Genomic DNA, 121,313 nt, shown 5'->3' on the forward strand with positions numbered 1-121,313 from the left:
GAAGCAAATTTACAGATGAAACACATTTTTCTTAATGGGAAGGTTTTTTTAGGTGACTAATTTCCATGCAATTTCCTTAACTTACAAAGTTATTTAGAAAGTGATGTAATTCTTGTTTCTTTTTATCTTGAAAGCACAGACAGCATGTTGTCTGAGGCTGCTCAGCGCAACTAATATGGCACAATGAAAGGCTTCAAAAGAGCGTTTCCACTTGGAGCTGATGTAGTGTTGTGGCTGACCTCCAAATATGATTAGACTGCAGTAAACAAAACAATAGCAAACAATAAACAACTGGTAATTGGTGTCACCCTCTGTTCCAACAGATACTTTCTTGATTTGCTATGAATTATGAGCACTAATGTTCCTGTGCACCATGATCCTGTGAGGATATCAAAATGTCCCGTCTCTGTCTTCATGGGTTTGTCTCATTAAAAGAAAAATGGAGGCAAATATGGGAAAGTGATGTACAGTACATTCATCTAAATAACTGAGAAAAACAAATGATTATTATACACAAGTGAATAATGTTAATGTGTGTGCATGTCTGCCTATGAGTGGGAAAGGGAAAGGTGCACATAGCCTTGACTCATCCCAGGTGAAGTGTGCCCTCTACAGGCAGCTGTCGCACACTCTACATCCTTGCATATTGACTGTACTGCATATGTCTCAATACTAATATGGGGGAAATGTGCAGAATTTGTGAAGCACATCAGTGATTATGTTAAAAATGTCTTGAGAAATGTCAAATACCACATTGATTAATCTGTCCTGCATCCTTGAATATAAAGGCATCCTTGCCACCAGGTTTTCCTGCTTGAGCTCCCCAACTCTATACATGCCACCTCTTTCATTAATATGTGATGAGAAAATCTCCAAAGGCCCCAACAGGCAGAGGCATTGTTTCTCTTTTAAAGTAATCTCAAATGGAAGGAGCAAACTTCAGAGCCTCAGTGAAGTGTCTAATGAAAAAAGTCTCCTCCTCTGCGGCTGCTTTTCGCACAACGTATTAAGAATCTAAATGTTGACTGAAGACAGTTTGATTCTCTGTCTGTGATTTTTCTCAAGGAATAAAACTGTGTAGCATGTTTACAGCGTAGCCATGAAAGAACTATGAGAAGACTCATCACTACCCGATGCCATTTTGGGAGGCGGAAAGTGAGGTTCACACCACAGTTCGTATGAAAGCAGTATCAAACAGAGAATGTTTAAGACCAAGATCAAAGCCATTTCTGGTCAAAAATATCACTGGACCAGTAACATTCTTTTAAAATTGCTGCTTTATGTTTGCAGTTACTTCAATAATGTCTGGCTATTATTGGAAATCAGAGCGGCGGGGAGAAATATCTACAAATCTCTTCTGTCTGTTCATTTTGGAATAGCAGTGTGTGCTGATGCATAGGCAGCGGCAAAATACAAAAGTTAAAATGACATCTCTGGACCACGGTGGTGGCAGCCTGTAACGGCCAGTGTAGCGAGAAATTATTTTTATCGCTCTGAGCTGTGCAAAACAACAAATTAAAGATAACACATTTCCAGCATCTGTTTGATAGAAATGGAACTAAACAAATACAGTGGGAAAATGTGTATTTGAAGAAGTACACAGTACACGTTTGCTGATAAGAATAGATTTTGTATATATTCCCGAAATTGCATTGTTTTTACTGATAATATTCAATGAGCAGGTAAGCACATTTTACAAAAAAATATGAATAATGTTTCAATGGGACAACAAATACAGAATGTTATTTAAAAGCTCAATGGACTTAATGAGTTTTACAATTTTTAAACAACTAGGTTTACTCCTGTTTTCTGGATCATTTTTGTTATCTCCACTTTCCTACATTAGCAGTTAGCACTGCTGCAAGATTTCAGCACAGATATTAAAAAAAATCCTATGATCACTAGACTTAAGAAAGCATATATAAAAAATGTCTGTCATTCAATGGAAAGGAATTTTTAATTCTCCACAAAATATAAAATTGAATCTTTTCTTGTGAGGAATAATAGAAAAGTTTAACCATTTTTTGAGATAAGCTGTGAAACTTTTTTGAAATAAACTGTTTTTTTTATCCAACTAAAATGAATTTGAAACCTTTTTAAAAACACCTATCAACTCAATAATGTCACATGTGTATAATATAACAATCCAAAGACAAAGACAAATTATAAAACAGTCATTCTGTACTGAACAGAAATAAATTCCAGAATAATCTGTATATACTCTATGTTTTACATTTATCCGTATTTAATCTTGACTCTTAAAGTGTTCAACTTTGCATTTTTGTATAGCTTATAACTATCAGATGTGTTTTTCTGAAAAAGAGGACACTAGATGTTTGGTTTGTCTAATCTTGAACAAAGTGAGCTCAAACACGTTATCGTATAACTTTGATGTGAAAGACCAATAAAAAGCAAAATTATAATGGATCTAATTTTAAGTCCAAAAACACCAGATTCCCCAGGTTCACTTATAGATATTAAGGCTTGAAATGAACCAGATACCCTCTGGGATGACAAAAATCTGCGAGAGGAGTAGTAGTAGTTTGTTTGAATGTAGAAATATAAGCATTTTAAGTCATAGGGTAAATTATCTTAAATTACACAATCCATCTATGTTTTATTTAATTAATTTAGTTATTACAAACAGATACACTAAATAATACAGTTAGGTTCTGTAAATCCTTAAAAAGCATTCCATTCATGATGAACTTAATCTAAATAAAAGTAATATGAGAGTCAAAGTTAATATGAAACAAAGTTTACAAAGTTGCACCTAAACTTCTCTAATGTGAAACCGACATAAACTTTAAATAACCATGGTTTATTGCCTAATCTACTATGTGCATAGAATATGGTACCATCCAAATAACTCTCTATAGTACACAGCTAGAGCACAACACTTTCAACTTTATTCACTCTCCTTATTAGAGCAGATTGCTTATCGCCTACTTCACAGAGCACCCATATAACATAGCTGACAGCAGTAAGGGAGAGCTGCACACATGAACTCCTCACTAACACTTTCCTACACTAACCAGCTGTCCCCCTGTGGTTTCAGCCTCGGCCAAACCTTTGAAATGTCCTTCAAGGCATGAAAAAACAACATGCACATTGCTTTGGGTAAAATCCTATTTGTACACTGTAATTACGCTTTGAAAAGTAGCAAAGTTTCAAGTTTCGAGACCTTTGCTTTTTAGGCTCGCTGTTCTAAAGAATAAAAACGTTTCTCATTAAGTTCGGCGCATCAGACAACTTTGAATGTTTCAGATTTGATTTACTGGTGTTACCGAGGGAAGCAATCATGAAAATTCAGTTTTTTTTACCACTGTACAGCCACCATTCATTTGCTCCTAACAAGCATGCTACAAGCTCGTAATGACTGAAATAGCAATCAAAAAGTGTCTGACATCCCTCGTGCAAAGACACATATCAATTAAGTTCTTGTCAGGTCATTTTTACTGACTTTATCAAGAATTTTCATTGTTTGATGCATAATTGTTGTCAAAGATACAAACAGTATAATCCCTTGTGTCACGTCGAATTTATAAAATATGAATTCAAAATAAATAAAAAGAAAACAAAATGAAAAAACAAGCAAAATAATTAAACACATTTTTTTTTACTAATTTTACGAACTAATATTTTTCTATATGAGAATATCAGTTTTAATTTTACATGTTAGCCACTCAAGTGCAACCACAGTGTGTTTCCTCATCAACTAAACATACATTACATTTTTATTTTGATTATTTTGCTTCAAGTGTCTGTCAAGATCTGGTGACAATTATTTAGACTGACCTTTCCTTGTGTTGTTTGCTGTCTATGCTGGGGATGCAGTGAGGGAGCCATGATGACACTGACCACTCCTCCCTACAGTAATCAATAAATATGTCCAACTCCATACACACCAGTTGCACAGCCCAGCTGCTTTTAAGATTGTGGGCACGAGGAGAGAAAGGAGTGGAATCAGGCACAGCTGTATCATTGTTATTCATGCAAAGACAGTCAGGATCAAGCTCATAAGAGGCTAAATTGAACATACAGGAATGTGTTTTCTGCAAATTAGTGCTGCAGAGATGACCAGCTCCACTTTTGATTGTGCATTGCAAAAAGCCAAACAATCACAAATTAACATACAATGGAGATGGTAATCAGAGATTAGAGGAAAACAGCGTGCATGAATATAACTGTGCTTCAACAAGCAAGTGTCTTTGTTGTTGTGATGTTGTATTGCCCTGTATTATATTATTGTATTGTAACTGTGGAATAAAGATTTCCACATTGTAAAATATAAATATACCACACAATAGATGATGGTCATTTCTCATGTTGTAAGTACATGGGACATATCTCAGTCTAAAACAATCGGTGTTCAAGTGTTTTGAATGAAATATTGAGACTCATATGTAAATTTTAGGGTTTGTCATGGGTTTGCACCACTTACCACTTTCCTCTTCTCCCCTGTAGTGAACAGGTTGGATGGTTGAATAGTCCTTGCCTTATCTCAAGCTTAGTAGCTGTTACCTGTGGGCAGAAACATAATACATACCTTTAACGTGTGTCATATTCTATTTAGCTTTGGTTGGTTGGGTGATTTGCAGTTGGCACATTAAAACAATATGAATTAAGTGTTATGACAACGCAAAAACACCGTCCAACATTTCAATTGTGGCTACGGTATACAATTTATATTCAATAAAACACAAAATGCATTTTTCAAGCAAGTTATATTCTCAAATGGGATTCACACAGCATTAATAAAGCAAACATTCACCATCTGTAAAACCATGTGAAGAAACCGCTGCCACCGTTGAGGTGGGATCACAGATGAACTCTCACCCTTGCGGAAGATCTCGCGTTATTTTTCTGTGGTTACCAGGGGAACGTGATCCTGAAAAGTTGCCCAGTGAAATGAACACAGGAGATACCACAGTCTTTAATTACGTAGTTAATCAACAGGTACACATGGTCGTACGTAACACAACTACTCTTAAGAGGAAAGAATAAATGTAGAGCAATATCGAGGCATCTGGGATTACTATCCATACACTGCAAGGTTAGTGTCGTATTTACTTGGTAAGCTAACGTTAGCTTGCTAAAGCTATCGTAGCTAACACACTCCTAGTTTGTATCGAACACCGAGATAACTAACTATATTCACCCCGGTTGGTTTAATTTGACCGACAGATCTACACAACGTCAGCTCATTACTATCTGGCGTTAAACCGGTTTGTGTTTGACGGCGGAGTTTAAGATTATTGCTAACATTACACGGCTCGGTGGTGTTTTACGTTTACCCTACAGTGGGTATTTGGGTAAAGGCATTGACAGTTCGCGCTAAAATTCGTAACGTAAGCGAGTATTTGTTGTATAATCAAATAAGGGTGACTGTCCCCAAACCACTGAAAGTGCCGTTTTCTTTTTTATCAAAAGGTGACACTGCATCTGTAGCCATGGCTATATGTCTACATTAAAATATAAAAAGCTGCAACAATAACAACATGTATAATACGTTATAAATGATGAATACAAATCAAGCAAAAACAAATATCCAAATATATATTCCCAGACTTTTTAGATGGGGACCATTTTTCAAAGATGACAAATCATTGCAACCCACTTTATAATATAATTAATATCAAAAGCAAATTTGTTCTGCATAACATAGTGTTTGCTGTCCATTTTAATGCAGTTCCTGTGATGTTTTGCATGATATTTCATGCCAGTGATAATGATAACTTAACAGTAACCAACAGTAGTTAATTTATAGTTTTTTCTGTTATGCTACCTTCTGCTCTTCTTCCTTACAGAAATGGCAAAATAAGGGTTTGACTTTTAACACTATACAATTATCAATAGAAAATGTGGTAAGCAATAAAATTAACTTATGTGGAAGTGAAATTATTTTTAATAATGGGTGAAGCCAAACAGTACATCCTTCACCACATGATTATCACATAATTAATGTAGATATGATCCAATGTGAACTGACAAACACCTGTGTGTTCACGGTGTGAAAATAGATGGTACAAATGGAGTTTCTGGGTGTATGTTACAGAATGTGCAGGCCACATCACCTGTATCTCACCAAAAATGGCTTTTGCAATCTCTCCAAAGAATTATTTTTGAATTTGATAACTTAGGATGAGTCTGGGTTTTGTCACAACTGAGCCATGTCATTTAAGATTGCAATCACCTGTGGAACATAAATACAGTACATTTGAAACAGCTGCATATATTTATATTGTTTTTGTAAGCAAATACACCCCAGGTGTCTATGAGAAGAATGTGTACAGTGCTGGTTGTAAACAAACACATGTGATGTTGGGCTATATAAGTAAAGGAGACTTAACAGGATTTACGCTTAACATAAAAACACTTGAAGAAGCTGGCCTGTAAATACAGAGACCAGGGTGAATTGCTTTGATGTTAACCATCCTTTCATTTTTGCACAGGTTCAATTGTCAACATTCCCAGTAAGTGATACTGTGTACAATGCCATCTCCACAAGTCCTCCAGCCAGTTCTTCAAATGAAGGTGGATGAACTCTTTCTCAACTGGTTGAGTGATCCTGCAACACAGTCACTACTCAAAGATTATCTTGACCTAATTAGAAGTGGACAAAACATTGAAGTGGGCGATGGGGATGCCGAGGTCAAAAGTTCACTGAGTTTCAGGGACAACAACAATGTGGCATCACAAAAGAACCTGGCAGAGAAGAAGCCCACTGCCCACTGTACTCCCTCCAGCCCGACATCAACCAGTACTCTCCCCTCGGGGAGTAGCAGTAACACCAGAATGACAGGACCTAATGGCAGAGTACTACGGAAGTCTGTCAGCACAAAAAAGGTAAGTCAGCCCATCCCAGCTGAAACGATTAATCGATGAATCGATTATTAATCGATGAATCGATTATTAATCGATGAATCGATTATTAATCGATTACTAAATTAATCGACAACTATTTTGATAATCGATTCATCGGTTTGAAGCTTTTTACATGATTAAAACAATATTTGTGATTGTTTAAGCTTCTTAAATATGAATATTTTCTTAATTTCTTTGCTCTGGATAACAAATTAATCATTAAAAGTCAATCATTTTGGTTTGTGGACAAAACAAGACATTTGAGAACATCATCATTTCCAGGTTTGACGAACACCGATCAACATTTTTTATGGTTTTCTGATATTTTATGGACCAAACGATTCATCGAGAAAATAACGACAGATTAATCGATTATGAAAATAATCGTTAGTTGCACCTCTAAGCCCATCCAAACACTTTGGAAAAGTTCAAATAATGAGCATTTAGGGCCCATACACACAAGAACAAGTTTTACCCTTAATCCAGCACATTACAACAAGCTTTATGCACATGCTCCACATCGTCTCTGTTCTTAGTGTACTTCTGTGGCAGTGTTACAGCACCACATACAGGCCTGGCATTTATCCTACAGTACTTAAAGTTGTTTTGGGGGGTTTGTGTGTATTAAGACATTTCTGAAACAATGCTGTGTTTATGTAAACTTTTTTCCATATTGGGAAGTTCTGTTTTAGTGTGAATTGCTCTAAAAAAATGATGTAAACACTTATGTGATTGGTTATCATAATCAAACCTCTTATCCAAATTATTATGAAACAGTTTGACAGGTTTGAACAAGATTTAGTCTTAAGCCAGCACCCCTCAGGGTTTTCATCTAAGGTTAGTGTATTAAATGTCAAAATCCAAGGTGTAGCCTGGTGTTCCACCCTTATTGTGTCACCTGTTACTAAATGTAACTTAGAGTGTGTTGCAACTTTACAGTTTACTAGCCTGGAATTAATTCCATGGATTAGGCTTGGGTAATATCCACCTTTACAAAAAGTACTGTTGAATTTGAAATTTTCCACATTTGCAAAAAAGTATTGAGTTTTCCTATTTTTATTTTAGAGATTGAGATTGCTTAAAGATTTGAAGATTATTAACAAGATCAGTGATCGCTGGTTCACATCCTGGTTTGGGTAGTCCAAAGGCATGCAGAGGTATATCGGACACTCGAAATTGACCGTAGGTGTGAGAGTGAATGGTTGTTTATTTTTGTATGTTTGCCCTGCGATGGACGAGCAAACTATGTCAACTGGGATTAGCTCCAGCGCCCCCGTGCCACTCATGTTATTGGATGAAGTAGTAGACAATGACTATATAAATTAATTGCATTCAGCTGCTTTTCTTGATCCTGAAAAAGTTAAAATGTGACCACTGTGTGAGGTTACGTTGATGCTTATACTTTTCTCGGTGCATGTCATCATACCATAACATTCAACAGTCCAGTTAAAAATGTATGTAATTGATTGATGAGTTACCAAGATAATTCTTCTTCTTTCGGCTTAATTGACACAAGGGGGGCTTGAGTCAGTTGATTCAGTCAATGCTGACTTTTAAAGTTTCAAGTTTCTTAACACTGGTCCCACTTTTTTTCTCTGAGATCTTTTTTTCCAGGCAGACCACAAGCATCAAAAGCAATCAGAGATTGTCCACTATGCACTGTCATAGTGGAGTCCCCATGTCTGTAAGGATATGTACAATTATTCATCAAATATTTTCCAAACAATCCGGCCTCACCCATGAGTTAGTGTGGTATGAGATGTAGGAGTGTCTGAACCTAGCCTATCACTGTCGCCCTTCATTATTCCCGTCAGCCTGTGCTTCAGAGCTTGTTATGCTGTAACTATAAAGCCTATAAATGTATAAGAACTTGGCTTTGGGCTGTTTGATTATAAAAGAAAGAAAACCAGCTGCACAAAACTGGTTAAGAGGCCCAAAGTTATTTGAATATCTGATTTAAGGATTCTCTACTCTGTCAAGATGAGAAGTGCAACACGACTGCCTGGAATAGTTATAGACTGTGGATATTAGTGAGTGTGATGACAGTGAGGCAGCCAGACAGCTGGTGGCACGTGCTCGTTGAGGCCCCGCGTCCTGCATGTTGTTGACATGTTAAAAAAAAAAGCATTGGGGAGGCAACTGTTCCCTGTCCCTCTCTCACTCTCTCGCCGAAGCACTGATACTGCAGAAATTGGCCCAGTGTTGGGCTCAGAACATGGTATACTGTATGTTTCTTGATGATTATAAGGGGTATTAATGTCTTTTTTAGAGTTATGCATACAACTACGCGTAGCCTACATGAATGTTTAAGTCACTATAACATTAATATGAATCATATCCCAAATTGAAGTGCCCTAACTCAGATAATCACCTTTCAGAACTTTTTGTCAAATTAAAGGTCTATCTTTTCTATTCTTTACATACCTAAATAGATCACAAAATGTAGTATTTCTTATCTTTTAGAGTATTTCACGTCAAGTTCAAGTTACAAACATTTGTTGCTAAAATAGCCTGACCACAAGATGTAGACGGAGTAAAAAAGGAAACCATTGGCGCAGCATGCTGGTCCCCAATGGAAGGTTTCATCTTCAGTGTTTGTCATTGAAGAATGGCTTTGATTCTTTAATCAGTTTTCTTGATTGACACTCGAAAGGCTGGACAGATAAACCTCCTGATTTCTTCCTAGTGACCTTTTTCTACTAATGCCACCCATTAATAAAGCAACTGGTTTAATGATTTAATAATACAGTCTGTGTATTCTGCTGTGATGTGTCATGGCATTTGTCCACTCTGTGTCACTCATTATTGAAGGGACTGTGAGGTTGTATAAAGTAATACTTCTATTTTAAGACAACAAAATGAATTCCTGCGTACAGATGCATTCTTTGAAGGATTATTCAAAAATTCAATTTATGTCCGACTGATGCAGTCTAGAACAGCTGGTCCGACTTTGACATCAGACACTGATATAGATAGCCTTAGTTCCCTTGTGTTGGCATCAGTTACCCAGAACTCTGCAAGTGAGAGGAGATGTGGCAGCACATTTATCCTATGTGTAATTTACTCTGACGTTGCCACCATTAGATGCTTCTCATTGTCAGAATATGTTGTCATTTATCTTTTATTTACTCTTAGTACAGTAAATATCACCCCACTAAAGATGTTTAGCTTTCAGTTCTGCTGTCCTACTTAACTCGCTTGCTTACTAAACGCTGTAACAGGTGACATACACAGCAGTTTGAGGAAAATAGAGCAGCAGAAATAAGTTTCCTTTGAGAGTTGACTTTTTCTTCTGTTACATCTACATTTAAGTTCAATGGTTATTTCTCGAGATGTCTTTTTATAACATGCTTAGTTGGGCTCAGTAACAAAGCTATTTGAAGCTGGGGGTCTAGGGTCGTGTTATCAGTTGCTTGCCTTGTCAGAGAGTGAGAGAGTGTTTAACTGTTTCCCACAAGTGCTTTATTTGTTGTGCCTTGGCAGCTTGTATGTTAAATGTATGATTGCAAAGTTTGTGTGTTGGCATAGAATCTGCTAATCTAGGCCTATTTGAACCATGGCACAAAAAAAAAAGAGAGATGTCGATCCTGCATGCATTTATTCTCCTCATCCAAGATAACTTACTTGTCCCAATTGATCTGCTGTTTGTGCAACTTCATAAATTTATAGTTCTATTGTGAAATGAGGTAAATACCTGAAACCTTTAACTAAAGCCACATAGCTTCCTGCTTGTTCATTTTATAGCCACATTATTTTGGATTTATTTGAAAATCCTGGAAACGAAACATTGATTTTGTAATATTACAGTGGTTATATATATATATATTATTTTAAATTGTTTGACATTCAAAAACAGCTGTGACTAATAAATAACTAAACTTTGAATATTTAGGTAAATATGTGTAATAATGTCTCAGAGGTGTCTTGTAAGCACTGCTTCTCTGCAGCTTCCTTCTTTAGTGCTTTGTCCCCTTTGCTCCACTTCTGCTTACACATAGACTACATAGGTTTTTCAACAAACCTCTAAAGAGACAGATAGGCAGGTGCTTTTGCACCATTACTGTTGCGCAAGATAGCAGATGTGCACATACCATGTTCTGTTTTGGATAATTCTTATATGTTATAACTTATATGTGCAGCTTCTTCCTTTGGTGATCTGACCATTTGCTCCACTTCTAGTGACATGTACTGTAGAGGTTTTCAGCAAATAATTCTGATGGGTTGTGCTTTTGCAATATTGCTTTTATGCAAGGATGTTGATTTGCACACATCATGCTTTATTTGTTGGCCTTCCCTGAGCCCACTGTGTTGTCAATCAGGCTTGTTTTTGGCTCACATTCGCATGTATTCCAAAATCCCCTTCTCAGACATCCAGTTGTGATGGATTGAGCTAGAGCTTTCTGGGTTTTACAGTTGCATGAGTTCTGTAGCCATGCTGTGACTTGGTTGTAGCTCCACTCCAGGGTCGTGATAAGTTCACCTCTGGATGGACATAGTGTGGTACAAAACTGGTTCAATCACTTCAGCAATGCACACAGTGAACCCAGCCAAACATATCATTTGTGGGACACCACGTACACCATGTATGCTCATATTGACAGTTTGGCAGATGGGCCCTTAGGGTATTTTTGATCAGGTTTCCCCCCACCCTTCTGGTATTTCTCTCCACTGTAGTTGCCATCCGGCCTTGCTTGTTGACTCTTAAATAGCTCAGTTTTAGAAAAGCGCAGAGCATCACTTTTTTAAAGTCAGCTCACTAACTCCAGACAGGGTGCTTGATAATCACATCAGTTGCATAATCAACAAAAACAAAATACCAGACACATGTTTCTGTACAAATTAGACTTTTTCAATAATAGAAACAAGCCTAACCCTTAAATATTTCCTGGTTTCTTTGCTCCGTGTAACAGAGAAAACATTAAAACTGAATAATTTTGGTTTGTGGAGAAAAATCATTTCCAGGTTTAGTAAACGCCCAAAGATGATTTGGTTAGTGTTGATCATTTGTGGTGTTTGTCTATTTGGGTTATATAAAAGGCTTTTGTGCTGTTAGCCATGGCAAGAGGAATAATGTTTTTGGTTGCGGATCCACCTATACACCTGCACTTGTTAATCAAAATGGCTGTGGCGATAATAAAGGCCCATGAAGTATTGTCTTAAAAAAAAAAAACTTGAGTTCAGAACTCAAGGTCATGGAACACTCGGGTACAGCATACATGGTTTGATCCCAGATTTAGACATTTGCTTTTCCCCTCTTTGTCTTCCACTTTACAAATTAACGTGACTATATCCTATAAAATGGAGAGAAAGAATTTTTCAGAATATTCAGTTTTACCACCACAAACATGTTTTGGCCATAACGCCAAAATAATAAATTTAATTTTGACAAAATAGATTATTGTACTGTCCACATACTAAAACAACACATGACTTTTCTTTGTTGTGTTGTGATACATCTGTTTGTGCAACAGACTTCTGATTTTGTTCGCTAAATACAAACAACAACAGAACAGGCAGAATGGTGTTTCATGTGAGATGTCAGTTTTCTGGGATCTACTAGATTTTATATTGGTCTTGGTACTGTTGGCACAAACAGCTTATCAAGCATGTGCAGTTTCCTGCGTGGAGGATAACAGGAACCTGGGTTGAGCGTAAAACAGTGGAAAAGCGTAGACTTGGGGATCCTGTCATCTAAAAATAATATGGGTGTGCTTTCACCTTCCGTGGTGCAAACATCTCTATTCCATTTCTTTTTAATTAATCTTTACATCCGGTGGTGATGCTATAGGCATACAGATGTTGGGCTTTTCCTGCCTACAGTCACTGTTGTAAAGGCAAACTCAGAGCTGTTAGATCAGTATATTTATGTGGAATTGATGTAATTGCCATGCTTGCAGGACAGCAGCAACCAGATGCAGGTGTTTATTTGTTTGTGGACTAAAGATACATTCTTGTTTCTCCAGAGCTTGTTTCTTAGCTCGCCTGAATGGGCTTGAGCTTGCTGGTGCTTTTAATAGTCTCAGACTGGTTCGGTCATCGTTCTTTGAATTTGACATGCACCCCCTCCCGTCCTCCCATTGCCCATCAACTATAATAAGATATGGAATGGCTGGCAGCCCAAGCTTGCAAAAGGAAGGCAAAACAAAGAACACTATAAGATACGATGTAGAATAATTGAATATATTGTCTGTAGTTGTTGTCTGTGTATTATCTGATGATTTGACCTTCACTCTTGTTATCTATTATTGAGTAGTAATACCTTAGTTAATTGTTTATTGGCTCACACCTCATATTTTTTTTCTCCCAGCTGTTTGATGAATTAGATTTAGACTGTTAAACAGAGAGTTAGTAACAAATATAACTAATTTAAATAGTTAGTTAGTTATGTATCTCAGCTGACATAGGGCAATAGGTTCTGTGGAGGATAAAGCAGTAGAAGATGGATGGATGGATAGTTATGTATCATTGTAGCTTTCATTAAAGTCCATTGCTTCAAATGTCTGGACGCACTGACCAAAAGAACAGATTTGTCCATTTTAAGGGTTCACAGCATAAGCAAAACATTCTCTGAAGTATATGATTGCGTGGGAGCGTATCAGGAATGAAGCCAGTGAACATGAGCACCGTGTCATTGTGGTATTGAGGTGCATCCTTCCTTCGGCCCTGTGGCTGCTGCAAGCTGCAACAACAGGTCTGTCTCTTTACATAACCTTCCATGAGCATGGAGGAATGCAAACTGGAAAGAGCAGATCCATTGCCACACACCCCTCCCATCCCACACATACAGTACACCGAGTGACTCCCACACACACTCAGTCACTTATTATCTTCCCAGCAACTTTAGGGCAAGGGCTCCCTGACCCTGTGCTGTTTGTGCATGTGTGTGTGTGTTGTGTAGAGACTGAGACAGAGCACCAGTCAGAGCTGAGATTGTGCGACCAGATCTGGAATGGGAGAGAGAGCCACAGTTGCAGCTGCTCACTTGCATTAAGAGGCTCTTGCTCTGACAGAGGACAATCACAGGGACACAGACACACAAGACTTCCACTGTTGCTGCCGTCTTTTGCCTACAGTGTTGACTGCAATTGAGTGCTTTCTAGTGGGAGGAGGATAACACCGGATTGTGTTGTGCTTGTATGTTTTCCCCATCCTGTCTGGCGCAAGGATGAGGATGAAGGAGCTGTCTCTGCGTCAGGACCCTGACCTGAGGAAGGAGTTGGCTCTGCTGGCACGTGGCTGTGACTTTGTTCTGCCATCTCGGTTTAAGAAGAGACTCAGAGCTTTCCAACAAGGACAGGCAGGTGTTTGTGTCAGTGTGCCTTTAATTAAACAGACGTAGCTGGCCTGTCAGCCAGTGAGCAAGTCTATTAATGTGCGCTGGTATTTGTGGACTCAATGTCTTGGCATCCAAAATGCATTGTGGAACAGGCCTGCTGTTATGTGGACAACATATTCCTCACTGTTGTTCATTACAGAGAGGCGCTATAGGTATTATATGATATGGGTCAGTTGCATATTGGGGAGGTGAGGACAAATGAGCAGATATGTCTCTCTCTCAAGACGTACTTACACACTGCTGCGTCATGTGAGTTGTGACAGTTGTGCAGTGGTATCTGCTCATTACATGTTATTTTGTTGTTTTTCATGTCTTATACAAAGAGACATGAGTTGTGGGCCCTCATTATACTGTTGGTAAGATGTTTCATCATGTGTGGTATGTTGGTATGTATGCTCACCGTCGCCTCTCAGACCTCATCATTGTCGTTGTGCAAAATGTCATGTGGCTTACCAGTTGTGCTCAAGAGCTCTGCTAGTGGTTAGCAGGAAAGTGAGGGAGAGAGAGAGGAGGGACAGTGTGGGTCAGGGCAACAGGAGATGTTTATGTCCTTTTATAGCCATGGCTGACACCAACACACTGGGCAGAGAAGAGTAGAGGATCACCAGCAATTATCATTCAGCAGTGTAAAATGAGCAGTTTACTGCTGACAGAATACAGTTAAACATTTTCAGTCCATGCTGACACCCACACATGTTGAAATGGACATGGATAGATTTAGCCCTGTTATTTCAACTACTCCACAGACCTGACGTTATATGTAGAAACTCTAACGAGAGGTGTGAACAATGAGAAGAATGTGTTGAGCTAAAACAAACGGCAAAATGAAATGTATACCTCTTACGAAAACACTGGGTGTATTTATGTGAGAACTAAAAACCAAAGAGAGAATTGTCCACTCTTGTAAGTAGTCTTTGAATATGAGATGACGTTTGAGAGAAGCACACGCTCAAGCTGTTTTTAATAACTGGCTAATATGAGCAACATATTGTGTCCTCGGGCATTCTGACTTGTTATATGTGGCCTTTGAAATATCTTCACTGATTCATTTCCTACACTGCCTGTTTCACAGCAAGGCATGCAGTGTCATTTCTGTCAATTATTATGATCTTGTCATTGTCGTGTCAACTGTGCTCAATTGGTGTGTTAAATCATAACAACTCGATTTATCATGAAGGCCTGGGAGTCTGGAACCAGTGGGGCATAATGTTTTTGTTAGGAAACATTCCAGCTCTGACTGGAAAGCCTTCATGTACAAAGCTGGTATTTTAAGGTACTAGGTTAAAAGGACATAAATACACAGATGTGTCATGGTTCCTGTGTTAATAAGAGGTGTGGCATTTTGGAATGACACCGTTCCACTTGGCTAGAAATTAGTTGAACCAATACAGAGTGTAAATATTTGGCTCCGCCTTGTATCTAGTCTAGTCATGACTCCAAGTTAGTGAAGTCCTTTAGACATGACTGTAGCTGCAGTTCAAAACTAACATACACTCCTCAGGAACATTATCTAAACCAGTCATTGCAAGACACTGGCTTGGGACATACAGATGAGCATGGGAGATGAGTTTTAAGTCACCAAAAAGTTACCCTTTTGTCAGCCTTCTACTTCAGATGAATCAAATAACACAAGGTTTAAATAAAGTTGTGATTTGTTTATCAAACATCTTGGAAATGTGTGGTTACCAATTGAAAATTATGTTTAGTGTTATGTGTCAGAAATGGTACATTATGCACAACTTTGTTCTTGTTGTGATTTAATGCTAAGAATGCTGAATTTCATTTAGCTGATGAACATAAATACTGGTCTGTTTTAAGTTTGTTGTTAAGTTAAATGTTATTTGTGTCTATAACTAAACAGAAGTAAGTCGTTATCATGTTTAGAGCCACCATTTTGTTCCTAATATGTTCTGCTGTCAAGAAATAACTAAATAATCGAATATATGCAAACATGTTCAAGTACTTGTGAGTGGATTACCACATATTAATGTTATCTTTGAATGAGCTATATCAAGTTTTGCTGTTTTTACTGCCCTCAGATTAGTTTAGATATAATTTGATACACAGATGATGCTAACAAGTTACTCACAATACTGGCTTACAATCATAGCTTTCAGCAGGTTTTTGTTGGGTAAAATATTCACCACTTATTATGACAGCTTAACTGCATCTTAATTGAAATCTATTACAGAGTGACGATCCGGTAGATACTAATATGTATTATAGACATATCATTTCATTCATGGACCTTCGGGTTGAGAGGTGTGATTTCATGTGTTACAGCAAACTTGAGCTCATGCACTGCTTCAACTGGGAAGTGTTTGCTAACATTATTGGCTAACAGTTTATTTCTATGTGTTTGTCTCAGGCCCAGGTGAGGACGGAGGAGCCCGTCACCACTGCGCTCAGTGAAAGCATTCCAAAGTTTTACTTCCCACAGGGCCGGCCCCAAGCCAACCTCAACATCGACAGTCTCATTTCCAAAATTGAGAAAACATTTTCCCAATTTCCAAATGAAAGGGCCACCATTGAGGACATGGGGCAGGTTGCCAAGGTGAGAATGTGATTTGTAGCATGGAGATTCAGCTGCCACCCAGCAAATTATTTTCATTAGTCCCATTTAGCTCCTGACTTAACCAATGTTTGCTGATTTTGAAAACCCCATGGAAAATATTATCTCCTACTCCTCAAGGAAGGTAAGCACGGGCCTGAGGGGAACCTAAGTGAGTGAAATGACAGCTAGATTTCCTCAAGGAAGTTTTTTAAGTGACGCACCACTGCTTTTGAATCAAAACAGAGTGGTTTGTCATTGTGCCATTAATTTCTGCATTGCATGTCACACGTGTTAAATGCTGATTTATTATTTCATCCATACACTGTGCCGTCTCCTTAATATCTGCAACCCACATTACACCATCTCTCCTTCCTTGTCCCCTCAGGCCTGCGAGTGCCCTCTGTTTTGGAAAGTGCCATTGTTCAACTCGGCTGGGGGTGACAGGACGGGCTTCGTGTCCGTCCACAAGTTTGTCGCTATGTGGAGAAAGTAAGACAATAGATCCTCTTGTTCTCACTAGACCACTGGTACACTCTCTCACAGCCAAAAGGCCCATACGGTTTCCTCCGGACAATGATGACCACTTGGTAGGGATCACAGACACTGCATGCAGTTTTCTACTATTATGACATTTCCCTTTTTATTCCTAAACAAAAATCATTGATCACTAATCCCTCACCAACACTCAAAGGAGATAGTCTCTGCGCATAGTACTGTATATAAAAGAAAACATTCATTCATTGTATTTCTGTGTGAAACTGAAAAGAATGCCATTGGGCAGTTGTAATGGTGGCTCCACATTGTGCGTTAAATGCGGTTGCATCTTGTAGGCATGGTCTTGTATTAATGTATGAGCCTCCAGAGAAATGGACAGACCTGGCCTTTGACTTGAGCTCATAACTGAGCCCTTCTCTGATGAGAGGCCACACCACACACGTGCAATTTTTTCACATTGCTACCATAACACTCCACACTCATAATCACCAGGCTGCGATACAGAATCCTAATTTCAGAATGTATTATGCCTGCACTTACTCTGCTATATGGAACACTTTAAAGGTTGCGTTTCCAGAAGAATGATTAAAAAAAATGGAGAGAGCGTACGCGTGAAAGAGGGAGTAACCTCACAACCATCTGTTCTCTCTTTTCTTCTCCAGAATGCTGCAGACCTGTCACGATGACGCTTCTAAATTTGTGCACCTCTTGGCCAAGCCTGGCTGTAATTACCTGGAACAAGACGACTTTATTCCATTCCTGCAGGTACTGGCTGCAGCACACCCAGGGAGTGGGCTGAACTTGGCAATGTGGGATGGCAAAATTATATTGGCTTGGGTGGTGCGATCTGGACTTGTGCTTTTTCATGTGGCAGAGAACTAATTTAGGGATGTTACTCTAAGCTGGTAATATAGTGTGGGGGGGGGGGAGTTTACTGAACCACTGCAGGATTCAGGCTCAGCAGAAATTAAACAAGGGGAGATGGAGATGAAAATAGATCTCATGTCATACAAATGTTATAGTCCCAAAATAATCCCAGGAAAAACCTGCCCTCATATTCATCAAATTATTTCCTGAGAGTAACGTTGTTGACCATTCTCACCATGTGGACCTGCTGTGTTGGCTGTTTGTATTTTCCCTTCACCTGATAATGTGTTGGTTCTCCACACTGACCCCACCCTACACCTGATTCATTTTCATGCTGGCAGCAGGAGCAGCCCGGACACCCGTTAGCATACCAGCAGAGATGCCTTGTGGCACTTACTGTTTAATTTGTATGGCTCCGCGCGGTGAATTGCCTTTGACTGTTTTGATGAATGAAAGGAGGATTGCAGTGGAGTAGATTTGACTGTCCCCGCCTGTTTCCTGTGCTCTGTGATTTATGTGTTTCTCTATGATTTAATTTCTCACAGTAAGAGTCAAAGAGGCACGACGGCTGCCCTGAAATAAGGCCTTTTAATTTCATTGCCGCCTTCGTATTTATGTCAACAATTCTTTCCTCCAGCAAAAGAGAAAGGGGGTAGAATAAAGAAAAGGCATGAGATAGTTTGACCGTAAGAATATAACTATGGTTCATTCGAAATGCAGCACCACCCCCTGTGTCTTTATGGCTTGAGGAAGGAGAAAAGGTTACGAGCAGTTACTATCAAATGTCCTTTCACTGGTCTCCCACTACTGCTCTGTTAAAGCTGAAAGGCTTTTGCTCATCCCAAAAATGTTTGAACTTGTTTTTTCTGACGTCAAAGAAACATTTAAATTTGATAGCCTCCCCCTACAATGCTTGGATCCATTACTTTACATAGCACAATTTATAAAGCATATGGTATAAGAAAGTGATATAGATTGACATTAACAACTGTTTTCATTTATATTCTAGTCTGAATGTCATGTGTTCTCTCGAGCAAAAAAAGAGACAGATGTGGTTTTTGTCTTTTAACTCCTCTGTAATTTTAGCTGGAGAAGTCAGCTCAACATATGCATTTGTAGTTGTAGATCAGCATGTCACTGAGTTGTTGTTTTGCATTTCTGTTTATTAGTTTTGTGGGCTGTGTTTTGGAAAATAGGCAGACATGCAGTAGAAAACAAAGTGAGCTGAATTTACTTGATGTTTTCAGGATGTGGTGAACTCGCATCCAGGCCTGGCCTTTCTGAAGGAGGCACCAGACTTTCACTCACGATACATCACCACAGTATGTCACCATTATACACATGTCATCGCATTAATACAGCAAAACTGCAGATTGCCAGTCATTAAAATGAGACGACGCAATAGTTAAGTTTTGCCCGTGCATTGGTTGAATTGTATGTGATCAACTTGTCAACTGTTTCCCCAGGTGATTCAGAGGATATTTTACAATGTGAACCGGTCGTGGACTGGAAAAATAACATTTCATGAGCTCAGGAAAAGTAACTTTCTTCAGGTATCTGACTAAATTCATTTATTAAATGTATATTAATTCAAGATTTTACTTTGAGTGTCTGTCTGTTATTTAAAAAAAATATATAGATTTGAATGTTTTTATCAAAAATCTCAGGTCATTCAAATCTATAAAAAAAAATATGTATTAACTTTTGGTAGCATTTTAAAAATGTTGTTCTTTTGTCTCTATGCCGAACCATTTTAGTTTGCCCTAAAAAACTGTATTTGATTGAAAAATGTATATGAATAGAAGTCATCTATAAAATAATAGATACCCAGAAAGGTAGTCTGCTTTGACTGACATTTTTTTCCTACTGTGCCAGAATGTGATGCTGCTGGAGCAGGAAGAAGACGTGAACCAGCTGACTGAGTTCTTCTCCTATGAACATTTCTATGTCATCTACTGCAAGTTCTGGGAGTTGGACAAAGACCATGACCTCTACATAGACCCGAGGGACATGGCACGGCACAATGACCAAGGTGCAAAAGACACAGCCCCACTTTCTTTGAAGAAATATTCATCTTATTATATTATTCTTGAGTGAATACTTAGCTGGAATCCACTTAACTCTACGGACATAGTCACAATTCTTCAAAGTTACGTAACTTATGTCATCGTAAGCACAGTCGATACGTAAACAAACTACGTGTAACTTAAAATAATTATATGTCCATGATTCAGGAAAAGTCCTTGATGCCTCTTCCCCACACACTCCACACCACATGTTCTTGGTTGATGGTCTGTGAGTGAGGCAGGGGAAATGAGACTCAAGATCAATGAGAGAGCACCATATTGTATATTCTGCTCCAATGACGCCATGTCTGGAACAATTTCTACCACTATATGGTCAAAATTATGACTGTAGGATTTATAGTATTGTCAAGATAAAAACAATGAGCTGCACTCTCCAGTCTGGATTTACAGTCTGCGGGAATGGATTACATGTGTTATGAAAAAGTTTTACATTAAGTGAGAGCGCTGTTGTCTAAGAGAAAAATGATAATGTTTTTCCCAAAAGTCTGGATTGTAAATAATCTTTTTTTCTTTCTTTCTTTCTTTTTCTTTTTTTCAGCCATATCGCAGAAGATGATAGAGAGAATATTCTCAGGAACAGTAACAAGGCAAGTCACCATGTCTTAGAGTTTAAATGATGCTCATTAAAACTAGCAAACATGGTTTAAAATTTTGTTCCACTGCTGGTTTTAATACCTTTTATTTCTCCAGGGACAGACGGGTGTATAAGGAGGGCAAGCTGAGTTATGCTGATTTTGTCTGGTTTCTCATCTCTGAGGAAGACAAGAAGACTGACACCAGGTATGTAGACACACACACACTGCATCCAAATTTACTCCCAATTTACTGTCTACTACACATAAAGTCCAGCATTTTTTAACATTCTAAGCGTGAGCATTGTGCTCTGGATAACAAAACCTCCCTCATTGAAACAATGGGCTAGTTGCCACGGGAATGCTAATTACTTTGCACCAACAGGGCCACAATACACATTTTAAACACATGAAAATGACAATCAAATGACACTATGAAACAAAATGACACGTATCACTACATGTCCAATATCTGAACTCACTTTTCCTTACAGAGTAAAGTATTCCATCTACGGACCTATTTAATGAGGTTATTTTAACCCGACACTGTAGGAAAAGCACAGGTGTAAATGATCAAATTAACTATGGCGGAATTTTATTTTGCTGCGTCACGTTCAAGGTCCTGAAACTAGAACTTGTTCGCTGTCAAGTGTCACGGTTTACAGGGGCATTTGAATAGAACAGCGCCGTCATTAATGTTATTACTAACACCTGTGCTTTTCCTACAATTACTACTCAATGTGTCTGCTGAGAAAGCCTACTTTTCTACGCCAATTACATCGTGTACTTCTTTGCAGCCTTTCAGTCTAACACGTTCAACTGCCTGCCCGCCGCTTCTTTTATCTGTGTCCAGTATAGAGTACTGGTTCCGCTGTATGGACCTGGATGGGGATGGCGTGCTCAGCATGTACGAACTGGAATACTTCTATGAGGAACAGTGTCAAAAGCTGGACGCCATGGCCATTGAGCCGCTTCCCTTCGAGGACTGCCTCTGCCAAATGCTTGACCTTGTCAAGCCTGAGGTCGAAGGTCAGACCCTTTTTTTACATTTGTACACACTGATAAGTTCACACTCTGAGTGGGGCAAGTTCCACCATTTCCACGGTGACAGTGACGCACACATGTTCGCCTTTTCAGCCCAGGTCATTGACCATTAGCTGAGAGAACAGTTATACATAGATGAGGAACTGACTGACTGATGTGGACTGACTGCTGCCAGCTGCTCATGTCAACAAATTCCCTTCAGCATTTAGCTTTTCCACTATGCCATCTGAAAGACACTAGTCAATGTTGAGGGTGTGCCTGTGTTTAGTATTGATAGCCACAGCAAGAATGCGACCCTCAGTTGACCCGGTGGTCATTTGAGCTGTGTGATATAACATGTAATTTGAGCTGTAACAGCTTCTTTACAGTATTTGAGGCTGATATTGTACTCAACAGTTAAAATAACCTTTATAGTTTGAGCGCATTGATAACTCTGTTAAAGATTCACGTTCAATTAAACATTCTGAATGAGATTTGGGCCGTGTGAGTTGAGAGATGTTGTGTCTGATGACAAGGAGCAAGCACAATAAGCAGATCAGAAGAGTCTGATGGAGATTTCATAAACACGTAAACAGATTCCACTGTCAGTAGATTCAGAACTTTATTCTTTCATCAATCAAAAGTCTCTTTTCTGCGATTTCAAAAACAGAATTTAAGATGTTTGACTGCTTCAAAGATATAAAAGCACATCAATCCATCGTAGGCATCACACAGCAAGTTATCTGCCGGGTGTAGAGATGGCCTTAAGATTTTATACAGCTGTTTTAAAGTATATTCAGTAGATGTACTACATATAGTCCATTTAATGTGAAAAAATAAACCTATTAGTCTGTTCAAATCTTGACACAGGCCTAAAACATTAAGTAGAAGTAATTGTAGTCTTGTACCTAAACATTATTCTCTTGTGATGGTGTAGTATTTACATAATTGGTTGTTCTTTTCTTATTATTATTATCATTATTATATATTTATTTATTTATTTTTGGAATGTTAAGGGGGAGTTTTCATATTTTTTGTCAGAAAAGGGGTAATTTTACTATTCTGATGAGTAGTCCATACTTTTAATGGTAGAAATCCAAAACACATCCTGGAAAAGGCTTCATAAATACAGACATGTTGGTCACTTTTCTGTTTTAGTCTTTCAGTTGAATAAATTGCGATAATTTTTTTATTTTTTTTACTTCCACAACATAAACAATGTTAACGACCTCATAACTTGTCACGTACGATTGAGTTTATTGGAAAAACGAGCGACAGATGAATGGACTCATGCAAGTGATCATTAGTGTCAGCTGTAGCTTCAAATATTGTGAGCTAACTGCTTTTTATTTTCATCAGTAGTTGGATGAGCTTAGCCCCGATGTGCTGCCAACCCAACCAGACCCAGACATGAATTAGCCTTTAACCTCAGACTCATTTTCAATGCTTAGATTGGATGGAAAAACCAGGCAGAAAAGTCCAAAGTAGTTTATTACTACCTACGCAATAAATTATGTGTCAGTAAGTAGGTCTGCGTTTAAAAAGCCATCTGAAGTGACTGTCTTAACATTATCCAGGTAAGATCACGCTGCGGGACCTGAAGAGGTGCAAGTTGTCCCACGTCTTCTTCGACACATTCTTCAACTTCGAGAAGTACCTGGAGCACGAGCAGAGGGACCCGTTCTCTGTCGTAAGGGTAGGGAGGGTTAAATCCTGATGGGATGCTGCAGATGTGAGTCGACTTTATGGAATCATGTGGATCTTGTAATTTGTCATGTGTTTTTTAAGGAGGTGGAAACAGACGGCCAGGAAGTTTCAGACTGGGAGAAATACGCCGCAGATGAGTACGACACACTGGTGGCGGAGGAGGCTGCCAACGAGCAGTGCAACGATTTGTAAGTCTGATTTTACTCCATGGTTATGTCACATGCAGCTGCAGATACAACTAGGGATGGGCACTGCCAAAGTTCTCAATGGATTGTGGTGATTGTTTATTGTCAGGATACCTGGGAATGGAAAAAAATCATGAACATTTCACACAAGCGACTAGAAACTCACCAAACACACTTTTAGGGATTTATTTTGAAGTGCAATGTAGGGGGAAGCTGCATCTTTCATAATAATTTCTTTGTAACATTAGTAATATTATTTTTGTATTGTCTTTACTTGTGCACATTTTGTGAGAGCTTACAGATACAAACAAAATAAAGATGTAAGGAATATGAGCAGAAAGCCTTGCCCATTTATGAATGTAAAAACAACTTTCTTTTTTAAATTTTACAATTATCACAATAATATCATGAATCACAATTATTTTGGTCAGGATAATCATGATGGGACATTTTTATATATCGCCCCATGCCTCAATATAAAAATGTATCTGACTGCTGAAAGTATGATTTTACAAAAGTAAAAATCATTCTCTTTAACTGCCACCACAGTCATTAGAAAATGAAGAGTATTCTTATGACCTAAAGAAAATGTTAGATTTAAGAGAACTTCATGATGACTGAACAGAAAACATGGATGTGAACACAACTCCTGATTAATGTTTTGGATTGATTGTTTAAATGTATAGATAATAAGATAATAATTTGTGAGCTGATGCAATAATATACTAGCTATACATATATATATATATATATATATATATATATATATATATATATATATATTTATTCTAATATACAAATCTTTATCATCAATATCTAAATGTGGAAATGTATAATTTATTCATATGCCGTTTCTTTTTCTTCTTCCATTTTCTTTTTACATTTTCGTATGTGAAGCTCAGGTTTAATCAAAACTTCCATCATGCCGTCAGACAGTGACATTTGACTACATCAACACACACACACAGTGAAATTTAAACTGAGGATTATGTTCAGCGCTCGAGTCCGTGTACGTGAGTCAGTGATAGATGAGGCCGTTGACGGGTGTGTTGTGTGGTGGTTTTTAGGAATTCCACCGACTCCTAAAGACAGACGTCTAACCAGAGCAGGTAAGACGCATAGCGTAAGCAGTAGGGACTGTGTTTCCTCCACCACCACCACCACCACCTCCTCCTCCTCCTCCTCCTCCTCCTCCTCCTCTCTGGGCGAGTCTAGTCCTAAACTCACTCCTGGCTTCAAACCCACACCCAACCGGTCTGAGCATGATGTTGACAGAAGATAGTTTTTTGTCAGCCAGCGCAGTAACATGTGTACGTGATATCATATTTTAGAGCTGGGAGTCTGTTTCTGAACCAGACAGCTTTTGTGTTGTTGTTTTTTCCTTTATCTTCTACACTTAAAAAAAACTCCCACACCATCTCTGCCCATGCCTTCATGTGGTGCTCTTGTGGTCGTGCATACTGGTTTGCAAAAAAAAGAATAAGCCCCTGTGTGATATTTTGACATTTATGAAATACAAAGAATGTTTTCCTCTTTCTCACCATGAAATTGACTGTAGGGTTAATATGATTCTATAACCATCAACAACTAAACAATCCTTTCCTCCCAGTTCAGGATCATTTTACTTGATGCAACTGTCCTCACACCATATATGTGACATCCATTTAAAGCACAGAAAGAAACATGCTTTTATTTATTAATAAAAAAAAAGATGCAATATGTAAATAAATATATCTAATAACCAAAAACATTTCAATATATCTAATAACCAAAAACATTTCAAATGCAGATTTAAAAAGTACAAACTTTCAAAATGTATAATGGTCTAAAGCTATAAAAGCACCTTTAGTCATTACAATAAATGTGATATTCATCTGTTATCCACAGGAGGTTTTAGAACAAGTTGTAGCATATTAATCAACAGATGGAGGATGTTGATGGATTGGATTGTATTGTGTTGTGTTGTGTTTAGACGGAGCCATTTTGTGCTTGTGCTAAGCTACGCTAACTGGCCACTGGTTGTAGCGTCATATTTGCAGTAGAGACACGAGTGTCATCAATCTTCTCGTCTATATCTGAGCAAGAACGTAATAGAAAGAAAATAATTGTATTTCCTAAACGTCAAACCATTCCTTTTATGGGGTTATCCTTCAAGAAAAAGTATTCTTGGCTCTTGTTTTTTTTTTTATCACCTTATTAGCCATTTTAAACATCTCCATGTGTTCACTAAAATACTCTTTTATTTGCTGTAATTTTTCCTTTTGTTCACACTGTCTGCTACAAGATCCCTTCTTAATGTTCTTCCATTGAAAGAAATGGGGAATAAAAGCCACAGTCCTTGTTCTATTGTGAAGTTTATGTGGCGTAAATATGAGTTTGACAAATCAAGTGGGTATTTTACTGTTAAAAGTGACCGTCCTCCCTCCCTCAAGTCTCCACAGACAGACACAAACTCAAACAGCCATTTTGTCTTGTTACAAAAACTGAACGTTTGCAATTCTCTCTCTTGATTTGTGCAACACGTGCAGCTGAAGCCTCAGATGAACTTCAGATAAACTTTGGCGTGCATCTCTGTGGATTTATTCCTCCTCTTACTTACATTAGCAGTGGAAATGGAAGGGGATCTTTTCAATGGTTATTTAGGACCAGTGCTCACATGAATACCTGACTGTTGATCAATACAGTTTTTTGACTGATGTATCACTGATCTTCTCCCCCATTTGTTTAGGTATGAAAATCCTTTGGGGCAGTACATCTCCACCGGTCTGAGAAAGAAACACTTCTTTGAGATCCCCATTCCACACTTCGACGTGGACCTGGACGACGAGTATGAGGATGACTATGAATGACCCTCAGTCCTGTAGCGTTATCTCGCCCCCTGCCGAGCAAACTGCGCTTCCAGAAATGGATCATAAACCAAGGTGTTAGCTACTGCGTCGCATTAGGGATGAACTGAGACAAAAACTCAGTCTCGGTCTGATACTGGTCAACATTACTAGATCAGAGAAATAAAAATGGAGAATCAGACACTATCCAAAAACACTAACTATCACATACATGCTTCACTAAGCACAGTCTGTAAAAATGTGGCTGTTTAATTTATTCTTGGAGTGTTATGTTTTAAATGGCTGGCTGTGACTAGGTGGTAAATGCATCAGCACAAATGTGTTGTCAACAGCTAAGTCATTTAAACGATGATAAAATACTGTATCAGGGCAATATCAGTATCAGGAGATGCTCTACTAGGTTGTGTTATCGGTATCGGTCAAGAAAAAGTGGAATGGAGTCACCTCTCCTCTCCACAGCAGGTCGGGGATTTGCAGCTTCAGGCTCAGTTTCTGTCCTGCACATAAATAAACACCACACCAGAGAGCAAGTGCAAAGCCAGGAGATACAGTCAGAGTTCTGGCAGAGTAATGGACACTTTATCACACACGTGACTAAGAGGAGACGTGAAGTGGCCTTTAGCAGAAGGCAGTTCCTCGCAATACTGAACCAAATGTTTTCATATTCTCACCAGTTGTTGACTTCATGGCGTGACAAGCAGCACGTTTCTAAATCCCTCCGCGCACACAAAAAAAGCAGGGGCAGTCGTGCTGTGCATGTGGAGCTTTGTGTTGTTTTCTCTGAACACCAGCGTTCACTTTTTATATTCACATGAGTTAAAACCATGTTCTCTGCAAGACACTGGAGCATCCCGTGTCATCTCAAGTCATTGGTTAATTCGACATTCCAGTGATCACAACGGAATGTTTTTTCTCTGAAGCTGTAAATTCATTCATGGTTCTTTTGCTGAAATGAGCGGTCACTGTAAATGCTAGACAAGCCACCGTTGTTGAGTCTGCTGTACACACAGATGTGTATCCATTGTGACGCAGACTTCGTGTGTGTGTGTGTGTGTGTGTGTGATGAGGTCATAAATTATTAGAGATGGATTTATTAAGAACTGTAAATATGTCTTTGGTGCTTGCTGTGTTGTAAATGATTTAGGCAAGTGTTATAGACAGATTCTTTTTTTTCTATGTCATGAAGTAAATAATTTGAATGTACTTTGACAGAACAAAAGGAACCAATTTTAAAAGTGTTTTGTTTTTCGTTAAATTAATAAAGCCTTGGTTATTGGAAGAGAAAAGAAAACAGATGCTGCATTTTAGTTAGATTCATTTGGTAAAAAAACATTTAATGTGTGTCCACTCCACATGGAACATTTACAGAATGTAAACACACACTTTGTTGTTGATGCTGCACACAAGTGTACACACATTTAATTCCAAATCATAACGACATACATCAGAATTAATAGAACCCGTTTTGTAAAATGTCTTCTTTAATATGATATGGTACAAGGAGTTTAGATAAGTGAGCATGTAAAAAAAAAAAAAGACCAGCCATTTCCTATAAGGAGTAATAATAAAGAAGCAGGTAGCACACAGTGATTCTCATCGATAGACAAGAGACCAATCTTAAACCTGAGTGTGAACCAATAAAATAAATAAAACAGTTGGACCAGTCGACAGTAAAGAGGGAAAAAAAATATTAACTCATAATGATCCAGTTTCCCCTCAAATTAAAACATTATTTTGAGTAAAGCTAAAGTAAGATTATATATTCCTCTTATTTCTATGATACAACATGTGAAAAGACGACAGCTACTCTTTAGACCTAAGCCCATTTGCACCTCAGTAATACAAGTCTTTAAACATGAATCACATATAAACTGTATCATTTGGAAAAGGACAAGTTGTTTCTTCATCTGAAGTTCTTAGCAACTGTTATTTCCAGGGACTATTTTCAAGAGGCAGATTAATCCATATTTGGTGCTGCAATAAATATTTATGGCAGAACACACAAAAAAACACATTGTCCATGATTATTGTAATTAAAGAGTGTTCAATTGCACAGAATAATAAGTGTTTTGGCCACTTGGATAAAACTGACAGAAAGAATACCGCCACAGTTATCCTTAAAGCTTAAATAGAACACATTTAGAGACTTGTATATAAAAGTGGGTCCGACACAGAAGACAAAATATACAGTACACGAAAACCATCGCTCACGAGTTTGTGTCCAGTGAGGTTTTACCGTTCATGGACGAGCACCAGTGTCCCCCCAAACTCCTCGTATTTAAAATTCAATCTCCACAGTTTCATCATCCACCTCATTGTCATTGTTGCCAAGGACGGATCCCTCGAGGTCAAGTCGTCTCGCGGGAGGTTCCAGTGGAACAGAAAGCAGATCCACGTCAGTTGTCCTCTCCTGAAGGCTGAGGATGTTACAGTAGTTAATATGAGTGAAGATGAAGATTTCATTTGTAACAGTCTAATAAAAACTTTGAATATGGGAAATCAACCTTCAGCCTCTCACCTTGGGCTGAAATTCAATCTGTGACCTTTACTAACTCTGGAGTCAGCGGGGCTGAAAGGACAGGGAGACTTGCTTCCTGAAAACATAAAGACACACACGTAGCTGGTACATAGTGACCCGTTTTGAAGTGTGAATGTATGAGTAATGGACACATTATCAACACCGACTGAACCACCCTGGGAGGCGCACGCTTGCTCTCACTGAGAACATGACTGCTAACACAGTCAGAAGGTAAAACAATACCTTAGCAACGTAAGACTCACCTAATAAAATCTACACCTGCTTACGTCTATGATATATGAAGAATATGTTGGCCACTTTTCCTCGCCATTAGTCGGGCTTTTGAAAACTGCTCATTCTCTGCACCAAAGGCCATTATAGAAAGTCAAAAATTCTACACCACAGCCCACAGGAGTTGCTGATCCACTGCTGCCTCCATCGTTAACTTATTCACTGACTTTTGGGCTTGAAATCCTTTGTTTCAGATGTACCTAAGTGACAAAAACTTACCAAATGAGGCAGCGGTAGAAAAGAAGTAAGAGTGGGTGTTCATTTGTCAATACCTCATACAACCACACTTCAAAAACACCTAAACTACCCCTTTAAGTGCTGTACCTTCTGGTTTTTGTTTGGAGGAGGGCGAGCGGGTGGGCTTCCTGTCAGAGCTAATATAGGACACAGCATCCTCCCCTTCAGCTACGGCCAGTAAAGAAGCACGATAGAAGACGAGTGGCTGCCATCGCTCCTCTCTGAGATTGATAATGTGCTCCGATGTGTGTTTCTGCAGGTAAGAGAACCTGCACAGACAGGAACACACTTTCAGAAACGTCACGTGGCCTTGTTTATTACGATATTTATAAACCTGTTTAGAGCACTTACACTGTCCTCTTGTCAGGTTTGAGCAGTTTGTTGGAGAACTCACTGAGGATGGTCAGGTAGGAGAGGTAAGGAGGTGTCAGCGTCTCTGGAGTCTGGCTAAACTCTTGAAACACAAACTCTATGCCAGTCCTGAAACAAAGTAATACGGAAACACAGTTTTTAAAAGGTGCTGTATGTAAGAAATGTATTATAATAAGACATCAAATGACCATGATGTGTCATCAGAGATTAAAGGAATGTGACTTCACTGATAACAATGGTGCAGCCAGTATATTCACTAAAGACATTTTCAGAACTATGGTTTTTGTTTTGGTCTTTGAGGCTGTTGCAGCACCCACCGCCACCCTATAACACAGCTCATGGAAGCAGAGCAGCTAGCTGCTAAGCCTCGGAGATGGTGAACACCAAAAGCCTGAGTAACTCTCTCAAAAAATGAAGTCTGCAGGGGAGACACACACACAACATAGAGAGCTGAAAGTTGATGCCAGTGTAGACACTTTTCTCCCGGACAAGGCAGCAACACAGGGATTGTTGGTAGACATTTAACATTTATAACATTTTCACAGTCCATTAATGCCACCTTGTCATCTCCTCCTGTGATAATTATCCATCCATCCCTCTTCTACCGCTTTATCCTACACATGAGGGTCAGGGGGGTGCTGTGCCAATCTCAGCTGACATAGGGCAATAGACGGGGTACAGATCGCCAGTCCATCACAGGGCCAGATAGAGACAAACAACCATCCACTCTCACTCTCACACCTACGGTCAATTTAGATTAATATAGATATATTAGTGTCTAATTGACCTAATCCCCAAATCTGCATGTTTTTGGACTGTGGGAGGAAAACCCACGCACATGGGGAGAACAAAACAGACACATTTTTAATCTAATAGATTCAATGTAGATAAAAACCAATGGTGGTAGTGATGTGTGTATGTGGTTACACTGCTGCATTATTTTGCACTGAGATTGTGGTATTTTACACACAACATCATCATCTTTAAAGACAAACACCCCTGAGAACCTGCGCCGACCTGTGGATCAAGACAACACATTCACGGAACTTGACGTGGTCCGTGAAGGTGAGAGCAAAGCGCCTGGCCAGCTCCTTGATGCTGGTGAAGGTCTGGACTCCTGAGTGAGCCTGACCTCCGCGCTCCTGCTCCCTCTTTAGACGCACGAACAGCTGTGCAGCAAAGATAAAAAAACAAAAAAAACACCACGTCAGCATCTTTTTTTGCCTGCTCGTGACAGCGAGTGGCTGAAGTTGATTTTTTTCAGATGTGTGGAGCGAGCGTCGCTTACCTGCTGCAAACAGAGCACCAGTGTGCGAGAACTCTCAATCTTATCTATCTGTCTGGCCCTGCACATCGTCTCCTTGATTATGTCTCCGAAGTCGTTGTAATACTGTGGGGGAACAAAGAAATATGCTTGACCAATCTGTCTGTTAAATATGGAGCTGAGGTCAGCCACAGTTAGTGTACTGTTATAGCTAAAAGCTTTAAAATACAGTATATTTTCTCCTGGAGATGATTTGAGAACAACAATACACGAAGCTGGACGTATGTTTGGGTTATTCAGGGATAGGTGTTTTTTTTTATATTTATGAAAATGTTGGTGACATTTGGAGTTGTGAGGCCACTGGAGCAAGCAGCCAGTGAGCTGAACATAGAATAAAGAGTGGAAACAAGGCTGAACATCTACCAGCATCTCAAATGTCACTTGTTAACATTTGATGAGTTTCATTTAATTCATAAAAAACCCAGGAGAATTTGCGGAAGTTCTGTTTCTGGCTATTTCTAGATTAGTTGCCGTGATGTACCGGAGTCTTAAAGTCCAGGATATACATCCACGTAAAAACACATCCTCTACTCTTCACAGTCACTTTATGAGCGGTTCAGTTTGTTAGCTTTGGAGTGAGCCTCCCTGATAGTCTTGGTCTAAATGTTGAACTATTGCTTTAAGGAAGAATCCAACTTTACCTTCATGTAGTACATGAAGACTTCAGCAGCCGTGCTCATCTCCAGCACGCCGTGCACTATCAGTTTGCAGAAGGCCGCAAGCAGATTTCTGCGTTTGTGGAGGTCCTCCAGCCGCTCCACCTCAGAGTGCTCGCTGACTGACGGAGCCAGATGGGAGGAGAAGAAGTGTGCGGTTGGATGTGAAGTGGAAGAGGAAGGAGGGTGAAGCGAGGAGAGTGATTAATCATGAGAAATCATATAACAGAAAGAAAAGAACAAAGCACAGGAGGGAAAGAGTGTTTCACTTTGTTTCGGGACAATGGCTTTAGCAGGTGGAAATCAAAGATAACATAAGACTAGAGTTATGGTTGTGACACCATGTGGCTTCAATCTTTCACAAGGCTAATAAAATAGGCGCAGAGGTGAGCCAGAGTTAATGGAATTTTCTCACGAAAAAAGATTGCCCTGATTTTATGATTTAACTCGGTGCCCTTGCCCTCCGAGTGATCTCTGAACTAATAGAAAACACTGTCTATACAACAAAACTGTAACCAGGCAAATCCAATAAAACAACGACTTTTTATTACATGTTCAAAAACCAATAATCCTGTATTGTATTTGGTTGAACATTTAGGAAATTCCCACCAGGACATTTTATTGACTTCTCTGGACTCTGCCATGTTTGGAAGCAATATGTTTCTGAAAGTAGAAGCTCTAGTAAAGCTAATAACATATTTTAGCTCTAGTGAACCTTGAATGAATTCATAGGTTTACCTGCAGTACTGTGGGACGAGAACACCCTCCGATGTATTACCGACGTGTCAATCTTGTTTTTCACAATTTAGATCAGACAGGAGCATACTGTCCTCATCAATTTACAAGCCGCATCACTTTACATAACAAAGTGGAACATCCTTTCATTCAAATTAGTCAACCTTGTTTCAGTCTGAAGATATTAACAGGGTTTCCTTTGTAATTGAGGGTCAATCGTCAGGTCAGGTTGCAAATCAGGCTCCATTTGCAGTCAGCAGGCAGCTCTGCGGTGAGTTATTAAGCCGAACGTGTGGCCGTGCATTTAATATCTGCATGTTTTTCCCCGCCATGAGCAGCTACTCTGAAGCAACAAGAAACAAGAGGGAGAGTGCCATCTACTGTGCAACGCAGCGGCTCGTTTCCTCCTGTGTGACCCAAACGCTGCGAACATGCAGAGTTTCTCTTTGCTGTGCAGCAGAGCTCGTCTGAAACGGACATAATACGACCGTGACGGAGAAAATTTAATTCAAAAGGAGTCCTGCTAGACTGGATTTTAACACACATAACACCCCGCGTAACGTAATCAAAAAATCAATTCATTTCTAAAAGGGGACTTTTGCACTAGACACAGTAAATGAATGCAACTCCGCAAAAAAAATTAATCTTGGGGCTCGAAGGCTTAGATGTGTATGAGCTTTTCTTTTTCTCAGATGGTGTCAGTTAAAATAACTGCTCAAGAACCAATGGGATGAAATTAAAGATTAGTGAAAAGTCTGAAATGTTCCTTCTTTCTTTCCTCTCCCATTAACCTTCAAACACCACAGATTTATTTTATTACCCTGAGCTGGGGGCCTGACCCATAAACTGGAAACCGCCACACTAAATGACCTTTCTTTATAATGAATAGTCTTGTAGTAGTAGTTAAAATTAGTATCACGCTGAGCAGCCACATCAGTCAAATGCTTCTTACGCATCAGTATGAAAGAATCTAATGATGGACAAAATAGCTTCACAGCATGTAAAAACTATTCGGCTTGCAATGCCAATTGCTCTGTGCATATTTTTTACACACATAATTAAGCTTTCCTCTTGCAAATCAGGTGGTATTTTGCTTTTTATTACACAAAGTTATTTAATCAAAAGACCTACACAAATTCCACATGTTGCTACAGCTTTAAAGCCGGTCCCTAGCTGATTTAATTTAATTTTAAATTACCCACATGGATTCACTTTGTTTAACGGTCCTGCTTGGTGGAAATTAAAAGTATCTTTAAGTAAATCTCCAGTGTTTCATAGCCTGGTGTGTGTTTTGTTGTGAAAGACAAAAAAATACTGAATTTCCACTACACCTGAAAATTGACATGTAATCAATGAAAACCAATCAATGTTTACCCCTTACAAGCAAATCCTGTGTATGGGAGAGTCAAAGAGAACATAACTAAAATGTTTAATGTATTTTTTTATGTATTTAATGTATTTGACTTCACTAAATGCCAAATATTTCCTGGAAATCTGCTAAAAAAAAAATACAGAAGCTGTAAAATAATGAACTACTGCCACATCTACTCCTTCTCCATCATTTTATATTAAAAAGAAGACTGCAGTCTCACCTCTGCTCTGGCTGTCACAGTCTGGACCGACAAAGACGTGCACACATAGAAAGGTGGATAGCGCCCTCTGCAGTTTGGGACTGAGCGTGTAGACCAGTGGACCACAGGAGGTGGGATTCCACACGTTGAGCTGGTTTGAATGAGCCGTCAGGACGTCGCACACACCAAGGAAAGCCTAAAATGTAGAGAAGATTTTGAACAGACAAATGAGAAAAGAGTGAATTATGATTTATTTTTTTTCTTAAATCATACACTACCTAAAACTTCCACCTGTTTGTGCTGCTGCTGCTGCTGCTGCTGCTGCTGCTGCAACAACCTACCTGCTGTCGTACACTGTGGTCAGAGTGGGACAGACAGCGATGACTCCTCTCACAGAACACACGCAGCTGGAGCTGCTGGTCCACAGCCTTCTCCTAAAATACAAACACACACACACATCAGTGACAAGCAATGTCAATGATGTAGCGAAGATAAGATAAGACATTTCTGTGACTTTAAAATAACAATTATCGGTAGTTTTCATTACATTAAATGATTTCATAAACTAAAGGAATCCAACCATCTATACAATATGTACAGTAAATGGTATGTATATACGGTAAGTGTCTTTGCTTGTCTGGTTTGTTTTGGTTTTATATGCATCTCTATATTCAGTGGTTTAATATATGTTAAATAAATAATATGAACAATTCATATGTTGTATTTAATTGTTTTCATTAATTAAATTAAATTTTCTTCTTTATGGAAGTACATAATGAAAAATGACAATAACAGAATGACATGTCTTGTCTTAATAACCTGTTTGAGGGCTAATTACAGCAGATATAACTCACTCTGGAGGTGAGAGTTTCCCCGCTCATGTTCAGAGACCAGAGCATGGAGTAACACAGACACTGCAGAGCTTCCAGCAGCACCTTCACACAACAAAAGACAATTACACTGTAGACAGACAGTGGATAAGTAAGAACAAAAACATCCAAATGAGCCGTGGCTACATGTGGTTACTCAGAGGGCAGTGCACGTACCTCGGGTGGAGCTCCTTTCTGGCTGTTCTCCACCGACAGCAGAGGAGAGAGAAGTTCAAACAGACTCCACCGAGCAAGGTCGTGACAGCTACAGCAACACAAAGAGAGAGAAAAACATATGCAGGACTTTCATTCAATGCACACATTATAGTTAGAACAGGATCAGGATGATGATATGCGTTCACACATCATTATGGATAATTTCCAAATCTTACTTGTGGAAAGCTCTCAGTTTCTTCAGTGTGGCTAAAATCTCGCCAGTTTTCTCCTCATCAGCAGAGAAACTGTCGTCCTACAACAGAAAAAAAAAAAAAAAAGGAAAAATGATTCTTGTTTTCTTGCCTGTACAGCCTGTACATGGTTCCAACCCTCACGGCTTGTGACCTCTGTGACACAAAAGAGTGATTTTCTTTTTCTTTTATTTTGGAGATGAGGTGAAAGAAATTCTACTAAAAAGGAAAAAGTAGATAAAACCTGAACAAATGTTCATTACTGTGTCAGGCGGTCCATGTCATTTGCCCTGGGTTTAAATGTACAAACACAAAACAAAAAAAGAGTGTGAGTGAAGGGTCTCGGCCATGTGTATGTTTCATTATTTAAGTTTCATTTTAGTCAAACGATGGATTTCTTGAGAGGTTATAAATGTGTTATGAAATACAATTTGACGTGAATTGTTGTAAAACATTGCAAAGATGAGGTATGGTGGAAAACACAATATCAAATAAAGATAATGATACATATTTCTTAAATATTTTCGTATGTTTTATTCCTGGCTTGTCTTAAGAGGGAAAAACTGCTCATTGTATATTTGTGAATATGTTACAGTGTCAAGAGTGTTGATTTTGATTTTATTTGGTTTATTTTGCACAACAAAACACACACAAAAAAGATAAACACAAAGTAGACACAGCTCAAGAAGAGACAGATCGTCCATTGAACTTCTCTGAAGCCTCCACTTAAATAGTTAAATAGAAGATAATATGCCTACACTTGACGGAGCACAAAACCCTTATAGTCACAAAAGATAATACAATAATATGTAATAATAATAATATAACAGTGTTCAAAATGTATTACCCCCATTCAAGTAAATAAAAGGATAACAGACTTAAATTGTCACTTTCTTGAATAAAATACTAAAAAATGTTATTTCACTGGTCGTAATTAACTTGCAACTCACCTTGAGAGCGTCTTGCAGCAGGACTGTCAGTTGCTCCACCCAGTTCTGGACCAGAGAGTCTCTGGCACCGCGGGTCGTGGAGCACCAGCTCGTCTCCTCGCGACACAGACTGAGAAACGTGCGTGAAGCTGCCTCCAGAACAGCCGAGCCCGAGTGGACGTCCAAGACAGCTCGCATCTCTACCATCAGGCTGGACAATGCCTGAGCACAAGGGCAGAAACAAGTTGTCGTGTGTCATTTTTAAATATAAACAAATGTCCAATACATTGAAACCACGGTCAAATGAGTTGACAGGATCATAACTTTTTCGTCTAACACCACACAGTGATTTTTTTGTCAAAGATGAGGAAAGTGCGTCATCGTTTTTCACTGACAGACCTGTGAGTTTTCTGCCACAGGACACTCAGGGAGGAAGAACTGTGGAATCCTCATCAGGGAGGCAACAACATCCACATGGCTTGAAAACTGCGTGAACAACATCAGAAACGACAGGAATTGTAAAGTAAAGTATCTGACTGTTCTGCACAGAGTAAAGATGTTAAAACGTCTTCACAAAATGAAATGATATCACATTCACTTTTATTTATGTGTGAGATAAAGACCTTGGAGAGTAAATTTGGAAGCACAGGAAGGAGATGTTTCGTGAGTTTCATACAGTCATCAATCTGGATTTTCTTCTCTCTGGCACTCATGACCTAGAATTAAAAAAAAAAAGTATATCAACATTTTTATTAAATTAAAAAAAAAGCATGATGCCATTTACTCTATTGCGATACAATTACATTGATTTAGTATTCTTCAATGACAAGAGGTTGACCTGATTTTTAGAAATCAGGGCAGCTGATGGCTGATTATTGATGCAGAATGTTTGCAAATAGTACAAAAACGCTTATCTTCAGAAATGTATAATTATTTAACCACACACTAATGGTCTGTCTCTCAGATCTACATTTTATACAGTATAGTATAAGTAATGTATATAGTAGTATTATACAGTACAGTATGTTTAAACTAAATATTCATTACACTAAACAAAAAAGGTAGCTAAAAATTGATGATTGGTTGATGGTTTTAGTGACTTGATAACATTATCAAGTTTCTGAGAACAATCTGATCTACTCTTTTTTGTTCACAGACCTTTTTGGCTCCACTCCTGCCGGCCAGAACTGGTCCCTCCGCGGCCTGACGAACTGACGCCACCAGGATCTCTACAAGCACAGATTGTTCTGCCAGTGTAAGACCTACACACACACACACACACACACGCATAATAATGACATGTTGGGTGTGGCTGGAAGAGCAAAAATATAAGAAGCATCTGGAAAACAAGAAAAGCTCACAGTGGCCTGTTATGGATGAAACAAGCTTTACTGAAACACTGACTTGTGACAAACCCACCTGCACCATGAGAGGACGCGTCCTGCAGGAGCAACGATGTGAGTGTGGCCCAGTCCTTCAGCAGAGCTCCACCACAGTCCCACAGACTGTCCACCAGGTACACCACATGTTCGTGCAGCTAAGAAATACACACACACACACAGCATTGCGATAAGGAAATACATCGACCTTCTACAACACAACTTGGCACAAATGGTTTACTTTTCAGATGAACGGAGAGAGCAAACATGTTTCACCTGAGATTCCTGGTGGAACTGCAGCAGAGCCTTCACTCTGGAACAAGTTTGTAGTTTATGAGCCTCCTCCTCATTGATTTCATCCTGAGTATCGTGTGCATGAGCCACAGTGTTGAGCAACCTGATAAAACAACAACCAAGAATATCCAGGGCATAATTAATAGCTGCTTTTGTGGGGGTATTTTGTGTTATTTTGGTCTCAAAGACTGATGTACCTTGAGTAGAGCAGCTCCCCTGCAGCGGCAGCGACCGGTCGCTGTGAGGAGTAGACAAACTGGAGGAGATGCTTGTAGTCCTCAGAACTCAGCACATCATCACACGTTCTGCAAAATCATTACAATTATTACACTGAGGAAGGCTGCAAGAGGACGAGAAGAACAAACATGTTGGTGACTAACTTGGCAATGAGAACCAGAAGTTTCATGGTCTGTACCGCCACCTCATTGTCCTTATCCAGGGTCATGGAGATCATCCGCTCCTGCAACACAATTACAGGGAATTACAGGAGGTGGTGGCCTCTCATGACAGTCTTTATTTATAATGCACTTTTCTAGTCTTGATGATAACTCAAAGCTGCTTGACCCTCTAGTGTAGCGCCTTTTCTCTCACACATCTTTCATACCTACTGTATTTACACACTGCTGACACAGCCGTCACGAGCAACGTGGGGTTAAGTGTCTTGCCCAGGGACACTAGTGGAGTCGGAAATCAAACCCTCAACCTTCCATTTGAAAGACAACTCGCACTACCACTAAGTCACCATCACCCTTCATGTCACTATAGATTCTCAGGCTGGTACGGGGATGTGTAGGAGTGGAGGAGGTCAGACAATTACTAAGGAGCCAGGGTATGAGGGGGGTTTATTGGCAGAAATGTAATATACTACTCATAAGTGTGTTTGTATATGTATATAATCTCTTTAAAATAAATAAAATAATAAAATATATTTGTGGTTTCTAGCCTCATCTTATACCATGTTTACGTAGCAGTCTGCATGGATGGAACTCCCAGAGTCACAGTTTTTGTGTTCTAAGGGAAGGAGCACGCTGCATAAACACAGAAGAATGATATCCTTTCTGGTACACAAAGGCCACCGTAGTTCCCTGACATGCTTGGGAAAGGGAGGTTTAAAATGAGAAGTCCTCAATTAGATGTTACTGACTTACTTATACACTAGAACTCACACTGGACCTTTAATTATGTTGCTCATGGAGTCAAAAGACAAATGTATCACCCAACTCTGCAGCTCTCTTCAGTTCTTTATTTTGATTTTATAGGTTGTGTAGTTAAGTCTCAGTCTCACTGATTTAATCAAATGTATTAGATGCAGCTTTGAAACAGAGCTCCAAAAACTGGATTTCCATTTGGTGGCCAGTGTCTGCCTGCTTTATATATATATATAGATATAATTTCCTGCCCCCAGTGTCTATAAATAATTGACGCAGCTTTGCGCGGGTCCGCTTACCTTGAAACGGCTGGTGAACAGGTCAAGTTTTGGGAGAAGCAGCGGGTCTCCATACAAACCCTGCAAACCTGACACACACTTGAGACGCACATCTGGAATCTGAAAAGGTGAGACGCACATTAGTGCACAAGTTTGTACAGCAAAGAACTAGTTTCCCATCTACAGACATAAAACATCTGTAGCTGTAATCACTAGTTCGGTTACACTAGGTCAGACAACACGATGCTGCATCGCGTTTCGCCGCTGCTGTTATTTACTTTGTCGTACATCATCCAGCCCATGTATTTGAGGTAGGTATCATTGAGAAACACAGGACTGTAGAGCTTCATCCACAAACCCAGCTCCTCCACACAGATGGAGCGGATTTCTGGAAGCACATCCCTGCACCAAAACAAAAACGCAGACACATAATTGAATACAAGCTAAATAAAATAATACTGTGATCCACATTCAAGGCTTAGCTGAAACGACAGATGTAACCTTACCTGTATCTCTTGAGAAAAACACCTTTGAATATAATATCCATCATGTTTTCGATCTCCACCCTCTTCTCCTGCAGCTGGAGCATGAAGAAAGGCAGAAAGAGGCAGAAAAGTGAGCAAGAAGGATAAAATCTGAATTCCCCTGTGCACAGTGAGATACAAACTCATTCGTCTTACCTCTGTGATCTTCTTCTGCATCCTCTGTGCTGTGCTTTTCTGTCTCAAGGTCTTCGTCTTTTGCACCTTGTAGAGTTTCTGACTGTTTTCAACTCCAACACTCAGACTCAGAGCCACGCCCACCAGAGAGCTCAACATCTTCACCGCTTATTTAAAAAAAAAAAAAAACAGAGTATTGTTGCGTTTATTCAGCACATTTGTGTATGCCTATGATTAGGGTTACGGGTTTTATGATCCCTTACCTGCCAACACGCAGGTGTGTCGAAAGGCTCGTATGTAAGAGTTTGAAAGCTCTGCGAGCAGCGAGATCAGTGTGTTCATCAGGTACCCATCAAAGATGACGCTGTGCTGACACTGAGCCACCAGCACCGACACAAAGTCACAGAACTCGGAGTGAAACCAGCGACCATACGGGCCAGACTGTACGAGAGGATACTCTGCACTGTCCTACAGAGCAGACAAGAAAGTGACAAAGAACTTTACAGGTTAGAGACGTAAATCCTTTTCAAGGAATCGAAGTGTTTAATCTAACAACTGATGCACAAAATTGCTTATATTTCAAATAAAAATAATGTATAAGCTATGTGTTTATCCACATTAGCTGCCACTGAGGTCACAACTTCTCTTTCTGAAGTCCAAACACATCAGAACATAGCCATGGAAACGAAAAATAATGACATAAAAAAAAAAAAAGACATAGAAAAGCATCGGTATGGAAGCATCTTTACTTTACTCAAATTATGTAAAACCCAAGTCAAAATGGAGTGAAAGAAAGCATGAACAAACATGAAATAAACATAATTTGTCACGTTTCTGGTAACTACATTTGGTTGATTAATGAAATAGTAATTGATAATACCATACCAATTAATCCAATTAGTCTACCTCTGTTAAAGACAAGAAAAAAGATGACAGATGTTGAACTGTGAGTGGTGTGTGGAAAGTTGGTGCATATTGCTGACCGTGTCCATGGGCCATGTGACTGTGAGGATCCACGGAAAAACCAGAAACTTTTTATACTGCAGACTTGCAACCTGAAGGAACACAGTTTCAGTTCAAAGTGTCCGATATGATGCAAGAGTGAGAGGGAAAGAGGTGACAATGTCTTACCTCATCCAGCTCCTCGACCATCTTACTCATCACATCACTGTCCTCTTTGCTCTGACACATCTCTGCTGTGACCACGCCTGGGAAACAGAGACGGGGAACGTTCATTAGACACGATGCTGTGTGTACTCTCCATGTGTATGTGTGGCGTGAGGGTGTTCGAAGACATGCTTGCCTTTGCACCCACAGCACTGAATGAAAAAGCTGATGAGGTCAAGGAGAGAGGAGTCTCTGTCTGACACATATGCCTTAATCCAGTCATCTATGACCGCCTGCACAAGCATCCCACAAAGAGTCAGAGTGAGTTTATGAAAAAATTCTGAAAATATAGCTCATGTCAATTTGTCTTAGCTGGCATCTTCAGGTGTTTGGGGTCATTTTAAATCTTTAATTGACAGGAAGAGTCAAAACAGACAGAATATTAAGGTATCTATTACCTATTAACCAAAAGATCACGCCATACACTATCAGGATGAGTAATAAATAGGTAACACTTAATGAAATAGAGCTCCTTTACATTAAAAGCATCAAACAATTATGATAGTAATAACAAAGTTATATTTATAAATTAGCAAATAAAATCAGCATCAAGAACAAAACCGACAGTACAACATGGCACAAAGACAGCAAATGTCCTTGTTCCCTTGTTTCAAGTTGAACATCAAGTAAACACTTGTCAGCTGATCTGAGAGACAGAAATAAACTCAAGGCCTCAAAAGTGAATCAAAGCGCTTCCTGACTCTTAACCTTGTTAAACATCAGCCTACAAACCCCTCGATTGAGGCAGGATTATTATGAATCCACATAATCTAGTCAGGAAGATGCAATCGCTGCGAAGCATTTTTGACAAAACATATCTGAACTCTATTGCTCTGAATTATATATCGTTGTTTAACTCTGCCCCAGTAAATAAAACATACATTATTGTTTTATTATTGACATACTGTATTTTGTAGATTCAAATGTGTTTTCTAAATTATTAGTGATGTAAAGAAAACACAGTGTGGTCGAGTGGCAAAATGATAAAAAAGCAGAGTGTGCTCACTAGTTGATGCTCCCAAAAATATTAAATGACCAGACCAAGTGACATTTCAGGCCCAAGCCACTCTTGACCAAAAGGTCTGAAGAGACTACTATCAACAATTTTGATTTTCAAATTACAGGACAAAAATAGAGATGTAGATAAGTCATCCAAAGAGGTGTTGATCACAGAGGTTCGCTATCTCACCTGCATGGCATTCCTGCCCATAGTGACCACCTCAAACAGGGTGACGGCCTCCACGTGCCTCCATTTACTGTGGCGGCCTCCCGCTCTCCTATCACTGCTGCAGCCGGCTTTGGCATTTTTCCCTTTGACATTCTCTGAGCCTTCGGGAGCTCTTTTCCTTCGTCTCTGAGTATTTACATTAAGAAACACAGAAATGACTCACATTCACATAGTGTGGGACAGCATGGTGGCCAAATACAATGATCATTCCAGACCTAAGAAGCATCTAAACATCCCCAATAAAAGGCCTATACATCTTTGCTTAATCTACTGTAAGATGTCAAATAGTCTCCTATGAAAAACTGCCTATCATGATCTACTGATGTATACAATATCAACATAACTGCATCACAGGATTGTGCATCCTCTCTGTCATAGGCTCGACCATGTGAGCGTGAGAAAAAAAATGCTTACCACATTCTTCTGTCGATTCTCATTCCCCGACTCATCCTCTGAATGAGTGACAGCACGGGAGGAGTTTGCCTCATCATGAGAGTTCTTACTGCGAAAACAGTCAATTAAATGACATGATTAAAAAGTCGCTATTCATAGACACACGGTCACACTGTGACTGTCCTCAGGACACTCACCTCCGCTCTGAGGACCTGGTTGCTGCTGCAGCTGTGGGCTCTGGTATCATGTCACTGCTCAGATTTCACACAGGGCTCAGGTGTGCGTCTCTGCATCTGGAAATAAAACATCAAATGACTGATACCACTGATTTTATATCTTGTCCAGAGCACCAATACAAATGTCAGGAAGGATCTGTTCCAATATCCATCACATGTTACATCTTCTCTGTGCTACTATATCAATGTATTATTACCTCCACCAAGGAGGTTATGTTTTCATTTGTCTGTCTGTCTGTTTGTATTTATTTGTATGTGTGCAGCATAACTATAGCCCAAGGAAGAAATGATTACAATTCGGACATCTTTCAATATCTCATGTCTAACTTAACTCTTGCCTTTGCAGCAAGAAGACCCTGGTCGGAACAAGGGCCTTTCTGCATGGAGTTTGCATGTTCTCCCTGTGTGTTTTTGTGTTTGTGGTTCTTGAGTTTGCTCTCACATTCCAAAGACAAGCAGATTTGGGTATTAAGCAAATTGGACACTCTAAATTGACCGTAGTGTGAGTATGAGAGTGAATGGTTGTTTGGTGGCCCTGTGATGGACTGGCGACCTGTCCAGGGTGTTCCCCCGCCTATTGCCCTACATCAGCTGAGATTGGTAAAATATGAAGATGGGCTTTAATAAGAGTGTGTGAGTGTGTCTATGTTGTGTATGAGAGGCTTTTTAATGAATGAAGGTATGTCAAATAGATAATAAAAGTGAATAGAATAAATATGACAGCAAAAAAGTCTGTGTTCGAGTGCAAAAAGATGACCCGGCCGGCTAAAAGTAATGAATTTTGATTTGATGTACAGTTTATGTAATTTTTTGTTAATAAAATTGATATCGGTCAGGAATCGGTCTAAAGTGGATAGCAATACCTTAGCAAAAAATTTACTGCTTCAAACGCCCAGTTTTATCTGTTAAAATCCAAATATATTCAGTTTTGAAGATCAAAAGCATCACAACTGAAAAGCAATAAACAGTCAATGTTTGATATATTTTCACTTCAATGAAATGGTTTTTGATGTCAAACAGCTGCAACTTAATATTCTGTTGAATAATCGATTAATTGTTGCATCATGTAATAAATAATGACAGCTCATGTGTACATAAGCAGCTAATAATGGTGAATGCATTACTGTGCATTGGATTAAATGCAATGTACAGTAGAGAGTGGGGTACCATGGTCTTTTACCTGCCCCCTCCACTGGGAGGAGCTGTTCGTTGCTCGGGGACGCTTGATCATAGTCCACGCTGCTGCTGTTTCACTTAAACAGACCACATCTATATTGATATAATACTGAAATATCAGTGATCACTTCCTGAAGTATCCCTAAGGTGTGACAGGAATCAAAAGTGATAAGCGCAAACAGACTGCTTTAACTTTTCACACCCACCTTCTTAACGCGTCGTCATTCTTCTTCCGTGCTCACTGCTGGTGCCTGAGTTGAAACAGTAAACCTGTTCAGAACAATTATAACTCAGCTGCCTCCATGAATCTCCTCCATATTTCCCCTGCCGCTCTCACAGTCAAGTTACTGAACAGCCTAACGCCTCCTGATTGGCCGGTGTTCCCGAGTCGACTCATGTGATTGGGTCTTTAGAAACGTCAGTCATAATTAAGTACCGCCCTCCTCCGGCTGTGACAACACCGTCCGGTCGGTGTGGTTTTTGTGTACAGTTTGTGTATGAACATCTGTAATAAAACACTTCCCACTTGAAGCAAACATGGAAATATAACACGGATACATAACAACGTGTTGTAGTGTCCGTAGAGAAAAACGTACCACCGACACGGACACTGAACCCGTGTATTTTTAATCAACCAGGAAACAATAGTTACTTCAGATTAGAATTGATATGACGTATGTTATGTTGATGTGCTATGTAACAAGATGTGTCCAATAGAGGGCGCTATTTACTTATAATCGCCACAGGGAATCTGACACGTTAAGGTGTAGTTACATGGTTGTAATGGAAATATTCTGCCTTAAAATATTAGTTACGAGAGTATACCCGTAGTCCACCTGGTTACATGAGGCATTACAATATCTTATTAATGCACCTTTAGTATAATGAAGTACTTTGTGCACAGCAGTACACGTCATAATTTGAATGGAACACGAGACTCGTCAGACAAAGTGTAATATTTAGTATTGTATAGTTTATTTAATATAAGTTTCATGTTTTGACTGGTGGTAGGACAAAACAAATATTGTGTGGACGTCAATTAATCTGGCTCAGGCTCAAACCAAACAATGTATCTTTCTTTTCACATTATCAGAAAGAAAGAAAGAAAGAAAGAAAGAAAGAAGGAAAGCTTTTTTCTGTTAGCAAACCGAATATCATCGGGGAATATCATATGTATATCATCTGTCAGTGGAATAAAACAGGTAATCTGAATACATCCTCCAGACTATCTACTGACTGATCCATAATGTGAAGATGCAGCCCCACATCTGTGTTTTACCTGCCATGACAAGAACAAATGTGTGCATGATGTGATGATGATGTTAATGACTGAGGTGAGGACAATGACAGTCCCACAACAGGCAAACACACTATTGCATTCAATTTTATTATTTCACCATAGGTTAAAAAGTGGTAACAGTAGTTATTATTAAGATTAGTGCAAGGAGGGATTCAACCGTCTTGCATTAATGTCCAAACAAGTGAGGGTGTGACAGGCACACTCAACAGGAAATATAAAACCTACAGTATCTGATTTATAAATGAAGCAGCCTTTCAAACTCCATCATCGATCAGTTGATTCTTCTCATGTAGCACCTTTTTTTTCGCAACAGCATGTTATCTAGAAGCAGGAGACTCCTGGAGAAACCTGGAGCATCTGAGCATCAGGGTTTGTTGAGTCAGACGTGGCCACCACCATGAGTCAGGACAGAAACTGCGACACGAAGAACACAGCCTGGTGAAGGTCGTCTGTCAGTTCCTCTGGTAGTGACAACACCACCGATGTTAAGCTTTGAGTTATTTCTAAAATCCTACCAAGAGAATAGGACAGGGATTGTTAGCAGGAGCTGCTGCATTCACTATTTTAATCTCCACCAGCTGAATATTTTATATTTTCACCCACCAGTTGATGTAGTGAGCAGCCAGTTGAGGCTCATGCCGAGAGCCTTCAACATTCACCAGAGACTCTTTCATCTGTTTGAAGTTGGCCTCAATATCTTTCTTTATTTCAGAGAAGACCTGAATTCCCCTGAAAGAACTGATGACTTGCTGCAAAGAAAGAGAAATGATTAAAAATCACACAGCAGCTTTTGGTGGTAAGGAAACATACATGGCATGAAAAACGGTCATTAGTGGAAAAAAATAAATAAATTTAAAAAAAAGAGAGAGAAAAATTGCAATTAATTCTCCTCACATATATCACAGAGAGCTGGTGGGCAATGTATTTATGACTTCCAAGGTGCCTGACATCTTCCTCTAGTTGTTGACTCAGCACCAAGAGTTGGTTCAGTTTGGCAATGTGGAAGAAATACTCTGTAATAGAAGCATGAGTGTGTAAAAGACTACTCTCTAGGAAAACAGGGATGTGTTTTGACCATACATCATATCGGAATTCACAGCATTAGGCAGTATTAGCTGTCAATCACACTTGTGTCCACTAATATATGCAATGCTTTAATATCTATTTTTCTCAAAATGGGAACATCATTTATAAAACCAACATCATGTGCTATTGTCACATGATTCAGTAAATTGTTACTTTGGTCTATGGTTTTTATTTATTAGATTGTACAAAAAAAAACATACAAAACCAAATTTGAATCGCACTCGGTGCTGGATAGAAGCAGCGAAATCCAAAAAGACAAGAAAGGTCCGCATACCACCTAAAGATTTCTTAGAGTTAATCATTAAGTAGCAAGTAGACATCTGTCCAAACTTGCAAGAATACTTTTACTGCTGCAGCGTATCATGAAGATGATCAGTGTCTTGCATGCTAAAGTTCTAGCAGGAAAACGCTGCGATAGTTCTAGTCCTGTTGCTATTTAATTACCTCTTCATTGAACCCCAAAGGTTCTGAGGCTTGAGCCAATAATTTCACCTCAGCCTTATGTGACAAAACTTAACACTTTTTAAAAAATGCCTTTAAGCCGAATAACGGCATCTTCAACATACTTAAAACCACAACAGCCAGAGAAACAAGTGTTGTGCAGTGGATTTATTTCTTCTCTTACCATCCATTGGCGGCCTCTCTAACATGTCCACGGGGCTACCTTGAATGAGAAATACCTCTACTCGAGGAAACATCACTGACAGACCTATCATGTCCAGGTAGTCCTGAAGAAACACCAATAAAATATAAAAATATCACCAAGTAAATAAATGATTTATGGTGCAGCAGGTAACAGTTATCCAAAACTCCTCATTTGTGGTGCTTTGTTATAACCAGCCATCCTTTTTACGACAATTTTAGAAAATCACTTTATTTTCAATAGTATCATTACTGTCATTGTGTGTCATTAAGTATTTATTACTAAATCAATACATTCTATAATTAAAATCCTATATATATAAATATCGAATTCATATAGAACTCAATTTTAGAGTAAGGATAAGTAATACTGAATTGATATATTATATTAAGTAGGTTTAGTTTGGGTTTCTTTCCAGGAGGTTCCTCTGTAAATAAAGCACCCAACAACTAAACCCTTCATATTTTGTATGTTAGTATTGAACTTTATTCAGTTTTTTTAGTTAGGGTAGCTGTAATCAAACCCAATTTTAAGGAAATTTTACTTCTATATGAGGTCATTCATTCATGTTTGAGTCAGAGCTATGATATAGAGATGTGATACCTCCAGCTGTGGCATAGGTTTTGGTAGATGTTCAAGGCACTGCAGCATCTGATCAAGAATCTCCGATCCTGTAGGAATATAGCAGAACAATGTCAGACATACAGCAGAGATGAAAGTCAAGCTAAACTCTGAGAATGATTCTTCACCATCCATACCTTGAGCCTGGAAAGTGTCTGATTCCTCTGGGCTGCAGCCTTGACCTAACTGCTCCTGGAACTTTAACATATAAGCTCTGAATCATAAGGCAAAGGGAGGGGTGTTGTACACAGAATGATGTGAAATACTTGATTGATCATAGTGGACTTGAAAGGCCTGGTCAGTGACCTTCAGAGGCCAAATGTTGCATTCAAGTGCTGTTGTGAATGTCCGAGTTACGGGCCAGGTTTACAGAAACATTTGGGAGAGAAATAGAAATGCCTGCTACTACTGCTGATGTGAAAGGCTTTTACTTTTATATTTTATAGGCATATTATTTTGATGTTATGTTTGGTTAGAGACACTAGATGTACAAATATAATTAAATACAATGTATTTTTGTTGCCAATGCTTTGTCCAAGTTCAAGTAAATATTATGAATTGTAGTCATTCTTGTAGTCATTATTTTAGGCGTCTATGATTACTGCACATTGCTGTTTTTGTTTTGTTGTAGGCTGACTGTGTTTAATGAGTGTGAATTGTGCACCGGTTACTTCCAAGATGCCTGTATATTAGCTTTGATACAGCTGATAGAGATGCATATTTGAATGATCAGGTTTATTTCAAGGGACTGTGTCACATTTTCTAAATGCCTTTTGTAGACGGTTACATGGAAGTCAAAGATACTGTGTCGCATGTAAGGCTCAGGTTACCCTACCTACCAGCTGCATCTGTGCCCTGATGAGAAGGTCCAGTTGCCCACAAAGACACAGCATCTCCAGGCCCACCTGCTCAGGACTCAGCTGCACCGGCATCAGCGGTCTCTTCACCTGTAGATCCACTGACCACAGACAGAATCCACATCAGTATTTACTTGTATGCTAGATCCTCACTTTCCCTTCATTGATGCACACAAAATACATCCAACATTATGTCATGTATCTTGCAGGTCTAAAATTAGGAGGGGCAGATGGGGACTGAAGGGGAGTGGTCACTGCTCACTGTGTTGAAATTAGTTTCTGCAGGGCACACTCTTCCCAGAGAGGAATTATTTTAAGCATCAGACATAGAAATAGTGAAACAAATCTAGAATGCAAAGCTGGGACTTACCTTTGAACGCCCCATTGTAAAAGCACGGCTGGCAGAGCGGTTCTGATGCGTTCACTGCCATATCTGACTGTCTGGATGATCACACCCACTCACCCAAACCTGCTCCACTGATAAAAGCCATATGAAGCAGAGTAACAAAGAGTCGACTTATCCATTTGAAAGCATCTTATCGCAGGTGTGTGACTGCACTGAGGTGCGTTCAAGTGTCCAGTGTTTAAATGGGACGAAGAGATGACGACACGGTTGTTGATCTTTATCCGTGATTCGATGATTCCCTGCAGGTGACGATGATGATGCCCACACGCATCCGCAAGGTGTAGAACACATCCGCTAATCCGGGAGCATCCATCCACGTAGCTATTGAAGCCAGTGGAAATGAAAACACACCACTGTATCCACGCCCAGTTACATAGTGATCACCACTGACACTCTCTCTCTCTCTCTCTCACTCACACACACACACACACCGAGGATCAGGCTTTCTCGATGATGTCATCTTTTAGGGATGCGGTGAACAGCACCACTTGTTGGGATGCACCTTGAATCACAGGTTTAAAGGGATGGTTCGCGTGTTTCGAAGTGTGGGTCTATTAAGTACTTATACACTGTCTGACACCAGCTCAGTGAAACATGGCTGTGAGTAGGCACAGAGGGGAAAATCGATTTTAGTCACTCAAAACTAGTTTTCTCTTTGGACTTTGGTTTAGGAGAGTGAGCAGCTCACAAAGCAGCACGATGTGCACGTGCCTTTGCAGAATATAAAGTGTCTGATGGAGAAATAAGCAGTGAAAATGTTCTTATGATACTGTCTAGCTAAAGCTGGTGCAGATGTCAATATGTGAGCTGTTTTGTTAAGAGGCTAAAATCTGCCATGTTTTCACCAGGTTTGCAATCATGTCTCAGGCTGGTTGTTGGCAATGATTTATTACCTACACAACCACATTTCAAATAACCTGAACATCCAGAATCATTAAACAGTAAATAAGTATACTAACTCCAGTACTTGGCCATGTTCATGAACTTTTACCTTCATTTCCATTTCAAACTAATTTATATTTCAGTGTATTTTTGCTCTAATAAATATATTCAGCTAATTACTCATCAGTTATTCTGTTGAATATTTTAAATTGTTTTTGATACATCGCCAATTTAAAAATATATAACTATTTTTATGTATTTGCTTATTGGACAACCAAGACACCTCAACATCAACATATCAAGATAAGAAGGAAAATAATCCATCAATTAATTATGAAAATAATGTCAGTTGCAAACCTAAAGCATAAGGGGGTCAGAGTATGACATGATGAAATGTCACTTGCACAATAATAAATATCTGTAGCACAGCGGTGGGGTGAAACTATTCTACATAAAGAGTGAATGTGAATAATGTGATTATTTTGGCAGTGGAAGATCCTCAAAGCACAAACCAACCGTGGGCTTGTTTTATTTTTAAATATCAAAGTCAGACAGGATTTTTCAAATCTTTCAATCAAGACTCAAAATGCATCTTAATAAAATACAACTGGCGTATAAAGTCTGTCACAGTTTTACAGTATCGAAAGAAAATAGCTTGAAATAAAAATCCAGAGGTCTTTTGACAGTGTAAAGGCAGGGAAGCATTTAAATAGTGTGCTGAGGAATACATCTCCTGATACTACAGTTATATCAGTATAGCATTGTAAAAAAAAGAAACAAGACAGACTAGCAAAATTGTAACTCATTCGATTCTTCTCAACACTCAAATTTACAACAATGTACATATTTTTGTAAACAACAATAATTTCAATAGATAATCTTGTTTACAAGTGCACCTGGAGGAAAATATAACATTTTATCCCTTTGCAACAAATGGGCCACTTGTCCAAGATCTACCTTACAGCAAACCTTGTTTCTAAGCATCTATAAAGAATAAAGAGTGAGTGGTCCATGGCTGTTCTTAGCTTACTCCCTTTCAAAACAGTGAAATTAAACAGGGCAATAGTCCAGAGGCAGAAACAGAGGTCACATGCTGGGGTTTTAGTCTGTGGATGACTGTTGCTCTCCTGTTTCTCCGTAGCTCAGACGTGGACCCGTGCTTGGCCATAAAGGGACTCCAGTTTAGTTCCACTACAGCTTCCGAAGCTGCTGTTACTGACGAGTGCCGGGGGGTAACGTGAGGTTGGCCATCAGTTCATGAACTGACGCAAATATCGTACACTCACCTGAAAGAAAAAATAAACTCTGCGTTATTAAAGACATTTAGTCTAAAGTGTATATAAAATGACAGAAATTGATCCATGTATTAGTAGAGTCAAATATGAATCATCCATTATCCAGGAGTGCAGTGCCTCACCCTGTCTTGCTGGGTGCAACTCATTGAACCTCTTGAGGATATTAGAAACCATTAGTGCTGCAGCCCCAGAGGAGCTGTGCTGTCTGGGGATGTCAGCCTGCTGCGTGAGGCCTGTAGCCATGTCGTACACAATAGGTACAATAATGCTCACTGGCTCCTGGGGCACTGGGATACGCTGGGTCAGCTGCAACTGTGTGACAAAATAGACCACATACACAGAGTGGGGTTGGTTTTCTGTGTCAGGTTAAATATTTGTCCTGGTTTTTGAAAACGCAAATTAAGACACTGCTGAGACTTACAAAGAAGAGCATCTTCGACTTGAGGACCACAGCGATGGTCCCTGGTGGGGCGATGGGAGGAGCACTGGGAGGGATGGTGAGACAGAACTGGACGTTCCACTTGAGCTGTGCACCCTGGTCAGGGAACTGAGCAGAGACATAAGGCAATGAATATGGCACACTTAAAATAAAGAAAAACAGTCAAGAGTTTACATGAGGTAAAGAAATGTGTCTTAGTAGGATGTTTCAACTGCCTCAACTAAACACGAGTAATGTGGGAACATCTGCACACAGGGCGTCATGAAAAAAAGTAAAAAAAAAAACAAAAACAACTTTCACAACCAATCTTACTAAAATATGTGAAAACATGTAACTAACATTCATAGATTAAGACGTTACCCACCAGTTCAAGCTTCATGATGCGCACACAGTCCCTTAGGATGTTAGTGGGTGCACCCAGCAGCTTTGTGAAGGCATTCAGAGTGTTGTATTTAAAGGGAGGACCAGCAACCTAAAAAGTTGACAACAGAATGAGAATGAAATAAATTAGTGTGACAAAACAGGAAAGATGTGGGTGGAATCACAATAAAAAGACCAGCAGATTACAAACACTATAACAATACAAGGTAAATCGTAAAATGACTGGCAAAGAAGAGGTTATTCCATATTATTATAAGAGGTGTTTCAATAATTATTGATTTGATGAGAGCTTTCTTTACATACCCGTGTCTCAAAGAACTTCTCCAGCACCTGAAGCTCCTCCTGGGACCAGGGACCGGTATTTTCTGGAGTGACTTTGAGCTGCAGTGTCTGGTAGTTCTTTGGGTTGAGAGCAACGCGGCACTTGAGGACATCTGTCTTGAACATGATGACCCCAGGTTCATTGGAGTTCACAATGGACAACTGGAATAATTTTGATAGAATAGGAAAGGTGAGATGGAAGTTAATGGAGAACAGAACTGAAAGGAACATCAAAAAGGAGGATAATCATGTCCCAAGCAGAATGATTTGAGCAACACTCACGTTGGCTTCCTGCTGGATAATTCTCTGCAGGTGCCGTCTCATGATCACTGAACCCAGAAAGCGCTCCAGTGGCGAGCAGAGGTAGCTTCCTGCCAGACCAGGCACCAGGCAGGGGGTGGGCGAGGGTAGTAGAAGGACATGCAAGGCATTGTGGGTGAGAATAGTTGGAATGGAGGCAGCCCAGGGGCGCTGAGGTAGCTTGCGGGGTGGAGGCATACTAGTAGGCATGACTTGTGAACCTAAAAAAAAAGAAAGACAAAGATACTTATAAGAAAGACATTTTATACTTAACTCCATGAACACAACATGTTGAATTGTTTCTTAAATAACATGAAGCAAGACTACAAAACTTACTGGTCCCAGCACGTGGAGAATGAGGATCAGGGATAGGTGAGTGCAGTGATGGATTACCAGGAGACATGCCATGGATTCTTGCCCCAGGAGAAGGCCCCGAGACCTGGTGGGGTGAGCCTGGCCACTGGCCTCTATGACTGGGAGACACCATGGCATATGGAGAGCTGGGGTCCAGAGCACCTAGGTGAAAGCAAACACAGCCATCAGCCACATGGAACTATTCAACAATAATCAGTCAGATGAAAACACCACTTTGTGCCCAACCTTACAGGCTATTTGTCATAGGCAAGCTACTAATAAAGATGTGAAGTTCAGCCCGTTCCAGCCCTTGCCCAGCAGACCACAATTACCACCAAGTGAACATTCAGGGCCACCTTTCTGCTTACCGTGGGGACTGGCAAAGCTGGACGGGCCCATGGTTATGCCCAGAGAAGATGGAGAGGGGGTGGGCCCAAAAGGTGAAGGTGCCCTCAGAGCCCCACTAGGGGAGCCAGAGGCATGGATGTTCCCTGCATACACATACATACACACACCAGAGGGGCTCGTCAGAAGTTGACAAGTTCTCCTTACACACACGCAAACATGCGTGCACACGAACACACAAACACACACATACACTAAAGCTGGGCGGAAGGGCCATAGTCTCTTGCTGACAGGCTGAGATGGCGAAGAATGGAGGAGCAGGACTAAATGCATGTTTCATTCCCTCTTGGCGTTGCACTGTTCAGTATTGCATGTTGCATGGAGAACTGATATCATGTTTTAACAAAATTAAAATGGACACAATGAGCACATGTTTGCTGTTCCTCATTCTCTCTGACATACACACAATATGCTCATGGAACAAACACACAAGTCAGCAGAAATGTTGGTGACAGTAATGCGAAATTTCCAAAACAATGGTCATAATGCTGAATGGCAGCTTGACAAACAATACAGGAAATCATACAATCACTCTTTCACTCACACACACAAATATCAAGCACCATTACCTGGTGACTGGGTGGGCATCATGGATGGTGAAGGAGTTACATTAGCATGGTAATTTGGTGGGGAGGTGAGAGGATATACGCCTCCCGCCCCTCCTCTCATTGTCTGTGGCGGAGGTTGAGGCTGCAGCGGGTTAATCAGACTGTCTATCACGTCTACACCCACTGGCGAGGGCGGGTTGTCGTCTTCGTTGACAGAGCGTCTGCGAGCATCCTGATTGCTGTCGACAAACATGTTCAGGAATGTCTACAGGAGGAAACAAATGGAGAGATAATGGTTGATATATAAGCGGACCAAAGACATTTCAGTTGGCACTTAAATACATTTAGTTTTGCAATTCAAATGCATTTCTTTATTGTGCTGATTACAAAGAAATGCTTCAGGTCCAAAACACCGTGATGGCAGGAAAAGATGCAGCTAGCCTGTTTTAGCATGAAAAGTGGAAATGTGGCTGGGGATACAGCTAGCCTGGCAGTACAAAAACAACAAAATATGCCACCTAGCTCCTTTAAATTAAAATCAACACTACAAACGGATTAAATCTGCACAGAAAATGAAGTATCGAAGTCTGTTACTTAACACCACAACTGTCTTTCAGAGCTTGGCATACCTTGAGTCCTGGAGCAGGGTAGAAGCCCTCAACAATCTTAGTGTTGTCAAAAAGACTGTAGGCTCCATCTCTGATGGCCACCACTCCACGGCTGCGGCAGTAGATGTCAATGCAGTACATGTTTCGGAATGCCAGGCGGATGTGTGTGGGTGATTGGGGTAAAATGGAGAAGCACTGGTAGGCAGTGTTGGTGCGCTGGGTCAGGCCCAGCATGGGCACTGTTGGTAGCTTATTGATTGCATTCAGAGGAGCCTGTGTGTCAAAAAGCACCTGGGGACAATAATAAATAGTTTTGTAAGAGAAATGTGAATAAAACGGAAAATTACATATAATTATATACACACACACACATACATATATATATATATTTTTTTTTTTATTCATAACTTCGCTTAAATCTGACAAGTACATATGCATGTTGTGACAACATTTTAGCTTATATGTACCTGCAGCAGCTGCAACACACTAGGGCACTTGTTGAACATCTCCTGTAGCTGGTGGAGGATGATATTGTGGCAGTTGGAGCAGCCAGAGTTTGGCCCCACAGTGCCCAGACTGAGATGGAAACGTTGGCTGCTGGAGTTCCACTGGATGGTGACCGAGCTGCCCTTGGTGGTGCCATAGCACAGCACCAGCTTACGGTAATTATATAGCCGCACCTCTGAAAACAGGCTCAGGTAAGACGGCATCTCTGGAAGAAAGCAATCACAATATGCAGCTGTGTTAGGTGGTTGTGTACATTTTGGCAGTAACTGATTTAGTACTGGTCATGGGGGATTCACTAAATAAAATTAATGCTTCAATCTAAACTTCAAATGACTTCCATGTTTTCAGCACAAAACATTAAACCTGATCAATAAAACTATGCTTGCTTTTACTTTTCCTGTAGCAAAACAGCAGTTACTAGTTAATTTATTTGCTTTAGAAGGACTGACTGATCACAACAACATCAAAGTCATTAATTTAGAAGTGTAGTGCAATATCTGTTTTTCAGTCCACAGCTGTGTTTATACCTGGCAGGGCACGAGCGAAGTTGAGGACACACTGGTAGAGCTGACTTATGGCGTTCCAGTCATTGAGGAACATCTCAACCACCTTCCGTCCACCCACCGGCTCCGACAGAGGGTTTTCATAGGTCAGATACACATGCCGCGTGGATGCTAAGAGGGGACATTTACAGGAGGAAGTAAATAATTTAAGCAGAATTTTCAGCAGATTTAAATATATTGGTACTTTACCAATAATAGATATATGGATTACAATGTGACTTGAGTTTTTTGAAACTTGATGTTGATGCAAACAGTTTTAATTAATAACAGTTTGCGTGGTGCATTACCTTGCTCCTTGCTGTGTGTGCTGTTGAGAGGACAGTTGGCTAGCATCAATTCTGCCACCCAGGTTCGGTTGTTACGACCCTGCAATCGGAAGGTGCAGTCCAGTAGGGAGCGATCTAAAGCTTGTCTCGTCTCCTCTCCTACTCCCTTACAAGAATGAATCCTGTGGAATTAAAAAAGCAGGTGCATCACATTTAAAAGACAACTACATTTGGCTGTGCATGGATGTAGTGCATTAATGTATGTGAGATTGAATTACTTCAGCAGACGTATTGCATGACTGCTCCCATCTCCCTCCACTTGAACACCCTCGTTTGGAATCTCCATGTTGGACAGCTACTCAAAAAGAAGAGACAAAGATGCAGAATTAGCCAGAAAGCACCTGACTAATTGTCCTGCCTGACAGGTCTGAGTATTGTCACTTACCTCTGTTCTGAGGCCAATGAAAGGCATGTTGGTGTCACACATGGCTACCAGATGAGCCAGCTCCTTGTTGAAGGCACACATTTCCCCAGAGCGCTTAGGCTTTTTTGGCTCTGGTTCCCCTTGATCTCCAGATACCTACAGAGCAGCAGGGGAAAGAAAACACACATTATGGTTTTACACATTTCTTTCTTGCAAAGCTTTGCCACACAAAAGGAAGACCTGCACTAACAAAATGTGAATTTATCTTTAATTTAATATGTATGAGCTACACCAGACCTGGGTTTTTTTATATTAGGCAGAAATATTATATTTGGAATGGGATCACTGTCAATATATCTTGTCAGCTGAACCTTGTGGAAAGGCAGAAAATCATCACTTACTTTTTTTATCCACCTTTCCTAGATGGTCAAACAGTCTAGTGCTAAGCTCTACACAATAGCAGACAAAAAAATGATTTATGTTTGATAAAGTAAAATATGCGCATCTACCTTTCTTTTGGTTCCAGGTCGAGCCCCTTTCCCTGTAGCATCCTGAACAAGATGTTCTAGGTTAGGCTTGAAATGCTGCAGTAGTTGGGCGCACATGGGTCCATCCTCTCCTTCCAAATGAGATACAGACAGGAAGGAGTACTTGTACTGCAAGGCTGTGGGACTACTAGGCACCTCAAGCATTTCTACCACCTAAGAAGTAGACATGAGAAGTAGGAAAGAAGAAAGGTTACACAATAATGCAAAAAGAGTGCACTGGATATTATAATGTTTTCAGTGGAATTTCATCAAATTAATTTTCATGTGGCTCTTTAGAATGCACTGGTTGAAACAACTCACAATGTAGTACTGTGGAAGACGTGTGAGCTTAATGAAGAGTTTGTGCTTGGACAAATTGCCAGCAGGGTGAGAGGCTATGTTGGATAGGTGGAGGACATCAGTGCAAACAGTGGGAAGGTGCTTCACTGACTGTCGACAGCGCTGCTCCCCCAACCAGAACCTGACCACAGATAAAGAAAAAAAGAGTCAGTCTTCTAATAAAAGTGCAAAACGGATTTATAGCTTATCCTCCTTATACCTCATAGGATTAGTTTACCAACGGCTTCGCTAGGTGTTGCTTATTCTACTGACTAGTCAGTTCTGACAAGCTGTAATCAGCGTTTAACTAGTTGTTCTCCATTGCTGCCATCAATCAAACCTGACATTTGGCGGTGAATATATAATACTCTATGTTCATAATATGTTCATGTGGAGGTAGACTTACTTCAGCTGTTTAAGCCAAGATATAATCCGCTTCATATCGTCGTTGATGGTCTTTTCAATGTCATCCAGCATTGGCTGGTCTTTAAAGAGAGCACAACAGGGTTTTACATTCACAAAGCCAAGCACACATAAAATGGCAAAAGCAGAATTAAATAACAATTTAAAAGCCAGGTTTCATTACTTTCTTGTTAGAGAAAATAAACTCCCCTTTATAAGATTTACATGCAACATAGTGGACATTGAAATTAAACAATTGTTGTGATTTAATGCTTGCTTGTGCTTACCTAATCCATACAACATGGGCTGGAACATGCCAGAGTGCAGGTCTACAAAAACGTGTAAGCACTCTGACCGACCACATGGCTCAAGTATTGGGATTACGAGTGTGGGAAGAGCCGTCTCAATGAATGCTGAAATAAACAAACACACTTAAGTATTTTGTTTCACTAAATGGTTAGAGTACATCAGGTCAGACTTATATTTAATTTTGGACACAATTAATTGCTGTATTTTTGTATGACACCTTAACTGTCTAAATTAAACAAAATCAAATCAGTATTTCATGTAAAATTATTTTTATGTTTCTCTCCCCGTGGTCTTCCTACACCAGAAAGCACTTTTACTGCATGACATGAATAAATGTTAAATGATTGTAATGATGAAAAAGAAAATACGCACAATTGTCACCAGGATTGCTGGTCTTTAGAATGGCCTTTAGTTCCTGTAGTTTCTGATGGGACCGCGCATGTACACTGTCAATCAAAAGTTTCTCTACTGATAGATGATCGATCTGGAAGAGGAGTAAAAAAAAAAAAAAAAAAAGAAAGAAAAAAAAAAAAAGTAAAACTTTACGCATAATGTTCATACAAAAAGCCAAAACTGGATGTATTACATTAAATACATCCACTTCACCTTCATAGCTCGCTCCATTAGTTTGGAGTCACAAGCAGGAAGAGGAGGTTCATGAGAGATTTGTAATGGCTTTGATCCGTCTGACTCGTCAATCTTTATAGTGACTTTATGGACTGACGCTGTACCAGTTTTCCTACCCAAAACCTGTTGGCTGAAGACACAAAAAGAAAGGAAGCCAGTGTGAGTTACCATTAATATAGCATATTTTTGAAAACATAGTGTAGAATCACTCTTTGGTCATGGCAATAAAAATCAATGTGTTACATTATTTTGATTCAAATAGGTCTTACTTCCAGACAGCCAGTGTGAGGTATTTTGCGGGCACATATCTCTCCTCCTGCACAAGGTCTCCCCATCTCTCTCTGATCAGCATCAGAGTCTGAGAGTGGAGCACCTCTAGCTGCAGTGACAAACAGAAAGAGTCTGGAAACAATGTGGTTAAAGAAAAGAGTCCAGGTGAGCAGAGATTAAGCATCACACAGCTTCCCATTAACATTCAAAACACATCCACACACACATATCTTCAAGACACATACACTTTCATGGTAAAAGGGCTTCTTGTGCCCCACACAGACTACTCATTGACACATAAAACTGCAGTGCTCGCATTTTTGGGGGAAAGCCAGAGCAGAGCACTGATTAGCACTGTGATTATTGGGGTTGTGCTCAGTTTGCATGCTTGATTAGGGTCTTTGATGTTAGCATGAATGCTGACAATCTGTTGTTTGTTTCTTGACATTTTCATTTCATCACATACAGTCTTCTTAAATGTGTGAGTATCAACAGTGTAAATAATGTTTCAATGTTGACTGATTGCGGCATTTATACGTTTAAAATTTAATTTAGCAACAATCTTGCTAAAGTGGGACATGTTTTTAAAAAGGTACAGTCTTATTGGGTGTTGAGACACATCTCCACAGGGAATTAATCACATCTCCAATGGCCTGGCAAGGTGACACATCATAGCAGAAACAGTCCCAATACAAGACAGGTTTTTTTTAATAAAAAATAATGGGATTTTAAAAAGATGCAATACTGCAGCTGTGTTTCTTATTGGAATGCTGCACTCGTTTGCTTTACCAGTCAATACTCTGTATGCTCGTACACACACCACAACCCTCCTGCAGTAATTCACAGCAGACTGGGACAAAAGCCAAGGGGTTCAGGCAAGACATTTACAAAATGCCCATAGATCTATCAAACACAAAGGATACGCAAGCAGTTGTACATGTCCTGTAGGGGTTTTTCATCCGCACAGAGACGTGCCTGAACCAGCTCATGGATGAAGTTCACCTGTAAACTGTGGACCAAAGCTCGGCCATCTGTCAGTATTGGGGGGGGGGGGGTTGTAGCACAGAGTGAAAGAGAAAATCATCAGCGATTAAGAATTCTGTCAATGTGCTAGTCAATGACACCCACTAAGTTGTGCAGGAGACAGGATGAGGGACTGTCTTACCTCCTGTTTCTTTGTCTTCCACTAGAATCTCTAGCTTCAGCAGCCTCCAGGGAATATCAGGGTCATCTCCCATCACAGTCAAAGTGGCCTCAAACTCTCCTTCCACACGAAACTTCACACGTCCATTAGCTACACAATATACACACAAGCAAATATAGGCATAAGATACTCCTATACAAGAAACTTGCATTACACAAATAAAAAACAATATACAAACACCATCATCAGTCCCCACTAGCTGCTTACCAACTGTGAGGTTTGCTAACTGGGGTGGTAAGTCTGTGGTGACCAGGCGATGTCGAAGAATCTGATTAAGCTGGTTCAGGGTGGTCTGCTTTTCTGCCTTAGTAATGGGATCTGGAGGAATGATCTTATCCTAATAAAATGGACATAGACAATGCAAACAAATACAAGAGAAAGGTGAATACAGTCTCAAGATTGATCTCCCTAAATTATATCATACACAAAACAGCTTAGCAGGTACAAAAAGAACTTCAAACTCACTCGTATGCAGGTGGGCAGACGTGGGTATGACCCGGTGGTGAGCACATCGATGGCAAAGGGGATGGCAAAGCTGGGCAAACGGGCATGAACCAGCGCATCTCTGGCCAGTGATGCCAGCCTATCAGCTGTATCCACAAACAAGATGGTCTGCTGATCCAGGAAGCTGGAGATCATCTGTTACCACAATGACAACAGATGATAAAAGATGAAAGAAAGAGTAAGTAAGGGGATTTATGGCACACAAAAAAAAAATCACACGTTTTCCTTTTTAAGACGATCTATAGTTAGCCAACAATTCACCTTAATACTAAAAGACTAAAAGTAAAAGAAAGTTTAGATGAATAATTACTTTCTGGAAACACATCCTTAACATCAGACATTCAAATGTTACTTTCAATTAATGTTTCATTGGATTTTAAATAGTCAAACTGTATGCTCCAGTGTCTCTGTGTACTACTTTTTTTAATACAGGTTTATGAATACGTGACACTTCAAAAGTTTAGATACAGGCAACTGGACTTACTCTAGTTAAGATGAAGATTTTAAGTGGCCTCTTGGATAAGATGTGAAATGTCTTCAACTTAACTTAAGCAATTCCAGTTGCATGCCTATATCTAAACCCCTGAACATACTATTAATAGGTTGCTTGAGAACATTCAAAGACACCTGACACCCATCTAACAATGCCAATTAGCCAGGTCTCTCTTTCAAACACAACATATACCATGAGTTGAGCTAGTTTGAAGTTAAATAAATTAAAATACATACCGCACACTTCTCAACTTTCCCTGCATTGCTTGCCCACTTTACCAGGGCTAGAAGACGCACAAATAACTGCCTGGTTCTACTGGCAAATTGGACAATTTCGATTTTTCTGAAAAGAGAAAATGCAAGGTTATATGTGGTACTTGTTTAACTGAGGTGTTTTAACACCTCAACAGAATTAATGATTGAAATTGATACGTTGATAAATAATTTCAATGTAAAGACACCCACCTCTCCATGTCCGTTTTTCTTGGAAGTCTGGAAAAAACAACAAGTACAATTTTTACTGCTAATAATCTCTTCTAAAAGTAGCTAAATTAGTTAACATTTTGCCAACCAAAATCAGTGCATCCATGCTGGGTCTGCCTCTGTTAAAGTACACCGATTAAAATGATCCATAATCAGTTTCGTGTCACACATATTTATCATCACACAATCTAAAAAATGTAATAACTACCTTTAGGACCTGTGGTGTGACTTATACCGGTACGCCCCTTCACATCACACTACTTTTCTGTGCCATCTGCTTTGAAATAACTAAGCGGATAAAGGGTATTCACAATCTTCTCGATCACTCACACATGTATATTATAGATCATTCCGTTAACGTTTGTTTTGGTGTCGGGATGAGCACCATCCTCCTGGTTCAGTGACGTTAGCCGATTAGCCCGCCAGGTCACCAAGTTAGCTTTGAGGCCTACAATGCTAAAATGTTACTTACAGTTCAGCCAGCAGGGTAATTTCATGGTAGGTCCTCTGGAGAAGAAACTCAATCAGCAGGCTCAGTCGGATACCGTGCGTGGCCGGGGCCCCAGGTGGTGGAGGCTGTGGTCCAGAGACCACCGGACCTCCGAGTGGGACGAGCTGCCCATCTGACCCAATCTGCACCGGAGCCATTTTACAATGACGATAGAGAGCAGTTAGCTACGGCGGTGCACACTCAGCACTACAACAGGAAAACGACCGGGCTGTAGTGACTCCTCGCGAAGATATTGTCTTCGTAATCTCACAACATTTCTTTCATAGCAATAATTTCTCTGCGTGGACTTGGTTTCCCTGTTCCGCAGAAAACTCAGCGCATCCACTTAAGCTGGTATTTCTTTACGGAGTAGACTCAGCGCCGCTCAGCCGCCATCTTTGCTGTCGGGAATGATTACCATAGATGCGGTGGGAAAGAAAACCCAGATAGGAGCCTTGAGGAGCAGGGGTCACAGAAATGCCCCTTTTAGATCATGAAGAATGGGCTAACTGCTGGACAAAACATGTGTGTCAGTCTAGGTTAGATAAAGTGTGTGAGTTATCACTCATTTATTCATATTTACTCATATTCTCTCATTTGGTGCCCTGGTTAGACATGACAGTCTAATTTAACCACATTGGTTGAGCAGTTATTCAGAGAATTAACATAACTAAAAATAACAAATGCTAAAATATATATGTAATGATATTTAGGGAATATTTTTATTACATAATATAATGCAAAGTAATTGTGTCTGTGAGTATACAGAATAAGTCATGCTCGTTCTTGTTCCATGTATACAGTGTATATTCTAAACAGTATGATAGCGTATTGTATCAGACGGATGATATGACTATGATGGATATATTCGTAAAAAACCACCCCATTCCCTTGCATTTCTTATCCAATGTCAAAGTCGGAACTGCACACATTGGTGCCCTGAGTAAGTCACCTGCCAAGTTTCAAGCCTGTCACACAACCCATTTGCCAGACATGCGATAAGCAGACAAAAAGTCAGACATCTCTTGCATTTCTTATCTCAACAAAGTCAAAGTCGACTGCCCACACGGGTGTGTTCTTTTAACATTCACGCGTCACATGTCCTCTTCTTCCAATAAGTTCAAGCAGGCTGTATACAAGCAACCCTGCCCTCCACTTTTCAAAGTTCCCAATCACATTTTGAAGTCTGAAATCACAGTTTGAAGTCCTTTAACACAGATCAACATTGCCCTACATTCCCATTCTTATTTTTTTTCCATTCCTTAATCCTTCTGGATTCAATCTGCAGTGTCCTCTTGGTGGTTCTTCAGCACAGAAGTTCAAAGCTTCCCATCACTGATCAAAGTTCGTCTTCTTTTAAAAAATGTTTCTGGCACTTCATATTCTTACATATAGACCAGTTGCGTGAAGAAAACCAGAAACATTGTTATTGCAGCTAGTAATGTACATGCATTAGGAAATGAATGTTCAAATTATCATGCAGCATATTTTTGGCTATGAAATATTTCAGGGTAATATATAATATACAAAGGAGAGAAAACATTGAGCATGGAATTGACAGAAGCTGAAGCAGGCCTGTGGCCTCCATATATGATTTATTTTAAAATCTGTTTAAAAACAATTTAAACACTGAAAATCATGCTTGTTCATACTGGTCATTGACATATTTTATTCTTATGTGCTTTCGGTGGATGAAATCCACAGGTCTTGTTTGTTTTAGTCTCAATTCAACTTCACTGTATTTTAATGTAGAAGTTCAAGTTCAAAATGTTTCAAAATAGGATTACATATACCTTGGTTCCCACTAAATCCAGCTACTTGTAGGCTGTGGGTTAGAAGCTTCCTCTGTGTTACTCAGAATACTTATCTGTCTCAAAAATATAAGGTATATCATATAATGTAGCTCCTGGTATAAATGAATAAACAGAATGCAATAATAATATGAATGTAGACAATTAATTTAGACAAAAAACCTGACCATGTGCATTCCCCAAGAAAAAGCAGTTGTGGAATGCTGTGCACTCTCGCAATGTGTTTTTCTGTTCGGTATGTTCTCTGAATTTCTATCCAAATGTGTGAGATGACGAGATAGTGACTAAAAACAGTGGATAAATAAGTGCATTTCAACTGTACAAGTCCTCTGACCATGTGTGTGCCCATCTGTCTCCCTTGATGTGTGTTCTATCTGCCTTACATCCCTTTGATCTGGGCAGGGGGGAAAACACTACATAACCTTAAATTCATTCAAACTCATTCAGGACATCCTCATTACGATTTCAACATTTTCCTGGAACTTTTTCTCTGTAGGAAATTAATTGAGACTGCAGATCAATATCGGGTAAGGTTGTAAAAGTCACAGGGAACAACAGCATTGTGTACTCATCACTGGATATGAAGAATACACAGACATCGCATTTTATTGTGTAAATTCACATGCTCCAGTTTTTACGTCATTCGCCATTAATTTTATGACAACTCCGTACGACAGGAGGCGCTATAGTCAGGTGGGGTTAGTTGCTCCGCCTTTTCTCGTTTTGGCTTTCACCAAACTACGGATCGGGATGACTACTGGAGCCGGAGTCACTTATCAGAATTTAAAGGGGTTTTATGCCTTTCCATTCAGCGGCGGTTGTGTTTTCCGAACTGCGCTCGGCTGCGGCGCAAATTAGCACACAGACAACGCAGACCGCTGGAGTTCACACTGTCGCCTGGCCTGTTTTTACTGAGCAGCATTTATGCCCGACTGCGCTTCCGCCATGTTGAACTGAATCAAGTTGTGAGTGACTGCTGGGACCTGAAGTGACAAGCCCTAGGAATCGAACTAGACAGGGTTAGGGGGGCTGTTACCGCGCCGGTGACGCAGGAAAAACACCCAAAAGCAGAGGGAAACCGTAGGAATTAGACCCTGTTAGTAACAGGTTTCTGTGTCCTCCGAAACTGTCAGCGAGATAGGCCACGTTTATGTAACATACGACGACACCATCGTTCAATGCTGGACGTAGCCTGTGGATAGAGGAGGAAGTCATATCAAATTCCTGGTGAGTTGTTAGCCAACTAGCTCGGTACGCTGGCTGGTGATTGTTAGCCGACTGCTGCTAGTCTTAGCGTCAGCTGGTGGTGGATGCAAGGTAACATAACTGCATTTAGCTCACTTTTGTCATTCAGCCACTAATTGGGTTATCTTCGGTAGCTGATGCTCATTTAGATTGTATCAGTGTCAACGCCAGCAAAGTACAATTATCAATCTTATCAATACGTGATGTTTCACTAGCTCACCCCGCTAGATTCCCCGAAGCCAAGCTAGCTAAGCTAGCTAGCTAACCCGTAGATTGTCCTCGGCGCTGTTTACGGATAGCAGAAGAACATTTCCTTCAAACGTATCATGTTTACAAGTTATTGAAATGTACTTAGCCTCTTATCGTGGTAATTAATATTTGCACAAATAGTGGCTTCATTGAAATCGCATTGCTGTTAACAGTTTATTCTAACTCAGGCTCACAATATTTTGTTTTCAATGTGTTGGAGTTAAGTTATATGTCACCGTTAGATGTTACAGGTCAGATAAATTCCAGGAAATAGACGACTCCCCTGTCATTATCACATTTAATGCTGTCGTCAATAGCTAGCTATGTTATCTTATTCCGGACGCTGGGAATGCCGCAGAGCAACATTAGAAGCCCGATCACAATGTGTTAGATTTATAAATGGGAAATTGATTTAGCTGTCGAGTCAATTCTGCAAACCCCTGGTCAAAATACAATCTTTGGCTAAATGTACGCTCAGGCACTTTAGCTAGCGGCTACCAACTACTGCTGTTTATCTGAGTGGCTCCTCGTTAGCACAGTGGATTGTCATCATAGTTTGTTCATAATAACGCCGGATAGCGTGGCGATCGACTAAACTTGACTTTAAATTATAAGTCAATTTCTCTGTGTGCTTGAGTTAGACAGTTTGAATAACCAAGCTTTGTTGGGCAAGTGAAACGTCAGGCCCGACTGAATAATGAGGCCTGCGTGTCTCAGCGTAGTGGGCTTTGGACGAGGCCTTCACTGCTCTGCTGTCTGGGCGGATCGCCTTGTAGGCTAACCTAATGTTAGTTGCCGCAGCTAGCTAGCTGCTTGTGATAACTGAATAAATCAACTGTTAATGACTGTGAAGGTGCTGTGTGCATTGGTAGTTACATAGTTTCACAGTGTTCGCATTTAGTCATGCAATATCTTGAGAGTTAAGATGGTTGGTTCTTGGCAACACAGTGTGCACCGTCTATAAACTGGTGTCTAACACCCAACGTCAAGGTTCCGAAGCCGGTTCAGTCCAAAAGGCCGCACTTGTACCTAGCGCAATTTTTGTTTTAATGGCTTCTGTTGTTGCCGCGTATGTAAGATTTTTACGCTGCTTATCAGACGTAACATGTTTTCGGTGCGTCATGAAAATAATCCACCCTTTCCCCATCTAGTTGTCGTTTAGTGAGTTAGTGGTTTTACTGTTGGTTACATCAAATACACTGACATTTCGTTCAATGGAAGCTGAAGACCATTTTAATAAAGGCTGTAATGCACTGTTTGTACTGACAGCTGCAGCCTTAATTGCTGAAGCTGAAAACAAGTGTCACTGTCCACCTGTAATATAGAAAATAGGCTGGTTTCACTACCCTTTAGATACACAACACTGTATCAGCTGGGAAAGCTAATTAGTTCACCAAATTCTCATCAAAATTCGTATGCATACTCACAAAATAGTCATTTGGTGACCAAAAGACAAATCTGCTAAATTGTATTTTCATGTGAGCTTGCTGTTGCCTTGCAAAACAGACTGTTGCCTGAAGCTGTAACAACCATTTTTGTCACCCAAAAGGGTCGAATAGAGTTAGTTTTTATTGTTGAGTTTTGGATTGTGTTTATTGCACATATTTGCATATTCGTGAACCACTCTACTTAAAGTCTGGTGTTATTTATTCAGCTGTTGATTTGGTAAACTCTTAATAATGATTTAAATAATATACTCATAAACCTCTGTACTCCGAAGCTTGTTTGGATTTTATAATGTGATTGTCAGCTTGACTGAAGCTTGTGTTTGTTACATAGCATTGCGTATGTGTTGATTTTTCTATTGTGTTTAAAAAAACAAAAAACATAGATGTATTCCATATTTAATGGTTAGATGTAGCACCCTATTGTCTTCATCACAACAATCACTGGGGAGGTTTCTGGAGGAGTCTGGTGACAATGCCAATCTATGAAAGTAATGTTATCCTTTCCCTCCTTGATCTGAAAAGTTTTAGCACCAACTCTAAAACCCAAGTGTTCAGTTTAACGATTGAAAGTAATTTGCGGCTTCCTGCAAATCACATTGTTTTCCTCTTGTTGTTTTATTGTTGTCCAAAGGTAAGATTTGGACTTTGTAAGTATCACAAACTCAAATTTATTTTTCTATATCTATTTTCTTATAATGGTATCAAATTTTATCGTAGCAGTGTATCCACAGGTCTGTTATTGCATTATAATATTATTGTCTGTGACATTATCAGAATCCATTCGTTTTGTTTCTACACTCTTTTGGACACAAACTGAAGTATGCAGCCTTTACATTGATTTGCAGGAAGAAGCTACTTTAAAAGGGATATAGTTATCAGGTTTGCAGTTTCAGTGCTGAATTGGCTGGCTGTATTCACCTGTTATGTTGGCAGTTTCTGGTTTTTCTTAGTTTTAATGCTTTATCCCTGTAATTACACTGCAAATGTTATTTGCAAATGTTAATAATTTCAGACTTCACTGAAATTAGGTCTGGTGGTGCAACTGGACAATCAGTCAACTGCTATTTACCTAATAATTTATTTTCTTGTCTTTATTTGGCTGTCATTATTTAGACAAACAAACATGTGGTTTGCAAGACTTCCAGCATGACACATGAAATAAGGTTCCTCAGCCAGAATTGATCCATAGCAGTTGTACCTTGTACTATTATCCTTCTAAAGTATTGGGCCACTAGGATGCCCTGATCATGCAGTCAATTGAAAAAAAAAAACCCCAAACCTTAAATTCATCACAAAGATTAGGATTATGTATTGTTTTAATAATTTGTTCCGTAAATGTGATACATAGCCATTATAATTTGTCTTACAAAATTCAGGAAATCAGTATTTAAGTTTGGCCTGTTGTAGCTTTACATATAATGATTCAGTCTGATGCTCAGTACATAATATGCACAGTACAGCTAACAGCTTATTAATGATCTTGGGTACCAGATCAGTTTTTGTATCAGCTGATACCCAAGGCTCAAGTATCATTTGGACTGAAACATTTGGATCAATGTAGCCCTTGTTCTTGCCCTTTGTTGAAATAGATGTATCAAAAAATCAATTTGTTTCTTTTAAATAACATTGCTTCAGTTTTAATTGGCATAGCTTGTTTCATGTTTTATGATTAGAAGTGGGCCTAGGTATGTCATACCCTCTCATAAAATGTTCAGTTATACCTCATCTTGCAAACACTTAACTCTGATTTCATGACAACAGCAAAGTAGACCCTCAAATTATGTTCACATCCCATCTCACACAGATTTGACATGGTATTTGGTGGAATTTGAAATAAATTTGGAAAAGCAGTGAGCATAATGTTCAGTGTTAAGGGTCTGTCGTTGCCGTTATTAAAATGTGTCAGCACTGAAATTTAAACAAAAATACTGATGTCATCCAGTTTTCACATCTGCTGTGACAAAAATGTAGTGGGATTTAAGATATGGACAGCTTTGTTATTGTAAGGCTGGAGGTGCCACTAGCCACTGCAGTGTCTCCTGATTGGATAATTTACATTGTCATGGAATGTAGATGAGATGAAGAAATATCCATTAGGGTCTAACAGATTAATTCCTGTCTATTGTTGCCCTTTCACACAGCAGCTGCTGGTAGCACGGACCCATAGATAGTCATTGTGAGAGGCTTGAGAGACAGGTTTAGGCTAGGGGTGGCGCTAGTTTACAGGATGCAAGAGGCAGCTCATAAACATGCCCACTCACTCTGTCAATGCTGCAGGCATTTACCTACTGTTTTCACACATTGAGTCAATTGGACATTACACTGAGTGTACAAGGCAGCTGGCAGGGTAAAGTCCTGTAATGTTCACTTAGGATATTTTTGTTCACACATACTGCTCTTACTCAAAAAGTTTAGTGAATATCAGGGTTGCAGTACATTTTTTGAAACCAGCTTTAGTTGTATAATGTTTGACCTTTGAAACTTCTTCATGGTAATTAGCATGTCAGTGCAAGAGCCATATCTAGAATTGTAAATGTAAAACTAGAGGGAGCACCTACAGAGTGCAAGCCTCTGCCAAGTCTGATCAATTTCCCATATTGTCTATAGAGAACCATGGCCAAAAATGTCACCTCTTTGCCAGAAGTAATAATGCAGTTGCTTACCTTGTTAGTTGTGTCTTCAGTTTTTTGTTTGTTTGGTAGGTTGAAAGAGAATGTGGTTGGCTAACAAGCAGAGCCCAATTTGTAATTAGTTGTTTTCATTGATAATTGCTGCAACACATTATATCATTCATTGTGTTACAAGGAACTTAACCAGCTGATAATTCTGACCTTTACCCCTCCTTCTGTTTCCAGGTTATGCAATGGTCTCAGCAGCACATCCAGATCTCCAGGTGCTTGTGTCCCTCTCTTGTGTGTTCGGGCTCTCTTCCCTCTGCTATACAGCTGAGGTGGCTGTGATTTCCCACCTGGCCAGCACTCCCTAAGAGGCCAAGATTGCCAAGATCTGCCCTGTGGCGAACATGACGGCCACCACGCGTGGCTCTCCGGTGGGCGGCAATGACAGTCAGGGCCAGGGCCAGGCACCTGATGCTCAGAGCCAACCCCCACTGCCACAGAACCAGGTCAGCATCATCTTTCCAGTACCCACCACATCTTTATTCATTTTCTTTGAATATTTAATTATTTCCTATTGTATTTGTTTTAAGATCAGTCCCCCCAGCTGACAGTGCATGCTGTTTATTAAAGGAGAAAGGACAGTTGTCCTCAAACCATCTCCATTTTTGTTATATTATACACTCCAGCATAGTTTTTGCAGATATTCTGCTCATACCTAACTGCACACAGGTGCTGAAGGGAATGAAAAGGGAGGGGAGGAGGCAGCGGAAAAGCAGAAAGAAAGAGAGTGAAGGAGAAGCATCAATGAACAGAGCCTCTTGAGTGATGGATAAAGGGTGTGTGTGTTTGTGTGTGCATATGCAGGCCTGTGTTGGTTAGAGATGAGCCGTGGTAAGACGTGAGAGGCAAGCTGCCTATGTAGGTCAGCCAAGCAGAAGGAGCCACACACCCCCACATTTCATATTTCTCATTTATGCATCTCTTTTGAATATCTGTAACTGTCTTTACTCTCCCATACGTGGCTGCTAAGGCCACCATTGATGTTCAAGGGAAGATAAGCCTTTAAGAGTTACAGTGATACCTAAAAATACATTCATAAATGCACCTTGTTGTCGTTGTTTTATTTATTTATTTTTACTCTCTGGCATCCATAATCTCTGTGTGACAGCACAGTTTCTGAGATACTCCCACATACTGACACATTTAAACAACCATGTCAACAGTTTCTTCTTGTTTACCCCAGCCACATGGAGAGGAAAAGAGCATTACTCGGTCTACACAAAATTATGAGGATTTGACTGACTTTGTTTATGGGCTCTTTATACCAGCATGTATACACAGTACAAGAACAATAGAAACCCTCACCCCCATACAATTGTAGGCCAGACACTTTCACCAGCACACTTGGCTCTAAGAACAAGTGTTATCCTGACAAATCAATAAGTAAATTTTGCCTTGATCTTCAACTTTTTGACACATTGTTTTAAGTGTAGTTAGTTTTCTTGCAGCTTGATGTCTGTTTTTCCATAGGTTTATATAAAGTTTGCTGTTTTTTTTTATATCTATGTTTCATATGCAAAAACAATATGCAAATTTAATTTGAACTAAAGAGGCAGTCTGATATATCAAGCTAACTAATAGTGTTTTTGCTTTTTGTGTTTGCTAGTACAACTTCATGGTCTGACGTACTATTATTGGTATATTTTAATTGTGTGATGCAGCTGCATAGATCAAGAGATATTCTCTGATTTTGATTATCTGTGATTTTTCCAGACATCATCTCCTAACTCATCTAATGAGAACTCTCCAGTAAGCCCACCAGATGAACCTGGTCAGGGGGACGGGACCCCTCAGCTGGAAGAGGAGGAGCCCGCTTTCCCTCACACTGACCTAGCCAAGTTGGATGACATGATCAACAGGTATTTTATCACATATTGTTAGGCATTGCACTTTTGCATTTTCCAGTGGAAAATGGCAAGTATTACTAATATAATAATTTTTTTCAGCAGTACTAAGGTTGCAAAATGGCTGTGAATCTGTTCAGGCTATTGCTTGATATTCAGCTTAATATGGACTTGTTTATCTTGAAGTCTGTCTTTGGATAGTGTCTACCTGCAGTTTAATTAATTAAATTAAATCTTGTTCTCTCTGTTACATTAATTAATTTCCTAGACATTTTACTCCAATGTGTTGTCAGGGTGGCTGTTACCTTTTTAAAGTTGCGTTCTAATGTTTTTGTAATGTTATTTCTGTGTGAAAGGTACGTTTGGTGCATTTTTTTTGTCTATAGCATGTCTGTCTGTTAGTAACTCGGTATGTATGTATATATGTATGTATATATGTATGTATATATGTGTGTGTGTGTGTGTGTGTGTGTATATATATATATATATATATATATATATATATATATATATATATATATATATATATATATATATATATATGTATATGTGTGTATATACAGTACATACACACACACACTTTTTTATTCCTTTGCATTTTTTTTCTTGCAGGCCTCGTTGGGTTGTTCCAGTTTTGCCAAAAGGAGAGTTAGAAGTTCTCTTGGAAGCTGCTATAGACCTGAGTAAAAAAGGTAAGGTTCTGCAGTTATTAAATACAGTATCTGAGATGCTTTTTGTATTATAATCATCACCATTTAGAGTGAACATTTGGCAGAAAGGGCAACAATTTTTCAGGCTTCTTTCATGTGGCCGACATTGTCATGCTTCTCCCATGGGATGAATTTTATTGACAATATCAGTTTCTTGTTGATCTGTTAAGACAGCTTTTAACATGATTGATTTCATTTAAATATCACTGCATCCAGTGCCAGCCGCCGTTATGCTCTTGGGATGCCAATCAAAAATAATGTGTGGATAAGGGTGAAGAACAGCACACAAAGACAAACAGCCTGTATCCCCCCTCACCTGACCCTTTGCTCCCCATCACCCAAGGCATTCAGGGAATGTCTCTGTCCCAATCAGGAACTCTGTATATGTAATTTTGTGCCTCTAGCAATGAACATTGCCTTGAATGGTGCTGTATAAATATGCTTGCCTTGCATTTAGCTTTGTAGCAAAAATGTTTTTGTTTTTTTTAAGAGTGTCTTTCATTTTACAGTGTAGCAGTGTATGGTATTTAATGAGGGATGTCTTTCTTTGCAGGACTGGATGTGAAATGTGAGGCATGTCAGAGGTTTTTCCGGGATGGTCTGACCATCTCCTTCACAAAGATCCTGACAGATGAGGCAGTCAGTGGCTGGAAATTCGAAATTCATGTGAGTCTTCATTTTTGCTCTTTTTCCATACAAAAACAATGGTTTCTGAAGGCCAAAGCATCATTCAAATTTTATACTTGCTGGGCTTTTGTGTAAGCATTTAATGCCAGATGGCTTAAATGTATAATAAAAATCAAATTTCAATTTTGGAAAAGCCTTGCTTAACAGAAGATAGCCACGGTTGGAATTTGGCCCTGCTTTCTGTTCTAACAGAGCCTCAATACTACTGCTCAGTACTGGTCATCTTAGCTTTATTTGTTGTTTTGACATCTTTGTTATCCTTTATCTTTATTTTTGTTGTTTTGACATCTCTTATCTAATTCATTGCATGCACTCTTCAGACTTGGGTCCTGTCTGAAGTTATTTGTTAAGTTTTTGTTGAGCTGAGGAAAAGAGTCAACAGAACCTCTGATCAATGACCTGTTAATTAGAAGCAGCCAGAGCTGGCTTGTTGTGTTGTATTAACAAGATTGAGCTCTGGAACCTTTTCATGATAAACCAGTAAAAAGAGGAAGAGTAAGAATGTCTTTCTTTCACCTGGTCACGTTAACTTCAAATGAGGTTGACTTGTGTTGATGAAATCGTATTATTTTGGTTATACCACATTTCACTGTCAATCGCTCTTCAGTGCTATTGTCAGTAATGATTTGAAAATGTTAGGAAAGAAAAATCCTCTCTGGAAATCTCATGAGTCAGTCTCATTGATTACTCATATGTGGTAACCTCAGACCTGCAAACCACTCAAGCCATGCAGGAGGAGCAGCTGATGGCATTTTAGTAATAATGGTAGTGAGGTGGTCTTGTGTGTTTCCACCATTTAAAACGAGATTGCATTAAAGGCAATTGCAACTGAATAGAATACAACTGCGTCATCATATTTTGTCTGACTGCCCTAATGTATCAGTCAGTGATAACTGTTTCAGGACTTCATGAGATACAGATGAGAGTGATCATTACAAGTGACACACACCTGACTTGTTCTTTTTGATGCTTTTGATTTTAAGGTTTTAATTAGATTTGCCACATTACCTCTGGAAGTGTTGACCGTGGCAAAAAAGTGCATAAAACACTGCATGTTAACAGGAAATTGGTTCCATTTATAGAACCAGAAATAGATCACAGTGTTTCCCTGTTTGGCCAGGTGGCCTTTGAATTCTTAGTACTTTCGTTCTCTGTCTCTCTTGTCATCTAATTGTTAAATTAATGTTTTTTCCCAAAAACCCTTCTCCTCAGAGGTGTATCATTAATAACACACACCGATTGGTGGAGTTGTGTGTGGCCAAGCTCTCTCAGGACTGGTTCCCGCTACTGGAGCTTCTGGCCATGGCCACCAACCCTCACTGCAAGTTCCACATCTACAATGGCACACGGCCCTCTGAGACCGTCCCTGCTGGAGCCCAGCTGGCTGACGATGAGCTCTTTGCTCGACCACCAGACCCACGATCTCCTAAGGTGAATGCCTGCAGTGTTTGACATGAAGATTGTATTGGCCAACCCCTTTTTTGGAATTAATATGTCTCTTCCCATCATTTAAACTCCCCAAATTGTACTTTTTCTTTGTGCATGTTGTTACTTAACAATTTTATTATGTTGCATGACGATTATTTGGCTGTGTCGAAAGTAAACAATCATCTTGATGGGAAGAAACCAGGCTGTTCTGGAGTCATCCCATCTTTCTTCCTTGTTGTCAAAATCCATAGAATGGCATTTTAGTTTTACCCTGGAGGCCATTTTGAGGCAAAGATGCCCCCTCTGTGTAGTAGTCTGATAATGAAACATGTGGAACTTATAGTCCATTAGACACTTAGTGCTTGTGTCAGAAAGCAGATTGTATGAAAGAGAAGGTGGATACACCAGAGAATAGGAATCGTATAATGAAAGTGTGATGAATAAAGCGTGGGCATAGGGTCAGTGTGAACACTGCTGCTGCTCTGGTTTCCTGTCTGCCTTTGTTGGCAGGGGGCCCAGAACTACTAAGGGTTCCTTAGTAGTTTACTGCAGTGCAAATTTCATGGTTTCATGAGCCTAATATTATTTAGTGGCGAAAAAAAAAAGAGCATTTATAAGTCCCTCCCCATGGCCTAGTCTCTCATGCTCTGATGAGATAAGAGTGAGAGGAAAATATCTGATTATTCTTTTAACTTGTTTAATGTTTTTCTCTCATTTTCTATTCACAGGGCTGGTTGGTGGATTTAATAAACAAATTTGGCACGTTAAACGGGTTTCAAATATTGCACGATCGCTTCATGAGCGGCCAAGCACTGAACGTCCAGATCATCGCTGCACTTATCAAGTGAGATTGTTGTCCCTCTTCTGCACTATGTTAATGGGCTGTCCTTTACATTTTATGGTCAGTGGTATGCAATAGTCAGTTGGCTGATTTTTTGTTCTTTTTTTGCAGGCCTTTTGGCCAGTGTTATGAGTTCCTCACATTGCACACGGTAAAGAAGTACTTCCTTCCAGTCATTGAGATGGTTCCTCAGTTTCTGGAAAATCTAACAGATGAGGAGCTGAAGAAAGAGGCCAAGAATGAAGCCAAAAATGACGCACTGTCCATGATAATCAAGTCTCTGAAAAATCTGGCGTCTCGTGTACCAGGGCAGGAGGAGACCGTGAAGAATTTAGAGATTTTTAGGTTAAAAATGATTCTTAGGTGAGTGGAAATTAAATCATGTCTTTATTTGAATTATTGTCATCAAATAACTTGAATTATTGTTTTAAGTTAACTCTCAATTTCTGTCACTAGGTTATTGCAAATTTCTTCTTTTAACGGAAAAATGAATGCACTAAATGAAGTTAACAAGGTGATCTCCAGTGTGTCTTACTACACTCATCGACATAACCCAGAAGAGGAGGAGTGGCTGACTGCAGAGCGCATGGCGGTAAACTTACCACAGCTCTATATTTTTGTGCTCAATATGAAAAAATTATCTTTCTTTAGAATCAACCTCTCATTGTGTTGCTTCATACTATCTTAGGAATGGATCCAGCAGAACCACATCCTATCCATTGTGCTCAGGGACAGTTTGCACCAGCCACAGTATGTTGAGAAACTGGAGAAGATCCTTCGCTTCGTTATCAAAGAGAAAGCTCTTACAATGCAGGATCTGGACAACATCTGGGCTGCACAGGTACACTTCTATTGACAAGAGTTTCACTACTGTACTATGCCTGTAAATATTTAACCTAGGCGAAATATATTTAGATATGTCTAATGAGGCTTGTTAAAATGATATGACTGCTTTGTGTCATCAATATTTACATAATAACACTGCAAGTTGTTTCTTTTCATTCCATAGTCTGAGTATACTGTTGTATAATATTTCCTTTGATCAAAATAGGCACAATTGGAAAAGCTCCTGTTAAGCTGTTTCTTTAACATTTAACAATGCAGTGTTAATAAATGACCAAACTGCTGGAAATCCCTGATGCTGCTGAGGAGCCTTGTGGTGTGTATTCGACATATTTTGCTAATCCGACAATGTTGTTGTCTCTGTACATCTGCAGGCTGGTAAGCATGAGGCTATTGTGAAGAATGTACATGACCTCCTGGCCAAGCTAGCATGGGACTTCTCACCTGAGCAGCTTGATCACCTTTTTGACTGCTTCAAGGCAAGAAACACTTATAATCGAGCCAATCGCATATTACGATACACTAAATCTTTCCATTCAGTTCTGAGTTAATGACATTTCAGTTGGATTCTTAAATCACAACAGCATACTGTCGTAGCATTAAACCTAAACCTCTGGACTTGGTTATCCCTACTGTGCAGGCGAGCTGGACCAATGCCAGCAAAAAGCAGCGTGAAAAACTGCTGGAACTTATCCGGCGCTTAGCTGAGGATGATAAGGATGGTGTGATGGCTCACAAAGTCCTTAACCTGCTGTGGAACCTGGCACACAGTGATGATGTACCTGTAGACATCATGGACCAGGCTCTTAGTGCTCACATCAAGATATTGGATTACAGTTGCTCACAGGTACATACGGGGGTGATTTAGGTAGTTGTCATGCAAAATAACTGACAAAAAAAGCCGAAACAAATGATTGATGTTGAATTCCCATTTACAGGACCGAGACACTCAGAAAATTCAGTGGATAGATCGCTTCATAGAGGAGCTGCGAACCAATGATAAATGGGTGATCCCTGCCCTGAAGCAAATCAGAGAAATATGTAGCCTCTTTGGAGAAGCGCCTCAAAACCTTAGGTAAGGCCATGATGAAAAATCAATTCATTACATTGCAAAACACAAAGGATGATTGTCATGTTGGCAAGTATGAAGGTTGGCTTAGTTTTAAGGTTTTAGTTGAAGTTGTTAGTGAGTATTTTGTTTTTGCATTTTCACAAGAGCTTAGACACACTTAAGTTCCCTTAATGTTTGGTGTCAACTTGAACACCAATTAAACATCAGTTCTAATCAACAAGGTTGAGCACTACACCAAATATTTACAAAATGTTCCTACTGATATTAAAAACTTAACTTTGCTCTCAACCCGTACACTTTGTCTGTTCCAGTATTTTCCAATAGCACATCATACTGTCTTTGGTCATGAGACCCTTTAAATGAAGCTTTACGGATGGTTAGCCACAGTTCATTTTAGTTATGATGTTTAAGACCAGGGATTTTTTAAAGTACACTGACATGAGCTGAAAGGTGCAGTTACCCTGTCCAATGAAAATTGATTTGGGATCATATTGTTCAGTGTCAATTGAAAATTGTTTTGAAGTAGTATTTTTTTCTAGTCACTGTAGAAAACATGTAGTATACATGCCTGTTGTTTTTCAGAAAGAAAATGCCAATTAACATACAAACGAACTTAGTGGGGTAAGTTGAGAGCTAATTCCAGGGTTCTACCTATTTCTGTGTTGTATCAAGTCTAACTGTCTTTTTAACATATTTGCAATGTATATTATATAAAATGTAAATCTTTGCCATGAATCTGCTCAAGCAATTCTTTCTTGGGTGTCATCTCAAATGACTGCTGCTCATTTGAAGCCCCTTCTCAAAGTCCTGCATATACGCCAGCAAAGCAAGAGAAAGACATACTTTCATTCTAACTTATATCAAAGCATGTGGCTAGAGATGTTGCAGTGGAACATGAAAATAAATTACAAACTGTGTTAACAATCACAGTAATAACTCTTAGTTATATTGGCGTCTCATGTTTACTCATGGATTATAAGGTATTATGATGAGTCATGTATGTCAATTCAGTGTAATTGGCACTAATAATCATTATCAAGTGCATTTACAAACTTTATGTAATCAGCACACAAATGTGTTCAGGTTCTGTTCAAATTGTTTTGTGTTTCTGAACCATATAGATGTGGTTTTATCATTTCTGACGCTTGGTGTCTCAGTAACGAACATGGGTGAGCCCAGTGCATATACAGAATAGTTCTCAAAACTAGTTGGCTGTGCAGTGAACTGAAATGTCCTTTGAGATGGAGCCCAATTTTTTCTGATGCCAGCGCCTTTCAGCTCAAATCATTAAAAGCAAGTCAATATCAGGGGTATTTCATGCCTTTGACCCACGTATTCTAACATTAATTTAGATTATTGACTGGAGAAGTATTGTCTCCAGAAGGTTTTGTAGTCGTTAAGCTATGGTTTAAATTCTAATTCTTCTAATTACAAAACTTCAAAATCCAACAGTTTTTGCGCCATCATTGTCATAGGTAATTTTGATACTTTTATTCATTATTCAGATTCCTTTTGTGGCACGGTGTAGTAGCTTTTATCCATCAAAATTAAATAATCAAAGCATCCTTCAGTGTGGGAACAAGGCAGGAAATACCCTTTGTTGATATGACTCATGTCTCCTTCTGCTAGTTATTCTATGACATGCAAATGTAAAGTACAAACAAAAAACATGGAAAGCTGCTTTCTTTATGTATTGATATAAATGAATGAGGAATCTGTTATGCTTTTGTTTTTCTAATCAGAAATTATGTTTCTAAAGGTGTTTATATTCAGCTTCATTCACACTTTGTTTTTAATTTTTTTACTTCCTCATGTACTCTGTTGATGTTTTTTTTCAGTCAAACCCAGAGAAGTCCTCATGTGTTTTACCGGCATGACCTGATCAACCAGCTTCAGCATAATCATGCTCTGGTGACCCTAGTGGCTGAGAACCTCTCAGCCTACATGGAGACCATGAGGCAGTTCTCAAAAGGTACTCTGTCAGGGCAAGAAATGGTTCAGCGTGTTAGTCAGACAGTTGATTTTCATAGATGCAGCAACTGGATGAGGGATGTGCACTGTGTGGAGTCTGACTAGACATATGTGTGCTTTTACAGAGGAACAAGCTGAGTTTGACCCCCAGACAGTCAGGCCAGGAAGCCGCTACAGCCATGTCCAGGAAGTACAGGAACGACTCAACTTCCTGAGGTATATTCAATCAAGTATCTAGGCGGAGTTTGACTTTTGCACTGGGGGTGTCAAATTTTTTTTTAACCATCAGTACACAATGCAACATAGGTTTAATCAGTTTCTGACCACTTTAATCACACAGCCACTGGATTTGAGTTATATGGGAGCCGAGTGCACATGAAAGTAGTAAAGTCATACATCAGGGGCGGGGGTCGCTAAAACAGCCAACAACCATTATTTAATCACAAATAATGCAGCCCAACAGAGACATGTTTTCCAACCAGCAGCTTGCCCCTCCTGCCACTCACCAAACTTGCTTATGATAAACTATGGTGTGATAATTTCCCAAAATCTGAGACTACAGCAAAAATATTTTGCATTTAAATAGTTACTTTTACTTAATTGACGAAAAAAATCATCTATTGTAAATTCCTTTAGAGCCACCCAGCCATCATAATCCTCATTCAAATTAAGGTAATGATTTAAAAACAATTTTTTTTTTGCACTAATTACTATTTGGCATGTTTTGAAAGGGATATAAGATGGAATGTCAGTATTAAATTATTTAAAGTAAAACAAACACAAAAAAACCTTTTGTTATGTACGTAACTGAATTCAATACAATATTCATGCATTGTTACATAAAGGTGAGGAATATACAGCACTACTGTAATATCAGCTTTATATATTCAGTCACTTGCAGTGATGCAAGCTCTACAGTTTCTCCAGTCTTGTCTGTTCACTAAGATGCTTGATAAAGTACCATGTCCAAGGACAATTGAGGATAATTACGAAGGAGCAAGCACTACTCTGACTTCACTCCGCCAGTTAAGATGAATGTCTGGGGAAGACAAGAATGTTTTCTCTAATCTTTAAGCCACCAGTGTCCACTATTGACTTTGTTTCTTGTTTTTTTTGTGTGTCAGGTTTCTGCTAAAGGATGGCCAGTTGTGGCTCTGTGCCCCACAGGCCAAGCAGATCTGGAAGTGTCTGGCTGAGAATGCAGTATTTCTCTGTGACCGTGAGGCTTGTTTCAAATGGTACAGACTCTTTTGATCACCTCTTGCATTTGACTTGAATGAGTTCTCTTGCTTTTGTTCATTAGCTGACGTGTCATTTTCTGAATACTGTATTCATTTCCACAGGTACTCCAAACTGATGGGGGATGAGCCAGACCTGGACCCAGACATAAATAAGGACTTCTTTGAGAACAACGTTCTGCAGTTGGACCCGTCTTTGCTGACAGAGAATGGTATGAAGTGCTTTGAGAGGTTCTTCAAGGCTGTCAACTGCAGGGAGGGCAAGCTGGTAGCGAAGCGCAGGGCCTACATGATGGATGACCTGGAACTAATTGGCTTGGACTACCTCTGGAGGGTGAGTTTTGTTTCAGGAGACGCTTTGAAACAAATGTTTTTGTTCATTTGTGGAGAGAGGAAGATGTAGAGTTTTTTTCTTTTCCTTCACAAATCTGATTATCTCAAAGACTGTGAATGCGGTCTCCATTTGGTTAGTTTGAGGGTTACTTTAAAGCTTAAGTTGATGTCTTGAGTTTCCCATACGCCTTTCGAGTGTCATTTTACACAAAGGGGTTTTGATCTGTTTGTGACTATAAAATATAACACTAAATGTATATTCTCGTCTTAAACAGGTGGTAATTCAAGGAAGTGATGACATTGCCAGCCGAGCAATAGACCTGCTGAAAGAGATCTATACTAACCTTGGACCAAAACTTCAAGTCAATCAGGTACAGCAACTGTCATGTTTCAGTAAGAGCCAAAGCTAAATTGGAGTTAATTTTCTTTTGTGTGTTGGCCGACAAATCTAATGAATAGAGGTCAGTTAAAAATAATTACATGTACATGTTTCCTTCCTTTAGGTCGAAATTCACGAGGATTTTATCCAGTCATGTTTTGACCGTCTGAAGGCATCCTATGACACCTTGTGTGTGTTGGATGGAGATAAAGACAGCATCAACTGTGCTCGTCAGGAGGCCATCCGCATGGTGCGAGTTCTCACTGTGCTCAAAGAGTACATCAATGAGTGTGACAGTGACTACCATGAGGAGAGGACTATACTGCCCATGTCCAGGTAATAAAACGCATAATAACACATCATTGTACGTCAACTGGCTAAAGACAACAAAGATACCCTACAGTACCATCGGTTTCACTTAGTACGCTTACATGCACAGTTTAGTTGCGCTAAGGCTGTAGTCCAACTAAAACAGGCAATCGGACAACTTGCAGAGTTTGAGAATACACGTGGAGGGGGAAATTTATTGGCCGTGTTATCTGACTCTGCCTCTAGCTAGTGCATATTTAATCAGTTTCCTGTTGACCTTTACGTCACAGAAAAACAAGCGGTGAACTGTGAGGTGGATTGCCACTACTATTTTTGTAACCAAGTGTGAATATGTCTAGTCAGGTGAACAACATAGCAGTTTCATATCTCTTAATTCCATTTCTCTTTCAGAGCTTTCCGTGGGAAACATATCACATTGATCGTACGCTTCCCCAACCAGGGGCGCCAGGTTGATGACTTGGATATCTGGTCACACACTAATGACACAATTGGCTCTGTTCGGCGTGGCATCCTCAATAGGATCAAAGCTAATGCTGCTCATACAAAGATAGAGCTCTTCATTGGTGGAGAGGTTGTTGATCCAGCTGATGACAGGAAGCTGATTGGACAGCTAAATTTAAAAGACAAAACGGTAAGAGAACTTGCCCTTTTCTGGCACTCTGAGAAAAAAATATTTTTAATCAAAGGCCGGTGTTTTATGTACATGTATTTTCATGCTTATTTGCAATGCATGCAAATGATATGATTCCAGCCACTGTGTTATTTTAGATTTTTAAGCTAAAATGATGTGAATGTGTATTTTTAAAGACAAGTGCTCATTGCTTAGTTTTCCACCCATTAGATCAGCATTTACTCAAACTGTCAGTCACTGTCTTGTTTTGGATAGCTGATCACAGCCAAGCTGACCCAGGTGAGTGCCAACATGCCTTCAAGCCCAGACAGCTCCTCCGACTCATCTACTGGCTCTCCTGGTAACCACGGCAACCACTTTAGCGATGGGCCTAATCCTGAGGTTGAGAGCTTTCTTCCTGGTGTGGTGAGTTTATGGCACAGATATTACATCAATTGTTTAAAAAAATATTTTCATGTGATCTCCATAGTGAAAACTTCAACCCCAATTTTAGCCTCAGGGTTTTTGTTGAAACTCTGAATTAAAAACTGTCTTTAGTCATTTGTTGATCAGTGTGAGCAGCAGTATTTAAAACACCCTATGCCATATTTTACAGATAATGTCGCTACATCTGCGCTACATCTCCTTCCTGTGGCAAGTGGCAGACCTCGGCTGCAGCCTCAACATGCCTTTGCTTAGAGATGGAGCTCGTGTTCTCATGAAGCTTATGCCCCCAGGTATTCATGCTTCTGTACTTAAAATGTGTTTTTAATCAATTCATTTAAAATATTCAAGTACACCCTGACAATGGTAGCTCAGTGCCATGTTTTTGTATCCACAGATAACACTACAGTGGAGAATCTGAGAGCTGTTTGTCTAGACCACGCCAAACTTGGTGAGAACAGCCTCAGTCCTTCACTGGACTCGCGCTTTTTTGGCCCGTCTCCCTCACAAGTGCTCTACCTCATTGAGGTGAGTTTTGGTGTATCTTTGTTTCACAAGCTCTGATACTGTGCTGAAAACCTTATTTTTGCATTCATATCCTAATAAGCCTAAAATATTGTGTTGCATTGTTTTTTATTGTGGTGTGGGCAATCTCATGACCCCAGTAGCAATCATAACGTAGCACATAAATATTTAAGTTGGCTAGAACGACACTGAGTAAATCCATGTTCCACACATTTAAACTTAAAGTCCAGCGCAAACACAAAACAACCCAGTATTCCTGCTGTATAAGGTGAGGTCCATTGCTTCTGTATCAGTTCATTTATAAGGTGGTTTACATTATCTTTTGCTATGCCCCAGGTTGTATATGCATTGCTGATGCCAGCCATTGCCACGCTGGGTGAGGATGCAAGTGACTTCCAGTACAACTTCTTGAAGAGTGGCGGGCTTCCCCTGGTGTTGAGCATGCTCACCAGGAACAACTTCCTCCCAACAGCAGATATGGAGACACGACGTGGAGCATACCTCAATGCACTTAAGATTGCCAAGCTCCTCCTGACTTCAGTGGGGTTTGGACATGTGAAGGCTGTGGCAGAGGCCTGCCAACCCAATGCTGAAGGAAACATTCCTGTTTCTCCGGTTAGGCCACACACAAAACTCACACAGGGACATGCCTGTATATCTAGTTCTCGAATTTTTGACAGCCGTTCAGATGTGGACATGTCGTCCATCTTTCTCCACACTCTCATCATCTACCTTGTATTGTCCTCAGATTAACCAGGCCACTCATGACCAGGCCCTGGTCCTCCAGAGTGCCCTGCAGAACATCCCTAACCCTGCCTCAGAGTGCATGCTGCGCAACGTAGCCATCCGCCTGGCCCAGCAGATTTCTGATGAGGTAACAGAGATTTAAATAACCTTGACTAGTAAGGGTAAATCATTTTAATTAGACATTGTATGACATTTTGTGATGTAATGATTACAATATAAACCGTAATAAAAGTACATGCCAGTCTTTAAAAATTGATATGTAACGTTATTTTTATTTGTCCAGAATTTTTTTCAGACATCAAAATACCTCCCAGACATATGTGTGATCCGAGCAGTACAGAAGATAGTGTGGGCTTCAGGCTGTGGTACAGTGCAGCTCGTCTTCAGTTCCAATGAAGAAATCAGCAAGATATACGAGAAGGTAAATATTGGTTTATTTTTTTTTGCTAAAGATTTGTTGACATTTTTCAGAAACCACCACAGCTATAATTAGTTAAATAAGAAGGGGAACATGGGGGTAACGTGTCTTTAACAATGACATTAAGTCTCTGCTGCACAGCAGTTCATAATGGGTGTTATAAACCTGTTGTAAAACCTCAGAGGCAGGCGTGACTGACAAAAGCTTGGTGCCACAATCAAGAAATTAATCTTTATTGTCATTATACTGGATGTACAATGAAACTTTGTTCTTTGTTCTCTGTGAAAGTTGGACAATATAAAATATATTAAAATGCCTATTGTTGAAAGCTGTTTATATTTTTTCATGTCTTCCATTTTTCTTTTTCCTTATTAGACAAATGCAGCGAAGGAGCCAGATGGGGAGGATGAGCAGGTGTGTTGCGAGGCCCTGGAAGTCATGACGTTATGTTTTGCCCTCATGCCCACGGCTTTGGACACACTCAGTAAGGAGAAAGCCTGGCAGACCTTCATCATAGACTTGCTGCTGCACTGCCATAGCAAGTACGTAAATTGCTTTGTTTTCCAACCAACTGCTGGACCATAAATAAATGACAGAAATGGAGAGGATCATCATTATGTACAGTTATTTGTAGTTTGAAGAGAATGATGATGTTCATATCCTACTTTGATAGATCTGTTCGTCAGATGGCCCAGGAGCAGTTTTTCCTAATGGCAACTCGATGCTGCATGGGCCATCGACCCCTCCTATTCTTTATCACCCTCCTCTTCACTGTGCTAGGGGTAAGTGGTTATATGTTTCATATCCTTTTAGAACTTATGATTATATGAATTATAACAATATCATGACACATTTAACTTATTTCAAATTGTCCCTGTTTATGTCCAGAGTACAGCCAAGGAGCGAGCCAAATATGCTGGGGACTACTTCATTTTGCTCAGACACCTGCTGAACTATGCTTACAACAGCAACATCAACCTGCCAAATGCTGAGGTGCTGCTCAACAATGAGATTGACTGGCTGAAACGGATAAGGGTAAAGGTCTTTCACCCCTAAATATTTTGTGCAGTGCACTGTAGTATGGCAATTAAATAGACCAATTTGCTGTCTTTATATAATTTCCCCCCTTCTTGTGTTAATGGTACAAATAAAAAACATATTTCATATTTCAAAGGATGAGGTTAAGAGGACAGGGGAGACGGGTGTGGAGGACACCATCCTGGAGGGCCACCTTGGAGTCACTAAAGAACTTCTAGCCTTCCAGACACCAGAGAAGAAATATTACATTGGTTGTGAGAAGGGAGGAGCAAACCTCATTAAGGTACAATCAACATACCGTACGAAAAGTTGGTAATATAAGGAGAAAAAAAATGTCTTTCCTCTTTTTGACATAACTAACTAAATTTCTCCTTCTCTTGTTTAGGAGCTGATTGATGACTTCATTTTCCCAGCATCAAACGTCTACCTGCAGTACATGAAGAGTGGGGAGTTCCCCACAGAGCAGGCAATCCCAGTATGCAGCACCCCTGCTTCCATCAACGCTGGCTTTGAGCTTCTGGTAGCACTGGCTGTCGGTTGTGTTCGCAATCTTAAACAGATCGTGGACACTCTGACTGACATGTACTACTTAGGTAGGAACATATCAGTGTAGCAATTTAAAGCTGGATCCTACTGCTGAATTTTCTAATTTATGGTTTGTGTGACTGTGCATTTCTCCTTCCCTTTCTTTCCAGGGTGTGAAACATTGACAGAGTGGGAGTACTTGCCTCCTGTGGGGCCACGGCCCAACAAAGGCTTTGTAGGTCTGAAGAATGCTGGAGCCACCTGTTACATGAACTCTGTCATTCAGCAGCTGTACATGATCCCTCCTATTCGCAATGGCATCCTGGCCATCGAGGGCACAGGCACCGATGTGGATGATGACATGTCAGGGGATGAGAAGCAGGAGAATGAGGTATTGATTGTGTTTGTGCTGCAATATATTACTCAGGGTTCCCACGGGTCTGTGAAATCCTTGAAAGTTTGTGAATTAAAAAAAAAAAAAAAAACATTTATTCATGGCCCTTGAAATATTAAAAAAAATTGCCTCAATAGACATGGGTCATTGAAAGTGCTTGAATTTTGTGCAAGAAAGAAGTTAAAGTTTGTCATTTACCTCTGTAGACCACCACAATTAATTTGAAATGAAACAATCATGATGTGATGAAAGTGCAGACTCTCAGCTTTAATATAATTTTTTTGGCAAATTATAAGCATTTTTATACATTGTTGTCCATTTTCAGGGGCTCAAATGTAATAAATTAAATTAAATTAAATTAAAGGCTTGTTTTAATACTTGGTTGAAAGTCAAAGTCTGAAACACATGGATGCAAAATGCAGAGTTTCCTCCCAGGATATGCTTTGCCGCCTTCAGTTGCTGCTTGTTTGCAGGTATTTCTGCCTCCAGTTTAGTCTCTAGTAACAGAAAAGCATGCTCTGTTGGGTTGAGGTCAGGTGACTGACTTGGCCACCGAAGAACGTTCCATTTCAATATCTTCAAAAGCTCTTGTTTTGCTTTTGCAGTTTTGCAGTATGTTTTGTGTCATTATTTATCTGTAATGTGAAATGCCTTGTTGTCAATTTTGCAAATCTGAATCTGAGGTGTGGAATGCTTTTCCTTCTCCACACTTTTCCTTCTCCACACTTTTCTCAAGAATTCAGCAATCATCCACTTGTCTTGGAGTTTACCAGTGGATTCCTTCTTTCTAAGAAAGCCATGAAGCTGCTTTTAAGTCAATTGAACAATTATTTTAGAGCCCCGGATAATGGACAATGTATAAAATTTCTTATAATTCCTCAACGGTTATTGCGATCCTTTTCATCCATTCTATCAATTTTTAATGTAATTCATTGTGGAAGCAGAAAGACCTGCAAATGAGCAGCAACTGAAGGTGGCTGCAGTAAAGGCCTGGCATAGCATATCAATGGAGGCAACTCAGCATTTGGTGATGTCCATGTGTTCAGGCAGTCATTGACTGCAAAGGATTAAAACAAGCCTTTCATTTATCATGATCTGAGTTTGTCTTATTCATTTTGAGCCCCTGAAAATGGACAACAATGAATAAAAATGCTTATTTCTCAAAGGTTAATGCAGTTTTTTTTGTTCAGTCTCTCAAATTAAAGCTGAGAGTCCAAACTTTAACCAGATCTTGATTGTTTTCTTTCAAAGTGGTCGATTTGGTGGTGTACAGAGGCAAAATGACAAAAGTGTCTTTATCCAAATACATATGGCCCTAACTGTACGTGATGCCTGGGAAATGCAAATTCCAAGATGTCTCGCTCGCCAAAGAAAATTACAAAGACTGGCTTGCCCAAGATCCCAAGGATAATTACTTGGCCAGATGCAGAGCTTGCTGCAAATCAATAAAAGTGGACGCCTATCGAGATGATGTCATGATAGCTGAAAATGTATTGACAAGTGTGGACTCAGTAAGACAAGTTTTTATGTTTCATCTGCACATTTTGTCTTCACAGAGTAATGTGGATCCTCGGGATGAGGTGTTCAGCTACCACCATCAGTTTGATGATAAGCCCTCCAGTAAGTCGGAGGACAGGAAAGAGTACAACATTGGGGTCCTTCGCCACCTACAGGTCATCTTTGGCCATTTAGCTGCATCCAGACTGCAGTACTATGTCCCTAGGGGATTCTGGAAGCAGTTCAGGTATTTCAAAGCTTCACTTGTTGTGAAGATTGGCACTGGTTTTATTCAAAAATATCTAATTGAGTGTTGCATTGTTATCAGGTTATGGGGTGAGCCAGTGAACTTGCGAGAGCAGCATGATGCTCTCGAGTTTTTCAACTCTTTGGTGGATAGTCTGGATGAAGCTCTGAAAGCCTTGGGCCACCCCGCTATGCTCAGTAAAGTGCTGGGAGGATCATTTGCTGACCAGAAGATCTGTCAGGGATGCCCCCACAGGTGAGTGCTGTCTTTTTTCCCCTGTTTTTGGTCAGAGGAAATAATTGAATTTTATCAGAAAGGGAAAAACTGTAAAGCATCCTGCAGTTCTTTTTCCCTAATAATTGTTTGTGTTGTCAGGTATGAGTGTGAGGAGTCATTCACAACACTCAATGTAGACATCAGAAATCACCAGAACCTGTTGGACTCCATGGAGCAGTATGTTAAAGGAGATCTGCTGGAGGGAGCAAACGCCTACCACTGTGAGAAGTGTAATAAGAAGGTGAGAAACCTGGTAGCTAGCCAATTTGCCATGATAAAATATCAGTCATTTTCATAATGGACTAGAGAGATGATAATATTTGGTTTTCTTGTCAGGTGGACACAGTGAAGCGCCTGCTGATTAAGAAGCTGCCACCAGTCCTGGCCATCCAGCTGAAGCGCTTTGACTACGACTGGGAACGGGAGTGTGCCATCAAGTTCAATGACTACTTTGAGTTCCCCAGGGAATTGGACATGGAGCCATACACGGTAGCTGGTGTGGCTAAGTTGGAGGGTGATGACGTCAATCCGGAGAACCAGGTGATCCAACAGAATGAGCCCTCTGAACCCACACCTCCAGGTAGCTCCAAATATCGTCTGGTGGGAGTGCTGGTCCACTCAGGCCAGGCCAGTGGCGGACATTACTACTCCTACATAATCCAGAGGAATGGGGGTGATGGTGAGAGGAACCGCTGGTATAAGTTTGATGATGGTGATGTGACTGAGTGCAAAATGGACGATGAAGAGGAGATGAAGAACCAGTGCTTTGGAGGAGAGTACATGGGGGAGGTGTTTGATCATATGATGAAAAGGATGTCGTACCGGAGACAGAAGCGCTGGTGGAATGCCTACATCCTTTTCTATGAGCGAATGGACTCATTGGACAAGGACAGTGAGCTTGTGAAATACATCTCAGAGCTGACCATCTCTTCCACCAAGCCACATCAGGTCAAGATGCCTGGTGTCATTGAGTGCAGTGTCCGCAAGCAGAATGTCCAGTTCATGCACAACAGAATGCAATACAGCCTGGAATATTTCCAGTTCATTAAGAAACTTCTGACCTGTAACAGTGTCTATTTAAACCCTCCTCCAGGTAAGCATAATTTCTGTGTGAAGTGGGTTTTTAAATGTAAAACATATGCAATGGACCTTAATTATTAAAATAAGGTAGTTTAACTGATCAATCTAAACTAAGATGGTGGGTCAAGGGTGTTGAAGTGATGCAAGCTTTTTTTTTCATGTGTAGCATTTATCCTAAATTATACTATTAACAGGCAACTAACAAATCAGTCAATAAGAAACCTATCAATTGTTTTGAACATGGGTTAATACATCATGGTATTTAACAATGTACTTGTTGAATAGCGCTTGAAACTCCTATAGTTGTTCAAAATGTGTGTGTAAATTGTGTCTAACATGCACAAGGCCATGTAGCCAACAAAATAACAGTAAAATATAGATGTTTATATATTCCAGCTGATGTCCCTCCTCCAGTTATGACTCTTAAATCTAAATCTATTCAATCGATTATCTATTCTCACAAATATTGTAGCTGCTTTTGTAATTTCATCTGTTTCTGACACGCATTTCTCAAATTTTTATTATGGCCTGCTGGGAATATGTTAAATACCAATGAATTATTAATGCAGCTTGCACCAATAAGGTTATATTATTACGTTATATAACAGGGAATTACTGTTTTAATGCAGACACAGCACTAAAGTGCTTTATTTGGGTATAATGATTCAGATAATTATGAATATGTCTCAGTGTAAGTTTAACTGCTTTGTACACAACCAATTGCTCACTTTTAGGCTCTCCCCTTGCTGTAGCAGTGACATTTTTATTTTCCATCTGAAAAGACCCAACTCCTGACCTAACATAATGACCCAGTATGATGTTATTGATTGGCTTTACTCAGACAATTGACACATTGTTTTGGAGCTTGCATTCTCTGAGCTCCAAAGCTGCTGTGTCATTCTTAGCTCATTGTTACCACTAGCTGTGCTGCCATTTGTGTTAAGTTTCATCTCAGGTTATGCTTTTAGAAAAACAGAAAAGGATCGAATGAGAATGTCAATGCTTCACTGTGTTTTTCTGGATCCCAGTATCTCTTATTACACAATAGGATGTATGCAGGTAGTCGGTATGTAGTATGACTGTCACATTTGTGATTGTGGTGACTCTGCACTCTGATTCACTAGAGTCAAAATTAAACAAGGGCAGTGATATTAAGTTCCAATTTTTAGTTTCAGCTAACTAGCTAATTTTACCACAATGAGTTTATTTATAATCCTCTAATTAGGTGACACAGTTGCACAGGACAAATGAAAATAAATTCAGAATAAATAGCAATGGAGCTCAATGTCTGCTCTATGATGTCATAGTGATATTTTTATTGCAAAACCAGTGTGCGCTATACACATCCAAAAAAACACTGTTCTGCCCCTTGCAGGCGGCAATGTGCATTTGCGATAATGATTGTCAGCTGATGTTGTTTCTTTTTTTTCTTTTCTTTTTTTTTTATCAGGACAAGACCATCTTCTGCCAGAGGCAGAGGAGACTGCTATGATAAGTGCTCAGCTGGCTGCTAGATTCCTCTTCAGCACAGGTTTCCACACCAAGAAGGTAGTACGGGGTCCTGCCAGTGACTGGTAAGCTCTGTCTGCCTCTGAATTTTTGAATTCTTTCCTTATTTTGCCAGTCTCTAAAAATACTCTCCTCATATTCCCCCTGTAGGTATGACGCACTCTGCATCCTGCTGAGACACAGCAAGAATGTACGCTATTGGTTTGCACACAACGTTCTGTTTGCTTACCCTAACCGGTTTTCTGAATACCTGCTTGAGTGCCCAAGTGCTGAGGTCCGTGGTGCATTTGCCAAGCTCATTGTCTTCATCGCTCACTTCTCTCTGCAAGACGGCCCCTGCCCCTCCCCCACTGCCTCGCCTGGACCCTCAACTCAGGTTGGTGTCTGTATATAATAGGGCTGGTTGAAAAGTGTCTGTATAATATACACTGAAAAGTTAAAGAAAGTTGCCCAGCAGTTTCTCACCATTTAATTTTGGATGATATAACCCAGCTGTGTTGTTTTCCATGTTTGTATATCAGGGCTGTGATAACCTTAGTCTAAGTGACCACCTTTTAAGAGCTGTCCTCAACCTGCTCAGAAGAGAGGTTTCTGAACACGGCCGTCACCTGCAGCAGTACTTCAACCTCTTTGTCATGTACGCCAATCTGGGTAAGGAGCACAACGTCATTACCCACCTGTCATGTACATCTGTTTCCTGTGAATCATGTCCGGTTTTTATGTTGTATGATTTGTATTTTATGGCTTAAACTGGTACTCTCTTTACTCACTACTCCTTCCCCCACAGGTCTGGCAGAAAAGACTCAGCTGCTAAAGCTGAATGTCCCCGCAACGTTCATGTTGGTTGCTCTGGACGAGGGTCCTGGCCCTCCCATCAAATACCAATATGCTGAGCTGGGTAAGCTCTACACTGTGGTTTCCCAGCTGGTCCGCTGCTGTGATGTTTCCTCACGCATGCAGTCCTCCATCAATGGTGAGTGTGTCTGAGTCTTTAGCCACAAAAAATGTGATCTGAGCTCAGCTGATGTCGAACAGTAATAACTTGTGTAAGAGTGTGGTGTAGTGGTGTTGACAGTTTGAGCCCAATGAAGAGTTTCATCCTTGCTCAGGATGTAGTGACTGACAAACTAGCTTCTCTGAGTTTCTGTGTTGTGTAACCAGAGCTTCGAGCTGAGGGCTTTCAGAGATTAAGAATGAAGACATTAGCTAAATGGATTTATTATGCATTTCAGATAAGAGTTTCTCTAAATGTCTTTTCTACCCTATCAGGTAATCCTCCTCTTCCTAACCCATATGGAGACACCAACCTCACAGCCCCAGTGATGCCTGTGCAGCAGCTGGTGGCAGAGATCCTGTTTGTGAGGACCAGCTACGTGAAGAAGATCATTGAAGACTGCAGCAACTCTGAGGAGACGGTGAAGCTGCTTCGCTTCAGCTGCTGGGAGAACCCTCAGTTCTCCTCCACTGTGCTCAGTGAACTGCTCTGGCAGGTAAATACCTAGTTGCTATTGTTGACAAACGGGAGGTTAAAATTTCTGTTGGTGTGAAGAGATCAGTTATACATGTGTTGTGTGCAGGTGGCGTATTCTTACACCTATGAGCTGAGGCCTTACCTGGACTTGCTGCTGCAGATCCTCCTCATCGAGGACTCGTGGCAGACACACAGGTCAGACAAGTTGATAAACTGTCCATTTAAATTTCGCCAAGTTCAAAGTCGCATAATGCACAAAACATGAGGTAATTAATAGGATTAATGAGCCTCAGTCTTGCAGCAGTAATTCTACATTTTTTTGTGATCAAATTTCTATTAAATAGTTGAGTAGTTTTGAATGCAAACTGAGTTGAAACTTCCCCTTTCTCGCTTTGTTTTGTGCAGGATCCACAATGTGCTAAAGGGAATACCAGATGATAGAGATGGGCTGTTTGACACCATCCAGCGCTCTAAGAACCACTACCAGAAAAGGGCCTACCAGTGCATCAAGTGCATGGTGGCTCTGTTCAGCAACTGCTCTGTGGCTTATCAGATCCTTCAAGTACAGTACTCACTCATGGACATATTTATGCATGAATGAAATCAGGGTCTCGTTTATGAATTTAGCCATGTTTCCACCGGGTGGAATAGTTTGGTTTTATTCCATACGTATCTTTTTGCGTTTTCATTAGCAATATTACCAAAATAACCGCCCCCAATATTTTTTGGTACCTTCCCCTTGGGGTGTCGGAGTAAAATGATATGGTGCAGTCCAGACGGAGCTGGCCCCACTCACGACAGTCAGCTGATTGGGCGATAAGTGTTTCTTCATCGCCCACAGTCTCTTTTTAATGCAAAGCTTGACGACTTATTGAAACAAATGGCCACAAACCAAGCAGAAAAAAATCTGCTTGGTTTGTCCTCCATTGTTATCCATTAAGTTGTCTGCTGTGCCACATTTTTTCAGTCGAAACGCAAACCTGACCCAGGGCTTTATTGTTCCAAACTGATCCGCACCGTGATTGAAATACACTTATAATGTGGGACCATTCTTGCAAAAAAAGTATGAACCAACTATTCTAGATGTAGTTATCTTTTATTTATTTTTCCTCATACTCACAATATCAGTATGTGCATCTCTACAAACTATTACTGGATTATTATTAGAGTATTTCTGAAAAGATACAATGCCTACTGCATCATGTGTACTAATCCGAATGTCCTGCATGTGCTCACAGAGTAATGGTGACCTGAAACGAAAGTGGACGTGGGCAGTAGAGTGGTTAGGGGACGAGCTGGAGAGGAGGCCATACACAGGGAATCCTCAGTACACCTACAACAACTGGTCTCCTCCAGTTCAGAGCAATGAGACCTCCAACGGATATTTCCTGGAGCGCTCACACAGTGCACGTATGACTTTGGCAAAGGCCTGTGAACTCTGTCCTGAGGAGGTAATGGCATTGACATTGTAACTTTTGCACATTTGCACACACTGTCTGAGATTTATATTGTCTTTAAGTGTTAAGGATTGTGCTTTTAAAAAGCCAAACTATTATCCAAAGCTTTTTCTAATCTGTAACTAGACATGTTATTAAGTGATGTACAGTAAAAAGCATTAGACTTATTGAATCAAGTCTAACAGTATGGAGTTTGGATCTTTCTGTTACATACAAATTAAATCAAACAAGATTTCATTCATTTTGAAAATAAATGAATTCAAAATTGCAGAAAAACATAAGTGTCTGACCCACGTCATGGGAACATGTAAACAATGATGTTAAGTGGTGAAAGTAACAGAAAAATCACATTGTCAATACTGAATGACAGAAAGTCAGAGGAGCTTAAACAACCTGGAGCTGATGTGTACCACATCATGTCAGGACATGAATTTACGTTTTCAACAAACCAATAAATGTAAATCATATCCACCCTGAGCTATAACCTTGTTTACTGACATGTTTACTATGCTGAAAATGTTTTGTATCAATAGCTGCAGTTCACGATGCATTCAAATATTTTTTATTTTTTTGTTTGTATTATTTAACTTAAAAGAAGTAACTTGTATTTTTATGTTGACAAATCCAGTCAAATGACACACTTCTCCTGTAATATTCCATACACAGCTCAAGTGTACTCAGGGAAGCCCAGGGAAGGTCAGTATTCCAGGCACCACGACATTAAGGAAGGAAAAAATACAAATTTTTACTTAAAGAACTAGCACGGAGGCAATTAGTGTTAAGGCAGAGGCTAGGAACATGTGCCATGTTGAGTCAATAGTTTTACCCAATGTTTATGTTTAATTCCTTTTGTTTTGGACACAATTATAATATAAGATGTTAGAATAAGACTTTGTTTTTACAAACTGCTGGAACGATGAATGGTAGCGGTAATCAGCTACCATTTTGGGACTCTAAAGCTTCAGTATAAATAACCTGTGAATTTCAAGGGGACAGAGAGAGGTGTTTTATACTTGGTTAGCACAGACACATCATCAGCAGTGGCAAAGCTGTTACTGTTACATTACTTTTTCCTTTTGCATATCCCACTGTTGGGACCTTTGCACAACAGCCATTTTGACAGGTCACAGTGCGAAAATCACATGTGAAAGTAAACGATGATGGCTGACTTCCATTCAGCTTTCTCAGTTTCAGGGTGCATGCTGGTTCACTGTCGCACTGTCCTGACACACGTGAGCTGAACAGAGTCATTGTTAATGTGATCAATAACATCGGTGATAAAAAATGTGTAAATGGCTGCTGTGCAAAGGGCCCATAGCTGCTGGTGACAGGAGGCAGATGTTATATATTGCAAATGGCTTAAGAAGTCCTGTAATTCAGCTGCACAGATCTTTGTTCTTCTGTTGACCAGTCCTGCTTACTTGCCAAAGCAATAGCAACAGTACTTACTAGGTTTGCCTTCCATCCCAGTTTAATGCTGTGGTTCCCTCTGCATCTGGAAGAAATCCTAGCTTCAGTTTAACTTAAGTGTTTATTAGTAGTTACAGTTTTTGACCAGAGTGGCAATGGCTGATTATTATGCACTATATGTTATTTAAATATGTCATACTGCATATTACTTCAGTAATTGATTAGATTTTGACTCAGAATTCAAATACAAAAAAAGAAACGCAGTAAAGAATTCATGAGCATTCAATCTCTTGGTAAAGATTACCAGCAGCTCTCAGGTGTAGAATCCGCACATACACGCGCACACACACAATCAAATCTCGTTTAAGCCTCGTTTGCTAGATAATTAACACAGTTGGACATTTGACTTTTTCCCCATGCAACCATTTCTTACTAAAATGATAAAGCTTAAAATCACATGCACTGCTTTGTTCAAATACTGAGGAAAAGTCCTACTTTATACACACTGACTGGTGATTGTTTTTTTTAATTACTCTCAGTGAATGTTGAATGAATTGGTGATATTTCTCTCACATCCTGCAGGAGCCAGATGAACAGGAAGCACCTGATGATCAAGACTCCTCTCCACCCGAGGACACGTCTCTGTACCCACATTCTCCTGGAACCACCCAGTTTCAGCAGGTGCTCAGTGATGTACTCTTTACTGACCCATAAAAGAAGAACTGAGTATGAATATGAAAAAGAGATGTAGTCTCACATTGGCCTTGAATGGTGCCAGTAACCATGGAAACAATGTTTTCCCCCAATGGCCTCATGTAGCTCGCACTGCTCGCACAAAATCCATGTGTAACTCTTTGATAGTGAAGGTGTGCAACATTATGAAATGGTTTTTTTTTTATGAATAGAAGATTGAATATTTAATTTTTGTTTTGGATGAGCATGAACTAATGCTTCATACCACATGGCCTGTAAGTGATTTTATTTGTCTTCCCACACAAATGAGCCAAATCATTGATACTGATGTCATATCTACAATGCAGGTAATGTGATCTACACTAAGAATAAAAATAAAGACTTATCACTCGAGTGCAGACTGCTTTTGAAAGGAGGCTCTAAACTGATACATACCCACAACTTGTGGCTGTGAAGTTGTTTTTAGTCACTCATTATTATTATTTCTTTGTTGTCTGCTTCCCTCTGCCAAAACAGAACAACCATCCCCATGGGCAGCCGTACACCGGGCCTGCTGCTCAGCACATGAACAACCCCCAGCGTCCTGGTCCTGCCTCTGCCCCGACTCCTGGCCCAACCCAGACCCCAACCCCAGGCCCTGGTCCCACTCCCGGTCCAGGCCCGCGAGCACAAGAGAACTGGGAGAGCACCGAGGAGGTCACCCCAGCCCCAGCCCCAGCCACCACCTCCACCTCCACCACCCCAGCACCTGCCCCACCAAAGGAGTAACATGCCCTCCCCCTCTGCTGTGCCTCGAGCCTCCATCGTCCTGCTCTCCTTCCTCTCATCCTTTGGTCAACAGAGCTCCACATCGGCCTCTATCTATTTCTCTCTCTCTCTCTGGCCCCGGGGCAGGGCAGAGCCAGGCCTCCCACCCCCACTCCAGGCCGCAACTCTCTCCTATCAGCATGAGGGAGGTGCTCTTCCCTGGCCTGGGGCTGCCTGAGCGTGTGACATCGGCCTGCTGGTGGCTGCAGAGGCCAGGGAGTGGACAAGAGTTCTAATAATGAAAAACATATTTAGTCAGAGCTGACGATGCTGATGCGCTTGTCTACACGACGAAAAGGTGTACATAGTATCTTAATGTTTTTGACTGTTCAGGTCCCCCAGTAGCATAACTCTGTGTGGTTTGCTGTTGGGAGATGTTGCAGATGTTATGAAAAAGAAAAATGGATATTATAAAAAAGAAAAAAGCCCAAAAAAACTGTAAAAAGACAACAACTCCTCTTTGTTTTATCACCCATGCTCGGCAGTAAAGTTTGTTCTACCATCGGACGGTTACTGGTCATTCAACTGTAGAAAGACAGCATTGTTATTATCATAATTAATATTATTCTTAAGCTCCTTGGCAACTTAATGACCCATGCCAAATCAACTCACAGGCTGTGGTTGGTTTTATTGTGAGATATGGAATGGTTGGGTGGACTTCTACGGTGTTTGGTTGATGTGAAAAAGCAGTGATGCAACATTGTTCTGAAACTTCATTGCCTTTCTTTTTCTTTTCTTTTTTTTTTGTTCTGGTAATTAATTCAATCCTTTCTGAAGCTCTAGTTAATATGCTGTAACATTTAGCATGGCTTCTCACCAGAATAGTGTAGCCGAAGGGAAGACTTGTGATCATAACAACCTGAAGCTGTTCTTAATCCACATCTCTGGAGGGGTGTTGTTACCCTCAGGTTTTTTTGTTTGTTTTTATTTTCTACTCATCTACCCTATCTACAATGAGGGCAATATTTTGAATCAATGTATGAATAAGTGGCTTTTCAATTGCTCATCATAATCCTACAACTTAACATTTGGCAACCAGTTCTGATGGGATAGACCGCTTAGCTTTCATCTATAGGAATTCTGAGAAATGAAACACTTATGCAACAGAATCGCTGCACTGGGCTATCTGGTGTATAATAGACTGTGTGTGGTTTGCTTCTGTCTCTTCAATAGAGCCTAGTTGTAGACAGATTTGTTGCCCGTCGGCTTCCTCTCTGTCATGGAGCTGGTTAGGTTTGCCGTCTGGCTGCGGTTCGGGATGCAGTGTCTGATCCTGAGCGGCAGTGAGACCCTCGTCCTCTCGCTCCATGGAGATCAGGTCCCATCAGGTTGCACCGTAAGAATAGCAGCTGGTTAGTCATGTGGCAACTCGAGCTAACTTGTAATTCTGTAGGAGTAAAAAGGTAAACATCAGTAAATACTGTATTTAATTGGTAACTTGAATGCGTGTATTTTTTGAATTTTTCTTTTCTTTTTTTTTTTGTCTAAAACATACCAAATACTCCTGCAAATGAAAATATTCTGCCCACCGTATTATATTTAAATATTTTGCTCTTATTTTATAGAATTTATTTTGTTGTATTTCACTAAAAATAGAATTTGATTTAAGAGGAACATTTTTGTCCTTGTGTTATTTTTAAAGAAGATATTGACTGTACAGAGTTCTGCGCCCTGTTTTTTGCCGACTTTTGTTTTGGCCATGGTGTGACGTTGAATTCTGGAGCTACAGTCGCGATGTGGACTTTCACTTTGTGAGGTTTTTTGTGCACAGAAATATAACAAAAAAAGCATTGCGCCCTTAGCAAATAAAGAACATGGAATCTTGCCTGTGTCTGATTTTACTTGTGGATTTCCTGAAACAAGCAGCAGCTGATATTGATTTTTTTTTTTCATGTTATTAAAAGAAAAATGTCTTGCTTGTTGATGTTTTGCTGTTTCATAAATGGGGCATTTTCTTCCAATTAAATTCAAAAACTAGATGTAACAGAAAATGTAATACCAAACATCCACTTTGAAGGTTACTTAATGGTCCAATGTGTACATTTTTGATGGAATTATTTTCATTTGACAGAAACTGAAGCTCAAATAGTAATGCTTAATTTTTATAAAAGTATCGTCACCTGATTGTATGACTTTTGTTTTTCATTACCCCCAGAATGAGCCTTTTATACTTATGTTGGGAGCCAGGTCAGCTCTACACTCTACAGCGCTGCACAATTATTAAGCAAGTGAGTATTTTCACCTTATTGTCATTTGAATGCATATCCACAAACTCCAAGCTATACATACTTGAATGCTAAATGGATGGAAGCATTATCAGACTTATGTGTATTTGTGTAGTGAGAGGGTGTGGCCTAAAGTGATCAACACCCTATGTCAAGGTGTGCATAATTATTAGGCTCTTTACCTCAGACAAAATGGGCCAAAAAAAAGATTTAATAAATTGAAATATCAAATATGTCTTTCAAAGGAATGCGGCACTCGTTAAGTAGCTAAGCTGTTGAGGCGTAATTACAGCACAATCAAACGTGTTGTTGCAAATGGTCAACAGGGTCGCTAGAAAAAAAAAGGCAACCTACCTATTGCACAAAGGCAACCTACCTGGACATGGTCCAGGTGAGGAAGGTCTGAAACACCACCACTACTGAAGAAGACTTTTAAGTTGAAACATCAAGACTGGGCCAAGAAATATCTGAAGACCGATTCTTCAAAGGTTTTATGGACCGATGTAATGAGAGTTACTTTGGATGGACCAGATGGATGAAGTATGAAGACCGCTCCATTCGAATCAGGTGTGGGTAAGGCTATTTTTAAGGATGAGGGAGTTAGACCTTTTGGGTTTGAAGATGGACTTGAAATCAACCCCCAAATCTACCACAGATTTTAGAAGATACTTTGTGGTACAGGAAAATTCTACATCATTCAAGAAGTACTTCACTGCATGGTTAGCCAGCAAAAGCCTTGAATATGACAGAATATTGACATGGCCCCATTCCTTACCTGACCTTAACCATATTGAGAACTTGTGGGCCCCTCTTAAACGTGAGATTTGCAGTGAGGGAAGAAAATACACCTCTTAGAACAGCATTTGGGAGGCTGTGGCACGAAACAGTGATCATCAACAGATCTAAAAACTAACACAACATGGATGAAACGCTTTTTTTTTTTTTTTTTTTTAAATGTCAAGTGTTTATTTGTAAATTTTGAGTTTGGCCAGTGGGGGGCAATCTCAGGTGTGCTAAAGTGCCCTCTTGAGCAGGGGTGGGCAACATTTTTTTTCCACAGGGCCACAAAGAAATTTACAAAGCAAGCGAAGGGCCACGAACACGGTTTTAAAGAAATAATAATCATTAAACCTATAAACCAACATGAACAGCATTTCCATTTTAAAAGTAAAAATGCTGTGAAAATACATATAAAATGTGACATGTAACCTCACTGATGCGCGTTGTGAAGGTGTGAAACTGATTTGCAGTAACTTTGTATAGCGCTGCACAGATGCTGAGTATCACATATTGAACTATTATTTTAGAGATGTCCACTCTTGGTTACAAACGCAGCATTCCGAAGTAACTTTTTTATCTCAGCTCTGTCTCAGCTCTGTCATCACAACGTTGATCTTTCACTTGAGTTAAGCGAGAGCCAACTTCAGGTAACCTGTGTGGACTTTGCGGGCCGGATAAAGCTGGTTTGCGGGCCACATCCTAATGTTTCCCATGTGTGCTCTAGAGCAGTGTCTCTCAACCCTGGTCCTGGTGACCTGGTGACCTACTGCCCTGCATGTTCTAGAGGTTGCCTCACTCTAACACACCTGATTCAAATGGTCAGCTCCTCTGCAGAAGCCTAATTACCACCCATGTATTCAAATCAGGTGTGTTGGAGCAGGGCAACATGTAAAACATGCAGGGCAGCGCGTCCCCAGGATCAGGATTGAGAACCCCTGCTCTATAGGTGGAAAGAACACGAGGATGTGACCTACTGGCTGCCATTCATTTATAGCCTCTAAACTTATTTATACTGTTGTTTCTAAAAGACTGCCTTTTTAGTAGAGAGAGGTGATGCAGTGCCCCATAATATGACCTTGCAACGTTGTTTCCTGTGGCTGTCCTTTCAATCAAAAAAGGTGTAGTTATGAAGTTCCTTACTGCCACTACATGACAGTGTCCCAAAGGGTGTCATTTATCGAACATGATCTTCAGTGCTGTATAGAAAATGCCCGTTTCTGTGATAGAAAGTGATGCTGTCGTGTAAAGGATGTCCTTGTATACGTATATGTATGAGAATGTGAGAAATGATATACTAGTGTGCAGTTGGTGCCCTTTCAATTTTTTACCCTTGCCCTTCCAAATGTCTGTGTACGCCACTGTTGATGTGTGTACATGGGTCAGGGTTTCTGTGAAGGACCACACGTTTGTTTGTTTGTTTTTTAGAAGCCTACAAAGTGGCGCACACCTTCTTTTGTATGTATGCAAGCTTTATACATGTAGAAGAGTGTGCGCAGGACGTACTCGCAACATTGAAAAGTATATAGGCATTGCATTGCTCAGATTTATAAAACCTGTTCCTTTTAATACATCTACATGAACGTTGTGCGGACATGAACGAACAACTCGCCCACGCCCCAATTCCACACCCTAATTAATATGCAAATGACTCTAAAGCGCCCTCTGATGCCTTCTTCCGGAAGAACAATGGCAAACGAGGCATCAAAGGAAGAAAAAAAAAAGAGTTTTGTTTTTTTTACCTAATGCGCGATCGATGCATTCATCTATGATGAAGAAACCTTGAACTTTTTTTTATGTGGTTTGTTTTCTGGAATTGATAAAAGCGAAGGAACTGCGTCTGTCAACTCAGCTGAAGTGGCTGAGAAAATAATAATAAAAAAATAATTCAGTTTACTTTTTTTATTTTATTTTTCATTTTAACAATCTGTAAATGAGTCAGTGATATGTGTCCTGATCCTGTTACGCACATGGTTCTTCAATGGTCTCTCTGATGTTATCCACATATGATCAAAATGATCTACATGATGTATCAGTATTGTTTGTCACAGAATAAGTCATGTTTGTAACTGTAGAAACACGGATAGTATTATTTTGTAACACTTTAATGAGTTTCCGAGCTTAGTATTGCGGCATCGTCACCTGACAGAGACAGGCAACAGTTTTCACCGCAGCTCGAGAGCTTATAGACCCCAGGTGATACGATGATAGAGGTTTGGACCGGAAGATGTTGAATTGGTACAGTATGTGTGATTTAAACGTTATCATAATACTATATCATTGATTCAGAGTCGTTAACACTGATTGTGGCTGAGGTTTGTGCTAAATTGCACCTGCTTTGTACGTTTTGGGTGAAGAAATTAGGGTAGAGTTTTTCTTAGTTTAGCTGTTCCCACGAATGTTGTGGTTGCCTTTAAGTTGAATACTGTTAGTTTCTTCTGAAGAGTTATATTCTGTATAACAGTGTACACTGCCTGTTTACCTTTGGTCATGCCACACTTCATTTTGCAATCAACACCATTTTACTTCTTTGTTGAATACATTTTATATCACCCAAACTCGTTCTTTAGTTGCAAGCTGGGTCGTAAGAATATTTATTCACTGACCACTTCAAAAGGGACACCTGACTAACACAAATAAGATCAGCTCATCACATGGCAACAACTCAATGCATTTATACATATAGACATAGTCAAGGTGACAGTAAACATCAATATAAGATACTTGAGTCAACAAATGTAATCATACTTTGTACTGGATGAGTACAGTATAAGTGTTTTATATATTCTGCAAAGCATAAATTATTTCTCATGGAGGTTTAGAAAATTTGTTTTAGAAACAATTTATGCACATTTCCAGTTAGTTTGATTACCAAAAAAAAAGTTGATGCCATTTAATTTCCGCTCACTTTCCCAGAAACACCTGCTCATTCATTCTCTTATGTAGTCAGCCAATATCATGGCAGTCCCCCAGACACAGGTGACTCTAGTCTGTGAGCACTTCAAATACAAGTAGTTCTCTTTTGAGTCTTCCAACAATGAGAAACCAGTAACCAAATTCTTTTTGGAACATGTTTTATTATCAAGAAATTCAGATTTAGTTCTCCTTCTCCTGGACGGTCTTTGTTCCACGCAGTCTGCCTGTACGACGGGCAGCGATAAGACCGACCTTGCGACCAGCTGGTGCGTCCCTCCTGATTGTTGAGGGTTTGCCAATGTGCTGATGGTTACCACCACCGAAGGGATGCTCAACAGGCTGCAGGGAGACAGATAACCGATGTTAGTCTGGGAAACCAATTTATGTAATAAGATCCTTCATCCTCTTTCAGTGTTGACAATCTAATCATCTACATTTAATTTGATCACCTTTTTAACCTTATATACACACACACACACACACAAATGTGCTTGACAAAGAAAAACAATTGCAGACATCGATATGTAGGATATAGCTGCAAATAATTTACTTCTTTGTTATGAATCAAAGAAACCAGAAAATATTTAAGAAATCAGAATCTGTTACATTAAACCAATGTTACAATACCCATCAACTCAAAACTCCCTCAAGTGAAAAACAAAAAACTTCTTACAATGTTAGGTTATAGCACAATGCTTAAGACATTTCCTGTATACTCATGTTCACTTACGTTCATAGCCACACCACGGACACGTGGCCAGCAGTTCCTCTTGGCCTTGTATTTGTGGTAGGCACGACCGGCCTTCAGGATGGGCTTGTCAATACGACCACCGCCAGCAACCACACCTGTCAAACAGAAGGTCTGGTCAGCACACGGTTCACAGATGCCATATTAACCGATGTGAGGAACACATCAAGGGTTCTTACCAACAACAGCTCTGTTAGCAGAGGCAATAACTTTCTTGGCGCCGGAGGGAAGCTTGACTCTGGACTTCTTGGTCTCTGGGTTGTGGGAGATGACTGTGGCATAGTTTCCTGAAGCACGGGCCAGTTTGCCTCTGTCACCTGGTTTCTCCTCCAGGCAGCAGATGATGGTTCCCTCAGGCATTGTACCAACGGGCAGGACATTACCGATGTTCAGCTGAGCTGTGGGATTAAAAGTTGGTGAGACAAAGGCTCAACACTTGATATTAAAATGACCAACAGGAATCAAATTCAAATTAGTTACAATGCCTAAAATTCCCAAAACCACAATGATGTCATTAAGCGCCTTATCTGAAAACAGGCCCATTCCCAGAAAATTGCATTTACCAATACACTTAACAAAAAGGTGAGAAAGTCACACATTAAAACAACTTGGAAGTCAAAATGTAATTCTATACAAACTCTTGAATTTATTAGTGCAGTACATAGAACAACGTTTGATAGAAACACTGAGGCAGCATGAATGAAGGCATACAACGCCAAACTCGAGGCACTGTAACTTAAAATGTTGTTTGACTCAGTAAAGATTCAAGGCCACAGTATTAACTCAAACATCAGAATCCAGATAATTTACAGCACAGTTATTTCATGACCATAAATTTCACAACAGCTCGTCTGGGGATTCAACATTTCAGTCTCATGTTTGATTTCCTTTTAAGATGAAGTAGCCCCCCTACATTTAGCACCACTTTCTGCTAGGTTAGAGTGTCACTGCTAAAATGTCCACACAGCCATTTGTATCAACAAGCTACTACTGAATTTCACTCACAACTTGCACTTCAGGTCAGAACTGAAGAAACCTCTTGGATAAGGGGTGAAATCTTCAAATATCAACCCTGTCAACTTAGCCATTACTACACTCTTGAAGCTAAACACTGAATTGAGATTGTTAATTTTACTTCTCCATCTCACGACAGCGAATCAAAACTGTCTGGTTTGTCTGAGCTCTTTCCAACACTTTACTCTGCCATAGATCGTTCCAAAGAAACATTTCTCTACCAACACTGCTCTGCAAGCACAAGTGGACTGTGCTGCTTCTGAAATCCCAAGCACATCAACTGTTGTGTCCAAATGATCGCTAAACAATTTCAGCAACACTATTCTTCCAGGTAACCCTTCATCCAATTCACGTCAAAATAATCTTAAACATTAAACAACTATGGTACAGGGAAGAGCTTAAAAACTTGATTAAGATATTGTTATCTGGAGAAAGGCTGTGAAACTTGGTGTTCTATTTACTTTCTTTGCCAGAACAGAGAAAAGTGCACTTGTGACACTCTTACCCTTCTTGCCGCAGTAGATGAACTGTCCAGTGTGGATGCCCTCAGCAGCAATGAAGAGTTCTGTCCTCTTCTTGAAGCGGTATGGGTCACGGAAGGCCACCTTAGCCAGGGGAGCACCACGGCCGGGGTCATGGATAATATCCTGAGAGGGCAAACCGACACAAGAGAAACATCACTGACATGCTCAGACAACCAGTGCAGCTTTAATCTGCGCACAGAACAAGTAGGTTAAAAGTCCGTTTACCTTTACGATCCCCTTGATGTAACCATGGCGTTCAGCGAAGTCAATGTGACGGAGCTTGGCAGCACCTTTCCTGTGCTTGACATGGGCTTTGAAAACAGAGCCCGCACCTTTTCTCTGTCCCCTGATTACACGTCCCATCCTGCACAGAAACTGAAGACTTTAATATTTCAAGACTACGGCGAGACACTCATTTTAGTTAGTCTACATATAATCATAAACTTCCACTGGAAATGTGTTTTAAAAACACAATTCATTTTAAAACATGTAAATTAACTGTTACAAAAAAGTTCGCACACGTTCCCAGCTACTGCTAAGTTCTCAGCTATATTTAGCTTAGCTAGCTAACCCACTTAGCATCATATTTAACGCGAGGGAGCAGTCGTTGTACAGTATGACGAGACTCACCGACCAACCTACCGCTAAAACAAATATGTATGTTAACATTAAATTCTCCCCAGCTTGTCTTGTTGCCCCACATCAGACACATCATTGTCCGATGTGAAGCGTTGGAACAGGCCGGGTCGGCATCCACTACACACCGCTGTCTCTACGCCATGTCATCAATGAACTACACTTAACCAACAAAATACTGCAAAACATACGTCTGTAGCTAAAATAGTCAGTGGGCCTCATTGTTAGACATTTAGAGAACATATACACATGACAGTATGACCCGGATGGCGTGAAAAAATAAAGATTTAGAACAGATTTGTGGAGAGGAATCAGACATTTGGTATCCTACCTAAACTCCGTTGACGGAAAGAGAAAGGGCAAAGGAAGTAGCAGGTTTTCTTCCGGAGAAAATACAGAGGGGCATGATGGGAGTTGAAGTGTAATCAAAGGCAAATAGATGCAAGTAGGTCCAGCTGCAGACCCGCAGACCACTCAACGAAACGCCCCTTTACTCAACGAAACGCCCCTTCACTCAACGAAACGCCCCTTTACTCAACGAAACGCCCCTTCACACTACACGACAATCTGATTGGCTCTCAAGAGACTGCGTCTGAAACGTGATGACGTTTACTAACGTGATGACGTTTACTAACGTGATAACGTCTTCTTTTATTGAAACTTTATTTACACACGCGTATTTCACAGACACTTGTTGACAAGAGACTTTTATCCCGGTGTGCGACAGGAATAGAGAAGAATAAATACTCGTGTTGACTTTTATGAACACAGAAATGTACTTTCTGTGAAATTTGTGAATAATTAATGTCACTTTGTAAAGTATGAAATGTTATAGCCAAACTGCTAAAATATATAAATGCCGATTGGAAAAGTTCTTTGAACATCACGTTTACACAATATAGTATCACGTTTTTGTGATATAATTATCACGTTTATACAATATAATATCACGTTTATGTGATATAATTATCACGTTTATACAATATAATTATCACGTTTATACAATATAATATCACGTTTATACAATATAATTATCACGTTTATACAATATAATATCACGTTTATACAATATAATTATCACGTTTATACAATATAATATCACGTTTATACAATGTTTATACAATATAATATCACGTTTATACAATATAATATCACGTTTATACAATATAATATCACAAATTCCACTTTGAACACACACTTTGAATAATTTCATTTGTTTTTGCAAACTTCCAACATCATGGCAACCTGTATGTTACAAAAAGGTGTGTTTAATATAGGCCTACATTTATTGAATGTCTTATTAGTCTGTAGTTTGACATGTTGTTCAACTGGACAGAACAACTATTAGAACTAATAAAAGTCTACTTGATCAGGTTTTTAACCTGAAAGAAACCCTCCTAAAATTCTGTGCTGGTGTGGTCCAGGTGGTGGTGACAGACAGAAGTTAAGTAGACAAGATCTGCTGAGTATGTCATTAAGGAGATGTTACCTATTTCCAGGAAGATATGTGAAACATTGGTATCTGAATCAAACCCAGCCAGTTGGACATCAGTAGGTCTTTTGATGAAAGTAAAACAAATGCACTGAAACCCTTGATTCTGCACAGAAAGTTGTATAACTTTCAAATCCATGTAATGAATACAAGTGATGAATGACATATTTTCTTTATTTTATACACAACAGACTATCCAGCAGACACATTCACTACCCAGGGATTACAGGCGCCTGAGGAATTCCTCACACTCCAAGGCTTTCTTGTAATTGCTCAGGAAGCTATCCAGGTTCTGTCTCGCTTTTGAGGAAATGTGGCTCTGAAGCTGTTCCCCAAGCTGGGTTATCTCGCTGACAAGACAAAACGATATAGCAAAATAATGAAGTCGTTAAAGACACTCAAATACATAATAAGATATAAACTGAAAACCTAAACTATCCGGCTTACCTTGAGTCAAACTCTGTGCCACGCATGTACATCTCCTTGGCTTTGTCCAGGGAGATGGAGTGAACAGCTCCGAGGGCGTATACTGTTGCCTGTGGCATGAAGATTAAGATTTAAGATTGTGTTAGACAGTGACCATGTGTTAAAAGGAGACAGACATATGCAGTCACATAAAACATGTAGTCTACAAATCAGTGTCAGTGTCTGAGATCTCACCTCTGGCAAAAGTACATCCATTACAAACGCCACTGGATCTGCAAACCTCTTGTCTGTCTCAGTACGTTCGAGTACTTCAGACAAGAAGTGCATGACTTTGTCCACTTGTTCATCATCTTCAAAAAGAAGGATGACCCTGTCCTGTTTCTTGGCCCAAGGAGACACCGTGTTGCCTGTGATGATGTTCTATAAAAATTGTATAGGATTTTAGTTTGGGTATTCATATACAAATACACAAACACCACACTAAATGCCATTGTCACTCACTTTAAGGTGTTGCAGCATGCCCTGATCCTCTGTGATTACACTGGTTAACAGACAACATGCCTCGCGTCGCTTCTGTTGGGCTTGTTGGGCCCTTTCCTAAAATTCAATTACACATAATATGCAACACTGAATACATGTGATTAAGAACTTTGAATAAGACATTTTCATTCCCTGATTATTTGCACTTGCTCTGATAAGAGGTGTCATCCTGGCTGGCAACTTGTTTGGCCACAGTAACATCACTGCCCTAAATGGATATACAGATAAGCCTGTCTGAGAGGCAAATTGTTACATTACATCTGAGAACAATCATTATTATCAGGGGCATCTATAAAAATGCAGGAATCTTGAAACTTTTTCTCAATATCTAAATTCTCAACAAGAGTGAAAATAAAATACACATGGACTTAAGATTCTACACACATGAAGTACAGTACACATAGATGAAATGGCTCCAGCATTAGTTTACTTTACTTTACTTATTTTGAGTTTCTGATACTCAAATGGATGAGTTGAATAGTTTGATGGTCACAGTTATCCATGGTCAGGACAAACAGAAATAACATCACATTTCATAATACATAAGGCTCATGGGGAAATTAAAGCCTTTCAGCGTTGAAATGAAAAAATATTTGATAATTAAGGACTTACCACCGTACTCCACCATTGACCTTTGGTGTCCCTGCAGATGGGACACAAGCTTTGCATAGCTCCCCTTTTTTGTGCAGACCGGACACTGATAAGTGTCCGAGTCGCATCTCCTCAGCTCAGGGTCTGCTCCTTCACTGAACGTAGTGTTGCTCTATAAGAGAAAATGTAAATTAAAATTGTATTTTGTATTTTTAACATGGAAACATTTTTAATCCAGAATCAAGTAGTAATGAACTGGACTGCATTTGCCTTTAAGACTTTCCCTATCCTAAAATATATGCAGGCTAACTAAAATAAATCAAATCAAATGACACTGTTGACTGTGATTCAACAGAACTTCTAATTTCTAAACATGAAAAATATTATTCATCATCAAATCTTTTATCTTAACAATTGTAGAACTGAGGTCACACGTTTTCAAATGAGCAAAGCTGTGAGTCATTTAAAGATTAAAAAACAGATAAATACTAATATGTAGAGATCATATAGTTTATCTTATACGTTTCTTGGTTGAAAATGAGACAATGTTATATTGTCAATGTTATAACCTGTACATATAAATAAAAGAAAAAAAGGGAAAAAAAGAAAAAAAGGGAGAAAATCGCTGCGTCTTGCTTTCTGTTACAATCGCTATCGTTACAGCATGCAGACATTACTGGTTAATAAACTGCACTTAATTGATATAATGGATACAAATAATGACTATTCATCCAGTGTTCAATATCTAAATGTGTTTTTTATCTATTCTTACCTTTTCCTCCGTTATTTTCCCGTGTTTTAACCGTGTTACTTTTTCGGGTTCTCTCTTCATACTCGGTCAACGTAAACTTCATCGCGTTTCAGACGCAGTCTCTTGAGAGCCAATCAGAGTGTCGGGTAGTGTGAGGGGGTGTTTCGTTGAGTGTGAGGGGGCGTTTCGTTGAGTAAAGGGGCGTTTCGTTGAGTGAAGGGGCGTTTCGTTGAGTAAAGGGGCGTTTCGTTGAGTGGTCTGCGGGTCTGCAGCTAGACCCTTCTCAATAGATGACGTGACCAGGAAGGGAGAAAATACAACCTGTCGCTTACATTTAGTCATTTATTGTATGATTCATTACACACACAACACTTTAATTATTTATTAATCGACATCTGTGGATGTCCAATATACCCAACATTTAGTAATTTACTTACACATTTTCCGTAAATATCAATACATAAATAGTAACACATTTTCTGAATATGAAAATATAAACTAACTACGTTATTTTATTTTTCAAGATAGTCATTTTTATAATCGAACGGGAAAACAGCCTGTGACCCATGTTTGAATGAATTACTTTCAGGAAAATAGTTGCCCATTATTTTTTGTATTTATTGATTTATTGATTTATTTATTAACAGCAAATACTTAAAGCCAAAAGGAACCGAGGCATCTTTAGATACCTTAAATCTGCCAAATATTCAATAATATTGTGGATTTTTTTATTGTTAAATAATCTTATTTTATAAAAATTGATGAATCTTAATCATAAAGGAGTAATTTAAAGCTTTAAGTTTATTGCTTACTGTCTCCGTGTTGCAAAGCTCCTCTACTCCTCATATCCATCCCTCCTCAGTAAAGAGGATAGATGGGGAAATAACTGACCAGCTCTTAAATACTTCCAGAAGGGGGCAGTAATGCAACACTAAAACTTTAAATGAAATGAAGACTTGGATTTTCACAATAAAACATACAAACATACGCAGAGAAAGCCAAGTTAGTACAACTTTGTATTATATTTGTAATGTGTTATGGTATTGAATAAGGCAGTGATGGGGCACACATTCAGTTGTGTTGTCAAGAGATCACTGTTTCATAGCATTTCACATGTAAAATTGCACACCTCTGCTGGACAAAGCCCCGAAACGACAACCGGAGGTCTTACTGTTACTTCTAATGGCAGTTTTGTATAATAAATATAAAATGTGATCTCTAAAATAACAATATCATGAAACTCTATATATGTTTGTAGAGCTCAAAGACATATCTTTCAGTAATTCTTTAAAATTGTGTGTGTGTGCGTGTGTGTGCATGCAGTGTTTATGCGTGTTATACCTGTGGGACTGTGTAAAACAATGCAGCATCATAATAACTGAGCCACATATTTATCACCTGCAGTGTCAGCCGAGTATGTGTGTGTCTTCTCATTAATCACAGCAGCGTTGTTACTGCAGCAGGACGCTCTGATCTCAGGAGGGGAACAATCTGTTGCTCAACACCTTTTCTTCTTCTGTAGTGAGAAGAAGAAACACCAAACATCATCAGATATGTGAGACAATCTAAATTCAATGGCTCATCCACAGCAATACGCTGTGCATAGTGTTATAATAAACATTTTCCTCAGCAGATATTATGAAACATTATATCATATGTTTGTTCCGGTTTGTGCTAATGGATTTGTGGATTTTATGTAACACAAATTCATACAGTAGACCAGCTGCAGCTACACCTTTGCAGTTGGATGGATGTATGTTTTTTACTGTAATGTGCTAAGTTTAAAATCATCACAGCATCATTATAAAGTGATGTTATGTTATTTTAGTAAATTGGGTTTTTGTGTGGTCTCTTAAAGAAACACGGTTATATTTCTTTTTCAGAGAAAACACATTCATGACATATAAACACATGAACATTTATAACAGTTTCATTATCTGCACTAATATGGCAATTCATTAGAGTCTATTGGAATTTCCATCAAAGAAATGTTGAAATTAAAAGCTTGTGTTACAATATTTGGCCAATACATATCTGCATGCAGCTGCCTCCGCCCTTATTTTAAGAGAATTGTCAAGCTTGCAGCTTGTTCCTGTCATAACTTAGGTAGTTGGTAGTTTTAAACTCTTGAAGACTGCACTGCATAGGCTGCTACCGTTAAAGCATTAGTTGATAAATGGTGGAAAGGAGCATGTCTATCTTGAAGAAAAGAATGTCTGTTGGCGGAGTCATAGAAAAACGTCCTGCTGATCCTCAGTGTCTGCTGCTCATCGTCTGTACATTTTCAGTCATACACTGTACGTCACTCCTCAGTTTATATACACTCATGTCTTCTGACTTCTACTCTTTACACTCAGCTGATAAAAAAAAGGTATTTGTTTCCTCACAAAGACGAACAAACTGCAGTTACACTGAGACTCAAGTTTAAACTTTTAAACATCACAGACAGAGAAGCCGCTGTGGGACTAGTGGGAGGTGACCACTGACCTCTGACCCCCCAGTGGTGAAATAACCTGTGACCTTGGTGAGAAGGAAAATGCAGAGCTGCAGATGTGACAACAGAGCTCCATTCTGCTGTCCAACAACTAAACACCCTATATCATGCACGCGTGTGTTTGTGTGTTAGGCTCTTTATCATTACTATGGTTAGCTTTGTCAGATCTGGGACAAAATAGAACAATAGAGCTAAAATACACTAACAACGCATAGGAAAAAAACTGCTCTGTATATTTTATAGTTTCATGTTCTATTTTAATTCCAATTCAACCAGAATTTGTGTAGCAGCGATTATGTCCTACTCCTGCTGCTGCTATTGAGGATGCTACTAATGAGGAAGCTATGAAAGAAAACAAATGTAAGCAGAAAGAAAAGTATTTACAGTTTTAGCATAACAGTGGGCTGGAATCTGAAAGCTGACAATTCACAATTACAGAAGATAAAACTGCATTTAACACACCTGAAACAAGTCCAGATTTGTAAGAATAATCCAGTGTATGAAACCAAATGACAAGGATACAGATGCAGAGAAATGCAATGAATTGAAAATATGATCGAACAAACAACAAAAGCCATTAAAAAAAAAGTATACATTATCCCTTTGTGCTTTATGAGTCCAGTGTGTAAGAATTAGTGACATTTACTGGTAAGACTGCTGATTTTAACGCCCCCCCTGCTCACCACTCCCTTTCCCAAGTGTGTCAGGGAACTATGGTGGCCTTTGCATACCTTAGGACATCTCTCCTTCTTAGTTTGATCAGTATTCTTCTACTTCCATACGCTAAACACACACACACACTCAAGCTGGTTTTTCAGGTTTATACATATACATATATATATATATATATATATGTATATATATATACACTTATATATATATTGCTCTACAAAGAGAGCAGCATAAGTTTGTGTAAAGACCCTTTCCTAAAAGTATAAAATACCTTATTCTATTCTACCTCATCCTGAGGCAACAAAATATTATTTTTATTATAAAGTGATAGTACCCACATACAAACATACTTATGGCTACAAGTTCTGCCAATAAAGCCTCCTAAATATTGCACACTGGACCTTCATAGATTTGATGGTCTCTCCCACGGTCACTATGGGAAATGCGAACAGGAAGGATAAATTTAAACTTTAATTAGACGCTGTATTTATTTACCCACGCAGACATGCACTGTACGCACACACACACTGATTCATACTTTACATTTAGCCTCTTTGTCTATCTATCTATCTATCTATCTATCTATCTATCTATCTATCTATCTATCTATCTATCTATCTATCCATCCATCCATCCATCAGTACAATAAATGATTCCACATAATATTTTTCCCATACCAGTAATTTAAAGTCAGGTTTCATTAGCAATTGAACCTGCAATTCACAATCTGTCCATTAGAGGGCCTCCAAATATGTATATTACCTGTCTGTCACTCCTGATCCTCATCTGTCTGTTATGCCCCTTTTAACCAATACACAATCAGGCTGACGAGTATATGCAGTTGTCAGTTCGTCGCTGTTGCTGTGTGCTTTTTCTTCATGTACCTGAATCTCCAAATCTCCCTCTTCCTGCCTGAACGCTTTACTTGCTCTCTTTCTGTTTACCTGTTCCTGGTTGGATTAACCACCTTCGCCTGTAAACCTTTGTGTTTTTCCAATATAAAAAATAAATAAATGAATCTTCTCCTTTCTGCCTTTTGCTGTTTTGTCTTTACCCATGACCTCTGCAGCAGATGTTGACATTCAGTGGTGCAAAAATGTGATTATGGACTAAAACCTGGGGCTTGATCCCCTCTGGATCTTGGACCTCCTGGGTGGTTACTGACTGATCTGAGTGATAAGACTTTCTTTCCATCTCTCTGTCTGTCTCTGTCATTTTGTAAGACTCTCGCCTGTGGACAGAACAGCTGTTTTGCGCCACAGAATTTGTGGGTCTGTGTTGCTGTGGCGATGCCTCCAGTTATGCCAGCTGTTCTACTTCCTAATGTCAACATTGCTATTGGCAAATACGATGAAAACAACAATGTTTTTCATCAACATCCTCTCTACAAGGGTCCCATGCAGAAATGTGAATATGTTTGTCAAGTGTGTGTGTTTTTATATGACTCCAGAACTGCAATTTATCTTTGACAAAATCTGATTTAATTATTTAATCTGATCAATATACTTACTTTACAAGAGTCAACATGCACACACTCTGCCTGATGAAATTAAATTAATCAAAATCATGCTTTTTTTATAAACTAAAAATGTTTTATGACTCAGATGAAATTATGATAATACATTACGCGGGCCACGTGGCTGAGTGATGTCTAGCTCTGTTGCCTTGCAACAGAAAGACGTGGGTTCGCGACCCGGTCTGAATGAGGGCCTTTCTGCATGGGTATTGTATGTTCTTCTCTGTTTGTATGTCTTTAAAATCCTAATAATGACGTAATATGAGTAATACGATTCCAGGACCAACTATAAAACACATATATACAATACACTCATTAATGCATCAGCAATAATCATCTAATAATCATCATCTCCATCACAAATGGAGAAATGTTCCTGTCGGACACATTGCTTTAAATCTTATTCATAAATATAAATCTTATTATCTTTAAATAATTAAACTTACTGTATATTGTAATTTTACTTGTACTTAAATATTAATACACTCTTACGTTGGTAATATCACTGATGTAAAGGATGTGAACACTTCTTCATCTGTGCTTCAGACATCAGAAAACAAAGGAAAAAAAGCATGCATGCATTGGGACATTGTAATTTACATTACTTAGGACAGCCTACACATCCGCCTTATCCGTAACCTTAACCATAACCAGTTAATGCCTATCACTAACCTCAACCTTCCCACTCTTCAAATCTTAGCCCTAACCTTAATCACTTCCTTAGAAATGAGGTTCTGTCTCATTAGATACAGGTTTTCCATGAAGTTTACCGGTCCTAACAGTATCAGTGTTTATGCCATAAAGGGTCCTAAAGAGGTAACAGAGACAAGTAAACACACACTCTGGCGTCAGACAGATGTCTTATTATCAATAAAAATCTGATGCAGTTTTTAGATTTTCCCTCTGACAGAAAATGACCTCACTGTAACTCTGGTTTCTGACTGGAGATCCTCGGTGATGCTCTCCCTCCACAGGACGTCCACTTCCTGACATTCTGTCTCACTCCTTGTTTGTTTATTTTAGACGAGCAAATAAACAGCAGGATATGATTTTTAAGTAGTGTGTTACTATGATGTACACACACACACACACACACACATACGCATGTGCACGCAAACACACACACACACACACTCACTGTGCACAGCTGTCAGCTGGTTGAGAAGACTTCCTCATTGTTTAGGGGGGAGATGAGTGAACAGTAGAGATGTTGTCAGAAAAACATTGAACATTACGTTTTATGTTCCAGATGAACAGTTCAGAAGTAAAAAATAAGACTGAACAGAAACAAAGGAAACACAAATAGACCACTACCTGTTTTTTGATCTTGTAGGGGACTCTCCTACAAGATCAAAAATTCCCACTGCATTTATAAAAGTAGACATATAGACCTATAAATATTGTGTGTCATGATAATTTTGATGAATTAATCTGGACTTTACAAACTTTACACAGACCCTCTGGCAGGCAAACACCTACATTTACACAAATATTTAAATGCAGTGCTGACCACTGTTTTTCCTGTTTTATTTTGGTAATCATTTTGATAGCATTCCAGCTGTTTGTTCATACGGCAGTGCATGATGCGTTTTATTCTTTTATACATTGTGTCACACACTCGTGAGGTCATTACAACCACAATTATTGTCATTTAATTATCCATTAATGTGCCTCTACTGGATGGAGGAACAGTTGGTGGAGGAGGAGGACGGATGGAGGGACCATATAGGGCATATATTTGGGTTTGAAACATTTTGGCTTGTTTTCGCTGTGGGACAGATCTTCCAAGGGCTGTATAATAATTAAAAGTTAATTGTACTGGTCAGACATAATGCTATGGTAGGGTAGGAGCTGTTATTAGGTTTTTGCAGTAATTCATGAAGTGTAATTGTAATGCAGAACCAACAGAAAACATGTGTACGTGTGTGTATTTGTGGCATGTTTTTACAGGATGTGTTTTTTTATCCCCCACAATCAGTGGTGAAGGACAAAACTCTTATTTTGACATGTCAAGATTCAGTCTGTTTTATTTTGATATCCTTTAGCAGCGAAGGCCTTGACAGAGGTGAACGTCCTGTGACAACAGGGGGAGGGAGTAGAGGAAACAGAATATGAGTCAACATCTGTCGCTGGGGGCAACGTGTTCCTTAACCTCCCCAACGATGGCAGAGCGCCAGTGAGTGTTAAAAAGCAGAGAGGAAGCTTAGTGCAATCGTCATGGTTACAGAGGATTTCACAGCCAAAACCAACAGAGAGGAAGCAGCAGTGATGACCTCAGACCTATGAATCACCAAAAACTATATGTAAAAAAGTGACTAATATGGGGTTTTCCCAATCGTGTAGATGGGCTGACATGACTGTGTGTGTGTGTGTGTGTGTGTGTGTGTCTTCCCCATGTGACGGCCATGTTGCATTAAGGTCATCATGTGATTCTGTGATTCCTGAAGGACTAAAACAGAGCGAGGACATTTAACTGTTGGCCTGCTCAAAAAACACAATGTGGACTTCAGTCTGTCTTCAGTCATGTGTGTAAAGTCCTCACAGTCCTGAGGTCACATGACAGGAGGACGCGAACAAAAACAACATCCACAGATTAACAGTAACAGTCTGAACGATTATTTTTTATTTGTTTTTAACAAGCGGCTAAATGGACGTAACGTCACCAATAAGATCTGAACTCCCGTTTTGATTTGGCTGGCGGCATATTTATGTTTTGTAAGTGGAATTTCAGGGGCGTCACCTGCAATCAGGCTCCAATGGAATGATTGTCCATTCATACGTGCTGTACTTAATCAGCTTTTTTCTTTTAAATGTCTAACTCACAATTGATATGTTCTAGTGAAGAAGATACCATACACTTATCACAGAAATGTTTGCTAATGTTGTGAATGAGAAATGAGAAATAGAGTAATTTTCCCATAGACTTCCATTCAACGCTTCTTTTTGCAACCAGCAAAATTGCCCCCTGGTGGCTATTTACTATATTGCTACCTCTGGGTTGGCTTCAGCAAGGAAACCAGAAGACTCCATCCACTTTTTTTATATACAGTTGTGTATTTTATCTGTGTTTTTGTTATACTGTTACTTTGTAACCCACTTTAGGATTAGAGATGTAAATTAGCTTTCTTTTACTTCTGATTATGATTACTAATGATTAACATTCAACATCAAGCTACAGGGTTAGACCTGCTTCCTTGGTTTATTTTTTTTGTTTAAAAAAAAAACAAAAAAACTTGAAGTTGCCTGTTGTAACTGAATATCTTTCACCTCACCTTTCCCAACCCACTCCTGATGTACAAAAGTCTCAGTCTGTGGTAATGAAAATAATATTTTATACATTCAGGTTATTGTACTGTCAAAAATGTATCATTTATTTTATTATTTGAATGATTTCACCTAGCCCTAGTACATACTGAACCTTTAAAAGAAGTGTAAATGAAAGTTTCTTTTAGGGTGAAGAATTTCACAGAGCTGCACTTGCTTGTTCTCACAAAAAAGGACAGAAATAGTTGTGTGAGGAATGAAAAAAAAAAAGAAAAAGAGAGAAGTGAACTTAAACCACATCTGCACAGCTGGGCAGTGACAGTGTGAAGTGAGTGTTAATGTCAGCTTTTTCCGTTTTTGCAAAGGTACAGAATTGTCAGAGACGGCCCCCTCTGACTTTGAACTCTCCAAGTCTCAATCATGAAGTGGACTGCAGTGACCTGGCGCAGCCTCACCATGTCACATGTTCTGAGTAGTTTGGTTTTTATGATGAAAAACAGACGCATGCATCTGCATCAGATAACGCTGAGTGTCAAAGCCACAAGAGACAGAATTTAGGGGACAGACAGGCCGAGATAAAGCATCATGTCAGGGAGAGGAGAACTTCACCTCCAGCTGAGTCTGTTAATGAATCATCAACAGTTGGAAACCAGTCAGAGAGCAGTGGGAGACCACACAGCTGTTAATGAGAGAGCGTGTGTGTGTCTGCAGTGTGAGTGTGTGCGCAGATAAAGCCCCAGTACGACATCACACTACAGTCTCTGTCTAAACGCTGACATCATTTTCCATCCTAAATGAGGGTTTGGATAGAATGAATGAATGAATGAAAGAGGCAATGAAAATAACGTCTGAGACTCCACTCTGCAGTTTTAAATGATTTCATGCACCCTTTTCCATTTCCTCGCCACATACTGACCCCGAAGACTACATACTGTGTATTAATCATTGTTAATGTATGACTATACAAGATGTGGTAAAAGAAAAAGATGGATACAAGATGCCAGATGTTATGAGTGCAGAGATTTAAATGAGGATTTTATGTGAAATGTTTTTGTGTTGGAACTCCAAATTATTGGGCACATGAACAATTCAATTCAACTTTATAGAGGCGAGGAACCCCAACAGTTTACACAATGAGTAAGCACTTGTCATCACAAGTGAGAAAAACTTCTTCTGCTCTCAGACAGAACCATTTCCATATGCCTTGTTTCAGTTGCTTGGGGGTGAAATGACCCGTCTGTTTTTCCTTTCTCCCTCTGACTCTACTTCCTGTTGTAATACAATATTGTCCTAACAATGCATCAGAGGGTGTAACGCAATGTGTGCCAACATTGTCTTTGTCCGTACAAAGGACTTTTTGGTATTCCACAGAATCTGTGGAGTAAATTCTTCTCACCCTGACAGTTAAATACTTACCTTTGTACGACGTAAAGTTATTCAATAAGACATGAACATTTGAAATTTTAATTAAAATTGGTGTCTTGGTGTGGTAAAAGTGTTCTAATGAGAAAATTAACACATCACAGTGGTTTTTTTGCACTATGCTTTCATCAACACACACTCACACACACATACAGAAGCCTCATTAAGGATGATTTTACTGAATCCGTTATAGCTTCCATCCCCCAACACACACACACACACACTCACGACAGGAGGTCACTGATATGAAGCCAACAGCTGGAGAGAGCACACACACACACACACACACACACACACAAAACTGTCCCATTCTGGTATCCTGCCAGACAGGAAAAGGTATGTGTGTGTGCATGTGTGTGTTTGTGTGTGTGTACGCGTAGTTGTCAGAGATAAGCGGGTCAGGACCACAGAGAGATATGAGGGAGGAGGATGAATTCCTCCCCCCACTCCCTCCCCACATACTGGCCCTAACGGCTTTTTGAACCAATCAGATTGTCTCTCAGCCTTTAGCTCGTTAACAGACATGGTCGTTATCAGTTTCCCTCCAGGAGAGATTTAAGCAGCAGCTCATCAACATAATTAATTGGTGCTCGTTAGCTTAATGAAGCCGCAGGTTAACAGGCAGGAACAAAGTCCTCGGTGTTCATTTAAGACTGACACAGCAGAAGAGTTCATTTAACGCTCTGTGAGTCTCATCCGCTCTACGTTGTAAACAAATGACATTATAAACTGTTAGTGAAAGATTTGCTCTCATTAATGATGTGACAGTGTTGGAAACAGTTCAACAACAAGGTAAAGGATGCAATAATGATACAATCCATAATAGCAGTTCTTGGTGATGGTTTGGTTTATATTTTGAGTATTTTTGATATTAACGATGTACCTCTTTACCAGGACTTCAACAAACACAACATGCTGCTGATTTCTATACTGATCTGTGGACATCAGCAATTTGTATCATATGGACTGGTCCTCTAACAGGATCAGATGTGTTTGTGCTGAGTCATTTCAAAGACATAATTCTCCAAATGATCTATGCATAGTGACACATGCGATATGTAGGATTCTTGGATTGTATCAGACCAATACCGATACTGGTCAATGCCATCCCTAGTTGTTTTAGCAAATGTGAACGCCCAGGGATGGGCCTGATTGAGAGCTTGTCCACTGCACATCGTCCACCCCCGTCCACTTGCAACCAGGAAAATGTTTACTGATATACTGTTATAAATCAAGTGAGAGGTAGGATCATTTTCTCATAGATTTACATACAAATGGACGTTCTACTGGAGTCACGTCCTGGTGGACATTCAAGAGAATACAGGCTTCACAAACCTCTGAATCTGCGTTTTTTTAGTGATTATAACCTGGATGAGGCAGAGTTAATAACAATACTGCTGCCAGCCATAAGGGGGCGAAATAAATGTTTGTTTGGTTTCACTTTTCAAGTCTATGGTTGGACCATGATGTACCTCTACACATACTGAATCATTTAATTAGACAGATAGTAATCTTACCTGACTGTGTTGGTGTGAACATACAGTGACTAAACACTGCCGACTCTTCCTGTTGAACCAGTACCCCAGTCACTCTGCACTGGCTGACCCTCGGGAGGGAATAGTGGGTCATCTGTGGGAAGTCCACTTCCTGGCAAGCACAATAGCTGTTGTTTCAGACAGGATGTGACATCATCATCAAGGACTTTGGGGACAGGATGGAGCTGATGTGGGTGAAACTCAAGTCTCCTCCTGTCAAGTGGAGAGATACAGTGTCATATCAGTTCATGTATTTGCCGTTTAACGTCCAGGGGACTGTTACAGCCGAGGTCAGAGACTCATCCAGTGCAGAAGTTGATTTGTACGTCACTGAAGGATCTGCAAATGTAGATAAATGTGTCGTATGTTATCAGGTCATGTTTGTATTAGGAGAAATCCTGTTTGCAATATTTCATTCATTGATAAGAGAAACAATGATGATGAGAGCTTATTGCGTATGCACAAAATGGCCAGTGTTTTATTAAAAGTAGGGGTCCAGGTCCAAGTCCAGGGCAGATGGCAGTTTAAATGATGCATCACGATCCAATTAATTTATTTGTGCCGTTCATTATGATTGCATGGAGTTTTTACAGGCCTGTCCGCTCCACAGGTGATAAAAAGTGTTTTTTATTTCTGTGACAATTCATTAATGAGGATTTTAAGCAATACAGTAAGAAAATGCTCCAGAAAATAATCTCCCACCCCACCTTTAATTACATTTTAAAACAGCATAGAAAGGTTTATACATGTGTAAATAACCAACACAAGACAAAAGAAAATTATTGTTGAATTAGTACAAGTTTAACTGGACTAATATATTCCAATATTTGTCTTTTTACTGCTTATTATATACTTTGCAAGAGTTTAAATCTTGTGTTTATTTATTTTGGTCCCACACCACTGAGTTCTTTTCCTGCCGCGAGTTCATGTTCAATGGTCAAAAGGAACTTGACAGATGTGAGGAGTCCCAGCTGAGCAATCACAACTCTCCTGCAGTGCTCATGTGTTGTTACAGGTTTGAGCGTGAGGAGCATCAATCCAATACTGTTTAGTTACACGTGTGAAGGCTCAGGCATCATTCTCTGTTTGTTCTGAACCTTAAAAGACTTAAAAAAATACTGAACACACACACACACACACAATATGAAGTCAGACACAAACCAGACTATCTGCTGTTCAGGGTGACAAAAGTCTGTTTAAATGGTGAGACATAACAAAGTGTGGGACACTTAACTCTCAATATAAATGTGCAGTGT

The 121,313-nt window shown here is 39.7% G+C and overlaps 7 protein-coding genes across 17 annotated transcripts; 2 read left to right on the forward strand and 5 right to left on the reverse strand.

Annotated features, from left to right (window-relative positions):
• The first annotated feature begins 4,882 nt into the window (after positions 1-4,882).
• Positions 4,883-27,834, forward strand: ppp2r3b (protein phosphatase 2, regulatory subunit B'', beta). 4 transcript variants are annotated; one of them, XM_058614621.1, is made up of 15 exons: positions 4,883-5,056; positions 6,456-6,849; positions 16,572-16,757; positions 17,143-17,246; positions 17,915-18,017; positions 19,367-19,441; positions 19,586-19,672; positions 19,995-20,151; positions 20,745-20,793; positions 20,897-20,986; positions 21,632-21,807; positions 23,379-23,497; positions 23,590-23,696; positions 24,761-24,802; positions 26,422-26,507. In XM_058614621.1, exons 2-14 carry the CDS (start codon positions 6,496-6,498, stop codon positions 24,777-24,779), a joined length of 1,626 nt encoding a protein of 541 aa, XP_058470604.1. In that variant the 5' UTR covers positions 4,883-5,056; positions 6,456-6,495; the 3' UTR covers positions 24,780-24,802; positions 26,422-26,507. The 4 variants fall into 4 exon arrangements, with proteins under 4 accessions (XP_058470604.1, XP_058470587.1, XP_058470596.1 ...); XM_058614604.1 differs by lacking the exon at positions 24,761-24,802 and having other exon boundaries at positions 26,422-27,834; XM_058614613.1 differs by lacking the exon at positions 24,761-24,802 and having other exon boundaries at positions 23,379-23,491; positions 26,422-27,834.
• Positions 27,835-27,852: 18 nt separating this feature from the next.
• Positions 27,853-44,760, reverse strand: si:ch211-269e2.1 (cohesin subunit SA-2). Of its 2 annotated transcripts, XM_058614586.1 has the most exons (32): positions 44,613-44,760; positions 43,192-43,287; positions 43,016-43,103; positions 42,563-42,727; positions 41,510-41,606; positions 41,338-41,414; positions 41,190-41,261; positions 40,470-40,674; positions 40,228-40,373; positions 40,054-40,127; positions 39,826-39,949; positions 39,569-39,667; positions 38,502-38,581; positions 38,319-38,426; positions 38,104-38,224; positions 37,868-37,985; positions 37,607-37,710; positions 37,072-37,164; positions 36,848-36,934; positions 36,470-36,670; positions 35,505-35,581; positions 35,290-35,377; positions 35,098-35,178; positions 34,585-34,677; positions 34,265-34,439; positions 31,923-32,059; positions 31,246-31,347; positions 30,975-31,126; positions 29,937-30,065; positions 29,673-29,854; positions 29,058-29,133; positions 27,853-28,956 (listed from the first exon to the last, which is right to left on the reverse strand). In XM_058614586.1, the coding sequence occupies exons 2-32, from the start codon at positions 43,239-43,241 to the stop codon at positions 28,818-28,820; spliced, it is 3,540 nt and encodes a 1,179-aa protein (XP_058470569.1). In that variant the 5' UTR covers positions 43,242-43,287; positions 44,613-44,760; the 3' UTR covers positions 27,853-28,817. The 2 variants fall into 2 exon arrangements, with proteins under 2 accessions (XP_058470569.1, XP_058470576.1); XM_058614593.1 differs by lacking the exons at positions 41,510-41,606; positions 43,016-43,103; positions 43,192-43,287; positions 44,613-44,760 and having other exon boundaries at positions 42,563-42,677.
• A 599-nt stretch (positions 44,761-45,359) lies between these two features.
• Positions 45,360-49,753, reverse strand: si:ch211-218d20.15 (uncharacterized). The gene is made up of 8 exons (XM_058622201.1): positions 49,284-49,753; positions 48,896-49,014; positions 48,194-48,254; positions 48,039-48,106; positions 47,418-47,520; positions 46,601-46,719; positions 46,310-46,455; positions 45,360-46,217 (listed from the first exon to the last, which is right to left on the reverse strand). The coding sequence occupies exons 1-8, from the start codon at positions 49,342-49,344 to the stop codon at positions 46,109-46,111; spliced, it is 786 nt and encodes a 261-aa protein (XP_058478184.1). The 5' UTR covers positions 49,345-49,753; the 3' UTR covers positions 45,360-46,108.
• Positions 49,754-50,697: 944 nt separating this feature from the next.
• On the reverse strand, positions 50,698-62,682 carry med14 (mediator complex subunit 14). Of its 2 annotated transcripts, XM_058622626.1 has the most exons (29): positions 62,242-62,682; positions 61,752-61,778; positions 61,524-61,629; positions 60,756-60,929; positions 60,498-60,627; positions 60,252-60,380; positions 60,010-60,117; positions 59,086-59,218; positions 58,796-58,946; positions 58,562-58,673; positions 58,168-58,293; positions 57,885-57,963; positions 57,461-57,620; positions 57,122-57,313; positions 56,634-56,768; positions 56,467-56,543; positions 56,210-56,370; positions 55,887-56,033; positions 55,320-55,564; positions 54,874-55,143; positions 54,266-54,509; positions 53,660-53,782; positions 53,274-53,453; positions 52,920-53,158; positions 52,620-52,799; positions 52,300-52,407; positions 51,918-52,043; positions 51,619-51,808; positions 50,698-51,487 (listed from the first exon to the last, which is right to left on the reverse strand). In XM_058622626.1, the coding sequence occupies exons 1-29, from the start codon at positions 62,415-62,417 to the stop codon at positions 51,414-51,416; spliced, it is 4,302 nt and encodes a 1,433-aa protein (XP_058478609.1). In that variant the 5' UTR covers positions 62,418-62,682; the 3' UTR covers positions 50,698-51,413. The 2 variants fall into 2 exon arrangements, with proteins under 2 accessions (XP_058478609.1, XP_058478610.1); XM_058622627.1 differs by lacking the exon at positions 53,660-53,782.
• A 1,791-nt stretch (positions 62,683-64,473) lies between these two features.
• Positions 64,474-98,339, forward strand: usp9 (ubiquitin specific peptidase 9). 6 transcript variants are annotated; one of them, XM_058652390.1, is made up of 48 exons: positions 64,474-64,597; positions 69,868-70,136; positions 71,404-71,549; positions 72,147-72,226; positions 72,798-72,910; positions 74,144-74,362; positions 75,088-75,203; positions 75,312-75,563; positions 75,657-75,792; positions 75,889-76,041; positions 76,418-76,522; positions 76,684-76,890; positions 76,982-77,118; positions 77,698-77,736; positions 78,954-79,087; positions 79,212-79,302; positions 80,211-80,324; positions 80,430-80,658; positions 80,933-81,028; positions 81,161-81,372; positions 81,757-81,997; positions 82,253-82,402; positions 82,593-82,713; positions 82,818-82,948; positions 83,282-83,560; positions 83,694-83,819; positions 83,976-84,113; positions 84,486-84,652; positions 84,784-84,892; positions 84,999-85,145; positions 85,285-85,431; positions 85,534-85,741; positions 85,844-86,064; positions 87,624-87,811; positions 87,893-88,066; positions 88,187-88,328; positions 88,424-89,180; positions 90,618-90,741; positions 90,827-91,052; positions 91,198-91,327; positions 91,464-91,649; positions 91,946-92,166; positions 92,254-92,342; positions 92,553-92,709; positions 93,386-93,598; positions 94,271-94,300; positions 95,597-95,695; positions 96,224-98,339. In XM_058652390.1, exons 2-48 carry the CDS (start codon positions 70,035-70,037, stop codon positions 96,473-96,475), a joined length of 7,854 nt encoding a protein of 2,617 aa, XP_058508373.1. In that variant the 5' UTR covers positions 64,474-64,597; positions 69,868-70,034; the 3' UTR covers positions 96,476-98,339. The 6 variants fall into 6 exon arrangements, with proteins under 6 accessions (XP_058508373.1, XP_058508388.1, XP_058508364.1 ...); XM_058652381.1 differs by lacking the exon at positions 64,474-64,597 and adding an exon at positions 64,850-65,297; XM_058652398.1 differs by lacking the exon at positions 64,474-64,597 and adding an exon at positions 65,336-65,387.
• Positions 98,340-102,573: 4,234 nt separating this feature from the next.
• On the reverse strand, positions 102,574-105,762 carry rpl8 (ribosomal protein L8). Its single transcript, XM_058623443.1, has 6 exons — positions 105,686-105,762; positions 104,944-105,082; positions 104,700-104,841; positions 103,360-103,578; positions 103,163-103,278; positions 102,574-102,771 (listed from the first exon to the last, which is right to left on the reverse strand). Exons 2-6 carry the CDS (start codon positions 105,079-105,081, stop codon positions 102,613-102,615), a joined length of 774 nt encoding a protein of 257 aa, XP_058479426.1. The 5' UTR covers position 105,082; positions 105,686-105,762; the 3' UTR covers positions 102,574-102,612.
• Positions 105,763-107,029: 1,267 nt separating this feature from the next.
• On the reverse strand, positions 107,030-109,432 carry LOC131455261 (PWWP domain-containing DNA repair factor 3A-like). The gene is made up of 6 exons (XM_058622795.1): positions 109,176-109,432; positions 108,425-108,575; positions 107,774-107,869; positions 107,507-107,692; positions 107,294-107,382; positions 107,030-107,196 (listed from the first exon to the last, which is right to left on the reverse strand). The coding sequence occupies exons 2-6, from the start codon at positions 108,479-108,481 to the stop codon at positions 107,070-107,072; spliced, it is 555 nt and encodes a 184-aa protein (XP_058478778.1). The 5' UTR covers positions 108,482-108,575; positions 109,176-109,432; the 3' UTR covers positions 107,030-107,069.
• Positions 109,433-121,313: the final 11,881 nt, after the last annotated feature.

Source organism: Solea solea, chromosome 2, assembly GCF_958295425.1.
Source record: "Solea solea chromosome 2, fSolSol10.1, whole genome shotgun sequence".
NCBI classification, from domain to species: domain Eukaryota; kingdom Metazoa; phylum Chordata; class Actinopteri; order Pleuronectiformes; family Soleidae; genus Solea; species Solea solea.

Excerpts from the sequence above, each read along its gene's own strand:
- ppp2r3b (XM_058614604.1), top strand. The coding sequence starts at position 6,496 with ATGCCATCTCCACAAGTCCTCCAGCCAGTTCTTCAAATGAAGGTGGAT. Across the intron at positions 19,442-19,585 it reads ACTCACGATACATCACCACA|GTGATTCAGAGGATATTTTA; the intron begins GTATGTCACCAT and ends CTGTTTCCCCAG. Across the intron at positions 23,498-23,589 it reads ACCCGTTCTCTGTCGTAAGG|GAGGTGGAAACAGACGGCCA; the intron begins GTAGGGAGGGTT and ends GTGTTTTTTAAG.
- si:ch211-269e2.1 (XM_058614586.1), bottom strand. The coding sequence starts at position 43,241 with ATGATACCAGAGCCCACAGCTGCAGCAGCAACCAGGTCCTCAGAGCGG. Across the intron at positions 34,440-34,584 it reads ACCACAGTGTACGACAGCAG|GCTTTCCTTGGTGTGTGCGA; the intron begins GTAGGTTGTTGC and ends TCTACATTTTAG. Across the intron at positions 29,134-29,672 it reads CTCCAAACAAAAACCAGAAG|GAAGCAAGTCTCCCTGTCCT; the intron begins GTACAGCACTTA and ends TTATGTTTTCAG.
- si:ch211-218d20.15 (XM_058622201.1), bottom strand. The coding sequence starts at position 49,344 with ATGGCAGTGAACGCATCAGAACCGCTCTGCCAGCCGTGCTTTTACAAT. Across the intron at positions 46,456-46,600 it reads ACCAGCTCTCTGTGATATAT|CAAGTCATCAGTTCTTTCAG; the intron begins GTGAGGAGAATT and ends CTTTCTTTGCAG. Across the intron at positions 46,218-46,309 it reads GCTGCTCACTACATCAACTG|GATTTTAGAAATAACTCAAA; the intron begins GTGGGTGAAAAT and ends TTCTCTTGGTAG.
- usp9 (XM_058652390.1), top strand. The coding sequence starts at position 70,035 with ATGACGGCCACCACGCGTGGCTCTCCGGTGGGCGGCAATGACAGTCAG. Across the intron at positions 92,167-92,253 it reads TCAGTGAACTGCTCTGGCAG|GTGGCGTATTCTTACACCTA; the intron begins GTAAATACCTAG and ends TGTTGTGTGCAG. Across the intron at positions 92,343-92,552 it reads GACTCGTGGCAGACACACAG|GATCCACAATGTGCTAAAGG; the intron begins GTCAGACAAGTT and ends TGTTTTGTGCAG.
- med14 (XM_058622626.1), bottom strand. The coding sequence starts at position 62,417 with ATGGCTCCGGTGCAGATTGGGTCAGATGGGCAGCTCGTCCCACTCGGA. Across the intron at positions 60,930-61,523 it reads GGAAAGTTGAGAAGTGTGCG|ATGATCTCCAGCTTCCTGGA; the intron begins GTATGTATTTTA and ends TTGTGGTAACAG. Across the intron at positions 60,381-60,497 it reads GTTAGCAAACCTCACAGTTG|CTAATGGACGTGTGAAGTTT; the intron begins GTAAGCAGCTAG and ends TATATTGTGTAG.
- LOC131455261 (XM_058622795.1), bottom strand. The coding sequence starts at position 108,481 with ATGCAAAGCTTGTGTCCCATCTGCAGGGACACCAAAGGTCAATGGTGG. Across the intron at positions 107,383-107,506 it reads TGGATGTACTTTTGCCAGAG|GCAACAGTATACGCCCTCGG; the intron begins GTGAGATCTCAG and ends TTCATGCCACAG. Across the intron at positions 107,197-107,293 it reads GGCACAGAGTTTGACTCAAG|CGAGATAACCCAGCTTGGGG; the intron begins GTAAGCCGGATA and ends TTGTCTTGTCAG.
- rpl8 (XM_058623443.1), bottom strand. The coding sequence starts at position 105,081 with ATGGGACGTGTAATCAGGGGACAGAGAAAAGGTGCGGGCTCTGTTTTC. Across the intron at positions 104,842-104,943 it reads ACATCAAGGGGATCGTAAAG|GATATTATCCATGACCCCGG; the intron begins GTAAACGGACTT and ends TTGCCCTCTCAG. Across the intron at positions 103,579-104,699 it reads CATCTACTGCGGCAAGAAGG|CTCAGCTGAACATCGGTAAT; the intron begins GTAAGAGTGTCA and ends TTAATCCCACAG.